This window comes from Petromyzon marinus, chromosome 35 (assembly GCF_048934315.1).
Source record: "Petromyzon marinus isolate PM22_M1 ecotype Great Lakes invasive population chromosome 35, UKy_Petmar_22M1.pri1.0, whole genome shotgun sequence".
NCBI classification, from domain to species: Eukaryota; Metazoa; Chordata; class Hyperoartia; order Petromyzontiformes; family Petromyzontidae; genus Petromyzon; species Petromyzon marinus.
The window spans coordinates 4656779-4800957 of NC_133701.1; the positions used below are offsets into that span (position 1 = coordinate 4656779).

The 144179-nt window shown below is 46.3% G+C and overlaps 3 protein-coding genes across 18 annotated transcripts in view; 1 reads left to right on the forward strand and 2 right to left on the reverse strand.

Annotated features, from left to right (window-relative positions):
• LOC116948983 (receptor-type tyrosine-protein phosphatase delta-like) overlaps positions 1-23553 on the forward strand; it is a 614820-nt gene extending 591267 nt beyond the window's left edge. For all 13 annotated transcript variants that reach the window (XM_076071860.1, XM_076071866.1, XM_076071855.1 and 10 more), the window contains 8 exons: positions 4611-4701; positions 6152-6346; positions 11566-11744; positions 15091-15217; positions 16994-17119; positions 18083-18237; positions 19397-19532; positions 21179-23553. In XM_076071860.1, coding sequence (XP_075927975.1) covers positions 4611-4701; positions 6152-6346; positions 11566-11744; positions 15091-15217; positions 16994-17119; positions 18083-18237; positions 19397-19532; positions 21179-21247 — 1078 coding nt within the window. In that variant the 3' untranslated portion in view covers positions 21248-23553. The remainder of the gene's footprint in view (positions 1-4610; positions 4702-6151; positions 6347-11565; positions 11745-15090; positions 15218-16993; positions 17120-18082; positions 18238-19396; positions 19533-21178) is intronic.
• Positions 23554-33269: 9716 nt separating this feature from the next.
• Positions 33270-69129, reverse strand: LOC116948878 (lysine-specific demethylase 4C-like). Of its 4 annotated transcripts, none has more exons than XM_032966081.2 (23): positions 68955-69129; positions 65728-65907; positions 63622-63797; positions 62972-63086; positions 61989-62182; positions 61220-61269; positions 60072-60175; positions 59161-59298; positions 51741-51961; positions 50293-50426; positions 48846-49126; positions 48267-48422; positions 47541-47649; positions 45978-46153; positions 44662-44875; positions 44297-44373; positions 43664-43719; positions 42900-43008; positions 40419-40607; positions 39574-39744; positions 37675-37794; positions 35586-35678; positions 33270-35092 (listed from the first exon to the last, which is right to left on the reverse strand). In XM_032966081.2, exons 2-23 carry the CDS (start codon positions 65896-65898, stop codon positions 34919-34921), a joined length of 3228 nt encoding a protein of 1075 aa, XP_032821972.1. In that variant the 5' UTR covers positions 65899-65907; positions 68955-69129; the 3' UTR covers positions 33270-34918. The 4 variants fall into 4 exon arrangements, with proteins under 4 accessions (XP_032821972.1, XP_032821974.1, XP_032821971.1 ...); XM_032966083.2 differs by lacking the exon at positions 68955-69129 and adding an exon at positions 68803-68948 and having other exon boundaries at positions 47541-47646; XM_032966080.2 differs by lacking the exon at positions 68955-69129 and adding an exon at positions 68803-68948.
• Positions 69130-80015: 10886 nt separating this feature from the next.
• On the reverse strand, positions 80016-90380 carry MTG1 (mitochondrial ribosome associated GTPase 1). Its single transcript, XM_076071868.1, has 11 exons — positions 90193-90380; positions 88542-88608; positions 87495-87597; positions 86617-86703; positions 85994-86050; positions 84854-84944; positions 84643-84704; positions 83887-83983; positions 83238-83319; positions 81504-81616; positions 80016-80669 (listed from the first exon to the last, which is right to left on the reverse strand). Exons 1-11 carry the CDS (start codon positions 90284-90286, stop codon positions 80572-80574), a joined length of 951 nt encoding a protein of 316 aa, XP_075927983.1. The 5' UTR covers positions 90287-90380; the 3' UTR covers positions 80016-80571.
• Positions 90381-144179: the final 53799 nt, after the last annotated feature.

A 144179-nucleotide genomic window follows, 5' to 3' on the forward strand; every position in this document is an offset into this window, starting at 1 on the left:
GGGAAACAATTTGGGGTGTTACGCTGGCGAACGGCGTGCGGAGTCGGCAGATGAGCCCCCCCCCGCCTGACTCTCTTCCCCTTTGAAAAAAATAATCCTTTGTTGCAAAAATATGACCGCTCAGAGGCACGAGCCATTGTAGTTTTGTACGAAAGCATATTATTTAATCACTCTTTGCGATGAAAGGAACACGTGTTCTTGTGCCCCGGTTTTTTTCTGTATGAAATTTTCCATTAGCGTGCGACGCATTAATGAGCGTTCTATTCTGTGCACTGTTAAAAGCCCAGCCCTGAAACTAAAATATATCAATTTCTACAAACGTTTACTTGCTTTGGCCAGGCGGATGGGAAAGTGCTGCCCCCTCCCTCTCCTTACTAAGTCGCTTGAAGGGAATCTCAGAGGTAGTTCTACAGTATCCGCTTCCGTGGGATGTTCTCTAACAGGCAGGGTTGCACTGCTCTCTGCGAGAGTTCCGAATTCTTTCTTCATCCCGTGACACGACGCCGATAGCACGATCGAGATGAAAAAAATTGTGAAAAACTTTTTTTTTAAGGTTTGGTGGGGAGCGGGGGGGGGCAGGGAAGAGGCTCAGACCCTTATCTGGAACCGCACTCCCAACCACCTGCCTTTGCTCCTGGCTTCCCTTCATATTTCCTGAACCCCAGGCCTGACTCGTCCCACCCCGACCGCGTTTGGCGACCCCGACGCTCGAGTAGAGAGAGGCAGCTTTGAGGTGAACCGTACTCCCTGCCGAAACCCGCTGCTCAGGGCCACCTCGTTCCTGGGAAACGTGCAGGCTAGACCGCTCCATTAAGTGCCGAGGGCGGTGTGGGAGGGCACCTGCTAACGACGCGCCGTGCGAAATGGACGTGGGATCGCGCGCAATTACGGCCAAACGCTGAGCGAGCTGCCGTCACTCAAGCTGCGCGACCCCCGTGACCTCCGCGACCTCCGTAACCTCTGCTCCTCCTCATCCTTCTGTCCTTTCACCTCCCCCCCCCCACGCTGCCCCCAACTGCCACTGTTCCCCCCACCCTACCAACGTGCGCATCAGGCTGCGGCCCATTGCCTCGGTTTTTGACGTCAGCGTCACGAAAAATGTAATGAAAACGTCACTTTTTTATCTTACCAGGTAAGGCCCACTGAGCTATGTAGCTCGTTTTTTTCAGAAGCGACCCTGGCCATCACAAATAATAGCGCAACGGAGTGGCTTATCGCGTGGAAATTTATAGCAGCCAAATACTCTAAACGCGTGTTTCTAAATGTGGAGGGGAATACCATGGGGAGAGAGAGAGAGAGAGAGACGGGAAAACTCCAAATATACAGGCGGCAGGGTCGGGATCAAACTGACGACATCTGTATAGCGGGCGAGGTAGTCATCATCTTTCCATCTCCAATTTAGAAAGGCGACGGAGGCAGGCGCAGTGATGCCTGGCAACGTCGCCAAGACCAGGTTTGAGTGGATCCTGCAGAGGTTTGTTAAACTCCCAAACCAAGGAAAGCTGAAAATTGGATAATAGATGGCAGTACAGCAAGCGGATTGGACGCATCTGTACCGAGCTTTGAGCATTATCCCCTCGTATGTGTGGGATTTTCCTGAGTTCTCCGGGTTCCTCCCACGTGCCAAAACACTCCCATCGATTCACGGCATTTGCCAAAACAGCACAGCGCCCTTTTAAATAAACAGTTTTGACACTCGGGGAGGCTTTCCTGGGTTATTGAAGAACTTTCTCATAGCCATTCTATCAGTAACGCCACTATTGTGTTGCGCAGGTCCAGACACCAACGACTTGTTATTTCATTATCGTGTTAGTATTTGTCCATTTCTGCTCTGGAGCAGGTGCCGTGCCAGGCATTTTGTTTTCTGTAATTCACGAGATGCCAGCGGGCCCTGGCTCGTTGCCAGCCCTCAGCTGAGGCCGAGGTTGGATTGCCAAGCTCACGAGTCAGCGTGGTGATGCCCTTCAGGTATTGTGCTCGATCGGTGTGCTGTTATGACTGCGTGGGTTTTCGCGGTCGTGCTGTACGTGTCTCCGACGTGTTGTTATGTGTTTTGCCTCGCTGGTGAAAAAGGACCGTTGCCTGAAATTTTCTGTACTTATTAAGGCCACGGTATTATTGGATGAATGTGTTGAGTTTTCCGGGGGGGGGGGAGGTGGTTGTTGCTTTGCACCACTGCCAACACTAGGATCACCACGTCGTAATATGTTTTGGTTTAGGTCATAACGTGCGTTGTTCGGCACGATGTCTGACGTTTTACTCCAATCGCCGGTGGCTTCTCGGGGAACTATTCAGGAACTTCTTTGGTTCTTTCGGTAAAGTCACGTAGAATGAGAATAAAATAATAAAATAAAACAATAAAATTCTCACGACGTTTCGGCCACAACACAAGTGGCCTTCTTCAGGTGAAAGGAACAAACCTGTCAGGTCGACAGAGCTCTGTCGACCCGACAGGACAGAGCTCTGTCGACCCGACAGGACAGAGCTCTGTCGACCCGACAGGACAGAGCTCTGTCGACCCGACAGGTTTGTTCCTTTCACCTGAAGAAGGCCACTTGTGTTGTGGCCGAAACGTCATGAGAATTGTATTGTTTTATTTTATTCTCATTCTACATGACTTTACCGAAAGAACCAAAGAAGATTAATCCTTGCAGTCACGAAAGCTTTAAATCGATATTCAGGAACTGCTGAGTTTCCTGGACAAGCTCCCGGCATGGAGGGCAAAACGTTGGACACTGTGCTGACCAACACGCGCGGTACATTCCGAACAGCCGTCGGAGTGTGTTTCTCTCCCCATAATAAGCAGGCACGCCAGACTGCAGGTAATGTGATGTTGCGGCTGTTGGCTAGGTTGTGTCACTTTCTGTCACTTTGTGTTAGGCCCCACGGCAGATATTTTCATTGGTTGGGTCAATTTTAAATCAATGACATTTTCGTTAGTGTCTCTTCCCATGCCAAAATAGATTAATAAATGTGCACGGATCTTGGTTGATTGCTCTGAACGTGTGGTAAGGTCATCCCGCACCTCCGATTAGCACGGTTGCCTACGTACGGTGCGAAAGAAGATCATGCGTTTCTAGATTGAAAACTCATTTCATTAGAACTGATTTTTGTGTTTAGTTTGTTGTCCTTCCCCAGCACCTCCCATTAGCACGGTATGGTGTGAAAGAAGTTCACACTTATCGTCACAATGATGCCTCCAACCCAAGTGCATTACCTAATCCACGTGCCCCTCCTCCTGTCTCTCAGTGTCATCTCAAACATGCACCTCCTCCCCATGCTTCTCTGCACTCTCTTCAACTCTTGTTCCATCGTCCGTGTCGGTGCCCTGCATTTCTCATCCACGTGTCGAGTCGCTCGAGGCTGCGTTAAAGAAGACACCGCCAATCCAAATGTGAATTGTAATGTGGAAGCTCCTGTAATGGACTCGCCTACACCTTTCCACCACCAGCCCCATGAGAATGATCTGGTCGTCAGTACCAAGCCATGTGCGTAGGTCTCGTATTGGCTCTGCTCGCAATTTGAATGGGAGATGGTCAATACCTCTTAGCTCCATAACCTTTACACCTTTTAAATTAAATAGTGATTTTGTTAGCAATGAATGTCATTATTTTAATGTTTTGTCTCGTACGTGTGTCTGTGTGTGTGTATGTGTTTGGGGAGTGGTCGTGTAGCGGTTAGAACCCGGCGACCCGGGTTCGATTCCCGCTCACGGCCAACACCAGTGACGATTATCTGAACCGGTCATGGGCCTCCCCTAGGTTGACTCAGCCTCAAATTAGTAACCGGTGTGGTGTGTAAACATTGCCACTGGGGAGACAAAGGCGGTCGGGAGCGGTGCTGGCCACCCACCCCCTCGTGTACCCTTCCGGCCTTCATAGGTGCTCGCTAACAGCACTTTCCCCTGCAGTCCGTTAAGGCTATATGGGGGATCTTTGTTTGCTCATGTACCCACAATACAAACGCATTTCTACTTTTGTGTGTATGTGTGCGTGCATGTGTGTGCGTATGGTGAGCAGTGGTACAGTGGTTAGCACGCTTCACTACCAGCACAGCGACCTGTGTTCGATTCCCACTCACGGCCAACATCAGTGACGAAAATCTGAACTGCTCCTAGATTGGCTCAGCCTTCAATGAGTACCTGGTACGGTGTGTAAATATCTTTCACAATTGCGGTCAGGCATGGTGATGGTCACCGACCCTCCCGTGTGCCGTGCCGGCTCTCGTAGGTGCACACTAACAGCACTTGCCCCAACCGTCAGTGAAAGGCTATACAGGGGTGGAGGGGATCTTTGTCTTTGTGTGCATGCGTACTGCACTGCTGTGTGTGTTGATCGCACCCGCGAAATGTTAATATTCGCGTGTGGAATGCGGATGAGTGCGCGACGCAGCCGCAGACCGTGCCGTGTGCCTGGCGAGCGATATCAGAAACTGGTTCCCGGGGCTTCGCCTCATAATGAGTAGCCGGTGCGGTGCGTAAACATCAACACGGCCGGACCTGGTGCCGGCCACTCCCGACTCCTCCCCACCCCCCTTACTACGCGCCGCGACGGCCTTAACTGGTGCTCGCTTGACGTGGGGATCGTTGTCTGCGTTGCTGTCGAGTGCAGCGCTGGAGTGGGCCGGACCGGCTGCTTCATGGTCATGGACGCGATGCTGGAGCGAATGCGCACCGAGAACTCCGTCGACGTCTACGGCCAGGTGATGGAAACCGAACGCTGCCGGCTCGGCCCGGGGCTGCCGCTCCGGTGGTCTCAGGAGGGGCAGTCCCCGGTGTCGCCCTGACTTTGTCCGCTGTTTAACAGCTGTGCGACTTCGCGACCAAACTCCCGTATGGAATTTGCTTTTATTCTTCTTGTGATTTAGTCTATTGAAAATATTTGTTTTTATATATATATCTCTGTACAGGACTTTGAATGGCATTCTTTTTCACGAAATAGTGCTATAGAAATAAAGACTTGATTAATTGATTAATGTCAGAAAGAGCCAAGGGAGGCCACTACCCCTGTGTTGGTGGGGACTATATTTGAGTGGGCGTGGCTATGTCAAAGGGGGAGGGGTTTTAAAGAGGGGGGAGGGGGCTGTCAGCTCACAAGGTGTTCCCGGTGGAGCTTCCCCAGAGGTCTGGTAGCTTTTGCTGTCGTTCGAAATCTGAGGAGGGGTTTGTTCGACTCAAAGCGAAAGTGATTGTCGTGAAATGCGCATTGAGGCGGTGGTCATCTCCTGCTTACAGCCTTGAACGAGCGGTGGAAATTCCACTGTCCTGTGGAACGGGCTCGGTTTATCCATAGGACAAGCACGGTTAACTTCCCCACATGGTGAACCTCATTGCATTGACCCCAGCTGGTTCGATGGCCTCGGTCAAATCCGCACCGGCGTTTGAACTCTCATAACTCGGATTACGAGCCGCTCGCTCCGCCGCTGAGCCCCCGCCGGAGTGGGACGGCAAAAACGGCGTTTCTCAAACGCCAGTCCTTGGGAGCCTCCTGCAGAGCAGCTTTTCACGTTAACATATCGTTGCAATTCATGGGCAAATTAAGCCGCTCTGTAGTGGTAACAGCGGAAAGCTGCACTGTTGGGGATCGCAGTGACTCCACCGTGGGGGTCATTTTTTTGTTTACTTCCCGATCACACAGAAGTGTCCTTGATGGAGCTTAGAGGAAGGCCCCTTTAACTCAAGCCCTGCTTTGATAACCCACGGCACCGTCAGGCAGACGCGGGGACAAAAAAATCATGGAGAATTAGTAAACTAAATCTTTTTTTTTTTGTACGAGCTAAGACTCACAGGTGCACCGACACACACGGAGATGCACACAAAGACAGGCACACACTAAACTAAACTAAGCTTTTTATTTTACCAGGTAAGTCCCGCTGAACTGCAGAGCTCTTTTGCAGAAGCGACCTGGCCATCACAAATGATAGCCCAACGAAGCGGCTCATCGTGATGTGGAAATAAATAGCAGCCAAATACTCTAAACGCACATTCATTCTAAATGTGGAGGGAAAAACCGGAGTAACCGGAGACAAATCTACACAACCACGGGGAGAACATCCAATCTCCCAATGTACAGCGGGCTTCAGAGTCGATCGAACCCACGGCTGCATCGGTGGTTAACGCGCGGCGGCGGCGGCGGCGGCATTGTCGGTGCAGGTGACGTGCATGCGGGCGCAGCGGAACTACATGGTGCAGACGGAGGAGCAGTACGTGTTTGTGCACGAGGCGCTGCTCGAGGCCTCCACCGTAGGCTGCACCGAGGTGCCGGCGCGCTCACTCTACGCGCACCTGCAGCGGCTCGGCGTCGTGGAGCCGGGCGACACGGCCACCGGCATGGAGCTCGAGTTCAAGGTGCGGCTCGAGCCGACGGGGGGTGGGGGGTGGGCCGGGGGGTGGGCCGGGGGGAGATGCGGAGGGCAACACGAGTGTGCGTGCGCGTGGGCGCGTGTCTGTCCGCTCGCGTCGGTGCGGGGAGCGGGAGTGCCGGAGGTTGGCGCTCTGCGCTAGGAATCCCGGCGACGCGATTTCGGATTCCCGCTCACTGGCCAACAGCGGTGACAGTTGTTTGAACCGATCGTCCCCGAGGTCGGCTGAGCCTCACATGAGTACTTGGTGTGGTGTGTAAACATCGCCAAGGGGGAGGCAAAGGCGGTTAGGCGTGGTGCTGGTTACTGACCCCCTCATGTGCTGTGCCGGCCTTTATAGGCACTGCTGCTACTCGCTAGCAGCACGTGCCCCGACAGTCTGCTAGAGGCTACACGGGGATGTCTTTGTGCTTTTGTGAGCATATGAATATTATGTGTGCGGCACGGCCACACCCCCTGGAAATTTGATGAATGACCATGATTCAGCGTCGCGATCATGTGAACGCGTTACGTATGACCTACACAAATCCTCAAACCTCTATTTTTTTCCGATTTATTGAGCTCCAGAGTCAACATCCAGCGATGAGTTGATGCACCATTCTTCCATTGGTTGCTTGACATTGTAAGCATAGCTATTTCTGTGACCAGTTACAAGCTAATCACTCAGTTATTTCAATGCTAAATTCTATGCTAATTCCTTTGTCAAGGGGTGCCTCTGCGGATGTGTATGCTTTAACTTAGCTATTTCAATGCTAAATTCTATGCTAATTTCTTTGTCAAGGGGTGCCTCTGCGGATGTGTATGCTTTAACTTTTAACATAGCCATTTCTGTGACCAGTCACTAGCTAATCACTCAGCCATTTCAATGCTAAATTATATGCTAATTCCTTTGTCAAGGCGCTTTGTTTCCTCTCACACAGCTTAAAGGTCGTGATCTGAACGTGGCTTTTTCACTCCAGCGCTGTCCTACCAGACAGTCTCGTCCCTTCACCTGATGAAGGCCGCTTGTGTTGTGGCCGAAACGTCGTGAGAATATTATTGTGTTATTTTATTTTATCAATTTATTATTTTATTCTCATTCTACGTGACTTTCCCGAAAGAACCAAAGAAGATTGTAAGCATTGTCATTATTGTGATTCCATCCCGAGCTTTAACTCTTGACACCGGCGTGATAAAGGTGGGCAGACGTATTACCAGCCCCGTGTTCCATGCTGACTGCAATAAGTTGCCACGAAATGGCATGATTCGTCGCAGCAGTCAGACGAGGTGGACTCGGAAGGAATTAGTTTCAAGTTTATTTTATATAACCAGTTGAGAACTCAAGACACCAGGATGAGTCTCGTTTGCAAGGGTGCCTTGGGGCATATTCGTCTGCCAATAGGGATGCGATGTTTGCTGCCTAGGGATAAATTAAAATCACGGTGTAATTTTCCTGAAAATGGCACACAGTGGCCTGTTCTTGCACGTCGGCCACGGGTGAAGGGGACGGCGCGGGGTGGCACGAACGCGCCAACGGCGGGGCGGCGTCGCGAAGCCCTCCCCCGTGTTTACGCGAGCGAACGAGCGCGCCTGCGAACTTTTTTTTTTGTCACGCCGTGCGCCCCGAGAGCGGGGTGTGAGCGGCGCGGGCCGCCGAGTGAGGGCGGCAGGATAATCCGTCTCGTGCCTCCCGCAGTCACCCTGTTGGGTTCGTGCAATCGAGCCGCATGAGAAGAAGAAGAAGAAGAAACAAAAATATTCAAATTGCGTTATATTTGGATTAAAATCGCAATCCGCAGCTGCCGTGGATAATTTGCAAATCCCGTGGCGGATGAATCGGATCCACGCCTTGATATGCGACAAGCTCACGCGCAAGTGTGTGTGAGTGTGTGTGAGAACGCGTGAGTGTGTGTGAGAGTGCGTGAGTGTGTGTGTGTTTGTGCGTGTAAGATTATTTAACATCTATTTCGACCACGTAGTTCGTGAAGCTTCAATAGCTGTACCGGAGAAATTTCCATCTGGTACAGATACAATGGGAGGCTGATCGATGCCCGGGTGCGGTGAAGGGATGGCTCTCTATTGCTCAACCACGTTATGTATGCTGATGATCTGGTAATTGCTACTCACTCAGAGGAGGAGTTGAAGGCGCTGCTGCTGAACCTGGAGCTTGCCACTAAGAGGTGGGGACTTACTATCAGCCCCACCATAACTAAGCACCTGCCTGGGTATTTTATACCATCGGACACTCCACTGCCACAACTCCTAATTCGTGACAGGGCAATAGTGGAGAGAGTGGAGAGTTTCCCATACCTGGGCAGTGTGCTCATGACCGGCTCTGGTTTGACAGGAGAGGTCTCACTCCGAATCAGTCGAGCGGCATTATCTTTTCATCGATTGCGTAAACCCTGTGTGGAATCTACCTGGTCTGTCGCTCCGCACAAAGCTTCAGGTCTTCTCGGCCACAGTCATTCCCTCCCTTCTCTACACATGCGAAACGTGGACCCTCCTAATGGAACATCTTTGCTGGTTAGAAACATTTAGGCTGGCCTGCCAACGATCCATCTTGGGTTTACCCAGGCTGGATTGTGTGAAGAGCTCACATTTCCTTGAAAGATCTGAACAAAGTCCCATCGGTGAGCTCCTCCGGCAGGCAAGGCTGCGTTGGCTGGGCCATGTAGCCCGCATGCCAAGTCCACCGCATGCTTAAACAGCTTTTGTTTGGCCGTATCGAGGGGGCTAAACGAGCGCGGCACGGGCTAGAGAAGAGATGGAGTGACGTGGTACAGGAGGACGTGGAGCTGATTGGACTTGCCGATGACTGGCACCAGTCGTGTCAAGATCGGCCTCTGTGGAGGAGGCTCGTGAAGGACGCTACTGGGCAGTTGGAGGCAGTCGCCCTTCAACAACAATGGAGGGGGGAGGAGCGACGCTCACAACAACGAACGGAGCGCCGGGTGGCTAAAGCACAGCAATTTGGCACAGTAGGGGGCACAGGTGGTGCCTCAACCAGTCATCTCAGTCATTTGACCCGTGGCACCTGGGTCTGCCCCGTGACCTCCTGCCAGCGGGCGTTCGACACTTCACGTGGCCTCAACGTGCACAATTACTCACCGTCAGTTAGTGGCGAATGGCGGTTGTTGTTGTGCGATTGCGTGTTTGTGTATGAACGTGCATGTGTGTTTGTCTTAGAGCGTGAGAGAGTGCGTGCATTTGAGTTGGGAGCGGTAGTGTAGTGGTTAGCGCACTATGCTACGAACCCGTCGAGCCCAATTCAAACCCTGCTCACGACCAATAACATTGGCGGATATTCGAACCTGTCCTGGGTCTCTGCGAGTTCAACTTAGACTCAAAGGAGTACCTGGAGCAGTGTGTAAATACCAGCACTGGGGAGACAAAGGCGGCCGGGTGTGGTGCTAGCCTAGCACCATTCTATGCCGGCCTTAATCGGTGCTCACTAACCGCACTTGCTCCAGCAATCTGATAAAGGCTATAGGGAGATGTTTTTTATTTGGCTCCGTATAAAATAACAACTACTGGGGCATTCCCTTTGAGTAGTGCACCCAGAAACGTCCTGGCAACAATTGTTTAACATCATCTTGCTTGGCAAGCTGATGGGATGCTAGCAGAGCATCATTCAGGCAGGGGTAGCCCTACGCAAACATCATAATGTGCTCTTTATTTTTTTCGGTAAAGTCACGTATAAATAAGAAATAATAAAATAACATAATAGCGTATGACGTTTCGGTTGCAACACAAGCAGCCATCATCAGGTACAGAAGAGCTAAATTTACGAGAGAGAGGAAACACATAACTCCAGATGTATATACAGACACCCAAGTAGGCGGGAACTAACACAGATACAACAGGGGACACAGAGAGAGAAGCACACCAAACAAACAGGGTTTAGCAAAATTTGGAAACCATATAAAGCAACACAGACGGTCGGTCAAAACACAATTAACGCATAGTCTGGTTGATTACGCTATTTCAAAGATTGCTAAATTGCAAGTTAAGTATGACATTTAAAATACAGACCGCGCACACACACACACACACAGACATCCAAGTAGAGCGAGCCAGCACAGAGACACGCACACAGTGAAGTCGCCTTAAATAGGCAGAGAAGGTAAGGCTGAGAGACAATGGGACAAATTAGCAATGAGGTATACATCATAATGTGCGCCCGTGAGTTATAGACCGTGCTCATGTCTCGGTAACCTGAGTTTGATTGCAAGTCGTGACGAACGGTCAGTGACAAGTGATACGGGCGCCCCCTTTAATGGCGTCTCATGGGTCGACTCGGCCTTTAAATGAGTATCCGGTGCAGTGTGTAGGCATCGGCACTGGGGAGACAACAGCAGCCAGGCATGGTGGGTGGTCACACTATCCTCTCGTTGTTCCAATCCGACAGCATAGCGGCGCTCGCTCCGTTCCCCCGTGCGAGCGCGTGAGACGTGCAGCGCTCTCTCGCTCAGCTTCTCAACCCGAGCGATGGACCACAAGTTGACACTGCAGGTGTACAGGGTGCTTCAAAAAATGTTTAACACTTACATGGGGCTATCGTTTTTAATGGACAAATGACGGATACTACACTGTAACATGATTACAAATGTATGTTAATAGCTTCAGAAAGTCATAGAGTCTGCACTTGTTCGCCATCGTTGTCAACACATGCCTGAAATCTTCGACAGGTGGTCTCGAGAGCCCGGAGGTACGTCTCTCGAGGTATTGTTGCAAATTTTTTGAAGCACCCTCCATTAACGTCTGTATCACGGTAGATCGTTCAAGATCCAATTGGGATAAAGGGTAAGCCACGTGTGCCCGCCCTTCATAGTCCCAATGGGGCCAAATTTGATCAATTGCTCACAAACTGCTCTATTGGGAGAAGAAAAAAAAAACAGGTGGCCACATCGCCCACTTCTGAAAAACGAATTTCAACTTTGAGGGATGGTGCTGCTGCAGATAATTTCGTGCCGCACAGGGACAGCTGTCACCGGAGGTGTCACCTTGTATGTATGTTGAACTTCGTTCGCACCGTACGTAGCCAACCGTGCAAATCGGAGGCGCGGTGGAAGGACAACAAAATAAACGCACACACAAAATCAGCAGGGAATTTCATTGTTTGAGATGAGGTCGAGGGCGCTTTGAGTTTTCGAGGCATTTTGTCAGCGCGGGGCACGCGAATCCTCCTCACCCATTCCTCCTCCCCCCCCCGCCGCCGCGCAGCGTTTGTCCAACACCAAGATGCAGACGTTGCGGTTCATCACGGCCAACCTGCCGTGCAACAAGTTCAAGAACCGGCTGGTGAACGTGATGCCGTACGAGAGCACGCGCGTCGCACTGCAGCCCATCCGCGGGCTCGAGGGCTCCGACTACATCAACGCCAGCTACATCGACGGATACCGGTGGGTGCGCCCACCCTCGATCTCGCTCACCCTGGGGATTAGAACTTACCGTGCGTGCGTATGTATGCACGAACTTTCTCCTCTCACCGTAACGTAGCCAACTGTGCCAATCGGAGGCGATTCGAATCTCAAGTGGGAATGCCGCCGGCGTCGTTATGTCTAGAATGTGTTCGGACAAATGGATGAGCAAGGCGATTACGTCTCCTTCCCATCTGTCCCTCCGCCTAAAGAAGAAGAGATAACAGAAAAGGGAGAGACGTGATGTCCACTTATCTGTTTTTTTTTCTATTTTGTTCCGTATGTCAAGTAACGATCATTGCTGTATAGTTTTTGCGTGCAAACTAGGACCCATATTTTCAGGAGAGGATCCTTGCCTGTAGCATCTAGCGGTGCACCGGCACCGATTCAAGAAAGCTTGGCTCTGCTGATGAGATGCAGTGTGTCAAGACCGGCCCAGAGTTTGCTTGCACAGCTTCAATGCCGCTGCAATTATGCACTCCCTAAAAGACCATTAGGCCGATGGGTTGTGTACGAAATATTTTTATTAACTTTTTTCATGAAGGCGACATAGTCTGCTTATCTATCTTCTTGGTTCTTTCGGTAAAGTCACGTGGAATGGGAATAAAATAATAAAATAAAATAAGACAATAAAATTCTGTACATTGAGTACATTAAGTATTCTCACTGTTCCTATATGCAGCCAATGAAATGTCATATGCTCATGTACCTAAGGTCATATGTAATGAGCAAAGGCACCAGAGGACACAGAGCCCTTGACCTCCTGACCCTGATTGGTCTCTCATCAACCAGAGCCGTTAAGAAGCAAGCGCAGAGAAGAGTGCCCCCCCCCCCCCCACTAAGAACCAGAGCCCCCTTCCCCGACCAATTCTGCTCAAGCATCTTGTCTCTCCGGCATTTCGGCCAACTCCCTTCCGTGCACTCTCAGGAATCCAGCCCCCCCCCCTTCACCCCAATGTCTCCCAACCCTCCACAGCTTCCAGATCCAGTAGCAGATCAACTTCAAGATCACATTCACCAATCTTTAAGATCCTCCGTGGACTTTCCCCTGCCCACTTCTCGCACCCCGTTTCACTCTAATCCCCTCCGCACACTCTCCGCTCCAGCAATCAATCTTTTCTTGTTGTCTTTCCCCCGCACCTCCGAATTAGCACGGTTGGCTACGTACGGTTTGAAGTAAGTTCAACACGCGTACATTTCTATCAAGGCCCCCCGAGTTAGCCGTTGCTCTGTGGGGAGAGGTCGCTCATTCTCCTCTGCTGCACCCACAGTCTGGAACCTTCCTTTCCCCCAGCCATCTGTGCGGCAGACTTCCTGTCCCCTGTTCAAGTCCAGGCTCAAGAACTACAATTTCGTTTCTCCCCCCCCCCCCCCCTCTGCCTATGACTTACCTCCTTTGCCTCTCTATAAAAGAAATATGCTGCCTGTTTCTTCGGCAGGGCATTTCGAGATGCGGTCACATTTTTACAACGGTGTATACATTTAAATTGTACCGCAGCGCGCTGTGAGCGACGTAAATGCCCCTTTCCATTAATGCCCCACCTCCCCCCACCCCTATACGAACCTACATGAAAACAAGCCTGGGCTTGTTGGTGATATGTGGTGTACAACAACAACAACAACAAAACCGGTCCATTATAAGACACAATGGCTCTTTACAGGTCGAGGTGCTGTTTTTTTCCATTGCTCAAAGTGCAGTTGTTTATGGACTTTTTGAAAGCCAAGGGCAGTCTGGCTGCTAGTTTCTGCTCATCCAGCCTCAATAGAAGGGTTAAAGTGTGCAAGACACTTTTGTTCACGTAAAGTTTGTGTTTCTTTTTCCGGAATTATTCTTCAAACCAAGGGGCCTTTGTGTGAAAAGGCATCTGGCAGTACCGGCTATTTATAATAGCCAGTTTTTTTGCCGAGGAAAGATGTGTAATTGAAACTGGGCTGCTGCTGCTGCTGATGATGTTGTGCTTTGTAAAAGTGGCTTTTTGTGAAAGCTCCACCACAGGGGCACTTAGTGGGGAGCTGATGTTGTGGTCGGTCTTTAAGAAATTACATCGCACGGGTTGGCAACTAATGTTTGTGAAAATTATAGCGGATAATTTTTTTCATGGTGGGTGGTATGGTTGTTTTCTAGTTGTTGTGGTGGTGATGCACGAGTCATGAAAGATTCGACTGGTTATGCATGCTTTCAGCCTGACGAGATAAAACGTCGTGACTTACAAGCACCTTGGTAATCGCACGATCCTGAACACTTGTCTGCACACTTATCTTTGTGGAGATGTTCTGTAATTTCTATGGACCCTGTGCTCATGTGTGTGTGCTTGCACGTACGTACGTGTTTGCTTGTGGGGAGCGGTAGTGCCGCGGTTAGCGCCGCGGTTAGCTTGCCGCGCTTCGAACCTGGATTCCCGAGTTCGATTCCCGCTAACGGTCAACACCAGTGACGATTATTTGAACTACTCCTGGGCCTCCCCTAGGTCGACTCAGCCTCAAATGAGTACCTGATGCAGTGTGTAATCATCGCCACTGGGGAGCCAAAGGCGTCCGGGCGTGGTGCTGGCCACCTACCCCCTCGTGTGCCGTGCCGGGCTTGATAGGTGCTCACTAACAGCACTTACCCCAGCAGTCTGTTAAAGGCTATACTGGGGGATTTTGTCTTTAAATGAATAACTAGTGTGGTGTGTAAACATCGCCACGGAGTGACAGAGGTGGCCAGGTGTGGTTCTGGCCACACCACCCCTTCAGGCCCCTTGCTGGCCTTCATAGGTGCTTGTAGGTGCTCGCGCTTGTCCTCATAGTCTTGTAGAGGCTATACGGGTGATCTTTGCCTATGTGTTTGTGTGTGCGTGTGGGGAGCAGTTGCATAGCGTGTGATGCACCACACTGAAATCCCAGCAACTTTGCCTCTCCTAGGCAGGCCTCTACGGTTGCCACCTGTCCTGGCTATCCTGGTAATGTCCTCTTTTCTAGATGGCTGTCCTGGGAAATCTACACGTCTTCCCAGAACAATTCAAACACTATTTTTTTTGTCAGTTAATAATACAGCACATGAGGCAAGACAATATTTAACCTGTAGTTTTCCCATCTTCACATGTTGTGAGATATTTCCCTCGCCATGATAATGTCCAGGATTTTGGCACCTCAGATGTGGCAACTCTACAGCCCCCCCCCCCAGCCGCAAAGGCCTGAATCAATAAATAAACAATGTATGTATAACACAAAATAATTACATTTATTTGCCTATGGGCTTTCCAGACTGACTTTGATGAATGTTACAGAGTTATGAGACGGACATTCACCTGTCTATTTGTTTGTCTCCGGGTGTTGAATCCCACAGGCAACAGGGCGCATACATCGCTACACAAGGTCCTCTTCCTGAAACGACGGAGGACTTCTGGAGGATGCTTTGGGAGCAGAACTCCACCATCGTGGTCATGCTGACTAAGCTTAGAGAGATGGGACGGGTACGCACACGCGCACGCACAACAACAACAACAACCGCCATTCTCCACTAAGTGGCGGTGACGTCACCACGGCGCTTGTGCCAGGCTCTGTGCACTTTAAGGCCACGTGAAGTGTCGAACGCCTGCTGGCAGGCGGTCACGGGACAGACCCCAGGTGCCACGGGTTGACTGACTGAGATGACACGTCCAAAAGACAGCTGCACGCACACCCTCACACACAGACACACACAGACCTGTGCAATCTGGTTAAGCCCTAAAGTCGGAGCATGTACCCAGAGACCCACACAGCCATGTAAACACTGTCACACTCATGTAGATTTATTAGTTTATATTTCAAATTCAGTCGGACAATTTTTTGTCAACTACAGCAACTGTTGATGTGCGGCCGTGTTTTGCAACCATGATTAAACAACTGTGAATTCAAAACGTCTAATTTAACCTTTCCTTTTTGGTAATGTTGATTTCTATATTCTGTTGTTTCCTTCAAGATTCTGTACGGTTCAATTTGTTCACCCGTCATTTTTTGTAACCTCTGGCGACTCCAGCTAGGGGGGGGGGGCTGGAAACCTGCAAGGAAAGGGAGCTCCATGACTCACCGAATGTTTCCAGCTGCAAGTCAAACGCCTGCGTCTATGTCACTGGCCACTCGGTGGTTTGGCCTTTTTAGGTCCTTCGCTTAGCGAACTGTGATTAAAGGATGCAGCATCTCACCTCAGCCACCGCGGGCCACGTACCTGGAGACCCGCGCGGCTGCACAAGTTCAGTTTCGGTTTAGTTTCGGTTTAGTTTGAAGTACCCTGTGAGCTCAGAAGCTCTTTCGTCGGATTTCATCAGTAAAAAAACACACACCGTTTCCGTGAAATACATAACAGAGAAAGATAAATGAAGAATTCAAAGGAATAAATTAAAAATAGGTACAAATCTTGATTTGAAGTTTTCGTGACGACAGGAATCCCCATACTCTTTGGTTCTTTCGTAGGTATAAAATAAAATAAATCACGACGTTTCTGGTGCTTTCTCACCTGATGACGGACGCTTGTGTTGCGCCCGAAACGTCGTGATTTATTTTATTTTATACCTACGTGACTTTACCGAAAGAACCAAAGAGTAAAATAGGTAAGAAATTATATACTTTAAAAAATGTATCTTTTAAAAGTTTTGAGCGAAGTAATGAATAAAAAAAGTGCAAGATTAGGCATAAAGGGCCAGTGGTAAAACACACCATCCACAAGTATCCACCACACATACACACACGGACGCATTGACACGCATGCCACTCAACTGAACGACACAGTCTGTATGAATGTCTGCTGAACCTTGTGAGTACTGTACGTAGCCAACCGTGGTAGAATGACGCCACAGTGGCGAGATGTTATTTGCCTCGCCTGGTGTGCAAGAGGTTGTGGGTTCAATCCTGATCTCTGGGTCCTCCGGTTTTTCCCTCCGCATTTAGCAACATGCACTTCAAGTATTTGGCTGCTATAAATTTCCACGTGGTGAGCCCCTTCGTTAAGCAATCAGTTGTGGCCAGGTCGCTTCTGAAAACGAGCTATATAGCTCAGTGGGCCTTACCTGATGAAGTAAATCTAGTTTAGTTCATACTTTAGGATCGCAAAGATCCCTTTCCTGCTGTCTGTGCGCCATCAATTAGTTTATCCGGCGGGTTCGTATTACCTGGTAAAATAATAAATTTAATGTCTAAGTTTAAATCGGTGCAAATTAAGGTGTGAGTGCAGCGTGTCACCCTGCCGTGCACCCCCCACCTCCTGCCCGCAGGAGAAGTGCCACCAGTACTGGCCGGCGGAGCGCTCGGCGCGCTACCAGTACTTCGTGGTGGACCCCATGGCAGAGTACAACATGCCGCAGTACGTGCTGCGCGAGTTCAAGGTCACCGACGCCAGGGTGAGCTCGTCCGTCCTTCTAGGCCGCTTCGCCGTTTTTCGGCCATTGGAGCACGACCGTCGCCTTCAGCGGGTGGTCTCTTCCGCTTCTCTCCGTCCGTCGTTGGGTCTTGCAACCGAGACGGCTTCCGTTCCCGTCCGGTCATTGATGTTTGATGTCCATTCGGATTCTGGCACCTTCCAATGCTCCCTCCAGCCACCTTCCTTTGCAATATTTCAGACATGCGACCAGGAAGAACGGTCACTGTCTGCAGTTTCCTCTACTTGACCTGACTCAGTAAGACTGGATTATTTGAACGTGTCTATTCCTTCCAGGACTACCTGAGTTATTGCATTGCTCCTTCTAAGACATTTTTTTGAATTCCCCAGAAGGCTTTCCTTTCAAATGCAGTGGTTCTCCTTTCGTAGTTTCCTTTGCCAAGGGAGGAGGTACCCACTTGCATGTTTTATTGAGCCATGAGGACACATCCCACTGTTGGTGACAGAGTCAACGGCGTATTCTTGCAAGGCGTGTAATTAGTTACTCATGCCTCACTCCTCCACAGCGATGTGATGATATTGTCACTACTTATGGTCGTAATTAGAATTCAAAAATGTATTATTATCTTTTTGGACGGTTTTAGAATATCGTGTCTATTTTTTTTTGTCTTGATTGAACGTTGAACTTTTGCACCACACATATCCAACTGTGCTAAGCAGAGGTGCGTGGGAAGGAAAATGAATTAAACACAGAATAAAAAATACTCTTAATGTAATCCTTAATGATTGGCCTTAATGGAATATACTCACTGGTTACAAGTTGGTCAACTCACACAAACACATTTTTGCGAGTGTTGGAAAAAAAAATTACCCATAATTTGTATTCACGTAAAAGCCACGGTCACACCCCTTGCTTCGTCGCAGAAACCTGGGGTCCATCTCCTCATTCTCCCATCCCAACCTTACCCCCCCGCCCTGCTACTAGGACGGACAGTCGCGCACCGTGCGTCAGTTCCAGTTCACGGACTGGCCCGAGCAGGGCGTACCCAAGTCGGGCGAGGGCTTCATCGACTTCATCGGCCAGGTGCACAAGACCAAGGAGCAGTTTGGCCAGGATGGGCCCATCACCGTGCACTGCAGGTGACCACTCGCGACCGGTCTCTCCCCCCCACCCCCCACCCCCCGGGCCCACTGTTCATCATCATCATCACTGTCATTTATTATTCATACCGCACCTGGTTGTAATGGGTTAGGCGCAGTGGACTTGCAATCCAGAGGGTCTCGCCGGTTCAAATCGATCTCTCAGCGCAGCGGTTGAAAGGATGGTGCAAGTTTTTGCTTTAACTCGCCCACCCCCACCCACCCCTCACAACCAACACCACCACCACCACCACTGTCCACCCAGCAGTGTAAATGGGTCCAAAGCAGTTAAGTCCATCGGCAGGTTGCGTGTGAAGCGGTAATGGGTGGGTTCTCTGACCTCTTACAAGATATCTGGCCAACGTGGAAAAGTGGGCCAAAATACCCTGGAAATAGAAGGGCCCTCAAATTGAGGCCCTGCCTTTTTAAATAAAGCGTGGTGCTGGCAACACCGCTGCTACTGCTGAGGCTGCTGCTGCTGCTACTACTGATGATCTTCATGATCACATTCAATTCCTCATCATAAATATGATCTATTATTTATACCCCACCTCCAAAGGGATGTTGCTGTAGGGTGTATTGGTTTTTAACACTGGACATGCACATCCATTGATCATATCGATCATGATGATGATGTCACTGCTGCTGCTTTTGCCGATAATGGTTTCGGTAACGCTGCTGCAGTTGCTGCTGATGATGGTGTACAGTAGACTACGACAATGCTGTATCTAGAACTTATTTCGCACCGTGCAAAGCAGCCATGTTAATTGGAGTTGTGGGGAAAGGACAACAAATTAAACACAACAACCGGTTGTAAAGGAATTGGTTCATCAGTCTTGATGCAAAAGTGCATAGCTCCAGTGCCTTCCTAATATCAGAAGGAAGAACGTTCCAGGAAGCATCTGAACACACACGATGCCGTGACCGTCTTTGTTCAATGGCTGGATAACGACGGCAATGATGGCGATGACGACGATGATGATGGCGATGATGACGATCATGATGATGGTGACGCACGATGATGATGATGATGACGATGACGATGATTGCGACGATGATGATTGATGACAATGATGATGATTGATGACGACAATGACGATGGCGACGATGATGGCGCGGTTGAGGGACGGGACTGCCGTGTGCACGTGCCCCCTGGCAGCGCTGGCGTGGGGCGGACGGGCGTGTTCGTGACGCTGAGCATCGTTCTCGAGCGCATGCGCTACGAGGGGACCGTCGATGTGTTCCAGACGGTGAAGATGCTGCGCACGCAGCGCGCCGCCATGATACAGACCGAGGTGAGGCCTTCCCCAGCGCCGCCGCTCACGCCCCGCGGCGTCGCAACGGTCACACCTCCTGGCAGGTTCTGTCGTCAAGGTTTTCAAATCTACGTTACGTAAGAAAAAGTAATTTGTCCCACCCCGGGTCGTTCCGGTCAGTCTGCCGTTCACAAGCGCTCGCTGGGAGAGTAGCTGTCTCGCGCACGGAGGTTGACGGATTATTCTGAATTGGAATTAACCCAGAGACCCGAGGTGTTGATGACGAGCAATGTGTAACTTTGTGGCCTTTAGGCCTTTTGTCAAATGAGTTGTCGCGCAAAATATATTTCACCATGCTCAATCTCATCAAGGCAAGAGCTGAGCAGGGTTGAAATTCGACGGTGTTTGGATGGGCTATCGCCATGCACAAGGTTTGTCCATACTGGTGGCGGAACTACATGGAGAACAGCAGAGGGTAATGCAGACAAAAATCAATTGCGGTAGAGTACTATACTTCTATGCGCCCACAACTATATTTTCTTGCCTTCTCTAACACCGCACCAATCAGTAAGTTGGTATGGTCAAGTAGCTCCACCCGCCCCCCCCCCACCACCACCATGAGCTGCACAGTATGGGGAGGCCCTCGTCCAGCAGTGAAGTGACACAAAGGGGTGATGTACAAAGGGCGTGATGTACAAAGGGGTGATGTACAGGTACACGTAGTGATGTGCCAGGCAAAGGGGCAGCAGTTGCTGGATCAGTGGTCCTGGGTGGAGGATGCCAGGTAGAGGGTGTGCAACACCGGTACAATAGGGGGCAGGGTTAGGGGTGCAAAGTTTACTCTGCCCCATTACGTGATGAAGTATTCTGGGTCGAGCGAGGTCAGGCGCAGGCTGCTATTGGGATGCCGTACACGTGGAGCAAGGTGTTGAGTGAGTCGGTGCTGGGTTAAAGCCGCGAGGCACATGACGCTGGGGTGACAAAAGATGCATAGTTGTCAAAATCTAACGAGTGAAGGAGGCTGCTCTGGGCAGTGGCAGACCCAAGGTGGGGGTGGGTGGGGGCGATGGGAGGTGACTACCCCCCGCTTCCCCCCCCCCCACCACCGATCCTTCTGTTGAGACCCCACAACTTGGTATTTTATTGATATTTATCAGACAGATAATATTGAATGTATTTTTTTGCAGATTATTCATGGAGACCCAATTACATGTTGGGCAGTGTTTGAATAATGAAGCTGGTACAATAGGCTTGACGGCGGTGGGGGAGGGGGTGGTGTATGTTGAACTTCTTTCGCACCGCACATAGCTCCAACCATGCTAATCGGGGATGCGGAGGCAGGACAACAAAATAAGCACAAAAAGCGGTTCTAGACGAATGAGCTTACACTCTCGATGTAAAAGTGCAAAGGTCCGTTGGCTTCCTAAAGTCGGAAGGAAGAGCGTTCCAGACGGCTGCAGAAGAGCATCTGGAAGTGCGCGATGCGGCGACCGCCGCCTTTGTCCGGTGACTGCCGAAAATCCGCTGCGGGAATGACCAGAGTTCGCGCGATGGGTTTCATGCTCCTCACTGATGGCACTCGGCACTTTGCACTGTGAGTAATTGCCTGCCTGCCTGCCTGTTGTTGTTGGCCATCTCTGCCGCCCCCGCTCTCTCTCTCTGTCTCTCTGTGCGACATCGAACAGGACCAGTATCAGTTCTGCTACCAGGCTGCCCTGGAGTACCTGGGCAGCTTCGACCACTACGCCATGTGAGAGTGCCAGCGGCGCGATGGACTCGGCGGTGCCTCGCGCGCCCGTCCCGGATTCGCCGTCTCAAACGAGCCGACGCTCGCGACGATGGAGTCGGAGTTGCACTGTCGGTCGAGGGTGGGGGGGGTGACTGGGCCGGGCCGGCGGCTTTGGGCGTGCAGGAGGAGGTGGCGGTGGCGGGGGCAGCTGTGGAAATTCACCGCGGGAGCTCCCCTGCAATTTACTCCGAGCGCCTCTCGCAGCACCATCCCTGGCCCCTCACCACCCTTCAACAGCAGACAGGAGTGATGCAGCAGCAGCAGCAGCAGCAACAGCAGCAGTAGCAAGAGGTTTTGTTTTCATATTCGTCCCGTCTGTACGTTTCGTCCGTTCGTCTGTTTCGTTTTTTTAAAGAATAATGTTTTTTTTTTGTTTGGGGGGGGGGGGGAGAGGCAGGGGATGGTGAGAGGAGGTGGGGGGCGTTGTCGTGGAGATTTCGTAACAAACAAAAACCTCTTGAACCAAAAAAACTGCGGAGAACTTTAGCGGCCGATATTTTGTGGTGATTACCTCAAAACGGTCACACAAGCGGCCGCGATGGGGGGGGGGGTGGTGGTGGTGGTGGTGACCGAAGCGGCGGCAGGAGACGGGGACGGAGGTGGCGCTGGGGGTGTGGCGGTGGCGGCGAGGGTCGAGCGGGAAGTGAGCGCCTCCCCAACTCCCGCCGCTCCGAGGTTCTAGCGGGGCTCCGGCGAGGAGGAGCCGGCCTCTTGAGCTGCCCCACCGCTGTCAAGACGCCCGTCAAGCCGAGGAGGGGGCGAGGGAGGACACGTGGTGGGGCACGCAGACGTTGCGGTGGCGCCGGTGGTGGTGGTGGTGGAGGTGGTGGAGGGGTAAAAGGGGTGAGGATAAACACCTCGCGATTCATTAAAACCACGACACATGGGGACACACACACACACCGGTTCGCACACACACACACACATAAACTAATGTATAGAGAGACTTAATTTTTCAGCCATTAATGTATGTAACTGTAATGTATAAATAATACAGTAATGTATGTCCCCCCTGATTTAAAAAAAAACAATGCTCTCCGATAGACCGCTGGTGGTGGTGGTGACAGGCGGATGGGCTCTTGGTGTGTGTGCGTGCGTGTGTACGTTTATTCCGCGTCGAGCTTTGTATTTTATTTTATTTTTAAACGTGTGCTATGGTTCAAGGTCGCTCCACGGGAAAAAAAATATATGCGGACGTCGACGGCGAACCTGACAATCCTCTGGAGCGGGAGTACGGTACAGCGTCCCTGTCTCTCGCTCGCCAGCCCTGCCCTACGCTCTCCGCACAGCTACCCACCACCGTAGTGGCTCTGCAGGGAGATCGATGAGGGTGAGGGCAGTGGGTACCCCCCCCCCCCCTCTCTTGCCATGTCCGTGTGAGCACACCTCATCTGATCCTGTGGTGATGCCCAAGTCCAGAAGGGCGAACCTTCCAAACAAACCCTGCAGTTAATTCGTTGGCCGCGTAAGAATCGTGGCTCTGCACTTGTTTTATTTGCGATAGATTCGTTGTTGGCATACAACAGTTTTGTAGACAATCCCCAATAATTGCTGTTTGGCTGGTCCCCTCAAAAGCACCAAAAAAAAATCTCCCCTCCTATTCTCATCTTTCGTCGTACGTGACAATGTCGCTGCACGGTTAACTTAACAACAATTTTGTTTGTTGGACTTTTGACCACTTAACGATATCTCCGTTCCTTCTGTTGGACCCAGAAGTCGTCATTGAGCTGTGATCAGGCTGTGTCTATCCACTCGGTCCCAAAAGCATTCGCATCTCCATACAAAAGCGTGCGTGTGTGCCACATAGGCTATGTATGGCCGCAAATACAAAAAGAAAAGTCCGGCTGGGATGACCCCTCAACTTTTGGTGCGAAAGCCAAACACACAATTCTCTTCTAGTTGAACGTTTTCGGAGCAGCTCACTGAACGTTATTTTTTTTTTCCTGACGAAGCAGAGTGTGGCGCTCTGCGCTAGGCTCTACACCGCACCGCGCGTGTGGGCAAGGGCGATGCTCCTGTCCTGCATGCCGCCAATGTGACCACAATTCCAGTGTCCACTCTTACCACTCAATGCATTTGGTGCGCGCGCGTGTGAGTTATCGCGTGGATCTGTTTAAACAAGAGCTAATTTTTTTTATGACAAAGGTTATATATGTATGCTGTTCGGTTATACAAGTCAGCCTTACACCGCAGTGTTGTAGCCCACACACCCTGTAATGTGTATGAGCCAAGCTGGGTTTTTTTTGTATTGTAATAAAGTTCTGGATTCAAGAGCGTTTGCTGTCATGTCATTAAAGCGTCGTACGGCAACGCGCATGACCTTGGCAGGATAAATGCATTTCTGTATCCCAGAAATGCATTTTTTGTTGTATATTTACCATCAGCTGGATTCTTGAATAGAAAATCAAGCCAAGAATTAAACACTACCCACAGAGTGTTTCCTGGATTAGCCGTAAAGACTGCCGGGGGCGACTGCTGTTAGCGAGAGGCCCATAGTTTCTCCAGGGCAACGGTGTGGTCAGTGCAGCACTTGCACAGCCGCCTTTGTCTCCCCAAGCCGCCATTCACATGCCGCGACCTGGTGTTCATTATTTAAGGCCGAATTGACCTGCGAGAGGTCCAGCCCAGGTACCACTTTGTCACGGTTGTTGTGAATGAGCAGGAGTTGAACCTAGCTTGCTAGGACATAGAACGCTGTGTAAACCGCAGTTGTGACTCTCCTAGTGTGTCTGTGTACGGTTTGTTTTTATGTGTGTATGCATGTGTCTGTATGTGCTCGATTGCGGGGAACGGTGGTGTAGTGGGTTAGCGCGCTGCACCACGAACCCAGCGACCCGAGTTCGATTTCCGCTCACGGCCAGCATCAGTAACGATTATCTGAAACGGTCCTGGGCCTCCCGCTAGGTCGACTCAGCCTCAACATCGGCGTGGGAGACAAAGGCGGTCGAGGATGGTGCTGGCCACCCCACCCCCTCTGGTTCCGTGCCTGCCTTCGTCGGTGCTCGCTAACAGTACTTGCTGGTTGCAACTACCAGCGAAACGGCCGTACCCAATTATTGCATGTGCGTGGATTGGCTCTCGGACACACCGGTGTGCTGAATAAACTGGCCACGTGTATTCACGTGGCAACTTTAATTAGATGGCTGTGTCGGGGGGTGGAGGGAAGGTTTACGACACATTTTAGTCGCGCGTTCTGACGCAAAAAAAATCAATCGACTATGAGCGTCTGTGAAAGGCTCTGTGGGAGATATTTGACTTCTGTCTTTGTGTTGTGTCTATGTATTAAAATGTTAGCCCCCCCCATTTGCCCCCCGACTCCCCCACACACACCCACTTGAACGCAGAAAGTAATTTATCCATTCGTGTGATGAATGGCATGTGGGGTTTTTTGAGATCAGAAAAAAAGGCAAATTGGCAAGGAACGTGCGCGCGCGATTTTGTGTCTAAATGTAAATGCCGATGTGGGGGTCTCTCGCAAAGGAAGGGGGAGGGGCGCCTGGTAGGGTGGTGGGGATGTGAGTCCATGTGGTACCAAAGGATATGGAGCTGAGTAGACTTGCCGATGACTGGTACCAGCGGTGTCAAGATTGGCCTCTGTGCAGGAGGCTCGTGAAGGACGCTGCTGGGCAGTTGGAGGCAGTCGCCCTCCAGCAACAACGGAGGGCAGATGAGCGTCGCTCACAACAACGAGCGGAGCGCCGGGTGGCTAAAACACAGCAAGTTGGCACAGTAGGGGGCACAGGTGGTGCATCGGTCAGTCGTCTCAGTCAGTCGACGCGTGGCACCTGGGTCTGCCCCGTGAACTCCTGCCAGCGGGCGTTCGACACTTCACGTGGCATTAACGTGCACATAGCCTGGCACAAGCGCCGTGGTGATGTCACCGCCACTTAGTGGCGAATGGCGCTTGTTGTTGTGAATCCGTGGACTCGTGCCTGGGCACGCTACCAGAGCAATTCCCCCACTAGCTGTCAACCCCATATTCTTGTACAGGGAAAATGAGTTTTCAGGCGCATACGGCGGACAGCCGTTTCAATGCGGGCAAAAAAAAGTGTTTGTGTTTCTCCCTTGTGATGGGACTTTGTAGGACGAACTTTGTGACTCATACGGGCACGTCGTGACCAATAAGGTGTGAATTGGTCTGTGATAAGCTAGGGCACTGTATAAGGGGTTGACGGCTATGTGTGCCCCCCCCCGCCTCGTGCCGTCCTCGAATGCAGCGGTCCCCAACCTTTTTGGCACCAGGGACCGGTTTCGTGGAAGACAATCTTTTCACGGACCGGGGGGGGGGGGTTCATCATTAGATCTTTCCCCCTTTTCAAAGAAGCTCTCCAGCGATGTTTGTTTTTTTTTGTTACTCATTTTGGCTCGGGGTTAGCTTGTGGGCTTACCAACACCACGTGACTGAGACAAGTCGGCGGTGCGGGAAAGAGGCGCGGACAGAAGTGATAAATAATAAAATAATGGGGGCGGCCCACGCGTGGACTCACCGCTCTCACCTCCTGCTGTGCGGCCCGGTTCCTAACAGGCCACGGACCGGTACCGGTCCCTGGCCCGGGGGTTGCGAACCCCTGCAGTCTAATGGACACGCGCCAAAGGAGCGCACCTGCCGCACGTTCTCGTGTTAACGGGGAGCGGGGGGGGGGTGGCTACCTTTCCCCCAGGTGCCAGAGCCCATTTGCGTTAGCACACATTACGAATAAAAAGCCCACGACGTTTTCTTTACACTCTTACTTTTCACGTTTTTTTTGTGCCAGCATGTTGGAGGGCCTGTGCTTTGAGGTGAGCGTTGTGTTTTGTGGGAGTGAGCGTCACAGCGCGGGCTGCCCTGCAGTGAAAATGACGACCGGTTTGCTGCTTCCTCGTTCTTTAGGCAGTCGTCCACAACAACAACCACAAAAAAAAAATGTCATCACATCACGGCGGCGTGTGAAGTTTCACACAAACAACCCTTGTCACGATGGCGATGTTTTGTGTTGTTGTTAAGTGCTATAAATAAACGCACGCGCGCGTGCTACTCGGCAAATAAATATTACATCACGCAAAATGTAACCGGTGCTAGAGGGGGGTGGGGTGGGGGGCGACGGAGGGGTGGGGGGTAAAGGTCACTTGAAAAATGACAAAACGTGCCCCTGATGAAATCACCCGGCGTGCGCCCCCACACTCCTTTGTCACGTCTCAGAAGCCAAGCAGGCTTGAGCCTGAATGCAGTAACCGAAAAAGCGTCTCGTGCACGCGGAGCGACGCACGCCAGACAACTTGGCCGAACGACACGCGGCACAATCCCAACGTACAACAAAAAAAACACACAACCGGAGAGAGAATTAACTCTAGATTTGAAGCTTTCGTGACTGCAATGATTCATACTCTTTGTTTTTTTTCGGTAAAGTCACGTAGGTAAAATAAAAATAAAAGAAAACAATTAAATCACGACGTTTCGGAGGCAACACAAGCTTCTGTCTTCAGGTGGAACAGTCACAGCAAGATCGCTGCATCAAGTGAAACGTCGTGATTTAATTGTTTTATTTTATTGTTATTTTACCTACGTGGCTTTACCGAAAAAAACAAAGAGTATGAGAGAATTGAACTGTTCTCTGTTACTTCCTCCTTGGTGAAGACACAGCCAGTGAACCACTTGGTCCAAAACAACGACCCCCCCCCCGCCTTCCACACCCCCCACCGCCACCTTGGCATGACACATCCAGAAGCTCATTTTGCATGCAGACTGTCAGCTCAAGGGGCTGCAGTGGGCAACCTGGGTTAATTGCAAAACCCATTCCCTTGCCTCGTGGACACAGCATGGCCATTTTAAGCTTTAATGGGCCTCCTATTCCTTGCAGACATCACCATCCTTAATCAGTCAGCAATGCGAGAGAGAGAGAGCTGTATTTATTTGACAGGTTTCAAGTAAATGTGGGATGCTGGGAAAATCTCCGAGGGAAAGGGGAGGGTAAATTAATAAATTAGAACCTTGGTAGGTGTTAATGCTAATATCCCTGAGAAGGGAGCCCTACACTTTAGTGTTTTTCTTCTGCATGTGTTGACAGGAGACACAAGATGAAATTATAAGGGCTGTGGATATGCCACTGGTGCAGGCCAGAAGCAATCAAGGGAGCATCGAGGATTTTTATTTATTATTATTCATAAAAAAATGTTTTATGGGTTAGATTGCATAAATGTGGGCGTGTCGTAAACCTGCCCTCACCCGACACAGCCAATCGGTAAGGTTCATCACGTGAACAAAACTTGATAATTACAGTAGTTATTACTTCAGCACACCGGTGTTTTGGAATGTAAATCCACATTTACTATTTGAGTCAACGACGTTTCGCTGGTGATTAAAACCAGCGTCATCAGGCGATTGCCAATTCTCGCAATTTGCCAAGTCTATGACGAACATACAAGCGTACAGGTTTATATGCAAGCCTATGTAAGTTTGGCTAAGTAAGTCTAGGCATCAATGTGTGTGTTAGTCCTTGGGTCTCTTAAAAAATAACTGTTTAAAACAATATTTATTTCACCAGGTATGGCCCACTGAGCTGTATACAGTGAGGGAAAAAAGTATTTAATCCCCTGCTGATTTTGTACGTTTGCCCACTGACAAAGAAATGATCAGTCTATAATTTTAATGGTAGGTTTATTTGAACAGTGAGAGACCAGAATAACAACAACAAAATACAGAAAAACGCATGTCAAAAATGTTATGAATTGATTTGCATTTTAATGAGGGAAATAAGTATTTGACCCTTCTGCAAAACATGACTTAGTACTTGGTGGCAAAACCCTTGTTGGCAATCACAGAGGTCAGACGTTTCTTGTAGTTGGCCGCCAGGTTTGCACACATCTCAGGAGGGATTTTGTCCCACTCCTCTTTGCAGATCTTCTCCAAGTCATTAAGGTTTCGAGGCTGACGTTTGGCAACTCGAACCTTCAGCTCCCTCCACAGATGTTCTATGGGATCAAGGTCTGGAGACTGGCTAGGCCACTCCAGGACCTTAATGTGCTTCTTCTTGAGCCACTCCTATGTTGCCTTGGTCGTGTGTTTTGGGTCATTGTCATGCTGGAATACCCATCCACGGCCCATTTTCAATGCCCTAGCTGAGGGAAGGAGGTTCTCTCAAGATTTGACGGTACATGGCCCCGTCCATCGTCCCATTGTTGCGGTGAAGTTGTCCTGTCCCCTTAGCAGAAAAACACCCCCAAAGCATAATGTTTCCACCTCCATGTTTGACGGTGGAGATGGTGTTCTTGGGGTCATAGGCAGCATTCCTCCTCCAAACACGGCGAGTTGAGTTCATGCCAAAGAGGTCCATTTTGGTCTCAACTGACCAAAACACTTTCACCCAGTTGTCTTCTGAATAATTCAGATGTTCATTGGCAAACTTCAGACGGGCATGTATATGTGCTTTCTTGAGCAGGGGGACCTTGCGGGCGCTGCAGGATTTCAGTCCTTCACGGCGTAGTGTGTTACCAATTGTTTTCTTGGTGACTATAGTCCCAGCTGCCTTGAGATCATTGACAAGATCCTCCCGTGTAGTTCTGGGCTGATTCATCACCGTTCTCATGATCATTGCAACTCCACGAGGTGAGATCTTGCATGGAGCCCCAGGCCGAGGGAGATTGACAGTTCTTTTGTGTTTCTTCCATTTGAGAATAATCGCACCAACTGTTGTCACCTTCTCACCAAGCTGCTCGTCAATGGTCTTGTAGCCCATTCCAGCCTTGTGTAGGTCTACAATCTTGTCCCTGAAATCCTTGGAGAGCTATTTGGTCTTGGCCATGGTGGAGAGCTTGGAATCTGATTTATTGATTGCTTCTGTGGACAGGTGTCTTTTATACAGGTAACAAGCTGAGATTAGGAGCACTCCCTTTAAGAGTGTGCTACTAATCTCAGCTCGTTACCTGTATAAAAGACACCTGGGAGCCAGAAATCTTTCTGATTGAGAGGGGGTCAAATGCTTATTTCCCTCGTTAAAATGCAAATCAATTTATAACATTTTTGACATGCGTTTTTCTGGATTTTTTTGTTGTTATTCTGTCTCTCACTGTTCAAATAAACCTACCATTAAAATTAAAGACTGATAATTTATTTGTCAATGGGCAAACGTACAAAATCAGCAGGGGATCAAATACTTTTTTCCCTCACTGTAGCTCTTTATCAGAAGCCACCTGGTCACAAATAATAGCCGAATGAAGTGGCTTATGTGGAAATTTATATCAGCCAAATCCTCTGAACGCATGCTCTTAAATGTGAACGGTGAGAGACAACACGCAAACTTAAAATACGCAAACTTAAAATATACAGCAGGCGTCAGGGTCGGGATCGAACACCAAGACCACCTGCATACCCAGGCGATGTATTTTAACATCTAGCCACCGTGGCGCCCCTGGGCTACGGATGTTGAAGTAAGGGCAGCTGGATGTGACTCGAGGAGAGGCACACAACAGAAGTACCACAAGGGGAATGCTGACCACGCGAAATAATGGGACTTGGAAGAAGATGATGTAAGCCAAACGGTGCGCTGGTGCCGTCACGGCGAACTCAGCAGCAGGGTGCCGGGCACACATGCAAGGCTGGATGATCGCGGTTAAGCGGCGATGACCGGCGGCTGCGATTGGGAGGCCCCACAGCCCAGCGTGTGACGGGGGATGGTGGCGGGGATGTCATTGCAAGGGAAGCGTGCGAGCACAATTACAGGCGAGCTGGCGCTGGCTTTGGTAATTAGCCTACCGCTGGCTGGGAGCTCCCGGAGGTATCACGCCTTGCCCTGCAAATAACTCGAATCGCGCAGCTCTAGAATGCACTCCACGTGTATGTATGCACGTGTCTGTGTGTGTGCGCGCATTACGGATGGGGAGTGATGGCGCAGTGGTTAGCGCGCTGTGCTGAGAACGCGGCTGACCCGAGTTTAATTCCCGCTCACGACCAACATCGACGATGGATAACTGAATCTGGGTGTGGTGTTTAAGCGTCAGAACTGGGGAGGCAAAGGTGGCCGGGAGTGCCGCTGCTTCATAGCACTGCCCCAACAGTCGATTAAAGGCTGTATGGGGGGATCTTCGTCTAGTCTTAGTGTTTAGGATGAGTTTCAGATTTAAGTTTTAAAAGAAAAAATAGATTTTTATTTCCAATTTTGCAATTTCGTATTTTTTAGATTAGAATGTGTTGATTGAATAATTGTCATTTGTTTATGCACGAATTTCCAATTGTTAAAGAATTCGACACATCAAGTGTGCATTTTGTGTTTCATAATACTTTAAACTTGAAATGCTCTGAAGAACGACAGGCAAGCAAGAAGGTAGCCCACGCGGTGAGCTGGTGCCAACAAATGCCCCAGCCGTGCAGTGCTCTATATCAGCGGTCCCCAACCTTTTTGGCACCAGGGACCGGTTTCGTGGAAGACAATTTTTTTCACGGACGGGAGGGAGGTCATCATTGGGTCTTTCCCCCTTTTCAAAGAAGCTCTCCAGCGACGATTGTTTTTTTTTCTACTCATTTTGGCTACTAGGGGTTCGCTTGTGGGCTTACCAACACTGTGACTGAGACAAGTGCGCAGTGCGGGAAAGAGGCGCGGACGGAAGTGGTAAATAATAAAATAATGGGGGGCGGGCCACGCGCGGACTCACCGCTCTCACCTCCTGCTGTGTGGCCCGGTTCCTAACAGGCCGCGGACCGGGGTTTGGGGACCCTTGGTTTAAATGACGAATCTTTTTAGCCACTCAATGACGAGTGTTTATCCATGTGCGAGGGATGCGGAGCACCCGGAGAAAGCCCCCGCGTGGAAGGTGACATCACCACATCCCGTACATGTGGAACAGATGCATACCTATCAACCCATACGGTTTACCCCTATTATTGTACAGGTGAATTGAGTTCAGGTCCGTACGGCGGACAGACGTTTCAATACGGGCAAAGAAAGTACCTTTTTCTCCCTTGTGATCGGACTTTGTAGGATGAACGTTGAGATTTATGAGGGCACGGGGTGACCAATACGGTCTGAATTGGTCTATAATAAGGTAGGCACTGATAAGGGATTCACAGGTATGCAGATGGATGTTCATATTGACCGTACCACCTCCTGGCAAGCCAGAGTTATGGCACTTCGATGCCCTCGGGGAGGGAGTTTCACAACATTCGTGCGACCAACCCAACAACCCTCGCAGCCCCTCCTCCAGTGCTTGGATTACAGGCCACGTGCAGAGAACACCACCACCGTTCGGTTGAAAAGGTTTCATCAGCACAAAAGTTCATGCAAACATTTTACATGTTTACATAATTTAATCAAAGTGAGGTAAATGTAACGACACGAGAAAGCAGATTAATACCAAACGTTGTAAATCATCGAAAATGTCATGTATTGCCCCTAATTTTTCGGGACTTTTTGGATTCGTCAGAATGCATATAAGGTGTGTATAGGTTGCGACGCTGTGTATGTGCAAATAATGTGCTGTGATATACCCTATACTTTAAATAAAAGGCTAGCATTTTTGCAAATTCGAAGATATCACTAATGTAATTTTGTTGAAAATGCTACACGAATTATGAATGTAGCAAATACGCTTGATGAGCACTAAAACGCATTATATTACATTTTGGTCAATAGCTATTTTTTTCATTTATTTTACGAAAAAAAATTTCCAACGTATTTATGCTAAATAAACGTATTTAATAACCAACATTTGGATGTTTTGAGCCAAGACATAGCGACCTGTTATTTTCCAAGATATTTTTTTTAAATCGAATGTCCTAGTCTATTTCAGAACCCCATTCCCCCCAATTCCTTTACATAAAAGTGTATTATTTTTTTCCAGAAGAGGCTAACATTTTAAGAATAACTGTATATACATAGACTGAATGTGAGGACCGGTGATGCAGTCGCTAACTTATGCTGACCAGTGGTGAAGTATGGTCTAGCAATCCCCAAGGACAACAAAAGCACGAGAGAGGTCTTCATCCAGCAGTGATTTGACAGTCTGCAAATTATTTTAAAATTATACCATATCAGGGTTCATTAATCCGCTCTTTTGGTGATCCTATTTTGTGAAAGGCTCCAATCTCATCGTCTACAAGATTCTTACAAGGCAGACGGCAATCCAAACAGCCTCTGATGACAAATAAAACCCTGCAATTTTCTTGGCATAGTGGACTCTTAAGCGCTCAAAGCAATGACGGCCAGCAGAATGCGCTCGGCACAATGGGTCTCGCACACAATGACATGGGGCTTTTTTCTCTTTCTCCACTCGGAATGGCAGGCGAAGCACGGGAGTCCTCGGTGACCTGGAGTCCCGCGGGTTGAGCCCTCACGAGCTCGACAGAACTCGGCACACTACAATTTGGACAGATACGTCACTGTAACGTTTAAGGGACATCTTAACAAGCACCTACTTTTTTCGAGGTGGAGGGGAAAAAAAGAGACTGTGGAAGTGTAGCAGCGTGGACATTTGTGACAGCACTGCCAGTTTGATTACATTGAGAACTTGTTTTCACACAAGTGTTTCGTATCAAGTTCACTGTAGAGCAAGGTTCACTTTTTTTTTAATCCGTTGCCAAGCACAGGCACAAAGATCCAAAATCCCAAAACGGCGGCCAGCAATACAATGGGGTAAGAGAGTTTCTTTCATTGAGCAAGGTTATTATAAAGAACTTGGGGGACAAGGACAATGGGTATGGAACATTCCAAAGTCGAGCAGTACGAGGAAATAAGCAATTGTGACCTGGCAGTTTGTATAACTTATTTTGCATCATACGTAGCCAACTGTGCCAATCGGAGGTGTGGGGCTAAGGACACATTTAACACAAAAATAAGTTCTAAAAAAATTAGTTTTCAATTCAGGCAGTGGCAATTGAACAACGAATGGATGGCATGAGAGTCAGACCTACTCAACGTAGGTATGGGCGTTAATGAGTGTGGTGCCACTTTTTTTGAAACTTGCATCGTCAAAGCTACGATGGCAAGTAGCTTCTACTTACAAAGACCAATACAAAACTGTTAAATGTGAAGCCAACATATCATCTTTATTAACACACAGACATGTATTAAATAGGAAAGCAATTGTCATGTGGAATTTAAACAATATTACCAATCACATAGTAGTTATTTTTACACGTGGATGGGAAGAATGTCGAAATTTTTACAAGCCGAATAAGACAATGGTAATCGTACGTCTAAGGTTGCACATACCTTTTAGCGTCTTTCCCACCAGTATTCACACTAGACCCTTGGATAAAATGCTCAACGTTAAAAAAGACACTACACGATTTCAATATGCACGTTTATCAATAATCCTTGGATTTCAGAATAGCCTTCAAAGATTTAATTAACAAGAAAAAAATGTACAAAAAGCATGCTCTACTGGGTCAACGTAAAAAAGACTAACTGAGCCAATTCATAAGTGCTTTTTCACGTGGGTTAAAACACTTTGGAACCAGACTTTGTTTTAATCTTTTTTTAACATTCCTTATGGGCAACGCTCTTTCCTGTTTGGAAAAGTTACGTTGAAAAAGCTTCCATTTCTACAATTAATCTTTGCCAAATCAAACTCTTAAAATTGAAAGGATGGAAAATGACACATGCAATTACTATAATTAACAAATCTACATAAGTCGTTCTAAATAAAATACAAATATTCTGGTTTAACGGCGAAGTTTAAACGAAAAAATATGCGAAATGTTTTAAATAAGCTTGGCCATGTACACAAAGTTCCCAAAAATGTGTAGTCAATTTTGACACTGGAGTTGTCTTCCTATATTACAATCCACGCGTTCCAAATGTACCAATAAACTCATTCACACATGGACAGTTCAGTATTAAAGCTCAAACTGTGCGTAGGTACAATGCCAAGAGTGTTCAAATATTGAGAAATATGCCAGTGTAAAAACCCAGTCGTGAGTTTCTGACCATCTCCAAATCAGGGATTTCATTTAAGGATAAAACCAAAACAATGCACATTTAAATACATTGTATTTTCAGCCTACATTCTGTAATGTTACATTCTGCAAATACTATATGTTACGTGAAAAAACCTTAATACACAAGAAAAATAAAACACGTGAGAGTTAGCTTTCTTTTGAAAAAAATAAGATGTATTGTAAATAAGGTTTAACACATTATACAGGGTGGAACTATACACACAATCTTACATTGTGTCTATTGCAGAGCATACTGAAGTAAAGATGACAATTTCATTTCTAAACATGTTCCAAAAAAAAATGTGCACTGTAATAAACAGAAGTTAATGTATCAATACATTAACACAAAAATCACCTATGTGCAATAACATTTGTACAATATAAATCAACATCCCAAAAGCATGTATTAAGTATAAAGGGGCTACAGAGAGGAGACATCTTTTACAGCTTTCCGTCTGACATTGTGTTGGCAACTAAGAGGGAACAAGAGGATGGCAGACGTCTAGGGGTCAGGGGCTTTTATACAAGGCTCTTTAGATGCCTGAGAATTGGGGCAAACAAGACGTAACGGCAATGTGCATGTCCCCCAAATAAAAAAAATGGTCTCAGACCTCTGCAGTTTAAAAAATAATTTGGATGTTGCATGATGACATACTCCAGAAAGATGTGGAAATATTTTTTTTTAATATATTTTCATTCCTGGCCTGCGGTACAATTTCATTGCCTAGGCTAGGGTCCCGGGCGTGGCTGGCCAGGGAAGGCCTGCTCGAGGAATGAGCGGTAGGCCGTGTGCTCCACGTAGTCCTCGGAGTACTTGGGGTTGAGCACACGTTGTCGCTTCGAGTCCTGCGCCACCATCTTGCCGTAAAACACGTCGTCATATCGCATGTCCGAAGCCTGCGACTGCATGCACGCCAACAGACAGATATAATACCCCGTGTTTAGCATCATACACTGTCGGTACAAGTGTTGTTAATGAGCACTTAACGGATTACAAACGACACGGAGGTGGTGTGGCCAAAACCATACCCGGCTGCTATTTCTCTTCCGTGCCGATTTGCAAATTGCGACCTAGATGTGCCCCATGACTAATTGGCGCTAAAGTTGTCAATGGTAAAGAATCAAACGGAATTTGCTGGGTTTGAAAGGCGGTGTGCAAACCCACCGCACAATCAATCACCCAGGCATGTGAGTTTTCTAAAAAAAAACATGTTTTTCTGCACAAACACCTTTAAAAGATAATCCAGAAAAGACATTGCTGGAAAAACTGCAAATGATACAACTTATCACAGGCTTTCAAAGAAAACGTCATTATATAAAACACTTAAATTGTGACTGCCAAGTGTCTGGAAATGCATGGTTGTTTGTTAAGGTTGTTGCAAAATTCACATATTACCAGCCTTGTCTTGACCCTCTTTGGGAGGTCCTCATTCAATGTATAAATGTCTTCTCGCTTGGCAGTGTTCTGGGAGCCATCTTCAAACTCAACCTGTGACACATGACATTTCTAAGTCAAGAGGACAGAATCCCAAGCCTTTTAATTATATGCCTATCAATCATTGTTAACAAATGGCAAAAACAAAGCCGAAAAAAACCCAAATGCCTGATTGTAAACATTTACTCTCGGTGCTTTCCAAGGAGCCACAATGTAAGAACATCCTTCACACAAACTACAGTTTTTATTATCCAGTGGTCAGCATGAGACATGTGGAACAATTGGCAATTCTTGACAGCTAATAACTTGGGCACAATTCAATATTAGGGCCTTGAAAATTTTCCACAATTTGTCACCTGTGTACAATGTGAAAACGTGCCACAGTTCTAAAACTCAATCAAGTGCCATTTGTAACCTTCTGGCCTCTTGTTGGCAGAATGTCTTTGAAATGAAATTTTGTGTTGGGATTTCAACAGACAGCTTTCATATAGAGAATACCTTCACTTAAAACGAAAATAAGATCAAGGGAGGTACAAATATTATTTCTGATGTTTATAAAAGAAAAGTTATTAAAGTACAATGAAACAGCTGTATTGCAGAGCATATAAATATACCATAACAAATATATATAAAAAAACTTATTTTGAGTATATTATTAACTGGACAGGTGGCTCAGCAGGACAGGAAGGGGCTCGTGGCCAGAAGATTGCAGGTTCAAATCCTGGGGGAGGTGGGGGGGGGTTAATTCGGCCCATCAGACCTTCAGGGTTGTCATATGTATGCACTCGCCCCTTCCATCCAAATGCAGAACTTAAACCACTGGCTCAGCGCTGTAAACAAAGGAGCACTGCCTCCATGCTCAATATGAGCAGCTAAACACTTAATTTGTTGACTATATTAATACATTTTCCTTCCCTTTAACAATGTACCACCATTTTGATTTAACCTTACAAGATGCGTTCCGACTGATTGTAACAAATGATCATATTTCTTAGTTCATATATTAACATATGCTTTAACACTCACGTCGTACACAGAATAATACAACTTATTTAGCACGAGAATACGGGGGGGGGGGGGGGGGAGGGCAGTATCGTTCATTACCAGCCTTTGTACATCTAATATTAGATGAAAGCCGTCAAATGACTCTTGTAAAAAGAACTGATGACATAGGTCTATCTTCACAATTTACATTTTCTCAGTTGTGTTCTCTCCTTCGGCTGCTATTCCATCACCATGGTTGTCCACCAATAACAATCTGGTCTGTGTCACACCCAAGTCCATTTACTTTTCTCTAGAGTCAGCATGTCTGAGTTTTACTTGCTCCCAGATCCCTGTGCTCCACTTCCTGTCTATCAGAGCAAGTCCAGACATACATTCTGATACATTCGTCAATACAGGAAACAGACAGGCCACTATGTTTATTCTTCGGGAATATTGATAAGCTGCCTTGATCGATTTCAACTTTTCAAAATTGTGTCAGTGAGCACCCATTAAAAGGCAGCATAACATGCAATGGAGTGACGGGCAGCACAACAGCTAGTTGCCAAAGCTCCTCCCCGTACTGATGTCCATATGCTACACCAGATACTAATGTCTCTACCCACAATTTATTCCAACTGTGCCATCAGTGTTAAGCCATGAGATGAAGAATGCAGTGTGCTCCATGGGTCAGAACAGGATACACTATGCCCCAAACACTCATGCCATGAGATTGTCCAAATATAAAAAAAAAAATTCATCATCCTTTTGTTCAGTTATTGGTAACCTGGCTACACGTGGGAACCTGGCTTCATTACAGGCAGCTGCCAAGATTAAAACCCAGAATATCTCAGCAGTGCCGGCTCAGACACCAAGTTCTCATTTAAGCCGATTTGAGACCTAGGAGGGAGGGGGGGACAGGGGAAGTTCAGATACTTACCTGCCACAGAGGTCCATGGCCAGGAATTAAAAGGTCAGGTAAACAAGCATCGTGGCATAGTGGACTACCCAGGCTCGTCACTACTCCCCACACACAAAAAAACACCCGAAGAGAGACGTTTCTTCTCACCTGGAACATTTGCATGGAGTGAGCCGCGACGAATTTGGCTCCGTACAGCTGACCGTCGGTCCAACGCACAGTAACTGCTTCACCAGGCGCAGGCGGGCCGAGCACCAGGCAATTGTGACTCTGTACAAAAAAAAACAGCAACAAAAACTTTACTACAGAAACCACGCTCAACACCCCCCCCACCCCAGCAACTAGCTTCACCTAACGGCAACAAAGATACGCAACTCATTAATTATATTTGTTGTTACACGGCAAGATAACACTTGTTTAGAGCAGCAACACAATCACGTTGTCACCTCTTTTTCCTGAAGCATAACCCCCCCCCCTTTTTAATTTACATTTTATGTTTGCTGAGTGGCAATAAAATGCTAATAAATCTGAGTAATCTGTTTCTTAGATTAAATCGTAAAACAAGCGCAATCTGCTCTGGGCATTCATCACCATGTATTTAGTATGATTGAAAATGTATAGCACTCGTCAAAACGCAAAAGGAATCAAGTAGTAGATTTAAACAAGCTGGTCAAAAAGTTGACAACAGACTAGTACAATTCATAAATGTTTATTTGCAACAAAGTCCTATTTAGCCAGTTAGCAAAAGAGACCTGTGGTGCATCACTACAGCACAAGAACTACTGGACATCTGTGAAAGAGATGTATAGCTCGTCGGATTCTTCCAGTATGAACAAATATTCTGATTCTGAATGTTGTGCAGACAGAGGAATGGGAAAGCATCACAGGTGCAGGCAAAAACTGCTCAAAGAACGATTTACAATATTGACGAAATAAACTACTATACTGCACCAAAACAGAAACATTGCAACAAAAACAAGGATGTAGTAAATGGTTGTAGACAATATGCGCTCGAGACTACTAAGCAAACACAATCGAGCGAATAAAACAACGTAACCATCACGGGAATGCAGAAAGTAACAGCTAATGGGTTGGGTACCGGTGCAGCAACCGAACTGTGCATTCGAAGTTCGGAGTTAATTTGAATTTGTGGAGGAGCCGAACCTGAGCTGAGACACAAGGGCATTCCAATAACGTGGGGAAGTGTGGAAGGATGCATCAAACCTAGTATAATAAAATTCGGTATTTTTTTTTTACTAAGAAGAGGGAGGAAACTTCTGAGGCTGCCCCACTGGGAATTTACCAAATTAGGAGGTGCTTTAGATATTTGCCACATTTATTTAAGGACTTTTAGAATAAAGACAGCCCCAGTGGTGGTCTCTTCAGTTGTCAAGGGGAGATAAATTGAAAGGGATCTAGAGGTTGCAATGATGCATTCTAGCGGGGGCGTCAAGGGCAAAGCAGAAGACCCAGTGGTATAATGGAACAAGACGTTTTAAAGTAATTTAGAAGAATAGAGAGTAGATGATGTCACAATAGTCAAAGATGGGGAGAGGATGGTGGCTGACAAAATGACACAATTTATTTTCGTAGAGGAATCAAATTTTAGTTTTTTTTATCATATTGGGCACATGATCAATGTGAGCCCTGAAGGACAGCTTTGAATCCAAGGTAACTCCTAAATAATTAACGTTATTGACCTGTTCAATGGGATGCGAGTCCGGGGACACAATGTGCAGGAGAGAAAAATAGGGTGAGTAGCTAGAGAATATGACGTTAGTCTTTTAAGCACTAAGGAATAATGTTAAGGAATAATGTTAAGGAATTAAGCTGGAGTTGTGGATTATCAAATGGCTATTCTGTCATTGTAAACCGCACATTGACTTCCCAGAGTCGATCAGGGCTGTGTCATAAAAGTACAGAAACACACCAACTTGGCAACGTTATTAAATGGTATGAACGTTCTCTAGCTAAAAAGACAGCAGGCCGACCAAAAACAGCATTCTCCCGTGAGTGAATTGTATGTGCCAAGAGACGCAGCGTTCTCACCGTTATATCCTCGGGGAAGAGGTTGTCGCTGTACGATCCATCATCAAAATTGACCTCGTAGAAGGTCTGCGTGGTCAAGCCAATCACGTTACTATGATAATAGCGGCTGTTTTTGTGCTTGGAAATGACGGTCTGTCCGACGGTTACGTCCTGCAGGGCATTTCTGCTTTTCTGTTGGTAAAACACGTGGCTGTTCAATAACAGATATGTTGCAGCAAACATTCCACAGGAAAGCATATCAAGACTATATTTTAGGAAGGTCATTGCATTAGGGTGTTTGGTCGATTGCATTGGAGTATTTTCCATATGGAGGAAAAGAGCAGGTCCCAGAGAAAATACAATTACACGATTCAAATAACACTTAAAAGTCTGCATAGATGGACTTACTAAACCCACCTTCAGTACTGCCAATAATTGACCTCACAACCGAAAAGATTTCAGAGTTTCACAAATCAAGAAACACTTGCCTCCTAAATGCTTGATCACTGGAATGATCGCTCAGTAAAATCGTCACTCACGCTCACAATGCCCACCATGAATCAAGCGTGCGAGAATTGCTGACCAATTATCCAAATGCTATGGTACTGTCTACATTCATATTACTTGGGCAAACAAAACTCCATGAAAAAAAAACGAAAAAAATAGAAAGAGTACAAAGTAATTTGTAAAAAGCTAGACAAAAAAAACTCAATTACAACAATTAACCAAATTTTGCCAGGGCGAAGGGTAAACCGCTTTTAACGCGCGCGCTATAATTCTACGGTCCAGAAACACGGGTGCTCGCACGTGGTGGAGGTAAAAGCAGGACCTTCGCCTGCCCCCCCCCCCGCCCAGCCACTCCATACCGTGCCCTGCGCGCCGGTCTTGTGCCGGCTGCACGTGATGTAGACGGCGTACGGCCAGTCGTCAGGCTCCATGAGGACGCCAGCAGCGTGGGCGCACGTCACGTGGAACGGCGTTGGGCAGCGGCCGTACGAGCACTGCACGCATGCCCCCTGCACCTTCCGATGCTGCTTCCGGCAGAAGATGCATTTCTGCAAACGACAACGGGTTTTTTTTATTTCTTTAGAACACTCATTTATCTGGTAGTTTCGCAAATCAAGAAATACTTGCGTCCTATAAATGCTTGATCACAGGCATAAGCTAACACGACCCAAGTCACTTGGTGAAATCAATACTTGTGCTCACAATGCCAGTCATCAATCAGGCATGTATGAATCGATTATAAGTTATGCAAATCATCAGCACGTGTTAATATTTGTTTGTTGCCTTTCCCCCCCACACTTCCAATTAGCCCGGTTGGCTACGTATATGTCAACGTACATTTTATTTCAGTCAACGATGACCAAGAATATTGTCAAGCGTGACGATGACTCTACAACTACCGAAAGACCCAAGCATTGTAGTAACGGGACAAAGTTAACTTGTCTGAATGAGGACGCAGACTAAGAATAGAGTAAAATGTATAAGTGGACCGAGTCAACTAATTAACGACCTGGTAATATTCGGCGGGGAACCTGCGTGCCCCTCACACCAACATTTTATAAGTGGACCGTTTTTTAATGCTTTAGTCAACTAAGATCAAGATAATAATGTAATTAAGTCCACAGACTATCACTAAAACAAAAATGGTGCCTACATGACCACTGGAAATAATGCAAAAGAGCACCCGCTCAAACACACCCAGAGCGGAGTTATTGACAGCTAAATGTCAAACGAGCATTAGCCACAGCAGAAAGCGGCGGTATTAACTACATTTTTAAGTCACTCAAGGAGTTGGTGGCAAAGTACATACAGTTCAAAAAGCCACCATTTAATAACGAATTAATCTACGAATAATTTATGTTAAGTCCTCAAAATTGTGAAAGCCAAATTAACGTGTAGCGAAAAGGATTAGATTTCATGCAAAACAAGCCTGACAGGCAGCCAACAACACTCAATTGGGAAAAGTCTCCGTAGACAGCTATTAAAAATGCTAAAATAGATTATTTACTACAATCATATATTAATTACCAAACAGTTAGTACATTGAAGTCGACAGTGCACGAATAGCCTTCTTACTAACAATCCTATAAATTTACTTTCTAAAAACAAACCATTTGTATAAAAAAAACATTCTTAGTTTACAACCCACAAATACCCACACACACGGGGAAGCAGAGAGGACTAGCAATCAGAAAGTTTTCCTTTAGGATGGCTAAAAAGGCATATTTATTGGCCTCAATTGTATAGCCCTGACATATAAAATATACACCAAGGCAATGATTTAGGTGGTGTCTATTTTGATTAACCCGACCAAATTTACGCAAAACAAAGATGAACAACTCTGGCCATTTTTTTTTCCTCATCACCTGCAGCTAGATCAGCGTGCACCACAAACAGTTTAATTCCATTTGGCTAACGGCAGACCAATCAAACACCAAGTCTTTCGGTTAAAAGGTGACGCATAAAAAAGCGATGCAATTTTTTACAGTGACAGTGAGCTAAACGATCGTTAGCTTTGCAAGCAAAGCATCCCGAGTGCTAGGCAAGCGCGCAGAGCAGCAGCTGCTCAACAGAAAGTATCCAAGCAGGGCTGCAAAACAGCTCGTAGTGTGGCGGGACAGACGGCGCCGGATGCTAATGACTTTGCTCTGATTAAAGAGGATCTGTAACTGGGTGCGTTCCAGGTTAAAAGCACATTTAATGTCCGGCGAGCTCTCCCTGCCTGCGTGAACTGGATTGCCAACGTCTGTGCACTAATCAGGCCCTGTCTCTTAATGGTTGGCAGAATTCCTCTGCAGCATTAACATTTGCCAGCTGCTTACAAACGCACATGTACAGACAAATATGTTGTAGATGCAATTTTTTTTTACATTTTCAGCCTCATAAACGCTTAGATTGTCTTCCACAATGCAAATAATTCTGCTCTACATGCAAACCAAGATGTCATTGTAAACCTTAGCTATGAAATGATCAAGCACCATGAGCTAAACATTTACCAAGGTTCAGCATATGTTGGGTTGTGTTTGAGTTGAAACAAAATGCTTTTCGACTCGAGTATGATGATCAGTCCTTTGTCAATCTACTGCTGGATGAAGACTTGCCCATGTGAAATATGATAGGGGGTGTTCGACTACTTCACCACAATGGTCAGTGCAGGTTGATGAAGCTGGGGGTTGTCCTGGAACCAGTTCAGATATCACTCACCACTGACGATAGGAGACTGGAATCGAACTCTGGTCATCGAGCTCATAGTAAGGGTGCGCTTAACAACTATCTCGCACTGCTCTGCCCCACCTTACGATAGCACATCAATAAGAAACCAAATAAAACCAATCAAGTACCAGTTTCCACCGGGGAGGAGGGATGCGGCTGATGTCCACTGGTCTCCTCTCCATTACATTCACAAAGCGCGCCTCAGTCACTGCCACCGCGCACATCACGTGCACCCATCTGTAAACGGTCGCACGACATACGACACCCGCTTGTCAAGAACGCCCGCCCACACCACAACGGAGCATATCAAATGTGGTAGCTGGGTACAAAAAACTGCACGTGCAAAAAAAACAACATCTGCCAGGCAGCATCACATCCGAGTGTTGCGGCCATACAAGCGCAACTCAAATCAACGTGCGTCTTGTGGTGCGCGCAAATTCCACATGGACTGCACTTCGAACCAATCGCAAGCGTCCAAGTGCAAAATAATTAACATCTAAAGATCAGGAATAAATTACTGCCCTACGAGAATACCTGCCAATCAAAATGTAAAACCTGCAAAATTATTATTTACCCAGAGGAAGGCATATATGAAAATGAATAAAACCGTTTTATTTAAAATCCGTAAAACCCATTAAGCATGTTTGTTTTGAATAACAAAAGGTAATTGAAGAAGCGGCACTAAAACACTTCAGAGACAAAGTATTTGCACCGAAATGGATTTGGACCGTGTACATTACTAAATACGCTGTGTTTATAGCCTGCGGAACTGTGCGACTCGGTGCACTATGCATCAAACTAAAGACTTCTGCTACCATAACATGTTAAGGTATACGAGCTGCTTGGTACTACGTGATGTGGCCCTATGGAGACCACGGCTGCTGCTCCATACCTGTTGTCTGTGGTCTGTTGGAGGGCACCTCCTCTCAAATTGCATAGGCAGCAATCCTAAGATAAAGCAAACAAGCACAAATACACAATAATTGCAACAACCAGTTGCATATTAAAACGGACATCCATAATAGGCATAGCGACACCAAAAAAAACTTTGCAAAGCAATAAGAATTGATTTAAGAAATATATACAATTTAGATGTTGAAACATTTTCACATAAAAATTGTACACGAATAAAGCATACATCTGTTGCATTTTGCACCCATAAGCACTGCTGTAGCTAGTTGAACATTAAGTGACAGCACGATTGAACACTAAATAATTATTGCCGGAGATAAATTGTATAAAAGCAGAATGTAATCAAATGCAAATTTGGCTTGAAAACATATCCCTCTCCTTTGCAGGTCCTAACACTAACATATACTAATCAAATATTAAAATATCTACTACCTACAATACTGACATCAAGTCTGGTTGACTGTGACATTATGAAAACATTAAGGAATAATACATTTATATTACAGTAAATTTTCTTGAGGTTTGTGCTTAAGTGGAGGTACTATTTCAGTGATGGAATATTGCAATGTAGCTTCAGACTAAAAGATTTTAGTGAAAAGTCAAATGGACTCACCACAGTCCAGGCCTCCGCAGCACATCGAGAGCATTTCCAGCCATCTGACAAGGATTGTGCCCCGACCCCATAACAACCTGTCACGGCAAACCACACAGCCATCACGGCACACCATTACAGCACGCAAAACCAATTACCAGGGGAGGCCAGCCACCGCCATTATGGCAGCACAACAAAGCTCTCCGCTAATCGAGCCGAGCACTCTCTCACACGCGCGTGCACGCGCACACAAACAAGAAACGTGCCGCGCCGAACAGAAACTAAAGCACAAGTGCCACTCGCAAAAAGCTGGGTTTTTTTAGGTTGAGAGACGTACACAGTCCACAAGACAGAGGTGAGCAAAGGGTGGGGGTGAGAACTCTTACTTGCGTGCACCTGCAGGCAACACTTTGCACAGGAGATGAGGGTGCTGGTGCCGTCCTCGTTAAGCAGGGAGCCGCCGGGCAGTGGGTCTGTGTTCTCCCCGCACGACGCGTAGCACATTTCGGGGATGAGCGGCTTTGTCTGCGTGCCCACGGTGGGCACGTTCATCCCAGAAGTGGTGCTTGAACTCTCGGGGGGCTCTTCTTCGGCTTCCGACTGAAGCCATACGAATATGTGGATTTTGTTGGGGCGAAAATGTAATAGGTACGTATGAAAAACACATGTAGACACGTAAAATGCTTGTGTGCTTCTGGGTGCTACAGAAGTAGAACGATTCTAGCCTCAGGCTTGCTCATATCAACTAGATGTTTCACCAACAGGAAGGTAACACTTTGCTAACTTTGATGACCAAAACTATTCCTAGTATAAGGAATCTGACAAACATTCGTGCTGGTCAATTAAAATACCATCCCCGTATGAAAATTAAGGAACAAATTTAAAAAAGATTCTCCAAGAGAAACAGTACATTTTAAATAATTGCATGTGTGATTTAGGCATATTGTAAATGCAACTGCACCTCAAAGCAACCTTTAAAATAACATCCATGTGTAATGTGGCTATACGATTATCGATTGGAAAAGCCAATCTAACCAATTATTCACCAATGTACATGCTGCGAACAAGCCTTGCTATCTCTAGCATGGCTTCATGTTCCAATTTGTGTTGTTAAATGCTATTGTTACTGCAGCAGGCAATGTGGTCAGAATGTCAATAGGGGTTAAATGGAATGCCTGGGTTACTAAGCACTTTTGGACTCCCGAGACCAGCACTCTGGAAGACTCTTAAAAAGGCAAATGTTCATATCCTATGTATCTTTAGAATCGAATATGTTACTCTGTATTGGGCCATAAAGTGTATTGAGTTTACAATACACCTGCATAGTCAAGGTCTTCAATTGTTTTTTTAAATCAAAATTCAGAGGAAAACTGAGCAAAAACTAATTTTTTTTATTTAAAGTCCAAAGATAAATTTAGAAGGACATCTGGGGATAACTTTCAGTAAGACTACAGGGGATGAAAAGCATTTTTTCCAATTATTTAATTCAATCTGATAAGGAAATCAAAGTTTGTTTTTCAAAACAATACACTCATCCCACAGGAAAGACTGCTGTCTCTTAACATTTAATAGAGAAAACTGGCAAAAGCAGTGCATGTTCAACAAGAATCTTAACGCAAAGCCTCACACAGCAGCTATGAAAAGAGGCGTAGAGTACCAAGTGAATAATGTGGTGTGTGGGTAGGCAAAACAGGCGCCTTACCCTGTAGTAGGGGTGGAAGAGAGTGCAGATGGCACAGTAGGGCTCATTGCGAGCTGCTGCCGCGTTGTATTCGCGCTCGGCCAGGAAGCTGTGCGGCCGGGTCTGCCACAGGTGCGCCAGTGGCCGTGCCCACGACTCGGCCTCCGACTCCTCCTCGGACACCACTTCCGGCAATTCTGCGAGGAGTGTTGTGTTTGTAGACACGTTAGCACAAGTAGGCAATGGATGGGCACTTGCTACTGGGGAGAAGAATTCACAGCTTATACAAATTAGGCTTGATGTCAGAGATGTGTTTATGTAACTTTACTACAACTTAAACAGGCAGCACAGAGGAATGACAAAACATAAGGTCTTAATTTGCCCAAATAACTAATTTTACAAAGACACTCATTATTCCTGTAGACAAGTCCATAAGAGAGCCCCAAAATCTGGTCATATGGGTCAACCTTAATTTCAAGGATTGGGTCACATTAAGCAAGTGCAGACAAAAAGACAGGAGAACCTTTCCAAGTGTGCACCCTGAGAGACACGCGCACACGAACGATAATTCAAACACACCAGGGAAAGCACATCTAATTTGCACCAAGCACATGTAAACTTCAGATATAAGACGATAATAAAATGTGCAGCCCACATCTCAGAATAAAATAAACACCATATTTTACAAATTATGCTGCCAAGAATTTTACATACAATTACCTGCAGTTCAAAATTAAAATGACATATGATAGCTTAAAAAAATCAGCTTTCTCTGCATAAGTTATTTCTTCGTTATATTTATCTCTACAGACCTGTTTCAAATGCATTTCATTACAAGCAAGAAAGACTGAAAACAGAATTTTTTTTGCTAAATTAACTACCAATTGGTTGCAAATTCACATAAAAGGATATTCAAGTCACTGCCAATGCTCAGTAAACCGACTGAGTTTCATCAACCACCACTGCCTCCAGCCACCAGGCAGAAAAGTCAGAATTCTGCTAGAGTCAAATGTCAATGGTTGTGCAATATCAGGCAGACATCCCCACCATTTGCAATCAATGATACCCACTGTGGAAAGAGCAGTCTTCCCCTCCACTATGCCAAGGCACCCCCCTCCCCCGGCTCACATGAAACAAACAGCACGTGGAATTTTTACACGACAGTTTCCTCACATAGGCCCAAAGGCATATAATGCCAGGCAGCCAGTAACAAACAGCACCATTGAAGGTATAAGAGATTACATGTTTCTTGAAATAACCAAGATTATGAAAACTTGAGTAAAGGAGACGATGGGGAGGAATTCCAAAGTAGAGCAGTGTGGGAGAAGAAAAAGTCGAAAGAAAAATGTTTGGACCTGCAGTAAATAGAAGTTGAACACAGTATTGATGAGTCAAAACGGTCAGTCTAGTAGACAGTCCTAACATGGGTGGAAGAACAGTAATCCATGGCAGCAGCAAATAGAAAATATATAAAATAAATTAAGACGACCGACCGCCAGCGAGCGAGTGACTGAGTGTTGAATTAATTATCAATCAATCTCACAGCTTTAGAAATGAATTACTACTGCGGAGTGAGTGCCTCACCTTCATCGCTGGGTGACTCTTGCTTCACCACGGAGATGGGAAATCGAATGGGCAGCTTGCTCAGGGGCTGCCGCCGGCTCTTGCTCCGCTTCTTAGCTGCCATCACCTTCTAGATGAAACGTCACCCGACAACCGGCAACGTCAGCACGCAACCAGCAACCGCAGCCCGACACGGGTACTGCTTACCTTGTAGGACATTGTTTTTGCCTGTTCGTTCCCAACAACAGGCGTGTTTCACTGTTAGAAATTGCACAATCATTCATCAAGTTTATTTTCAGAGATATGTAAATCTTTGCCCCCTTGTAAAATCGATGAAACAGGGATTTAGTAGTTATGTTAGGTTCTACTTGCATAGCCAATATGACGTCTCTAAAATTCGGGATCTATTTCACTGCAATAATTTTTTTTTATGGAAAGGTAAATGTAGCAACCTCCAGTAACTGCAGGAGTCATGTAATCAAATATTTATTCTTACAGGCAACATTCAATGCACACACCATGGGCAAAAATATTTAAATCTGACTAAATAATGCATTTTTGCATGCCTATTGAGAAAACATCAATTACAATAGGCTCGCAGATATGAAACAGAGATGAGTAAAAGGTGCATTCTGGCATGATGTACGTGCACAAGTGCATTAGCACAGCCACAAGAGAAAGTAAAATATAGTTTCCAGACATGTGCAGGAGTGTGCAAGTGCAGAGTATATGGAGGCATCAGGTGACCTTGAGTACATCCTCTGGGTTGATGCAGGCTTCGATGACCATGGCCTCCCCCTCGCTCAGCTCGCCAGGGGACAGCAGCTCAAGCGCATCTGTGGCCGACTCGCCCTCCCTGCGCGGCTCCTTTACCTTTCCGCTCGTGAACTGCATGAATTCCTCCTGAAAATACGAAAGTCAGCAAGTGATGAAAAGGCAATTCAATCCTGTAACCAACAGTGTTGACGAGCGAGTGTGCGTACTGTACGCGAGAATGGAAACTACAACAATGTTAAGAATGCAAAAACATGTAAAAAGTGAAACTTTAATGAAAAAAAACACATTTTACATGAAAAGCACCTTTTATATACCAGGAATATTTAAATGTTAAGCACCATAGAGGTTACAATGTAAAGCTTTCGGGCAAGAAAGATATTTCCACATTATGTCCATAGTAACAAAACGCATTCCAACACGAATGACAAAATCTTACAAACGAAGTTCTACACTCGTTCACAATCCCACACCAAAAGTAACCGCACAAACCGGGGGAAGGGGCAACATTCTTGCCCCAGCACCGCACATGGGGGCTTCCACTCCACGTACCTGGTACGCAAAAGCATCCTTGTTGAACACCACCCGTTTGGTGACCTTGGGTTGCAGTGTGAGAAGCAGCTTGCGCTTGGCCCTCGGTTTTTCCACCGTTGCCGTGCTCTGAGGGCCATCACTAGTTTGTGGAACTTCCTCAACTTGCACGGGCTCTGGAAGCGTATCCACAGGGTACTCCTTTTGCTTCTTCTTGGATTTGCCTCCTGGGGGGGCAGCATCTTTTCCACGGAGCTTCTCCCGCGGTTTCTTTTTTGTTTTCTCAATATGCTTTGCCAAATCTGCCAAGACGGTAACACAACAGCAAGGAAAACATTGCATTACATTCATTTTATTTTGGTTAGATTTATTGTGGGCAAGGCCTACTGAGCTAACAATCTTAAAGAGCACGTCAAAGAACTGTTATGTGTATGTGTATATGCTGCAGCTGGAAAGTAAAAAGTTAAGTTTCTTGTGTACTGTGGCAACATAGGGTCTCTGTTGTTGACAGGTATGCTTGCCAACTTAATGTACGTTAGATTTATTTGTAGGACTCATTTGCAAAGAAAAAGCCTGACATTCATCATCATCACCAGACACCTGTTTACCATCAACTACAGCACGTACACCAGCAGATGCATCCTGGCTCAATCCCTGAGCATAAGGAACTCCATCTGTGTTGATACAAGGCTGGACCATCAATCGGCTAGGGTCCAACATGCTCAATGCATGTCCGAGACATGGCTATGTATTCATGGTGATGAGAGCCAGGAAGCGATCAAATTGTTTAATTAGCTAACAAATGGAGGGGCGTTGTTTTGCGAGATCCCTTGAGAGAACTCCAAAGCAACTAATTTTACCAGCCATGCCAATGTGCTGCTTCTGTTTGGGCCATAAGGCAATTGGATTCTACGCTCACTATATATTACATAAACGAGTTATGAATGCATCGGGAATATAAAGAGCTAGGAGTTTAATTTACAATACAAGACCAAATACTTCAGTGATTACCTGCAAGTGATCCATTAAACACAACGGCTGAGGGATTACACTAATTTACTTACAATCACATTTACATGTCCAGAACCGGTCGGTAGCCAATACATTTACACGTGATGAGAGCAATTAAACATCATATCAGTGCTCTGCAAACAGAATCTTTATTAGAATATTTAATTAGACTGGAAGAATCTGATGAGCTATGAAGCTCTTTTTCACATGTCCACATTACAAGGACAACATGTTCCAGTAGGCTAATACAACTTTTCACCATTTTTCCCCTGAAACCATTTTACAAACTAAGGACAACAGCTATTAACCGATGTTACAAGCTTTGCATGCAGGACAAAACACTTTTTCGCAAATGTTAACCTCCAATTGACATGACACAATTTGCCACTCAAAATGCGCTATGCATCTGAGACAAGAACGACTTGCGTTAAGCGCACGAATGAGCGGCAGCCCTCACCCCAGGTTGGGTCCCACTTGTCTTCGTCCTCAGATTTCACATCGACAGGCTCCAGTTTCACCTCTGTGTCATCAATATCTTCGTCCTCATCCTCCTCCTCTTCCTTCGCACGCACGGTCTTGAAGCGCAGCGGGCTGCGATTGCACGGAACGGCAAAAAAAACACGAGGGATGAAGTGAAGCAGTCACGTGATTTTAAAGACGGTGCTTGGCAACTAAATGAAATTACCATTCTGAGTCATTAGATTTATGCTCAAATAATGGGCAGCTTCTTATTTAAAAACAGCACGTTTTCATATGAAGATTGTTTTTGCTCCTCTTCTTTTCTCATGACAGTAAACAAAGCCTGCCTCCAGAGTTTAACCAATATATATTGACTTACAGGTTGCGTTTAATACATTTGCTTGAATATTGTTTAGGCTATAAAGAAAATAGCTCCCATCAAACACAATTAGTGCTGCAAACAATTTGATGCACATAATTAGGCACCACCACCCCCGATGTAAGAAACTACTTGAACATGATATGAAATACAATTAAACACGGCCAAGTTTTGACAAATCAATTTCTAAAATCATTACTTTGACTGCACATCAATTATCTGTGCCTTACCCAGGGACCACACACACTTTCTGTATTCATTGCCTAGAGCTATGCATGCAGATTTTAACCTAGGTTTCTTTCTGGGGACAAAAAAATATTGACTTTTGATTAAACAACAATGCGGTTAACATAATTAAGCCATTCCACCATAATGTTTTGATTAGATTGTAATGACTTGTATAACACTACAAACATGTAACACCATCAAACACATCCTTCACTACACCTAGGTACTTTTTATATCCTCATGAGAATTATAAATCACATTCTACTGAGGTGTTGACACAGTGAAGGATAAAATAAGAAATAATGGAGGTGGGGGGGATAAGGGGGGGGGGGAAATTACAGAAACTATTAACAATACTTTAAACAAAAAAATTGCACAAAGCAATGAAAAAAATGCCGAATTGATTTTCTCTGCAACTCTAAACTATGCAAGTTGTGCTGCCTGCAGGCTGAGTAATTGTGGAAGCTTGAGGCTGGGAAAAATATTGGTGTTCGAGTTTCCTTCATCAAATACTGAAGAATATGCCAATACGTTACCCACTTAGTCAGAAATTACTCAAGATTTAATTTGGTTTGGTGAATAGAACCTGGACAGAAGGCACCAGTGCAGACTTCTGTACTGAAAGGATAAATAATTCAAAGGGACTGGCTCTATGGCCCAAAATATTGACTCAATGCTGAACATTTTTCATGTTGGAAATGCATATTTCTTTAAATTTACCATGATCTCATTATCCGATTACATTATTTTTCCATTTCATTCGCTACGATTGAAAATGCAACCACTCCTACTGCCAGGTAGCACTTCTTGCTACGTGTGTAAAATGCAAGCAAACTCACTTTTCCCTCTTCTTCTTCCTCTTGACTGGCGTGAAGGTGGCGAGATATTCCTCCAGCTTGAATACCTTCCCAGTGAGGAATTCACTGGCTTCGGGGGTAGGCAGCGAGTGGTCCAGTATGTACTGATCCTTGCCCTGCTTCCACATTTCGTACCTCTCCGGCTGGAACTTGCGCACAAAGATGTCCATGGATATCTTGACCATGTCCTTCATGCAGGTGCACTGCAGGCACAGACAGGAGTGTGGTGACGACCACGTGAAGCACATTAACTAATTGAGCAGAGGACAAGAACACAACCCTCTCTATTCTGATGTGAGAACAATGATGTGATGAAGTCCATTAGGAGCTGCACACAATAAATAAAATCACATTAAACATTAAGTTGGATTATAAAGGCCAGCAAAGGTGGCAAGAAATTGTAGATTTATGAATGCACATGTATTAGATGTATTTTCATAAATGTCCTTGAAAAAATAAATTATCTACTCGACATTTATTTAATATTTGCTATTACAATTATGTAAGCAAGCTCTATTTATTAAACGAGTCCCTTTGGATGCAGACATTAATCTTCAGCCGTATTATTTTATTCCAATTTTTATTTAGCATGAAATAATTTGGTATGTACACGATGGTATGCTGCACACTGGCATACATGTATAAATTAACAATAAAAAATCCAGTCATATACAGTGAGGGAAAAAAGTATTTGATCCCCTGCTGATTTTGTACGTTTGCCCACTGACAAAGAAATGATCAGTCTATAATTTTAATGGTAGGTTTATTTGAACAGTGAGAGACAGAATAACAACAACAAAATCCAGAAAAACGATGTCAAAAATGTTATAAATTGATTGCATTTTAATGAAGAAAATAACTATTTGACCTCCTCTCAATCAGAAAAATTGCTGGCTCCCAGGTGTCTTTTATACAGGTAACGAGCTGAGATTAGGAGCACACTCTTAAAGGGAGTGCTCCTAATCTCAGCTTGTTACCTGTATAAAAGACACCTGTCCACAGAAGCAATCAATCAGATTCCAAACTCTCCACCATGGCCAAGACCAAAGAGCTCTCCAAGGATGTCAGGGACAAGATTGTCGACCTACACAAGGCTGGAATGGGCTACAAGACCATTGCCAAGCAGCTTGGTGAGAAGGTGACAACAGCTGGTGCAATTATTTGCAAATGGAAGAAATACAAAAGAACTGTCAATCTCCTTTGGACTGGGGCTCCATGCAAGATCTCACCTCGTGGAGTTGCAATGATCATGAGAACGGTGAGGAATCAGCCCAGAACTGGACGGGAGGATCTTGTCAGTGATCTCAAGGCAGCTGGGACCATAGTCACCAAGAAAACAATTGGTAACACACTACGCTGTGAAGGACTGAAATCCTGCAGCGTCCGCAAGGTCCCCCTGCTCAAGAAAGCACGTATATATGCCCATCTGAAGTTTGCCAATGAACATCTGAATGATTCAGAAGACAACTGGGTGAAAGTGTTGTGGTCAGATGAGACACAACGGAGCTCTTTGGCATGAACTCAACTCGCCGTGTTTGGAGGAGGAATGCTGCCTATGACCCCAAGAACACCATCCCCACCGTCAAACATGGAGGTGGAAACATTATGCTTTGGGGGTGTTTTTCTGCTAAGGGGACAGGACAACTTCACCGCATCAAAGGGACGATGGACGGGGCCATCTACCATCAAATCTTGGGTGAGAACCTTCTTCCCTCAGCCAGGGCATTGAAAATGGGGCGTGGATGGGTATTCCAGCATGACAATGACCCAAAACACACGGCCAAGGCAACAAAGGAGTGGCTCAAGAAGAAGCACATAAAGGTCCTGGAGTGGCCTAGCCAATCTCCAGACCTTAAACGCATAGAAAATCTGTGGAGGGAGCTGAAGGGTCGAGTTGCCAAACGTCAGCCTCGAAACCTTAATGACTTGGAGAAGATCTGCAAAGAGGAGTGGGACAAAATCCCTCCTGAGGTGTGTGCAAGCCTGGTGGCCAACTACAAGAAACGTCTCACCTCTGTGATTGCCAACAAGGATTTTGCCACCAAGTACTAGGTCATGTTATGCAGAGGGGTCAAATACTTATTTCCCTCATTAAAATGCAAATCAATGTATAACATTATGACATGCGTTTTTCTGGATTTTGTTGTTGCTATTCTGTCTCTCACTGCTCAAATAAACCTACCATTAAAATTATAGACTGGTACTTTCTTTGTCAGTGGGCAAACGTACAAAATCAGCAGAGGATCAAATACTTTTTTCCCCTTACTGTAGTGCAGGCCACAATACAGTTGTTTTTATGGAGAAACTTGCCTGCAGAGCTGCCAGCCCTTGAAGGAGGGCACAAAGGACATTTATTTTCCCACTGACTGAGTAATAGGGTCAGTTGTGAGCAAGCTCCCTCCATTAAAAGTAAATTCTGTTAAATTGTTATCGTATCCTCAAATACATAGTTCACAAAATCAAACATTAGACAATGTGCCGTGAAATCAAAGTGTGCCATGCAACACTGCGCTATCTGTAGAAAAGCAACATAAATAAGACAAGGCATATTCTTAGCTCTTTCGGTAGTCACGTTGAAGGGAACAAATAAAATAATAAAATATATATTGTTTCAACGTGACTTTACCGAAAGAGCTAAGAATATGAATTACTGCAGTCACGAAAGCTTTAAATCTAAATTTAAGACAAGGCAGTTGAGTTCCCTATCCTGTAAAAGGTATTAGAAAACTAATGACAAAACATTTCCCTTCCCATCCTCAGACCCACATCACATTCCAGGGCTGACCAATTAACTTTTTTGCTTTGTTATGGACTTTTCATTTATTTCAAGGGCAGCCCACTGTATGGCAGTGTCATAAAAAACATTCACAACCTTGAAAGAAAATTAATTGGAACCGAGCTGTGGAATGACTGAAGTTAATCAAATTTTTGTTTCGTATTATAACTCAAGACATAATACTTGTACAAAACCTATGCAGATAACCAAGCTTTGGGACATTGCATAGATTTGATATTCCAATATAAGCTTTGTACGTCATCCAAGCATAATCTCAAAAAATGACCAAATGTATGTGTGCCTCCATGTATAAATTCCAGTTGCACACTCGACAAAAACCTGGAAAAAAGTTACTTTTTAGATTTAGAATCGGTCAAACTTTCAAGGAATTATATTGAAATAAGAAAAATAAAGGTCAACAAATACTTATCCACACTCCTAACCCTGGACAGCTACAAAACCTAAACTGATGTTTTAGAATGGTAATGGTCCTATTGTACAAAGTGGCCAGGTCATAAAACCCCGTACTGCCACTTGCCCACCATTTGCTAACAATAACTACACAAATGGCGTGCCTTTCACTCTCCGAATACCATTCTCAGACATCTCCTGGGAGGCTTGAAGAGTGGATATTCCCATCGCCATGCAAACCTGACAGTTCGTGAAAGTGCACAGCATCGGAGAAATTGCCGAGATATATTATCCTTCATTACTTGTCAGCACAAGGCAGAAAGTATGCTGCATGCGTGGGCACAGTCGACCTCGCCCCAACACAGGGCCACCCTCCATACAAAACCCATCATGCCGGGGACAAAAAGCACAACGTTGCAGAATATAGGCCAGCATGTCCAAACCCTTAAGGTAAAGTAGCAGGCCACAGTAACACAAAATAACAGCTTCAATGAAGCAAGTATAGTTATAAGGTATTATTCAAGTTGAGTGAAAGACTGGATTATGATGATTTTTCAAAACCTAGAAATTAGTGATATCCACCAGGGTGGCGGTGGTTTAGGGAAACATTATTTTAAAGAAAACTTTGTTATAGAAAAGTTAAGGTAATGTGATATCCATGTGGGAATAGGTTCGCTGCATCGATTTTTGCCTTCGACCAATTGCTTTGGTTTCTTGTCGATACCTGGCACGCCGGGGTTCACATTATCATGCCATACTCGAGTTGCAGGGAACGTTAATAACACTGTTACTTGACAGTAAAAGATAAGAATTCCCTAAGGGCATTAGGAATAACTGAGTCATCTTGCCTTGCATTATCAATGGATAATTCAGGCTGTCACTCTTGGCTGTGTTTGTTTCTGTAGGGATTGAGATAATCGATGTTTAGGGTTTGTTTTTCCAATAATTCCCAGCCTCATTTACCTTTCCCGTTCACCTTCCAGTCTAATTGTGGGCGACCTTGTGGTTTGGGTTTGCGTTACACATGATATCCCACAGAAGGCACCGCACAAAAAAGGTCATGATGAGATGACGAAGCCACGGGGACCCTTGGTGGTTGCGCATTGCACTTGGGAGCTTAAGAGTGGCCTTTCCAAGGAGTGTTCATTACAGCAAACACGCATTTGTACCAACAATGCTTTAGCTGGGATGCAAATTGTAAAAAAATAATTGCATCCTCCGAGCAATTACATTGCCATGAAAAATATGTCGCAAAATATAGTAACAATACTGCAGTTTTAATTCTAACATATGAAAACGACATTGTTGGAGTCGCATCCTCTCCTTTAAATTGAATTGCTTAAATGTTTACAGCATGATGTGCAAATTACCTAAAGTTTTATGAGCAACTAAAACAAGCAATATTCCACATCAATCAAATTCCCAGACCTTGTGGTATTTAATTACCATAGTACTAATTTTTAGAGACTTTACTTAAACAAAGTGATCCACATTAAGTGCTTTACAACTATGTCACCTGCTCCAAGCTCTGAGCATTATTGATTGTGCAACACTTTGCTTGACAGGCTGGCTGGAGCCTTCATTAATTTAAGAAGACTTACCCAAAATGAGATTTCAAATTTTCATTTAGTTCATAATACCATTTGTGATGTTTTTTTTATTTCCCACCCCCTTCCAAAAAAATCATCAAAAGCAAATCACGAATGACTCATCAAACCACTGGATTAAAATGTGAAAACATTTTTGGTCATTCTCATTTGCATTTAACATAGTTGCATGAATCAAAGTTTGTATCACATTTGAATGAGCAAATTTTCAATTCCATTTCATTGCTTGTGCTTTTAAGTACAACGATCTATCATTTTAAGGAGCCTTAGGAACTAATGAGCTTTGAAAATCAAGTTCAAAATTCAACGGATTTGCAAGTAATGAAGCTTATGAGCATATGAAATCGTTCAACTTTGCCAAGTTATTGTTATTCTGATGATTGATATGACTATTTATTGTATTCATGTTGTGCAATGGTGGTTGATACATTCTGAGTGAATTTTAATTTATTTAAATCGGTACAATTTTCATATTTGTGTTGAATGGCGCACGTGCTGCACATGCTACGAATTAATATAATCGTTAAAGTGTGCTGGCAGGACTGCACATTTTTACGCATCATCTCAAAAGGACAAACATGGTCACTGGAAGTATTATAATGTAATAAATAATGCAGGAGGCACTTGTTCTCTTTGAGGAAATAAAGGGCAAAAGATATGCGAGTAAATGAAGTAATGGAGGTCTCTAAAAGCACAAACCAGGGTTCAGGTTGCAGCAGTGGTCTGCAACCAGGCAAGACGAAACCTCCCCAGGGAAGATCCCTTTAAACTACTAACGGCAATGCACAGATCAGCATTGCGTACATAAACACTCAATGGAAAGGGCAACATACGGCCACAAACAACACTAGCAATACACAATGCAACAAAGCATCAACCAATTAAAATTGACTTGGAAAAGTGGCACATCAACCAAATATATATATATACACAAGTTTGAAAAGAACCCACATAAAACAGCTCAATGTGTTTATGTACAATAGTAGCATTAGTTAATATTTTTTACAGCAACCAAGTAGTAATGAGCAACAAGCAATAATTTAAGAGAATAAATAAATAGCAACAAGAACTTGGGACTGATAGCAATATTCACAAGATGCCCAGGACTTCAAACAATGCGAAAAAGAGAAACCTGATTGATTTGAGCTCACAAACCCCAAATATGATATTCGGCATTATAGCCAACAAGCAGCAAAACAAATGCATGCCAATATTGCCTCAAGACAGAATGGTGCACATTTGCTATTATCGTAAAGTGCACGTGTCTATTCCGTGGTGTTTGCTGCCACACAGTGGGAAAATGCCCTCACTGCATCTCAAATACAAATCAAAATGTAAAATATTAGCATCAATGTTTCCCAAAGCTCCCCCAGCAAGGAGCAAAACAGCGTAACCGTGAAAACCCATCCACAGGAGTATATTACAATCATAGTTTTCACTTTAACCCCCGTACAATGCTGCACACGTATAGCCAAAGGTATCCATAATATATTTTTTGGGTTAGATTGCGTAAATGTTGTAAAAAAACCTGCACAGTAAAACCTTGGTTTGCGAGCATAATTCGTTACGGAAACGTGTTTGTAATCCAAAGCACTCGTATATCAAAGCACTCGTATATCAAAGCGAATTTCCCCATAAGAAATCATGGAAACTCCGATGATTCGTTCCACAACCCAAAAATATATTCATATAAAAATTAATACAAAATACCTTTTTTTATATTTGTATTATTTAAATTGAATATAAAGTAATCAAATTTATTAATTTAATTTAATAGTGGCTGGTGTGAGGGAGACAAGAGAGAGGAGGGTTATTGTGTAGGACGACTTTCGCTGTCACTAACGGAATCACTGCTATCTGTTGGATCACTGTAATATGTTTCTTTTTGTGCGACTTCAACAAGGAATCTATCCAATGACACTTGCTTTTAACTCCTTTTGAGGATTTCGCGAAAATGTGACATAGCATTGTCGGGCCACTGTTGCAGTAGTTACTAAAGAACAGTCACTACACTTGGACACAAAATAAAAAATGCTTTACGCACACACACGTGGTCACAACACTATAGTAAACAGTATATGCTCACACGGATGTTGACTATACGAGTGAGGCACGCCGACTGAGACTGAGCATGGGAGACGATTACCCACAATCCCGCAGCAAGAGAGAGAAGAACCATCGGCTCAGTTGTGATCACGTGACGCTCGGTAGACAAAGCGTATACGTACTACTCGTATTGCAAGACCGCTCGTTTATCAAGTTACTCGCAATCCAAGGTTTTACTATATTTTGGATATTGGTCGTGAAAGCCTGTGTGTTAAACTAACCTAAGGTATATTTCCCTGATAGTCAATAGTAGTTACTTCCGTGAAAAAAAATGATTGCATCAGGGAACAAGTGCTGCAATGGCAACCACCGTAACATGAACAGCACCATGAACTGCCGTGATATTGACCGTATCATTTCACGTTTGCTCACAGCAATTACCACATCTGCATGCTTGGTCAGATTTTGTGCACCAGGAGCTCTGCACAATTGTTTGGCAAAGGAAATGTGAAACCACCCAAAAAAAATAGCTAACAGTGCCAACACCTACGGCCACACTCACCAACGTCGACTGCTTTCCGTAGTCAATCCAGCGCAATGTGGCAAAGTTTGTGGACTCGGCACAGTTGAATCCATGGTTGAAGCCAGCGTGGTACCCGTATGGAAATGTTATCATGAACTCGCCCGCCTCCTGGGTCACCTGTCACACAAAAATATATCACATTGGTTCCAGGAATAAATCGCAAGCACTCCTATATGCAGGGATATGTTCTGCAATTAAATTTACAAGAACTGGCTGTCCAATGCTAAACGAATTACTTATATTATGAAATTAAGAGGCAATGCATTTGAAAATGGTCTCCCTCATGGAGGATTGTCCTAATAATAACTGCTCAAATTACATAACTGCTGATGAATTACCGTGGTGTGACAATTCCAATTGCCAATGTAAAGGGGGGAAAAATGAATGATGAATGTGGTATAATATCCTCAGAAGAGCATGATGACATTTATAATTCATGTATATATAAATCTAGACTACATTAAAAAGTTAAATAAGCAAACAATAAAAATAATATATATGTTCAGTCTAAAAGTTCACTTGTGAAAAATAAGACTGAAATAATTGTGCTCCATACATTATTTGAATGGTCAAGTTACGAAAACATAATGGAATCACTTAAACTGACCATTTAAAACTCAACTAATCTTAACTGCAAGATGTTATGCAAAGAAAATTACTATGAAAGTTTATTTCACACCGAGTACCTTTTACAGTAAACCAAAGCCTGCATATTTTAACATTTTCAACCACAAGCAATGAGTTTAGCACACAGCTGTGAAGCAAATTAACTAATGCATACAGTCTTCAAGTACTCTGCCTTAAGACAGCACTCCACCACTTTGTAACAAAGCAGCTGTGCACGCTGTATAAAAATAGGCTGAATGAGTTAAGTGGAAGGAAACGCTCACCCTGTCGAAGGGGATCCCATATTGTCGCAGGATGGAAGGGGAAATGAGCGTCATCTTGTGGCGGAGAAAGGCATCGCAGCCTTGCGAGCTGCCAGGGAAAAACCCTGCATGCACGGCAAACAGTAATTGACGCGGACGATTAGTAATCAATGGATATGAACTAATGGTTACTCGAAACGATAATGCTGAAATTTGTTAATGTGCTACAAAATATGTTAAAGCGCACATTACATTCCCTCTGATGAAGAGCATACGTTTTAAAGTTGTTTACCATTATTAATATAATCCCATTGGAAAGGAGACGGCACATATTTGTACACCTGCAATAAGGTAGCCGTTGAATTAGAATAGCAAACCGCTGCAACAAGTGATTTTCCTCCACCTTGTCAGGTGCTCATTCTTATAGATCAGGTGGTTGTGATTTGTATGTACAGTGCCTAGAATTTCTTTCGCACACCATGCTAATTGGAGGTGCGGAGAAGGAAGGACACCAAACTAAACATAAAAGCACGCCCAGTCTTATACTATTAAACCAAGTTTCCCTTGGCCATCGTCTTTTTCTAGATGGGTTTCTGTAACGTCTGATGAACCCAATGCAATGAAGTCTTATTCAGTGCTGGCTGGCTTAAGTCCTTATTTCTGCCCGGATTTGTGGCGATTGTGCACTATACATATTCATTGGTTAGATGTGCTGCCCATGGGATACACAGTAACTAAGAACACCACTGAATTACAAAAACGTATATTATCTTCAACCAACTACTAGGTCATTCATCATCACTCTTGCAATTGAGTTCACAAAAGTATGAAGGGCACAAGACTAAAGATGAGGATTTAGTCGATCCAAGAAAACATTTTGAGCGACTAATTTTTTTGTGATAAATTACTCGAGCCCCCTAAAAAAATGGCAGCTGCCCCAATATCCTTTCTCCTGAATGCAGGAAACCCCCTGTAAGTCACACCCTGCGATGCGTACGACGTTACCAATGACAGATCCATGTCCTGCTCCATCACCTCCGATCCAGCAGACCACTAATGTTGTAATAAACTACTGAAATAATTGGATATCCCAGGTCTACATTACACCAATATAAGTCAATGAGTATACCACCACTTCAGGGGAGGAATGTCGATAACTTTTCATTTACCTTTAGCAAGACGCTCCAGTCGTTTCCCGTGCTCTGGGGGAATGGCGTACCTGCAAGGGGGGGGGGGGGTTAAGTGAGACTTGGGTTGCAGAAATTCAAAGCAGCTTCCCACAACACGTAACTTTACACACTTGCTGATGTCGGCATCAGAACAGCATAATAAAAAGGTATGGCTCTTATTTTATAGATGCACAACTAAGCTTTGTGTTCCAGGTGGTCCAATTGCGATATCAACGTCATGTTGAGAAACAATTTCCACTAATTTTCAAAGAAAGCTGTGCATCACATCATATTATAAATAGGTGCAATAAGAGTTGTATGCCACAGGATTTTAATCCCCAAGATGTAGAGTATTATGAAACAAAGACAAAATGTAGTACATGCAATTATGTCACCGGGACAGGCCATTAACTGACTACAATTAAAACAGATTGGTTGCAGATTCTAACCCAGGACCTAAGCAGTACTAGATCAGTGTTCAGATACAGTATAAACCCTCCAAACAAACCGGATATCTTATCAATAGATGACGTTTTGTTGATGAGATAAACACTCTGCAGCAGAGTGTACGTGAATAGACAATCCAAATAAAGATGAGACTTGAATGGATTTTAGCAGTTCTACAGTATATTTCCATGGGCCATTCTCTAAGTGACACACTGCTCTGAGTTTTGAATAGATACTCTCAATCTCAAGAAATGCCTTTGATCACACAACTGGAATAAATGTAGGAAAGGCAACCAAAAATTAGCAATTCGTTTTAGTGTACCAGGACTTGGGTTCCCCAAAATGCAGGTAGTTGATGCTGTACAGATCCATGTCTTCTGTGTGCCAGGCAAATGTGGTCTTCCACATGCCGAAGTAAAGGTAGGGTGTGTTGACCCCATCAATGGTGATTCCACTGTCCTGCTCCACAACATCCAAGACTGTGTTCAGGTGACCAATGTTCCAATCCTCCACATCCTGTGATGACAAAACATTGATTCAATTATAAAATTATTCTTACCCACGATGCAGGAAATTGGGCGTTAGCAAGTTGTTTACTGATGAAGCATGCGTTTTGTAAATATGATGGATATGCAAATGAAGTGAACTGTACAAATGATATGGAACAAACTTAAATAAATAAGACGGTAAATATTAGATAATATAGAATTGATTATTTAACATAATGGTGTCCATGTATCATGATACTTGTATTACTGGAGGGATGAATCATTGCATTCAATATGGTACCATTTCTGTTTTTAAGGGAGATGCAACCCAAAAAAAATATTGCTCCTTCTGGTAAATATATGACGAAGTTTTGCATTTTCAGGCTCTGACATGCGTGGATTAGCTAATTAAATGAAAGATTAGTTTTAGGACGTTAAAATCTACAGTCAAGTACAACTGCCACAGCTCGCCACAGCGATGTCACTGTAGTTACCATATGAAAATCTCACAGCAAGACAGCTCATGCCGAAAAAATATGCATGGCTTTAATTTTTTAGTCGTCTTCTCATTAACAAAGCTTTAAAGTTGTGATGAAGAGCCCAGGATGAATTGCACTTTACTTTAATGGTGTTGTTAACCATTACCCTGTAAAGTTGCAATTGTATTTGTTCTAGAGAATCAGAAGTTAGTGGGTACATTGATGATCAATTACCCGTATCCTTGATGAAAGACAACATCCTAGAGGATATAAGATGAACTTCTTAATTTGAAAATGTACATGTTTAGGAAAATTTTGCGATGCACTGGCACAGGTACCTCATCATAAAGCGACCCACAGATATCAGCACCATAAATTGGTGCCACGAAGGTAAGATTTTTCCAATACTTCCGCTCCAGGTCATCGTAGTCTTGGTGCCTTGGTGTGCAGTGCCTGAAACAGCAAGGAGAGCACTTTTAAGCAATGACATTTTAAATTATTACATGCCACACATCTACATCCATACTTTACTTTCCAGAGTATCTTAGCATGATACAAAACGTTATTATTAAAAACCTTCATCCTACTGCTTTGATGCACACATTCTGAACAGACTAGAGTTACTTTTTAACGTGAAAATTTTCTACTGTGCCTTTTTACAATCCTCCAAAATTAAATTCTGAGATTGACTAATATATACACACAAATCATTGTGACTTATCACACCACGTTCTGCCTGCTCGTGTAATATGTCCCCTGATTCAATCTCACTTTCGGATTAAAAACCTTCTGTACATGTAAAAAAAGTACTAGGAAATAAATTCCAACTATTGTTATATGCAGCACAATTCATCAACTGCACTGCGAACACAACATTGAATTATGACAGACTTTCAGCAGCAAAAAACAAATTACGTGTCTCATTCCCAAGACACACAGCTATCATAAAAAGAACAATGAGTTATGTACAACATTGAAGATTTCTCACTTGTCGCTGTTGGCGAGACGGCGGTAATCTGCAACGGTCATGGGCTTCTTTTGAATGTTGTACTGTGTGAACAGGCCAGACTGGCCCGTTACAACCTGCTGGATGGGTGCTGGGATGACCAGGTCGTCAATGTTGTCATAATTATTTCGAGGTTTCCACTCTTTGGGAGGAATCACCTGTGAAACGGGATCAGATAAATACAATTATTATCCATATAGCTATGAAACAAACGGGCAAGCAGCTTTACTAAACAATACTCACAACAAGTAACTGAACACTGCACACCCTCTATTTGTCACTGACAAAATTCACCACTATAATACTACCAAATCTTTAAAACACAATTCTTTGGTACTCGATGACAATTCCTTTTAATTTCATTAGCACACCCAATTATCTGAATTATCATTACTGTTTTTAAAATCCTTGACAAAAAGTGCACGTGACAAAATTAACGGACAGAAACATCCAAATATATATTGCATACATGCATGAGGTCTGCACTGTGGTACAATGTGGTGTACAGTTTAAAAGCCAGTGCTTGAGTGATTGTCACAACCACTATACCACAGTGATATGCTATCAGTTTTTACCAATATTGGTGGTTTATATGTGTTGGTGCAGTGAAATATATCGTTCTTTATAAGTTACCACTTCATCTGTGTTTTATATTGGCAGTCTGCACTTCAGACATTCTACCAATAAAACGCAGCATAATTTGAATTGTGGGCTCCTGGTCTACAGTATAATTTCTAAAGTATCGAGTAAAAAACACAATTTCTAGCAAAGTAAAACCAAGATAAATTCAATGTCATTTCGAAAATTGTGGATAAAAATCACAGAAATTTGATGTTTAGTGGAATTGAGGGTGACCAGAAATACAAGAAACTCTTTTTGATTAAATTGGCAGATATCCTATGTATGTGAAGGGATGCATTTCCATGCAATTAACTAAAATCTACTGGGCACAACAGGCTGGGCAGAATGGAAAAAGCACACAAGCTCATTTTATTATCCCAAGTGATGCTCATTTAATCCCAGGACATTAGAGCTATATTAAGTGTGTCCAACTGTACAGTCACGCCATAGAGCACAACATAACATCTTCATTCATTGCCTTGTATTATGCCTTAATTTTATAGGTAAATGGAAGAAAATGTTAGAAATCACCACTCTGAAAAGTAACATTACCTTGCCTTTGACAAAAATAAACATGTGCCTAATCTCATCAGATCTTGCAAGATAAGCAGGTCTGGTTAGTACTTAACATGGAAGACTGCCTGGGAATACCACATGATTAAGGCTTGCGCCGGATGGTGTCCAGATGGCATTTTAGTAATGGATACAGGAATCAACACACAGCTTTGAGTGTTATTTCCTAACATGTGTGGGTTTTATGGATTTAGTAAGTACTACCATTTGCCACTAATTAATGAAATTGGGAACAATGTAAAGTCTTAATACTTAGAGAGGCTTTCCTGTGTATATTGTTATTATAAGACAGAGCGGACAGTTAATACATATGACATGTGCAGTATTTGCACTGTCACCATCATCAAAGGTAAATCTGAACATATTGGCTGACAAGCACTCTTAAGAAAATATTCAAGCGTTGGTAGTTGAAGTTGGGTAGTCAGTGATGTCAGGTAATGGATTTAATGGAGCACAAGGAGAGTTTGCATTTTTATGCATAGGAGATAATATGCACATCGACTTAAGGGTAATGAGGTTCTTATTGTGTCCAAACTCAATTCATGGATCCAACCTCTAGCTAAATGTAAACTCTGATTTAGCTTATGTAATTAACAGAATAATGCATTTTTAAAAGACCAGCATAGTGATTCCTGATTGCTTCTGCAGCCATCTGGAACACTTCCTTTCAATATTAGGAAGCTACTGGAGCTATGCACTTTTAAATCTAAACTGAAAACTAATTTCTTTACAACTGCTCAGTGTGTTTACGTTTGTTGTCCTTCCCCGCACCTCCTATTAGCACAGGTGGCTACATAGGGTGCGAAAAAAGTTAAATGTACGTATGGAGGACATAGCAATCCATGCTCAACTCAGGCTGGGGGGAGGGGGGGGGGCAACTTCCTGGGTGGGTACCTTGGCGAGCCCGGCGCGGTGCGCGCCCTGCGACTCGATGTAGGCAACGTAGCGCGGGAAGTTGTGGAACTCCTCAAGCGTCGGCCGAAACGTCATTATCTTGCAGTTGGGATTGGGTGGTCCGGTGCTCTCCGGCACCATCGTGCTCGGTGGTGCACTTGTCGACGCCATAGCTCCCTCCTGTAAAACACGGCGAGGATGAGAAGCATTAAAACAAATGCACGGCACGTGTAAAGAGACATACCAGTCATCACCCTAAATTACTTATCTAGTCAGCATCATCGGGCGAATTGCCCGATGATGCTGGAAGTATTTACCAGCGAAACGTCGTACTCAAACTGTAAATGTGGATTAACTCTTCAACACACCGGTGGGCTGAAGTAGTGAATTATTTGTATTTTGTCAACGTGACACTTTTTTTTGCTGATTGGCCGTGTCGGGTGGTGGAGGGTTACGACACATTTATAAATAAACGCGATCTAACCCAAAAACCTTTGTTATGAATAATATTGGTCGCGAAAGCCTACGTGTTAAACTAGTCAGCAATGTTTGGTTAAACTATTTTGTCATGTTATTTTACTTATCCTGCCCTATTCTCTTGGGTATATGGTGAGTATATAAACACTATCATCAACTATGACCAGTACACTGCTGGATGAAGGGCCCCCCCAAAGTAATAATTAGCAATCAATTATGTTTGTGTTTTAGTTTTTCGTCCGTCTCCCGCACCTCTAATTAGCACAATTGGCTACATACGGTGCACGCAAGACGTTCTACATACATAAGTAAATATGCTAACACCGCTCACCCCCAAGTGGCGCCACTGGTCCTTTGTCAAACAACGTTCCCAGAGTTACTCTTTTTGCCAACCTGCCTCGCACAACTTTGCATCACAATTCCGCCCCTCAATGCGATTTGAATAGACTGGATAAGGACATTGGGTACGTAACTTAGAGCGGGGCTGAAAACGTGTTCCGTCCAATAGGCCCGTTGTATCAAACACAATGCGTCCAAAATGGGACCTGGGACCTTGTTGGCAGTATCAAAATGGGACCTGTACGGAGATCCGTTACACGTGCACCTTGTTTTGTACTCAACTGCCTCCTAAAAATTATTTATTCTACAAAATATGTACATTTGTATCCTCTTTTTGTAGGACGAAACGTTTTTGGAAATACGTATACATTTTATGTCCTTTCCATTGACCGAAAGGCTGTTCAATCAATACATTGACAATTTTTCTGGCGTTTAAAACCCAACGGGGGAGGGGGGGTTACTGGATAATGCAAGTTGAGAGCACAACTTTTAAATAAATGTTTTAAGCTACTCTGTTCAAATTCGCACACATTGGTGTGCAAAAGTGACAACAGCATGAATAACAATTGAGGGTTTAGTATTCCCCTACGTTCGTAACACAACTGAAATATTTACACGGCGTGTTGCAAGAGCCGAGTTGGGGGGGCATTGCATCACAAGCACTGCGCATTGCGTTAAACAAAATCATTCGCAAATCAAGCGTAAAGCGTATTATCCGAATAAATTAACTATTAAAACAACTCGAATATAGGTGCTAGGTGGCGTGGCCTAAATCCAGCTGTGAATTGACAACGGCCGATGGCGATGTTAGCTTTAGCTTAACAAGGCTAAAGCCGCCGAATTATACACTGTACTCTATATTATAGTATTCAAACCACGCTACGAAAAATTTACCATTCAGCCTAAGGAAATGTATGTAGACTATAAATACTGTACTTGATACACGTGGCCCTCACTTGCCAAGAGGCCGTTGTATTCAGGATACATATTTGAATCTAATTTCCTCTGGGAAACAAATTAATCGTATAGTTGGGAATGAAATTTGTACATGTCGAAATTAACAACTACAACTGTTGGCGCCGTATTAATAAATGATGGAAATCTTGCTTGCAACCCTTCATCAGCTAGCCGACACCAGGTTTGAATGCGGTCCTAGGTGAACGCCCACCACCGCAGTGGAATGTCAGACGCATCTTAGTAATGATAAGCCGGTGGTCATTGGGCAGGTCAGCTCCACAGTAGATCCTGGTGTCAAGGACATGGGCCCACATTTACTGTTCCGTTACGATATAATATAGTCCATGGGCTGCATTGAAATCTAGCAGCCTCATTGGTCAACAAATCGCAGTCTTTAAAAGTTACATCCATTGTTAAATAAGCAACTCAAATACACTAAACTCTAACACTTAACGAGGCACAAAAACTACACATGCTGTAAACTCATAAAGGGATATGCATACCTAATCAAAATAACGCACACGCTAAAATGGACATACACTGCAAGGGCATCTTAAAGGAGAATCCTTTAATAAGCATGGACGTTAACACGTACTTATAAGGTCACATACCCCTCTACAAACTCGTGTAAACAAGTCACTTTCCTTCGTCAAAGGCAAGAGACCAATGTGTACTTCACAACCCGCAAAGAACGACGTGAGTGTGGCACGGCCAACAAAATAACCCACACGATGCGCAAAAGCCCGAGGCATCCAGCAGTGGATAGGCAAGAGGACAGTGCGTGCACTGTACTTGCCGTGTTTACGTTCGGCTCGCAATGGCGGCCGCGCCGCGAACCCCAATCGGTTTAAAGGGACTCGAGACTCTCTAGATTTATATAAAAAAACACACACAAATCGCCTTTTCTTCAACGACGCGAAACGTTACCGCGTACAAAGTCGCCGAACACAATTGCGCTAAGAGTGCGCCCGTTCGCGCTGCCGCTGTGCTCGTTTTCGAACACCTCCACGTAACGGCCCGTGGCTGGCACGCACAAGCCTCTGTTTGGAGGCCTCCGTCCAATTCCTTGTTCCAAAAAAATGCTAAAACAAAAAGGCTCTTAAGTGACAAAGTAACGGCGGTGAGACGACAGCGACGCAAATAAGCCGCGCTGCCACTCGATTGTTGCAAAACGTTTAAACTTGGGTTAATTTATCAAACGCGAGGAGTTAACGCGGAGGAGGCCGGAGAGGCCTGGTCCGCTCACCCCTCAGGCTCGACTTGGGAAGACTGCAACCGCTTGGGCGTCTCTAGATTTATTACCTGGCCGCAAGTGGTGTTTGTATCCGCCTGCGACTCGCGTCCTCAAGCTCCGATTCAAACGACGGGGTTAAAACTAAAACGTGTCAAACGATGAACGTTAAAGAAGACGAAAGGAAGCTCACGCCGCCTACGTGATAGATGCGCCCACTCACCGCCACTCGGCGCTACCGAGTCCGTCCGCGCGAGAGAATTAATCCCCCCTCCGAGGGGCACCGCAGCTTCTTCGGGGAATTATTGGCCTCGACGGCGGCGACTCCTGGGTAGGGGGCCGTCTATATGCGAGGTACACAATACTTTAGCATTAATTCGGGGGGGGGGGGGGGGGATGCTGGTGGTCTAGGGCCCTTCAGGACCCACCCGAACCTAGCCGCGGTGTCGGATAATGGAGGATAAATAGGAGCGGAGGCGCTTCGCGCAGAACTATATCCCTCCGCCGACCGACTCGGAGCCGCACTGCGCATGCGCGCGCTGAGGCCTTTGCCCGTTTCGGTTATTTTGAGGGGTCACGTGGCTTGCGGAGGGGGTGGGGGTCACGTGACTAAACATGCGTTGCGTGTGAACATTCCTCTACACACGCGCTTGGATTCAATTGTTACAATTTTTTTCCTCCGGATTCCAGTATTCAAAACGCTCTGAGGTAAGACCCTCAAACCTGAACGTGTGCCCGGTGTAATTAAATTCACGCAATTTTGGGTATTGGCGAAAGCCGAGGCAGATGGTTATTTTTTCAAAGGTTTTACTTAAATTTTGATGTAAAGCTTTCGTGACTGCAGGGATTCATATTCTTGGTTCTTTCGGTAAAGTCACGTAGAAGGGAAACAATAATAATGATTGTTTGTGTTGCAGTCGAAACCTCGTGGATAATTTTCTTGTTTTATATTTTTATTATTTTATTGTTTCCCTTCCACGTGACTTTACCGAAAGAACCAAGAATATGGTTTTACTTGACTTGAAAGCTGTCGTAGTCAAACCTTATAATGAAAAGTTAGTCTACTTATATATCTATATACTGGTACAGTATATTTTTCGAGTAGTGGTACCCCAAACTTTTGCAGCTCTTATAAATTCCCATTTTCACACCATCAATGGGTAAAATCCCCCCCCCTCGCCAAACTGCAAGTCCACCGGCACGTACACCACCTCTTTGCTCGCACACAGGTCCGATGTCTGAGCGTGGTTGTGTTTCGCTAAATTCTCCTGTTTGATGAGTACTAGGTGCCTCGGTGAATGTATATACTCTGACTTTAACATAGCTATTTCTGTGACCAGTTACTAGCTAATCACTAAACTATTTAAATGCTAAATTCTATGCTAATTTCCTTTGTCAAGGGGCACCTCTGCGGATGTGTATACTTTAACTTAGCTATTTCAATGAGCCATTTCAATGCTAATTTATATGCTAATTCCTTTGTCAAAGCCCGTGGTCTTCTTCTTCTTCTCACACAGCTTAAATGTCGTGATCTAAGCGTGGCTTCTTCCACTCCAGCGCTGTCCTCCAGACAGTCTCGTCCCTTCACCTGATGAAGGCCGCTTGTGTTGTGGCCGAAACGTCGTGATTATTGTTGTTTTACTATTTACCTACGTGACTTTACCGAATAGAACCAAAGAGTATGGATCCTTGCAGTCACGAAAGCTTTAAATCTAGAATAGTCTACTTCCTGTTGTCCAATCCATTCCAAATTTTGCACACGTACTCAAAGATTCGGTGACAATGCATGCCTGTATTAAAGTCGGCATCAATTAATTGCCTTGTTTAACACGTAGGCTTTCGCGACCAATATTCATAATAAAGGTTTTTGGGTTAGATCGATCAAACCCAAAAACCTTTATTATGAATTAATTGCCTCCTTTCAAGCAATTTAAATACATTCATGGACGGCATATTAATAATATATTTTTTGTGTAGGTGAAAAACGCCGCGGTCCCTATTCTGTGGAATCGCCTCGCCCAAGATGCAGGCGCCACGTGTCTCTTTACTCAAGATGTTGTCCACTTCACGTTGTCCATTCGAGTTTTTTACTTTTTTAAAGGAGTTTTTTTTTATGTAGACTAACTTATTTCTGCTTGCAGTACACTGCACATATGCTGTACTGTTGTAACCTTGATGCTCTATGACAACGCATGAGTTCGGTGTTTATAAAATGTGTCGCCCACCAACCGGAATTAAGACACTTCCAAATAAATAAAAACACCAGGAAAGGTATATATTCTTGGTTCTTTCGGTAAAGTCACGTAGAAGGGAAACAATAATAAAAAAAGATAAAACAATACAATTATCTTTTTTATATTTTCATTATTTGATTGTTTCCCTTCTACGTGACTTTCGAAAGAACCAAGAATATGGTTTTACTTGACTTGAAAGCTGTCGTAGTCAAACCTTATAATCAAAAGTTAGTCTACTTCCTGTTGTCCAATCCATTCCAAATTTTGCACACGTACTCAGATTCGCTGACAATGCATGCCTGTATTAAAATCGGCATCAATTAATTGCCTCCTTTCAAGCAATTTAAATAAATTCATGGACGGCATATTAATAATGTATTATAATTGTATTGTTTTATATTTTTATTGTTTACCCTTCTACGTGGTGACTTTACCGAAAGAACCAAGAATATGAATGCCTGTAGTTGTGGTGGCACGACAGCGGAGCCGCTCCGCCGAGGCCGCCGCTGTGCTGACGGTGCTGCTGCTGCAGCGGGGAAGTCACCCGGCTCACGTCACAGCGCTCTTCCCCCCCACATTAACACACACTGGCGGGGCAGGTGGGGAGCGAGGCGGCGCAGGTCAACGGCCCTACCCATAATGCACCGCGAGTTTAACGGCCCCACCCATAATGCACCTTCAGTTTAACGGCCCTACCCATAATGCACCGCGAGTTTAACGGCCCCACCCATAATGCACTGCCAGTTTAACGGCCCTACCCATAATGCACCGCGAGTTTAACGGGCCCACCCATAATGCACCGCAAGTTTAACGGCCCTACCCATAATGCACCGCGAGTTTAACGGGCCCCACCCATAATGCACCGCGAGTTTAACGGCCCTACCCATAATGCACCGCGAGTTAAACGGTCCTACCCATAATGCACCTCGAGTTTAACGGCCCCACCCATAATGCACCGCGAGTTTAACGGCCCTACCCATAATGCACCGCGAGTTTAACGGCCCTACCCATAATGCACCGCGAGTTTAACTGCCCTACCCATAATGCACCGCGAGTTTAACGGCCCTACCCATAATGCACCGCAGTAGTAATGGTTGGACAGACGCGCAGGCGTTAGAGCAACTCACAATACACTTAGATGGACGGGCGGCTGACTTCGCAGAAGCTCTACCCGCGAGCACACAAACCCAGCTAGCAGAATTGATACACCAACTTGACCTGCGTTTCGGCACGAGTAATGACGAGGCAAAGGCGGCCTTAGAGGCACGCCGGCGCCAACCCGGCGAGGACTTGCGTGACTACGCCGAGGATGTGCGCGAGCTGACAAAGATCGCACGCCCGGGGTACACCACTGAGGTGATTGAGGAGCTTGCCGCCGAGAAGATCCAGCGGTACTTGGCTCGCACCTCGTGGTGGCATCCCGATATGAGCTGTACACGTCTCCCCTTTAACGCCCTGGTCGAGCGTGTGCGTAAATGTGAAAGAATTGCTACTGAGCGCGCGCAGCTCCGAGGGCTGGGACGAGAGCGCGCCATCGCGAGCTTGCTTCCAGAGGAGAAGGGGGAGGATGAAGAGGAGCGCGCCAACACAGCAAGGGGTCGGGCAAGGGAACCTCCAGGGCCCCGGGAGACAACCCCGGGCTGGGTAGCGGGGATACATCGGGGGGATCGACAACAAGGTAACCCAAGTAGGTGAAAGAATAACCCAAGTGGACAACAAGGTAACCCAAGTAGGGCACACATGACTGCGCTGCAGACTATGGTAGAGACGGTCCAGGCCGAGGTAGGAGGGCTAACTGGGAGAGTGGCCTGACTAGAGGCAGAGTCTGGGCAGCGGCATGCTAGGGGGGGAATAGGGAACGGGCGGGGGGGCTCCTACGGGGCCGCCCCGCGGGCGTGTTACCTGTGCAACCGCCGAGGGCACCTCGTGAGAGACTATCCGCAGATCGCCCGCGCTATACAGGCGCCAGGATTAAACGCCAAGGCTTCCCCAGAGAGGGGACCACCGAGGGGGACAGTCGACATGGTCCCAACACAAATAAACTGTAGTAATAACGGGGAGCGAGTGACCTCCATACAGATTCCGACCAAAACACCCAAGAACACGGTGAGGACGGGCGACTGGCTACGGGAGCTGGTGGCGGGAATCACGGGGGCCACGTCGCTGGTAGAAGGACAGGTGAATGGGCAGCGCACCCGGATTCTACTGGACACGGGGGCGGTGGCCTCACTCGTGAGCACCACGCACTGCAGCGTGTTTGGGGTGGACGTGGGCCGCCTACAGGCCCCGGATCGCGCGCTGCACACAGCGAGTGGAGCCGGGATGGGGTTGCTGGGAAGAGTCTCCCTCGAGGTCCGTCTCGGGCACCAGGCGTGCACCCAGGAATTCTACGTCTCGAGTGTGTTGTGCCATGAGTGTATTGCAGGTACGGACCTCCTGGAGAAACTGGGGCTCAACGTGCAGCCCCGCCAGCGATGCGCCACGGTGGAAAGCAGCGGAGAGCGGATTCCGTTCCTAGGACAAGAGCCGAATCGCCCTCGCTTCACACCCATGGCCGCTACTCTGGTGTCGGCCGTCACCATCAGCCCGCTCGCCGAGATGCTGGTGCCCGTGGCAACACCCTCCACCGACCCCGCACACAGACCATCGGGCGAGGTAATGCTAACTCCTCACCCGGAGTTGGCGACGCGGTACGGGGTGGTGGGATCCGCCACACTGGTAAACGCAGATGAGGGCCGACTGTTTATGCGGGTGTTTAACCCACACAGTACCCCGGCAATGCTACGACGACGCACCACGGTAGCTACCATACACCCCCTGCACGCGCGCCACTCTAACGACTCGGTGTTTGCACTCTGGGCGGAGGACCCTGGTCGCCCCGAGGACAACCAGGACCTGGCCTGGTGAGTCGGCCCGACTCCCCGAGCCGAGGTCGTCCCCTTGCGTGATGTGTTCCATGTGCCTTGGGCAGATTTACCTTAGGGGGAGGCCGATCAGCTGCGCGGGTTATTTCAGGAGTACGCCGACGTGTTCAGTGAATGGAAACATTCCTATGTCCGTCCACTTCACAAAGGGGGCCCTAAAGATGATCCCAATAACTACCGACCTATCTCAATTTTGTCCCCATTGATGAAAATTTTTGAAAAATTATTGAACTACCAAATTAGCAGTTTCCTGTCCACCAACAATCTACTACATCTAAAACAATCTGGGTTCCGGAAAAAAATACAGCACCACATCTGCTGCATTAGACTCTTTGAATCAAATTTACAATAGCCTTGATAATAAGCAGTACTGTGCCTGTTTTTTTCTTGACCTGTCCAAAGCTTTTGATACAGTTGACCACAACACCCTGCTTAGTAAACTAAGTTGCCTCGGTTTTTCCGAGAACACAGTACAATGGTTAAAAAATTACCTCTTTTCTCGCACCCAAACTGTATTCACAGATGGTTGGAGGTCAAACAGTGTTAAGATAACAAAAGGGGTTCCACAGGGTTCCATCCTCGGCCCCCTCTTGTTCTCTCTTTATGTCAATGACTTGGGCACTGAACTGGATCATTCCAGGGTAAATCTTTTTGCAGATGACACGATACTGATTACTGCTGGCCGCTCTCCAGATGACGTGATTGCTAAGCTCCAGGGTGATTTCAACAAACTACAACATCAGCTAGTTTCTCTTAAACTAGTCCTGAATACCTCCAAAACCAAGGTGCTATGCTTCTCTCCGGGACTAAAGCAGGAAGTTATTTTTCCCCAATTACATTCCTTGAATAATTATCAAATAGAGCAAGTCAAGATCTATAAGTATCTTGGGGTCATCCTGGATTCAAAACCTAGTTTTGAAGATCACATTGATTATATTGGTAAAAAGACAAAAATAAAATTTGGTTCCCCCCAATGTTCCGTTTGGAATTGATAAAAGCTACCATACTGCCTCTACTTGACTACTGTGACATCGTGTATAAATCAGCCCCAAGTACTGTACTGAAGAAGCTTGATTCCATATATCACTCGGCCTTAAGATTTACATTGAACTGTCCATATACGACTCACCACTGTGATCTCTACATTGGGTCAAACTTAACATCTCTTAATGTTCGACGGCTTGTGCACCAGATCTTATTTATTCATGATGTACTTACAAAAAATTCCGCAGACTACCTACTGGATCTCCTCTCTGTTTCATGTTTTTTGTTTGTTGCGGTTGCACCCGATTCAAGAGCCGAATGGCTCACAGGGCTATACTAAATAAATGAACTATGAACTAACTATGAGTGAGCACGATTCAGATGTGGGCCGGACAGACCTTGTTAAGCACCAAATTGACACAGGTGCAGCCCGACCCATCAAACTCCCCGCATACCGAGTGGGCGCGCCTGAACGGGCCCAGATCAAAGAGGCAGTCACGGATATGCTACGTGATAACATAATCCAGCCCTCAGCGAGCCCCTGGTCTGCCCCGGTGGTACTAGTGACGAAAAAGGATGGGTCGACCCGATTCTGTGTTGATTACCGAAAGTTGAATGCAGTCACCCTCGGCGATACCTTCCCCATACCACGCATCGATGACACCATTGACAGCCTCGCAGGAGCACGGTATTTTTCCACCCTCGATCTGGCGTCCGGGTACTGGCAGGTGGAGATGGCAGAGGAAGATCGGCCAAAAACCGCATTTACCACCCCAATGGGTCTGTTTGAGTTTCGGGTGCTTCCGTTCGGACTCACTAACGCGCCCGCGACGTTCCAGCGGTTGATGGAGTTGGTGATGCGGGGCTTGCAGTGGGAACAGTGCCTGATTTACCTGGACGACGTGATAGTGTTCAGTAGGTCTCTGTCTGAGCACTGGTCCAGGCTGCGAGAGGTGTTCCAACGATTGCGAGCAGCCCATCTCAAGCTCAAGCCGCGTAAGTGTTACATTGCACAGCGCGAGGTGGGGTACCTCGGACACCGTGTCAGCGAGGCAGGGGTGCGCACCGATCCAGAGAAGGTACGCGCCGTAGTGGAATGACCACGGCCAAGGAACCTGACGGAGATCAGATCATTCTTGGGGCTCGCCACCTATTACCGTCGATTCGTGAAGGGCTTCAGCGAGATTGCACGCCCCCTCACCCAACTCACATCCCCTAAGAACCCCTATCAGTGGACGGAGGCCTGCCAAGACGGCCTTCACCACCCTCAAAGACCACCTCACCCACACCCTGGCTTTCCCCGATTTCACCACTGATTTTATTGTGGACACCGACGCCTGCAGCAGTGGGCTGGGCGCGGTGCTGTCACAAGTGCAGGGTGGGACGGAGCGGGTCATCGCATACGCCAGTCGGACCCCGAGCGGGGCCGAGCTGAACTATTGCGTGACCCGTCAAGCACTGTATGCCGTGATCTTCGCGTGTAAACAGTTCCGACCGTATTTGTACGGCAGGAAATGTCGGGTACGCACTGACCATTACGCCCTGCAGTTCCTCCTTACGTTCCAGGAACCGCGGGGGCAGATGGCCCGATGGTTGGCGCAGTTGCAGGAGTACAACCTGCAAATCGAGTACCGAGCGGGGCGGACGCACGCAAACGCGGACGCCTTGTCGAGGCGGCCCGCAGTGTGCGCCGAGACGAGGACGGAGGAAGCTTGCCCGTGCTTCACGGGGGGACGTTGCCGCCAGGTGGCGGGCCGCCAGGAGCACGCCGAGACTAACCCCCATCCGATGAGAGAGAGTGCGGTATGTGCCACAGCGACCCCGGCAGGAGGAGCCAGGGGCCCGGTTGACCACCCGGCGGTCATGGAGCCCACACCCCAGGGCCCGACGGGCCGCTCAACCCTGCCCGATCGGATCCAAGAGGACGTCGGCTGTGCGTTCCCAGGCCTCGACGCGACGAGCAGCTGAGACAGACCCAGCAGCGGGATCCGGACCTGGCGACGGTGGAGGCGGCCCTGCGGGAGAAAAGGGTCGCTCTACCAGGACCCTGGAGCGGTTTGTATGCCCGGTTGTGTGTAGAGAACGAAGTGGTGAGGGAACAAACCGAAACTGGGCAGGTGTGGCCCCAGCTGCTACGGCTGGTGCACGACCACCCGCTCGGGGGCCATGATGGGAAAACGACGCACTCGAGAGACTCTGCGTCGCCAGTATCTCTGGCCTAAATTGGCGCAAGATGTGGCCGCCTGGGTACAGGGCTGCCGGGCCTGTCAGCAGTGTGGGCAGAAACCGGCGCGGTACCAGGTACCCCTGAGGCCGTTCCGTGTCAGTCGGACGAACCAGCTGGTGGGAATCGACCTACAGGGACCATTCCCACGATCCCACCGAGGCAACCGGTACATCCTTGTGGCAGTGGAGTATTTCACGCGCTACCCCGTGGCGGTGGCCATCCCAGATAAAATGGCCCTTGTGGTCGCCCGGGCGTTTGTGGAACACTACGTGCTTAAACAGGGGATCCCCGAACGAGTCATTACTGACCAGGGTAGTGAGTTCGAGGCGGAGCTATTCCAGGCGCTGTGCCACGAGTTCGGAATCCAGAAGGACCGAACCACGGCATACCACCCCCAGGCGAACGGTATGGTGGAGCAGATGAACCAGACTCTAGCCGGGAAGCTCAAACGCATGGCGGCCGCCAATCAACAGGACTGGGACAAATACCTCTCCTATGCCCTGTTCGCCTATGCCACCACGGTAAACACAGCTACGGGACAGACCCCGTTCCTAATGATGTTTGGTCGTGAGTCTCGCCTTCCCGCAGATCTATTGTTCGACGTTCCCCCACCGCAACGGGAGGAGGGGAGCCGCCCCGTGGAACACCTGATGGAGACTCTGCGAGGGGCCCGGGGCCGTGCCTACCCGCAAGGAGAGGCCGCGCACCAGCGGCAAGAGCAGAGCGCCCGACCCCGTATGGAACCCCCCTTCTACTCGGCGGGCTCAAAAGTATGGCTGTACACTCCTCGCGTCGGGGCCGGACAGGTGGGGAAACTGACCACCTACTGGCGAGGGCCCTGGACCGTGGGACGGCAGATCTCCCCCTGCACGGTGCTGATTCGGGGAGGAGAGAAGGGCCGGGAGATGGTGGTCAACATCCGCAGACTAAAACCATGGCGAGCAGCTCCAGCGGGGGGGAACCCCGCCGTTCGAGTGCCCCGAAACCCCGGGGTCCCCACACCCTCCATACCCGGGGGCCTCACACTGTATATGGGCCCCACGGAGCCCCGGGCCTCGAGGGCTCCCGACCCGGGTCGGGCGGAACAAGGACGACGACCCTTAAACCCAACCGCCTCTGACTTTGTTCCCTAGCCCGCAGGTACCGAGGGCCGAGGAGGACCGTTGGAGTGGAGGAGGAGACCGCCGCCGGAACCCCGGGAGACGGAGCCACCACCCTCGAGGCCAGCCACAAGGGCTGGACGAGTCCCGCGGACCCCACGGCGCTACCTCGTGGGGGCAACCCAAGCGTGGTGCTCCAGCCAACCCGGGACGGGGACTGGCACCTCGGGGGGCTATGTGGTGCCATGACAGCGAAGCCGCTCCGCCGAGGCCGGGGCCGCCACTGTGCTGACGGTGCCGCTGCAGCGGGGAAGTCACCCGGCTCCCGTCACAGCGTTCTCCCCACCACCACCCCCCCCACATTAACACACACGGACTGGCGGGCAGGTGGGGAGCGGGACGGCGCAGGTTAACGGCCCTACCCATAATGCACCACGAGTTTAACGGCCCTACCCATAATGCACCGCGAGTTTAACGGCCCTACCCATAATGCACCGCGAGTTTAACGGCTCTACCCATAATGCACCGCAGTAGTAATCCGATTGGCCAGAGGTGAGCGGGGGGCGGCGGGTAAGCGTTCAAACCTGGGGATAAAAAGGGACGGGATGGAGAAGTAGGGGGCCTTTTTGCTCGGGACTTGGAGGAGAGAGGACGGAGGGCGATCATCCTGTTTCTCGACCGTCCATGTGACGGGTTGTAGAACAGCCGGACTCCAGCCCCAGCCAAAGCTTGGTACAGCCGCGTCTCTCTCCAACCTTTCACACATCTGGGCCGAACTGTGAGTAAGTGAGAGAGGTAAGGCAAAGGGGGAAGTTCTAAGAGAGAGATTAGATCTGCCTGCTGGTCCGCACTGACACGGGCAGTTTAGTTTGTTTATTCGTAGGTAATAAATCGTCAGTACAGTATAAACCGTGTCGTGTTGTCTCTGTGAGTGCGGAGGGTGAGATGTTGTGAGTCGGATCGCCGGGGTGCGTTGTATCTACCTCCAACTGTTCGGTGGAGTGCTCTTTTGTTTGCGCACGGGCGGGTAATTTTACCCACGTGTTTGCGCTCGCACGGGCGGGTTCACTCGGGGTTCGACGCGCACGCCTGGTCGGCAGTAACGTGCTATCACCCTGGGAATTAAGGTATGGTTCCTCGATCATTAAATTCACTAGTGCGTGGTGTGGTGCTGGTTGTGGTTCGCCCGCGCCAGTACGGGGGCGTGCAGGAGCAGCAGCGCTCACGGCACGCGCCGCGCGTGTAGCGCGTAGAGATAAATTGGTGAGCGGGTATTCCGCAGCCTAATTAGTTGATTCTGAACGGCTGCGACGGTAAATAAAACAAGATTACGCAATTCAGCCGTCGCGCTATTTTTTAGTGTGGGCACGTGGTGGCCAATAGGCGCGGGTAACCGTGCGTGGCCGAGTGTGGCCAGCGGCGTACCTGGGTACGCGTAGGGGGAATGCACGCGGGGAGTGTGTGTGAATAACCCGAGGTGGCCGAGAGCCAGCCAAGAGACATGTCTCATAGGAGGTGCGCGGAGGCAGCGAGCTCGGAGCTGCGAACGGCAGCAAGAAGAGGAAGGGGAGAGGAGATGAGGGGCAGCAGCCCCGACAAAGTCACGAAAGCTTTAAACCAGGAAAGGTGTTATGCGAATGCGGTATTACGTTCGCTTACTGCACTGAACGTTAGTGGGCTGTTCTTTTTACAGTGATTAAAAGTTTGATTTGAACTTAAATGTGACAACTTATTTGGATTCTATATCTTTCAAAAAAATATGCACCCATTCGTTCACATGCATTCACCGTGCCAAAACATGTACGCATTCAACTGTGAATGTAAAAAATCGCTTTAATATATTGTAATAAATATAGCGTTACAAGTCTTATCTTACCAAAACCAGCTATGATCTTACCAATCAATGCTAGACATCAGTTGTCACAGAGCCTTGTTGCAATTCTTTCTGCATGTGTTGCTTCTTGACTTTATATTTTAGCAATGGGTTTCTTTTACCGGAGAAACATTTAAAATTCAGATTTTAACCAAAAGCAGCCACGTCAGCAGAAAGGTACAAAACCATTATCACCATCAGCTTGGATCAAACCAAAGCTGAATGATGGTCTCCCTTTGTTACCAACCACCATCATTTGTCCTGCGAACAATTCACGCGGAAACTCACACAGCCTATTTCATCACTCCATCTCAGCGGTGTATATCCTCTGGAATGCTTTCCATCCTTTGGCTGCCACTCCGTAGTGTATATCTTCATCCCTTCCAGGGACATGTAGCAAACATTTCAAATGGCTCCATTGTTAATCATACAAAAGTCCATGCAGCTCATCCAGGAGGCGGTCATTTGCATTTAGTATGCACCACATACATTCAAATGTCAGTCCAATGTGATACGTCCCAGCAGCCCATTACGAAATGCCCGGATGAAATTGAATGCAGCCAAGCTGTAGTTGGGAACTGTGATGGTGATGTTTCCTGTAAGGGAAAAGGGAAAGTGCTCAATGTTGTTATTACGTCACTTTAACATGAAAAAGCAAACAGCGACAGTGTACACAGTTACCTGATATCAGGTTCACTCTTTTATATGAATACTTGCCGTTTATTTGATTCATGGTTTGGAAAAAGTCCTTTGAAAAAATGTGTTCTTGGGATAAAACATTTTTACAGGATTTTAAATTTGCTCATGTAAATGCATTTGTGGTGCATTTGTGACTGAGAAAGATTAATCTTTATTTGATGAATTCCATACAATCGTAAAAAGCTTGTATTAATAGATTATGGTGGAAACAAGGAATATATCACAAAGTACACAAACACCAATGAGCTCTTAAGGAATACAATTCAATAATTGAAATTACATTACTCAACTTCTATGGATATGCTCTGATATATAATTTAACTTTCCCTAGTGTTTGGAAGATCATTTAGTTTTACAGAAAATCGTGAACCATGTCAGGAGGCACACTAAACATTGTTAATAACACAAGCCTGCTTGTGGTTATAGAAGTTTTTTTTGTGATTTGCTTACCCTTCCTACATTTAGCAGTCCTATCGTTGTCTTGTATTCTTTGTTGTTGTAACTCTGACCTGTCCCGACTGGATATCTGTGAAAAAGAGCTTCATAGCTCATCGGATTTCTCCAGGAAAAGATTCTGAATAATCCTATCGTCTTTAAATAGGTTAGCTTCATTAAGCCTATATTGTAACACCTAAAAGTAACAATTCACACTGCAGGTGGCTGTGTCTCGGAGGGACGGGAAGGCATGCAGCGCCGGGTGATGTGGCAGTTTGGTGCGTGCCACCACTCACCCACGCCTGTTAGGGCCTTCATTCTGCGTGTTTTGTGCAGCTTTACAGCGATGTGCTTCAGCACGGTTTGTAAGTCATCCTGCGGCTCCCCAAGCCCGTAATGTTCCACGTACCTATCCACACACATGGCCAAGACACAATTCAACATAATGCTACAACAACCATGTAGGAACATTACAGTACAATTACAAATGTCGGTGTTTTGTTTGCCATTAACGCCAGTTTGAGCTACCACCAAATGGTTTGTAAAGATACAGGTTGGCTGGTACAACATTTCCAGAACATATCAAAAGCCTAGTTTAAAAAAAAAAACATTTTTTTCTGATGATTTATTTTATGTATACGTTTGGATATTCTTCGGTTCTTTCGGTAAAGTCAGGTAGATAGAAAAAATAAAAATATCACTTTTCCATCTCAACACAAGCGGTCGTCATCAGGCAAAGGAGTTAGCCTCTAAAGGCAAACTGTTTATAAAGGCTTGGATATGGGCGTAGCCCAAGTGTATCAGCAGCACCAGAAGCATGGGCGGTACAGCAATGCCAATGATACGTTTGGAATCAAACTTAACCAGACACCTTTATGAATAAGACTATCTTTTATATTGTATTTTTTTCCCCATATCCTGGAATATGGAGCTGATGACATGAACTAGGCTTGAAATTTATTGAATCGTGCATGTAAGAATCAATTATGAACTATGCATTACGACTATAATGAACCAAGAATGTCTGTGTGTAACGCGTGTGATGTCACTCCACATGCTGCATCCCCGCCCCCCATCATTAATATTCATGAGCGGGTGGATTTTTACACGAGCAGGTCGAGCGGAAATATTTTTTTTCGCAAATAAATATGCTTTAAGTTTGACATTTCTTTATTGAAAGTGAATCTAATAAATAATTATACGCAGCAACAAAGTGGATTTGCCGTCTTTATTTCTTCAGCACTTCAGACAAAAGGTAAGTCTAATTTATGCTTCTACATTATGGTAAATAGACATTTCTCAGTGATTTTCCAGATATTTTATCGAATTCCAATTTATTTCAACCCCAGCGACCGAAAGCAGAAGAGAATAAAGTATCAGAGCAGTGAATTTGAACAAATTGAAGGTCAGTTATATACAGTGCTACAGTGACATGAAGTGAGGTGTTTTATGGCATAGCTTTGTGAAAGAAACACTGCCATTAATACAGTGCTACAGTGACATCAAGTGAGGTGTTTTATGACTTCGTTTTGTGGCAGATTCACTGCCATTGATACAGTGCTACAGTGAAATGCAGTTAAGTGTTTGATGACATACTTTTGTGCAAGATTCACTGCCATTAAATTTACGCAAGATACAACTCTGCTAAAAAAATTCGTATATATTACAGCTTCCGTCCTAGAACGGGCAAACAAGCTAGTTATATATGTTAATCCAACATTTTGACGAATGGAGAAAACAAAGTACATGTGGGATCTAACAGAAACAATATAAAAGAAGCAGTAAAGTGACAAAAAAATCGATTCTTGAAGTGAATCGTCACCCCAATGACATATGCTGTTACATTTATGCTAATATGCCGAAATGTGTAGACACGTGTAAAAAAATGAATGCTGGGAAAAAAACAAGGTGAAGATTAATTGATTATTATTTTTATAAAATAGTAATTTCATTCAATCATCACATGCCTTGTGTTGACGATTAATCAAGACCATGGTGCCAACCCAAAGAACAATGCTGAATGACCTCACCCAAACAGCTGATGCTTGTTGAGCGAGAAGAGCAGGTAGTCTGCAATGGCATCTTCCCCCACCAGGTGGTCCAGAATGGTGCCTACTCCCATCAGCAAAAGAGGGGTACAAAATGCATGCGGATTCACTTCACACATCGACCAAGTCACCATTTTGCAAATAATAATACCCATCTTTCCCTTCCCTTGCCTATGGCCAAATCACTACCTGAGCTCATGAGGAATTCAAAGCTAGTCAGGGTTGAGAGCGTGCTTCGTGCTTGTTTGGGTGCACATCAGGTTGTTGTCGGCTGCTCTGGGGATGAGGTATCCAGCAGTGGACAGTGCAGCAAAACCATTGTGCTGTTCGAAGTTCCCAAGTCTATGCTCCCCCACTTTTACCAATCCTCACTGACCAGCGTGAAGTGTAGTAAAAAATACCCCATGAACCGCAAAGTGTGGGGAGCCCTCATCCAGCACTCGACTCAAAAAAGGGCAGTCCATGCACAAAAACGTCCTTAATATACAGACCTACTTCAGAGATGGTGGCCCAAGAAGTTTAATTTATTTGGGTTGGTATTTAACAGGACCTAAAGCCACACCACACATGCTAGATACACCATATTTAAAAACAATAAAAAAGTGTACTTTGGCTCTGAAAGCTTTATTACCGCAAAGTGCGAGCTTCATGCCGACCTCAACATTTTTGATACGTGGTGACATCACTCCTGGTGTGTCCAAAAGGTAAATCTGTGGTTGTTGGCACACCTGCACAAACACACACAAAGCCGTCCCACATTTACACGTGTGCATGGATGCACTCTATTTATGTAACTTATTTTGCACCACACGTAGCCAACCATGCTAATTGGAGGTGTGGGGAAAGGACAACAACCTAAACACAAAAAGCAATGCTAAAGAAATTAGTTGTCAATCGATATGTAGGGGTGGAACAATGGGGTGATGCATTCATATATTCCATCTTGATTTGAAGCCTATTAATCTCAACTCATGAAGTGTGCTAGAATATACAAGGTGTTTCAAAAAGATGGACCCAATTTCAAAGCAGTAAAAGATGGACCCAAACTCAAAGCGGTACTGCTTTGAAATCGGGTCCATCTTTTTTAAACACCCTGTATTTCTTACAATTTTCACATTGTATTGAATTGACATATTTTTGGTGTTTAGTTTGGTTTCCTCCCGCACCTCTGATTAGCATGGTTGGCTATGTACAGTGAGAAAGAAGTTCAATATACATACGTACACATCAACTTCTGCAGCCAACTAGAGGCGAGACCATTCACATGTAAAGAAAAACAATGGATTCTTCAATCATGATTGTTGAGCGGGCAAGTCATTACACTGGCTGTGCATATGTATTTGCAAGTCTGGTTCTAACTGGAGAAGATATGAATAACAAAAACAACCTGAATGCGGGTGAGAACAGCTTTTGTAATTCCTGGTTCCCCACCAACTTTAGATGCTTTTCCTAAAAGACAGAATTAAACAGAGCATAAAATTACAACAAAGCTCGTTTTTCTAAAATTTGTCACTTTTTATTGACTCATTAAGCAGACTAAAAATCATGTAATAGTATGTAAGTTAACACAACAAAAGCATTTCAAGTATGAATGTTACCTCTTTTTAAATGAAGCCTTCGCAGTGCATTAATGAATGAAGACTTCCCAACGTTGGGTATTCCCATCACCATCAGACTATAGTCTTTCTCCTGACAGATACAAAAGACAACATCACTTTTAGCCAGGACAACATTCTTGATTTGAAGCTTTCGTGACTGCAGGAATCCATTCTCTTTCGTTCTTTCGGTAAAGTCACGTAGGTATCAAATAAAATAAATCACGACGTTTCGGGCACTTGTGTTGCGCCAGAAACGTCGTGATTTTATTTTATACCTACGTGACATTACCGAAAGAACCAAAGAGCCAGGACAACATATTGGGCAATTGCTTCTTTGGTTCTTTCGGTAAAGTCACGTAGAATGAGAATAAAATAATAAATTGATAAAATAACATAACACAATAATATTCTCACGACGTTTCGGCCACAACACTCCAGCGCTGTCCTCCAGACAGTCTCGTCCCTTCACCTGATGAAGGCCGCTTGTGTTGTGGCCGAAACGTCGTGAGAATATTATTGTGTTATTTTATTTTATCAATTTATTTTATTCTCATTCTACGTGACTTTACCGAAAGAACCAAAGAAGATGAATCCTTGCAGTCACGAAAGCTTTAAATCGAAATTTGGGCAATTGCTGTTTAGTAGGCACTTCATCAGCCTTCACATGACACAAGGAGATAATGAGTGATAATGGTGCTCGGCCACATAAAACACTTATTTTGGCTGGTTCAACCTAGAAAAGATCCAGACTCGGTTCAAATACTATTACCACTGAATGGCTACGCATCTCGGGTAGCTGGCACTATAACACGTTGTGTGAACAACGTATTTTCACATGCAAATAGAACACAAAAGCATTATAAACATCCTAACCAGCGAAATTTTCACTTGCATAAACACACAAACATGAAAATGGTTCTCATTAATTTCTTACCAATTAATCATGCATACATTTGAGATCATTTGAATTCACTTTTATGCTCATTTATTTTAAACAATTACACAGGAGAAACGCATTTTCCATGTTTTTATCTCCATTGCAACAACTTGGCCACAGGGGAGCATGCGCATTAAAATTAGATATATTTTGTTCCACCCGCTCGAGTCCCTTGTGAGAATGTGGCACGACAGGTTCCCCACCTCCACTCGGTTGAAGCGTGGACTCAGCTCTATCAGGTTGCTCACCCTCGGCACCACCTGGGACACAACGAAAATTTGCAACTGGCAACGGGGCTTTCTGAAGCGCAGTACAGTAATAGTAACTGAGTGGCAATCGTTGATGCATGACAAAATGAACGCAAAATTGACGAATTAACAAATAATGCTCATCTTAAATTGCATGTTAAGTACCTGTTAAAACAATTAAGAAAATGCATGCAGATGCATGGATTATAAAATGCTTAATAACATTCATTGGTCCTTGAAATTAATAAAGTATGGAAACCATAAAGGCAAAATACATTCACATATTTGCAAACAGTACTTTTGGCTCTGGTGTTTCCAAAGTATGGGAAACCTTTTGATGTAATTTGTATGGTTTAAAAATGGTATGTTCCTGAGAGCAGAAGGATTGTTCACATTGGAGCGTCACGAATTATCTCGACCCCATGTTCCAGAGCGAATGCATTAATGCTTTCAACTTTTGTTAAAAATAACCCTGACAACAAATCCAGCTTATACTGCTCTTACACAGTATTAAAGCATAACAAAATATAAGAGTATATGTGTCCTGCCCTTGTGAAGGCCTCTGTACATCATCATACCTTACGCAGGCTGACACTTGTCTCATCAGCACAATTTGTAAATAAGACGTTGGATACACCTCGCTTCTCCAGTTCCTGCAAGACCCTCTGCAAGCACAAGGCATGCAATAACGCTCTTACAAGAGTTAATGTTACACATTGTAACCATAGCACATTCTTATACAGAAATGGAAATCATATCTTCGAGCACACTCTATAAAAAATATAAAAAAATACTTTTTTTTTTTTAAACACGCTTTAATGAAATGTACCGTACGAGTAATGGCCAAACTCCACGACTCCAGGAAGTGGCCCCGAAGCTTGCCAGAAACGTCAGGAACCGTGGTGATTTACAGCCAACGTCAGTTGAGCGTGGACAATTAGACCCAAGCCGAAAAATATAAAAAATGTTTAAAAATATTTTATTTTTAATGATAGAAATGTTTAAAAATATTTTATTTTTAATGATAGAACATAGTATTGTCATCAGACTGACATAGGTATACCAAGTTTGCAGTCGATACATTGGAAAGTGGGTTAAAATTGAGTTACAAGATTTGAGTATACGACAACAGACGGCGAATTAATAAAAAGCGCGTAAAAAAACAATTGGATACGAGTGAAAATACATATGCAATCATAAAAGCAAAAGATGAATGAAATAACATGTACCCACTTCTATTTATATTCTTGCCTATGGCAATATGTTCTGGAGCTAATGCCAATGTCAAGGTTTTCCAGCCACGAGAGGACTTGAGGAGAGGGTTCCTGTAGTTTTGCTGTTCCAACAATGAAGCAGCACAGACTACAATTGGTTTACGATATGGTCCATAGTTTGATTCGCACAGCCACTTGCACTGTTGCTTAGAAAAGAATAAGTTTGTCGAATGATGACTCACCTGTTTTTGAGTCATGTCTGCTAGGTCCATTTTGTTCAGAACAAGGAGGTGTGGACGCACAGAAAGGTCCTCCTGAAGAGGCAGGTTCCGGCCAGAAAGTGGAATGTGAATTCCTGTCAAGGAAGAATTTTTGAACTAAAAGGTTCCACATTTACTCACGAAACTGTAATTTTCATCTGGCAGGAACTCACCAGTTCAACTTCGGATATATATGCATCCATCTGCTTTGCCAGGCCAAGTAGTACACATCTATAATCCAGCACTTTGGGGGCAAGCATTGGTATACCACAGATTTGTAGAATTCCCATATCCATTGCGCTGAAAAAGTGGCGAAGATACAGCAGTAAATAAACTTATTTAATTTACCTGGAGTGGTTATTTCTGCATATGCATCAGTGTCCTTTGGTATGTCTACATCCAACATGTAAAATACTTAACACGTGAATTGTCTGAATATCCAAATATTTTTTTTATTCATTTATCAGGTAAGGCCCACTGAGCTATAGTTTTTTCACAAGCAACTTGGTCAAAATGATAGCCCAATGAAGTGTCTTATCATGTGAAAATGTATAGCAGCCAAATACTCTAAACATGTTTTTAAACGTGGAGATAAAAATCCATGCTACCACGGGGAGAACATGCCAACTTTAAATATATAGGCGTCGGACATAATAAAGGGCCGTCTTAGGTGTCTTGAGATACGTTGTCATGGATAAGACTTGCATTTTGATGCTTATGTACCAGGTTGTGTTGAATGAAGCTAAACAGTGTAATACTACGTCACACACAACGTTTTCCCGATTAGAATTAGTAGAATGCACGTGCCTGTTCATTAAAATATAAACATTTCTTATTCCCATTCACCGTGTTAAAAGTGCTCTTTAACAGTCCATTATAATTACGTTCAAAATCCTTTGGTTGAAATCACTGGAAACCCAGTGATGTTGAACTAATGCTCCACGCTACTTCTGCGATGCTACATTTTACGTTTCTGAGCTATGTTGTGCGGTTAATGATGACAAGTGTCGTTCTTTAATAAGAAAGGATATCCTCGCATCGTGCACCTCCACCACACAATCCACCTTGTGTAAAATGGACTTCATCTGGCGCACACCTGTATCGCACAAAAATAACACAACACACTTTTCATACACAAATGGGTAGGAGAAACGCATGACAATACTTTTACCAATTTCACACGTAATTCGCCCGATCTGGAAAGCGAAGCTGAGATTAACGTGGACAATGCTTGTACAGCATAGGGAAAGGCCGGTGTGTGGGGCCGTCCATAAATGACGTCACACGATTTTGGACGATTTTCGACCCCCCCCCTCCCTCGTCACACGGCATCAAAAAAAATCAGACCCCCTCTCAAATATGACGTCACAAAGCTCTGCCCCCACCAAACCCCCCAGAATAAAACATGTTTCAAATCTTGATTTAATGCTTTCGTGAATGCAGTAATTCATATTCTTAGCTCTTTCGGTAAAGTCACGTTGAAGGGAAACAATAAAATAATAAAATATATTATAATATAATATATAAATATTAATAAAATATATTATAATATATTAATATGTATTATATATTATAATATATTTTATATTTTATTGTTTCCCTTCAACGTGACTTTACCGAAACAGCTAAGAATGTTTCAAATCGCTTTAAACTATTGTCATTGTAGTGCGTATTTCATGTGGCGCTGCACTCCGATGTTGTAGGAGAAAACATTTAATAAAAAGTCTATTTAATTAAGTAGAACTTAAATTTTGATTTAAAGCTTTCGTGACTGCAGTAATTCATATTCTTAGTTTTTTCGGTAAAGTCACGTTGAAGAGAAACAACAAAATAACAAAACATATATAAAACAATAAAAAATTCTCACGACGTTTCGACCATAACTCAAACGGTCATCTGATGATGACCGTTTGAGTCATCTGATGATGACCGTTTGAGTTATGGTCGAAACGTCGTGAGAATTTTTTTATTGTTTTATATATGTTTTGTTATTTTGTTGTTTCTCTTCAACGTGACTTTACCGAAAAAACTAAGAATATAAGTAGAACTTATTTATATTAATTTAAAGTTGCGCATTTTGACGTGACGTCACATTTCTCAAACCCCCCCCCTCTCGTCACATATGTCTGACCCCCTCCCCCCAGGTGCGTGACGTCATTTATGAACGGCCCCGAAAGCATATCTGCGTATATGTTACCATCCTTCAACGCGCGTTTACCACTGTGAAGTATGGTTAAATTATACGTTCAGCCCGCAAAGCGGGAGGGCCCTTATCCAGCAGTGGACTGACAAAAGTCTTGTACTGCACATGTTCAAAGTAGGTGATGTAGGCTGGCAATGGTTTATCTTTGCAAGCATGCTTACTCCAGAGGGCAAATGAACAGCATCACACAAATTCATATTTAATACTTCAGTTCTTGAATTCTGAAAGTCTCACAGCGTCTCAGCTTTGCAGCGAAGCACACGTTACCTGCCACAAAGTTTAAAAGTATTCGACGTTTTATTCGTTTAAAATCACCAGGTGCAGGCCCAACTGGCGCCTACGGCCTTTCCTAGCTACGCATGCCGACGATAGGCGCGCCTCGCCCGGCTGTAGGCGGCGTCCCCCCCCCCCCCCCACAGACGCGCCCTCGCCGCTGTGGACAATCACGGCCCCGACACGGGAATGTGGAATTTGTACCCTTCGCCATGTGCCGCGGGAACCACGACGCCACGTCCCGTCCGCCGAAGTCGAAGGTCTCCCTGAAGGAGCGAAGAGTCGCGATCAGCCTCATCCTCTCGGTGCGGGCCTCGGAGCGGGAGGCAATTCGGCGGGGGGAGGAGGAGGATGGAGGAGGAGGGGGATGGAGGAGGCTGGGGGAGGAGGGGGATGGGGGAGGAGGATGGAGGAGGCGGATGGGGGAGGAGGATGGAGGAGGCGGATGGGGGAGGAGGATGGAGGAGGAGGGGGATGAGGATGGAGGAGGAGGATGGAGGAGGAGGGGGATGGAGGAGGAGGATGGAGGAGGAGGGGGATGGGGGAGGAGGAGGAGTCATCGTGAGCCATGGTCGATCCACTGCTGGACAGTTTGGTGATATTGGGTTGGCAGTGGGGCACAAGCAAAAACTGACACAAAAAAAACCTCAACTCGTTACGTCCAATTTCGATTTAAAGCTTTCGTGACTGCAGGGATTCATATTCTTGGTTCTTTCGGTAAAGTCACGTAGAAGGGAAATAATTAAATACTAATACAAATTACATACATTTTGATTTAAAGCTTTCGTGACTGCAGGGATTCATATTCTTGGTTCTTTCGGTAAAGTCACGTAGAAGAGAAAAATGTTTTATTATTTATTTATTATTTTATTCTTTCCCTTCTACGTGACTTTACCGAACGAACCAAGAATATAAAAAAGGTGTGGCTCCAATATCACAGCTGTCAACCCGTACGGGGTTGCCCCGTGTTCTTGTGTAGGGACAATTGAATTATCAGGCCCACACGGCGTACTGCCGTTTCAATTAAGGGCAAACACACTTTTTGTCTATTTGTTTGCGTTTCTCCCTTGTGATGGGACATTGTAGGATGAACGTTGAGATTTATAAGGGCACGGGGTGACCAATAAAGTGTGAATTGGTCTGCCATAGGGTCGGCACTTGATATAGTTCATTTATTTGGTATAGCCCTGTGAGCCATTCGGCTCTTGAATCGGGTGCAACTGCAACAAACAAAAAAACACGAACAAGAAAAACATCTTTAAGTGATAATGTGACTGTGCAAACAGAAAATCCTGGAAAAAAAAACATCAAAATATTCCTGAAATAGCACCGTACACCAACGCTGTGTGCAAAAATCCCAGTGGGATGCAAGTCAAATAATGGGGTTGGCAAAACTAACAACAACAAACCCAACACATTAACGTGCGAGTTGGGGGCCTCGGTACTGTGATTTGCCGTATATATCGCGGCTCCACTTGCCACAATGCACGTCGCCCGTCGCGCCCACGGTGGCGAACATTTAACGCTGTAGGGGGCGCTCCGTCTTCGCAATAATTCAGCCACTTCAACTCCGTAGTTACCTCTTTGCAAGATAACTGACCGGTATCAAATACAATAATATCCCAGAAAGGGAGTTCTGTGCAGACGCATTTTCATTATATATTTTAAAAAAAGTTGTTTAAACAGGGTTTAAAATTAGTTTTAGTTTATTTGTTTACACTGTTCTTGAAAACATATCTGATGGTGGTTACTCTTTGGTTCTTTCGGTAAAGTCACGTAGGTGCAAAATAAAAAAATAAAAGTTAATTAAATCGCGACGTTTCGGATGCAACACAAGCGTCCGTCATCAGGTGGGGACAATCGTAGCAAAAAAAAGTTGCTGAAATAGGCAAAAGAGCTGCGATTACCAGGGGGGTTATATAGGTGAGGGGGGGGGCAAGGATAGAGAGGGTGGAGGGGAAATGAGTCAAATGAGACATTGAGGGTCAATAGTCTGAAGAGCAGGGGGCGCGAAATGGAGCACCTAAGGCAAATTTCTCAATGATGGGACTGAGCAGGGCTGGGTGTAAGAGGCTGGAGATGCGGATATGAGAGCAAACAATAAAAAAAGCAATGCTTGTTCAATTTGTATCCATCTTCTCGGTTGAAGTTATGTCTATGTTTATATATCTGGATGGCTTCATGAACAAACCTTTGATAGTAGCCAGAAGGTTTGCAGAGCACCTTGGTCTCGGAGAAAACAATATCATGAGAGCCCACGGCATTATAGCAATGGTCGGCGACGGCGGAGGAGTTAGTTTTGCCGTGTTTCAAATCTGACTTGCGCTCGCGGACACGGTCAGGGACGTGACGTCTCGTTTCCCCAATGTAACAATCACCACAGATGTAACTTAGTTTGTAGACTCCCGGGTATTGCAAGTCAGGGATGACATCCTTCACAGATGGGATTAGTATTCTTGGTTCTTTCGGTAAAGTCACGTAGAAGGGAAACAATAAAATAATAAAAAATTATAAAACAATAAAATTATCACGACGTTTCGACTGCAACACAAGCAATCGTCATCAGGTGTGAAAACCACAGCAAGAAAATTTGGGATTAGATCACGGATTTTATGTACTGTACTGAATCGGACCTGGATCTTGTGTTTGTTTAAGTTTTTGGAAATCTTTTTGGTAACGCCAGCTATGTATGGTAACGTGATGGTTTTGATCGGTGTCTCAAGGGGTTGTTTCTCCATGGTTGGAGAGACAGCTTATCGGATGATATTGTCAGAATATCCATTCATCTTAAGGGTCTGGTGTACATGTTCCAGTTTACTGGCTAGGTGGTATTGGTCAGAAATACAGTGGGCCTATGGTGTAGTGTTTTGATGAGGGAATTCTTCTGAGCCGGGTGGTGGTCGGACTCAGGTTTCAGGTAGGAATCGTTGTGGGTGGCTTTCCTATAGACAGAGTGTTCCTGAGAGCCATCAGGTCTCTTCTCAAACAAAACATGAAGGAATGGTAGTTTGCAATCCTTCTCTACTTCCATGTAAAGAAGGATGGTGGTTGTCAAGGGGTCCCAACTCGTAGCTTTGGTCACCAGGGGGAGCTAACGCACCCCTGCCCCCCACAATACGCAACTACACGCGTCAATAACACTGCGCCTCCTATAAGCATGGTTGGCTACGTAGAGTGCGAAAGAAGTTCAATATACATTAAAAATGGAACACAGATATAATACGCAACGTTTCGGGTAATGACCCTTCTTCATAGCACATAGAGTTCAGGGAGATAGAGTGGATAAGAGATGGAGACTGCACTCATCAAGCCCCACAGTGTAAAGTGCAGTCTCCAACTACTGCATAGGGCTGAACGCTTTTGGGAAAATATCTCAATTCGATTTTTCTGACAGACATTGCGATTTGATTTGCGATTCAAATTTTGTAAGTCAAGCTTCAGTTCAATATTCACTGTGTAATATATTTAAAACATGTGATGGAGCATTACCACATGAGACCATCAAAATATGAACTACTCTATATATTCATATGCAAGCATGAGAACTTAAAAGATATGAATTGCTTCCAACATGTATTTATTAAAATGTTTTAATTGAAATAGAAAAATCAAACATAGAACCATTGTTAAGTTAAATAAATAAAGTTATAATAATAATAAAAAATCCAATCAGAAAGTAATAGGACTTTTCAAATCGCAAAAAATCGCAGCCTTTGCGATTTGCTAATCGCATTGTTTCAAATTGCGATTTCGATTTGAAATCGATTCATCGTTGAGCCCTACGACTGCATATGATGGTCCAGATGTCTTGTGACCCAAAATCAATTGACCCCTAAGATTTTTTTCCTTTACATATTCATTTCTGTGTTAAATAACTCTTACTTGAAACACATAACGTTTTAGAGAAATCAAAGGTGGTCACAATAGGTCTGGACCACCCTGTACTATATTTTCCATTTGAAGGCAGTATTATTCATGCATTTGTTCAGTTATTTGTTTTGTTATCACTGCTGGACACATTCATTGAGATTTCCCCACCAAGCCATCGCCATCTCTCTCACTGTCCTGCAATGTAATTGTAGTGTCGGGTCTATGAAGACGGAGCAGTTGATGAAGAGGAGGGAATGTAGTGGTTGTGAAGACAGAGGACGAGAAGTAGGAAGAAGATGAGTAGGAGGAGGTGCCATGGAGTAGGAGGATGCAGTTGAGGTAGATGAGAAGGAAGTAGAGGGGCAGCTGTAGACAATGGAGAAGGACTGACCAAGAGACGTAAGCTCGAGTCCCCTTGGCCCAGTTTCCCCAGAATCCCCTTGCCCCGGTCCCCCCGGGGTCCTCTTGCCCCGGTCTCCCCGGGGTCCCCTTGGCCCAGTCTCCAGAGGGTCCCCTTGGTATAGTCTCCCCGGGTCCCCTTGGTATAGTCTCCCCGGGTCCCCTTGACCCAGTCTCCCCGGGGTCCCCTTGCCCTGGTCTATCCGGGGTCCCCTTGCCCCGGTCTCCCCGGGGTCCCCTTGCCCCGGTCTCCCCAGTGTCCCCTTGACCCAGTCTCCCCGGGTCTCCTTGGCCTAGTCTCCCCGGGGTCCCCTTGACCCAGTCTCCCCGGGTCTCCTTGGCCTAGTCTCCCAGGGGTCCCCTTGGCCTCCCCGAGTCCCCTTGGCCTAGTCTACCGGTGGGCCCCATTGGCCCAGTCTCCCCGGGGTCCCCTTGGCCAAGTCTCCTCGGGTCCCCTGCCATTTGTATTGCCTGTAGGGGCCGCCAGAGCGCCACTCTGAGCTGCAGAAACATTTTCTCACGAGTCACCCATTCATACGGGCAAACAGCCCATTAACCATTAGCCATAGCAAACTATGGTACTCTCTACATTTGATCTATTAATGCATGTGTCAGAGCACTGAATTGTTCATGTATTGCTACACTTAATCAAGAGCGTGTTTAAAACACAGCGACTCTTAACGAGCTCTCACCTGGTTAGGGAGGACTTTACTTATTGTGTTTTGCATGGTGGCATGTTGGATATACTGGTTCTCGCCATAATAACATGGACCCTTAACGACCATACTGTTCATCACCATGAAGTACATGAGTTCAAGTACGAACGTATATCTTCACGTATTCATTCATCTATGTATGCATGTATTCATTCATTTATACTACTTGAAATCTTAGAGATAGGCCTGTGCGCAAACTGCTTCTTTCCATAGGAATGTGGAATTGACACCAACAAAACAGCAACGCAGTTCCAAATTTATTTTACATGTCCATGTTTCAGTTCAGTTACCAGTAGCCTAACTAATTCATCCACACATTGATTCGTTTGTCAATCCACTGCTGGATGAGCGCTGTGCGGGACGTGGATTTTATTTGACTATACTGTACTTCACACTGGCCAGTATGGGTTGGTAAAGGCGGGGATCATAGGTGCGGTGTTATAGAAGTGCAGTGCAACTGAATTGTATGATCCCTGCCACAAGAATGTGAAATTTACACCACCAGCTCAGAGTTGCTTTAAAAAATTTAACACTGTCCCATGCTCGCTTCCAAGTGGATACCCGTTTACTGGACTTTTTGACGACCTAATTTTAATAAACAATCCATTCACCCATACAAGCATTTCTGCGTGCACGGAGTCAGTTTAACTGTACTGAATTCACAAAAGTGTCATCTGCTGTGTGACATATTGCCATCATTGAATGTTTTGTGTTTATTTAAATCACTACCCGCACTACGGTGAACTCTGGCACACTAGGAATAACCAGGTATACCCATCCGATACCAGTTCAGGTGGTCATGTTGCTGTTATCGAAGCGCTTTCGGTACATATCTTCGGAATGTTTGCTTAAAGACGTACAAAAGGTACGATGAATGAAAAGCAGAAATTGCTTTGCAGTGCAATCTATCCATTGTAATGTCGGTAGGTACCCATTGCAAGCTTTGAAATGGATGGAAATTCAGCAGGGAGCATATACACACACACAGAGCGGTGTTTGTGTGCGTGCCTGCCTGGAGGTCTGCTCGTCCGCGCAGTTTTTGGCACGTTAACAGACAAGCGATGGCTGCCCGTACTTACACTGGACACAATAAGCGTGTCCTTTCTTACTTTCAGAAGTTTGTTTTAGCGTTTGCGTTTAAAACGCATTGTGCAATCGCGAAAAGAATATCCCTTCCTTTTGAAACGGCAGACCCAGAAGTAAATTGCTTAAACATCACAGGATGAAGCAACTTCATACACTTAATAATAAACGGGACAGAATAAATGCGGTATGAGGAACAGAGAGAAACATAGATGATAGTTTCCACGATAACAAAAAAACGAATTCTGAATGTTTGTTTTCACGTTGTCCAAAGCTGGCTGAACTCAAGGGCAATGGGGGACATGCAGTCCTTGTGTCTGCCTCACTGTTATTACGTATGCAAAATAAATGTCTTCATACCCAGCCATGTACTACTGTTCTATATTTACATTGGCGGTGTAATGATGCATGGATTCACTGATTAATATCAATCCTTAAAACTCACAATACGTGCCTTGATTCTAGTGTGTAAAAACAAAATCATCGGTGTCTTACGATCCGAATGTTGTAATTTAAGATTGTCATACGATCCCTGCAGCCGCAGCAGTTCGCCACATGTCACTACATTGTTAAAAAATAGAATAGATTTTTGAATCAATGGCGACCCTGAACCACGACAATTCATCATATTTCTGGGGCCAATGCTCTGAGTGTTTTTGTCTGGAAACAGCTTGGAAAAAAAGCCATACAGAACAGCTTCTTTACTGTTTTACACTACTGCAGTAATAATAATATTCGTTTACTGCTATTTTTTAGTCGCCTGCAGGATGCAGGTCTCCCCACACCATATCGGTCATGGGGGTTGTTTAACCATACTTAACCACGCAAGCCGGATTGGTTCAGATATCACTCACAGGCCAATGATATTAGCCATGGCCTTAAATCAAACTGAGGACGCCGGATCCATAGCTAAGTGCGCTAACTACTCCACTACTGCTGTGCCCACAGTACAGAATACATATTAAACAAAATCAAACACACAAACAAATTATGAGGCCTTTAAAAATTTTGAGGATGCAATCAAAGATCACACGTAACTACGCTTTTATTCAGAGCACATCACATTCAAGAATAAATTGTTAATCGTGAAAATAATAACCGCAAAAAAAATCTGCAACCAAATCACCCCGAATGCACCTGATCTAGTTACATTTCAGAATCTGATCAGGGTCTGGTTAGTACTGAGTCTGGTTCGTACTCGAACGGAGCTGGACAGGTGTTGTAGGTGTGGAGTCGCGCGAGGTGAGGCCAGGATATGGCAATGCTGAGTGTTGCCACCTCCTCCTATGCGTGGCGGGTTTTCTCCGGATATCCTCACATGCTAAAGACTCACTCGTGGTATTGGCCAAACATCCAAATGCAGGGCACTTCTGAAAATGTCTCGAGAGTCAGTGAGGCGACTTGTCTGGGTAAATAGTTGGCATTATTATTATTATAACATTAACCATCAAAATACTATTTCTAAAATGGAGTACCTCTAAACAGAGTTTCCATGACCAAGAATGTGCAAAGAAGCGGAGCTTTATCCAAAATCACTTTGACAGCCGCCTACCGGGTTTTTATGCTTAACAAAATGCACAAAGTATACAGCAGAAGCACTTTTATTTGACACTTGCTAAGCTGTTTGCGCTCTGCACCAACTTGCCACTAAGGATGCGTCACAAAAGGGGCATTCGCTAAAGGTTTAGTGTGAAGAGATTCCATCAGGTTTTTTTGTGTGTGTGAATTGATGTGACGGGTGAAGGTGGGTTCACAAACAAGCTGGCCTCACGTGAAAAGGTGTGCAGTGTTTACCGAACGTGTTCAGGCCACCTGTCACAAGGGTCGCTTTAGAGCGTACCATAACGCCCATCGAATGTGAGCGTTAAAGCTGGACAACTTTGCCTTAGCTGGGAAAAAAAATATCTATATACCCATGTGATAAGCAAAGAACCCGCTCTCTCTGGCTGAATAAGGGTCTCGGCCTAGATACACGAGTCGAGACGAGGTGTGTGCGTGTGTGTGTGTGTGCGCTCGTGTTTGGGTTTCCGTTTAAACAGGGCGGGGAATCTGTGGCCCATGGACCAAAGGGCGGCCTGCGGCCACATGGACCCTTCCACTTCGAAACGGCCCACAATTAATAATGTATCCATCAGTGCCAGGGCCGTACCCACACTAGTGGTGTACTTGAGGGGAATATGCTTATACCTCACGACGCTGTGTTTCAAATCAATTGCGCTCAGTTACTTCTGTCACTGCAAGGACCTCGTTATAATTTTGTTTAAATAGTATGAAACAAACAATTCTTTGACGCACGATTCAATGCATATATTGCAAGCATAAGTATCGATGTTATTCAATTAATCGATGAATTGTTACAGACCTAACCATTAAAATGCATCAAGTATAACCTTAACCATGTAAATTATTGTGTCATTTGGGTGGGTTTGTGAGTGATGAGACTGGCCACAATTGCAACAAGTCAGTTGCATTGTGTAGATGCTGTTTATACACGGACACACACACATACAAATTCACAAGCATACATGCTTTCCATTTTTATTCAAATATACCTGATGGCACAATGCCATATTTCGTTTCTGTTGTTGCAAATACATTCTCAAGAAAAGCCTATGCTTGTTTAGCAGTTCCTCCAAGCAAGACATTCCTTCCCCATTTCGTCTCAACTCGACCTGACCAAGACCCGCAGATACAAAGTGAGAGAGCTACGTTCGACTGTCTGTTAGATCAGACAACGAATAGAATCGTGTGGTAGATTGTCGTTGCAGTCACAACCAAAATCCTATGCTGACTGGTCGAGCTCCGTCAATTACCGTGTCAGGCTTTGTGCCAAGGTCATCATCATCATTGTTTATTATTCAGTTATTTATAACGTATCTCCCATTCAGGACATCTCGAGGCATCAGAGCAAAGTGGTAAAAAAATTTTAGACAATTACTCAGCAAAGGAAGTTACTGCAGACTAAATACAACGTTCAAAAAGAATAGTATTTACGATGTGCACCACAACCAAGAATAAATAAGGTCGAAAAGATAGATTGTGCTTAAGACTCAAGTTTTACATTGGTTAATTGTGGGTGCTCTAATTATATTCCTGGGTAAGCTGTTCCCCATTTTAGATGCCGAAAGACCAAATGCCCGTTCTGTAATTTTTAACGTAATCTGTTGCTCTTGTAAGAGAATAAAAAAACACATCTCTATCACTGGAATCCCGCTAAAGGGTATAAGTTACCTTCACACTTTAAACATACGAGACTGCAGATATGGAGTCGGTTAGATTGGCATGCAAGACAACCGTCTCTTTGTGCAAAGTTGATTCAATACAATGGTTGTAAGTAATTTATTTAGTAACCTATCATTTGCAGATCCCTATTCTTCCACGTGGCGATCTTTCCACCCGCTTGGTTATGATTATTCGTGACTAGTGATGGTATAACTTGCGCAATATCTTTGGTTTCTCAGTAAATGCCTCGTACTATTTTGCCCAACGCGGTCATAGTACTGGTGTAGCAGTGCTGATAGCATCTGCACCCGTGGGAGCGATGTTTTACAGGGACAATCGTGGCTCCAAATAAAAAAATCAACAATCCCATGACCCAAATGTTCATTCCCATCTACTGGCTTAACGTTCCAGGGCAGGCTCGTATCAAAACCTTCCAATGTGTTTTATCCCTATAACTGACTTATCTCGTCTATAAGACAGGGCGATCCAATTTATAGACACGCCCCTGATTGATAATGGCCCTCTTTGCTTTCTTCTCAACAGATGATTGAATATTGTGAAAGCGATAGCTTCATAGCGGAGAGTCTTATATATGATAGCTTATATTGAGATCAGTGGGAGCTGTGTAATTTTTTTTAAATAATTGTAATTGTTTTCTCCATAACTTCCCCCTTGTTATTTTAGTAGGGGTATCAATAAATTGTTAAAACGAAAAACTAAAATTTTAGAATTTTACTCGGTAAAGCCCATTGAGCTATAGAGCTCTTTATCAGAAACATCCTGGCCACAAATTATAACTTAACGAAGTGGCTTATCACGTGGAAATGTATAGCAGCCAAATACTTTAAACGCATGTTTATAAATGAGGAGGGTTAGACTGGAGGACCCCGATAAAAATCACGCGAGAACATGCAAACTCCAAATCTACAGGCGTCAGAGTCGAGATCAAACCCACGACCTTCTGTATGTCATGCGAGGTAGTTAACATCTCTCCACCGTGGTTCACTGATACCCCACTATATTTATGCACACGATACACGGGAGAGAGGTTGCGCAGTGGTTTGGCGCACTGCACCAAGAACTCGGAATACCTGAGTTTGATTCCTGGACACGGCTGACATCAGTGGCGAGTGATATGTGAGCTAGTCATGGCCGCCCCTTCAGCAACCCGCACTGACCAGCGTACGGTCAGCGTACGCTCAGTGCGGGTTGGTCAAACAATTCCCATGACTGACACGGCATCGGCAGGCCTTCATCCAGAAGTGGATTGACAAAGGGCAGTAAGTTAGTATTATCATTTTTTTTATTTAAAGCTTTCGTGACTGCAGTGATTCATATTCTTGGTTCTTTCGGTAAAGTCACGTTGAAGGGAAACAATAAAATAATAAAATATATAAAACAATACAATTCTCACGACGTTTCTACTGTAACACAAACAGTCAACATCAGGTGTGAAAACCAACGGCAAGAACATTTGAAAGAAGTGGTGGTTTGTATTATTATTATTATTGTTGTTTACAAAACATAGTTTAACTAGATTCCTCCTCGTTCACCATTGTTTTACACAATGTCTTCGGAGAAGTGGTTGCTCTATATATTAAAAAAATTAATTGCATTGTAAATTTTGATTTAAAGCTTTCGTGACTGCAGGGATTCATATTCTTGGTACTTTCGGTAAAGTCACGTAGAAGGGAAACAATAAATGTTTTATATTTTTATTATTTTATTGTTTTCCTTCTACGTGACTTTACAGAAAGAACCAAAAATATAATTGGATTGTGTTTATAAATATGGGAGGGGGGGTAATGTACATTCAATAAATATATATTTTATTATCAGCATTCTGTGGTCAAATTAATCAACACAATTTAATTATCTGAATGTATACATTTGCTGCTTCACTGAAACTAATACATTCCAAGGGAAAAAAATATTTGTTTTTATAGATAGGCAAACAATGTATCTTATTATTATCATTAATAATTGTTTTTTTTATATGATGCCAGGAGGAAGCTATTAATCAGATAACTTTATTATTAGTGCATTACAGATCTGCCTCGTTAAATATATTGTTCCTTTCACTTCGCAATTGCGGTGTTTAAAGTGCAGCCTTGTCTGACACCGCACCCAAAGCAATTTGTTAAAAGTGCACATCAGCGGTTCTGTAGCAACAAAGAAACCATACGAAAATAAAAACCTCGCAAAAAAAGAAACGAATTACCCTAACTCCCCAGTCACTTGCTCACCTGAATAACCGTACCATCTCTTATCGGTCACACCTCCAACGGTGTTGTTTGTTGCTGGACGCAATGCGTTCTGAGCCTTCGGCTAAAATAAAATAAAAAATACAGCAAATCAGAACGATGGCAACTCGCTATTTACCAAATAGGGCAGCATCTCCGCAAAACAAGATTGCGCTACGAACTCCGCGTTCGAATTTACTCTTCTTGCAATGCGAAAGAAAACAAAGTGTCCTCGGGGCGTGTTTGGGTTACACGGGTCCGTGTTTGTCCTGTCTGCCCCCCTTACCAGGCAACCTGACGACCCCAACCCACCCACCCACAACCGCCGCCGCCAGCCGCCAGCCGCGCCACTCCGAGTGTCGTTGGCCCCAGACACCTTCGCTCGCAGTCGCCACAGCAAGCGCGTGCGTGCGTGTGGCTCGCAATAGCGCAGCCGATTATTATCGGCGAGAGATAATTATCGCCTCCTTCCTGCGAGCGCGCGTGGGGCTTTATCGAGGGGCGGTGCACGACGAGGGGTAAGGGCCTGTCAAACAAGCCAGCTTCTCACCGAGGCGTCCAGTAAGAAAACAGGTATCTTTTGTAAACTTACGGTGAGAAAGCAAACAAACGCGTTATGCGCGCAGATACAGCAGACAGCATCTCCGCCGATATCGCAGTTTATTAAAAGTTGCCGTGAATGGCTTTTCTTTTCCCTTTGTCAATTTTATACTTTTATTTTGTTTTTGTCTCCCCACGTGTTTTATATGTGGTGCGTGTGTGTTGCAATTCGCACTGCCACTTCGGGTGTTTATTGGGTGTGATGGTTTTAGGTAGGGGTTTTTTAAAAACTAATTTACCACGGTCGTTTTCTTTATTATTTTTTGCTCACAATTATACTTCTGCTGCGTGAATCACATCCCCGGGATGATGACTTTTCCCACACAAAACTCCCAAAATGAGCAACGCGCGCTACCTTGTGTCAGAGCACGGTTCCAGAGGATGACACCACGTGAGCTACTTCTCAAGCCACATCAATGGGCCCCATTTACTCACGCGAGAGATACACACCTTCTGTACATACCCTAAAAGAAGTGTCTTTTCCCACAATATTATATCAAAGGGTATTGTCAGCGTCGCGTCACGAGACAAACAATACAATTGTATCTCTCGCACAGCAGTGTGACTGTGTTAGAAAATGGCCGCACAGAAGCAGATTTCACAGAACTCTTTCGCAGATGCCATCGAGTGACTTCTGGTCCACACAATAGGGGGCAGCCCTTCCCGCTTCAACTCACCCTGCTACACAGAGTAATGTTCATTGCATGGCAGACAACCTGAAATTTCTAATTCTCTGAGCTGGAATTGAGCCGTATTAGTGCAGAACCAAATTTAATGTAATGGCCTTTTAAAAGTAATTTGTGACCGGGCTGAGACCATAAATTCAATACACTTGAGAACCAGTTTTAATCAGATGCAATTTCCTGGTTTTTAACCCCCGGATCTCAGTGGTTCCAGCTCAGTGCTCTGACCTCTGAGCCACAAAAAGGACACCTCTTTATTCTCGGATCTCAAATAAATTGAACAAAGTGTCGAACGAAAATTTTGACTTATGACGTTTTTTTCGTGCGGTCACTACCCACTAGGCTGAGACCAGCTCAGGAGACCTGAGCACCGGGATTGACCAGAGGGAAGTTGCCCAGATTGAAAGCCAGGTTCCCAGCATTCCCGGCTCAGCGCTTTAGTACGGTATAAGGACCCTCGACCACCCGGACCACATCAGTCCAGCTCCCGTTTGTGTTACATCTGCCAGGCCTTGTGAAGTGATCATTCCCAACAGCCCTGCATACAAGTTGAATTTGTTTTTCTCTGCCAGAGTCAACAACAGCGAGGGTTGCATCCTTTGCGTTACAAAAAGCCAGGATAGATTATAGGCAGAAGAGTATCTCACAAGTCCTGGAACATGGGAGGATTACATAAAAATGTGTGGTTTTGAGCGGTTAATTTTTCTAGAATTGACGAAACATTATTTTATTACATCCCGGGAAGACTTGCGGATTTCCGAGAAACCGTACCTAAAAAAGAAGAGCCTGGGGAATCCAGGACAGGTGGCAACCCTATCAGAAGCTCGTATCCATTATGCGACTAACGAGACCCAACTGCAATGGCAGCGGAGCAAAACCTTAAGCCCTGGCAGGTGCTACAATAATGGAACAGTGACTCCTGCAGCTCCTGTCAATTCTAATGCTAAATACATTAAATAAAATAGTGACGACTGCAACTGTTCTACATCCGACAAGACCTGCTGACACTGAGTAGAATCCGATCCGCAAATCAGGACATCGCACAGTGTTGGTCAGCCGACTTCCCGACGATTCGCCGAACTCTTTTGGTGAATTTTGCTTCGAAGATCGGGTCGATCCAATTGTGAAGGCACACCGCTGACAACAACAACACGCGCATTCATTGGGGCCTTACTCGAGGGTAACGTCTGAACGGCGTCGCTGAAACACAAAAGAAGATCACCCGGACAAGTGATATAGTAGTCTAGTTGGCATGGGCTCTGGTGGAAGTAATTAAATGCCCCCCCCCCACCACTGCTCGCCCCGTGCAATGCTTCCTCTCGCTGTAGCCCGGCGTCAGGGCCACTCCGTTGCAACTTCACAATCTGCACTCTCGACAGTCACGCCGCCAACTCAGACGAGTAACTCGGCTACCCTCATTCTCAGGCAACCCCCCCCCCAAACACCTCCATCCCCAACCCCCCTCCAACCTCACCCACACCCCCTGCGGAGGAAAGCAAAGAAGGGGGCTTTCGTGGTCCCGGGGGTAGGGAACGCAAGGGCAAGTGCGGCGGGGGAGGCGTTCGTTCGGAGGCCCCGCCGCGGGCCACGGGGGCAGGAGAAAGGCACCGCACCTGTGTGTGTGTGGTGGAACCTCCTGAGAACAAAGCCTGGGAACCCCCCAAAGGAGGAGGGGATGAACAGGGTGGGGGGGGAGGGGGGGGCAGTGTGCGCCATCTCGCCGCGGGGGGCGCTCGGGAACCACGGGGGTCTGGGAGTTGCGGAGTAAAGCCGGTGAAGTCTCGGGAAATAAGCAAGGACAACAACAACAACAACAAAAAACTTTTGCCAACAAATGTCAACTATTTTTTCATTTTACCAGGTAAGACCCACTGTCCTAAAGAAGAAAAGATTATACAATAAGTGACGTTTCGGGCAATGGCCCTTCATCATAGCAGAGAGCTATAATGTCCTCGTCTTTGGCGCAGTGCTGTTGATGAACGTGTCGAGTTTCTGTGATGGGCGCTGTTGTACTACTGCCAATGCGGTCTTCACAATTTGTTTTTTGTAAAAACGCAATCCGGCTGCATGAGTTCATGTTTCCCCCCCACCCCTCACCGCAAGCCCTGTGTTAACATTTGTTTTGCTTAATTGATACTGGGGGTGGGTGGGGCGGGGGGGGGGGTTCAGATAAAATAACAGATGTCTGAAACAAGTAGCGAATTACGTCGTAATTAATTACGAAGACAGTTTTGTCTGGCCGCTTTTATCCTCCATCAAGGCCGTATAGTAGCATGGTAGGCATGGGCCCTGGTGCAAGAAATTAAATGAAACCCACCCCACCGCCACCTCCTGTCCTGTGTTTTCCCTCGATGCAGCCCGGCGCGAGGGTCCCCTCTGGTCTAAGCTCACCAACTGCTTGCTCGACAGCTCCGCACGCACGTACGTTGAACTTGTTTCGCACCCTACGTGGCCAATCGTGCTGCGCCACGGACACGGGGCACGCCGATTCTTTTCGTAAGCAGAGTCGAGCTTGAGGTGACCCTGAGGCAAGCGTGTACGAGAGCTCCGAGGTGGTTTTAAATGTGGCCATCGGAGACAATAAATAAACTACAGCAACAAAACGCCCCGAGCCCATCGCTTCTGGAGTTGCAGAAGCGCTCGTCACCTTGTGGCAGTCGAAGCTAGAACTCGGGTTGAGGAAAGAAAAAAAATATTCACGAGTGCTATGCTTCAGATCTCTGCTAGTTTTGTTTGGAAAGTTGTTTGAGTAACGATTGCGTCGCTTAAGACACCAGTTACGTTAAATGTTATGATTACGCTTACAACACGTATTTAGAATACTAGCTTTAAAAAAAAATTGTGAATGTATACTTTTTTGGTTTACAGAGATATAGTATTAATTTCTTACATCTAGAGTAATGCTACATCATAAAAAAAAATCCAGAGAAATTAATGCATCTGGGAAGAAAAACCCCAGTTCGACGAATATGACAAAAGAATAATCATGTTCGTAACTCGCAGACAGCAGCTCAAGGCACAATGAGCGAGTATCAACGCAAGTTCCGTCATGCCAACATTTTCAAACGGAGCCAAAAAATCCCGAGAACATTCACCCGCGGGCTCGCACAGCCCGACCATGTGAATCTCTAAAGAAACATTATTTTGAAAACCTTCCAGTGTCCGCCCCCCCCACCCCCCGCGCGAAAACGTTTAGCCAAAGATTGACGAAAATCCTTCCGATTTAAGACATCTTTTCCCACGCGTTTTCACTGGACCGACCTGGTGTTTTGGCATTCCCGCTCCTATCCGCTGAATCAATCCCGCCCGGCGCGTGTGATTTACAATTATCCGTTCAGCCTGCTCGGCGCTCAGTCACCTTTGCGGTTGTTCTTTACGTGTTATGACAATTAAAAGAAACTGTTACTCAACCAACATTTGTTTTCTTCTCGTCACCCAAAGGACCGCTCAGCCGGGCTGCCTTTGCCCGGCGCGGCTCATTGCAGGTGGGGAAGGTGAGACGGTGCCTTCCCCATGGGGGCATGAGCCATCCCCTATCACATGCCTTCCGAGGCGACAACCAAGCCAACGATAGGGAGATAAGAAACCGCCAAATTCCTGGGAGCCTATATCTGCGGCGAATTTAGTTAAAAATCGTGCCGGTGTCGGGCTGGGCCTTGCGAGCGAAGGACCTCACACACCGTGCAGAGAAAGTCGCGGTGGAGAGAAGTTAACTACTTTGTCTGGTATACAGGTGGTCGTGGGTTCGATCCTAAACCTGACGCCTTTATATTTGGAGTTAGCATGTTCTCACCGTGGTCGCGAGGCTTTTTTATCCACGCCCTCTGGTTTTTGCCCTCCACATTTAGAAACATGCGTTCAGAGTATTTTTTGGGCTGCTATAAATTTACCACGTGATACGCCACTTCATTGGGCTATCATTTGTGGCCAGGTCACTTCTGAAAAAGAGCTGTATAGCTCACATGGGTCTTACCTGGTTAACAAAAAAAAATTCGTTCGTAGTTTAGGATCGCAAAGATGCCTTCCCTGCTGTCTGTGCACCATCGATGAGTTTATCCGGCGGGCTCGCATTGCATGGCCGCTGTGTCAAGTGTGTTCCACGCTGGGAGGGAACCCCCCCCCGCCCCCCATAAATAATCAGCGAAATAAATACGATACCAAGTGCAAGGCGGTGGCTGTCTGTCAGGCTCAAGAAAAAAAAAAGCACGCATGACCGTGAGAATTCATTACAGAGCACCGTGTTTCTGCCGCAACAACATAAATGTCAAATAGATAATTACGGTATGTTATTAAAGAATCGTATGAATCAAGTACATTCAGATAAAACGGGACGACTCAGTGCGCGTGTGTATGTACACGCACGCGTGTTTATGATGACAATGCAAGAACATGCGTCGCTAAATAACACCACTGGTCAACGCGACAATGGTGACGTGAGTCACGCGGTCTTGGCAATGTTTTCTCTTCCCGATTCGAGGTGATGCACGCACGAGTGTGTTCATTTTGCTCGCAATCCCGACCCCTGTTTGTGTCGCGATAGAACCGCAATGACAATGTACTTGTTTTCAACTCTCGTGCTTTGTAGCTCGGAGCAACGGTCCTTTTCGGCGTCGAGTGGTAATTGGAAGTCAATTGCTTGTTTTACAATTCGGACATAAATACAATTCTCCTATTAGCATAGCCGAGGCACCAGTGGGCACGCTTTCATACGAGATTTGTTTTTTTTATTATTATTCCTCTCCCACCACCCCCCACCCCCCTGCTTAAAGTAGGCATGGCAGCCACAAAAAACCCCGAATAATCACCCTCTGCCAAAGAATTAAGCCGTTAGCGCGCCCGTGAAAGGAGGTGCATTATAAATGGGGGTGGGTGGAGAGAAAAAAAAATAGACACCCGTCGGCAACACACGCTGAAGCGAGCACCAAAGTTGCGCTGGAATTTGAGGCTTTAGGAGAGACGTAAGGAAGGGTCACCCCCCCCCCCCCACCCACTAGCCCCCCCCCCCCCGCCGGCCGCATGCGATCACGCACCGCCTGTGTGTTTTGTGAAGCTGACTGCTGCACCCAGCTGTGATATTAAGTGTTTTGGCCTCATGTGCGAACCCTTATGCGGTCGGCCCCCACTAACCCCCCCACACCCCACCCCCGCCCCGCCCCCCGACTCCTCTACCACTCTACCCCCTCCCCCCCAACCCTCGAACCCCCCTGCTGCAAGGTCAAAAGAGGGTCAAGTAAGTGGCGGTGTTGGCGCACAATAGACCGGGCAGATGGGCGCGCAAATTTGCGTCCCGTGGCCCGGGCGTTAAGAAGACAATGGAAAAGGCGCCGAGCGTTAAATTGGTCGGTTGGATTAATAATGTTGATAGTTTTTTTTTTCTTTTTAAAGCGAGTTGTGCCTCACCGCGCAAGGAAATGCCGTGAGTGCGCAGTGTAACAATTTGAGACAACGTACATTAGGTCAACGTTATCGTCGAGCATCAATTAGCCGTGACCTATCCACTGTTGGATGAAGGTCTTCACAGGTTGCTGACGTATCTCGTGGTCTTGCGAAAATCTCGCTTGCTCCTGCACGCAACCTCTCTGGCGTGTTACTTTCCTTTGGCTGCCAATCTATTGTTAGTCTCGACCACCGGGCATTGTTTCTTCGAGCGACGTGTCCTACCCGTGACCACGTGCTGTTTTGTCCACAACCAAATCACCGTTAATGCGCCCGATCTTGTGAGATTGTAAGCTAAGAAGAATTTACCCCGCTCGGTAATTAGATGGGAGACTGATTGGAATGACCAGGCGTTGGAGGCTTGAGCTGCGAGGTGTCAATGAGATGGCAGAACAGCCATGGATTTTTTTTTAAATAATGCGTAGAGCATCGAGCGTTGCCCCCTTGCACGTGCGACGGGTTAACTCCAGGTATTCCCGTTCCCTCTCACATAAAAACGAACACTCACCAGTGGTATCGGCCAGTCATCCCAATGCAGCGGCCTCCTCAAAATAGCGAGTCTTCAGACTCGGTGGCAGTATTATCGATATTTTAGAATTGTCTGTATAAATTCCATCTTCACAATTGTAATCGTACCCTTGTGTCGTCGTCCAAGAGTAGTTCGCCTTCCAATACTGCGGCAGAACAAAGTGTCGCGTAACCCACACCCAATGTCTGCATTGAGCCTGAGTCGTGCGCGATTTATCCGGAAACCATTCATTCATCAGACGGCCTGTATTGAACGACCGGGTAAGATGAACCTCTGCCGCTAGAGACGTGCGCGTGCGCTCGGCTGGGAGTGCCGTGACCGGAGCCACAATCCGCGTCACGTGCTCGGCGAGCACTGACAATGCCATGCGTGCAGATGGCCCCGCGATAATTTTGAGATAAGCCAGTTATCACATGGGGGTTGCAAATTTTTGTTCTTGTAAGGTGCACATTCCATTATCTGGTAGTGAATGAGACCATGTTAGATTAGTTTAACGTATATGCCGGTGCATTCAATGTAGATGTGTCACTTCAGCACCGTGGTTATGATGAAGTTCAGCATATGGGATTTTTGTCAAGCATCATTTCACAACCACAATGCCATTTATGTTCTCAATGAATAAAAAGTGCCCTAACAACTCCACCACCACTTCATCTGTATATGTATTTATTATTGACATTATTTTTTTATGTAGATGTTTAAACAATATATACACCAATGTAGGGTAAAAAATAATACATTTCAAAATATGAACTTGTGAATATTTAATGTGAGAATGGGGGTTGGTGGTGCAGTGGTTAAGTATGTCGCGCTATATATCTGCCAACCTGATCCGATTCGCAGCCACGGCTAAACATCAGCGTCGAGTGATATCTGAACCGGTCTTTGTTCCTTCCCACCTTCATCACCCCGCACTCTCCCGCGTGGTGAAGTATGGTCAAACAGCACCCACGACCGACGCGACTTCGGGAGCAGTTCTTCATCCAGCAGTGGATTGACCATTGCCTGTATACTTTCAATGCGAGAAGAGATGAGGTGTTCCCTCGTGTGTGTGTGTGTGTGTACAGTTTGCGTGGCTTCACACTCGGGCCGTGCACCTGATTGGTTACCGGTTCAGCCCAGGTAAAGTTTTCCACCTCGGTCTGACAACTTTCATTGGTATTTGTCGTCCAATTCCATTAACAAAGGCGGGGATTTAAAGGCACTTTCGAAGGTATTTTATGCCACCTTCTGCCTAAACTTCAGCTCAGAAGAGTCTATATTTCACATTCCACAAAACAACGGCAATGCGCACGAGCAGTAAATATATTCGGACTGTGAATTGCACAGTGTAAATATGCAACGCACGAAGGTTGGAGGCTGGTGGGGTAGTGGGGGGAGAGAGGGGAGCCGGGGGGGGAGGGCTGCTGGGGGCCGGGGGGGGGGGAGCTGCTGGGAAGGGGATGTGGGGGGAGGAGCGGTTCAGGAGGTGACCGCACGGTTCTAAAGAGGAGACACCTGCGTTTCTGACCCTTCCGTTGGGATGTGTGGAATCTGAATGGTTCGCTGACTTGTCTCCGGGGTTCCACTGTGAAGGAGGAAACATTTTCATCATCAGCAGTAGCAATGATCGATCCGCTGCTGTATCATGAGCTTAAGAATCGATGTATGTTGAACTTCTTTTGCGCCCCACGTAGCCAACCGTGCTAATTGGAGGTGCGATATTTAGCATTGAATCGATGCATCGTTATGCTTCTAGTTGCTGTTGATATTGTATTGACACGTTCAACGCGTTGCTATCTTTCTTTGTCTCACGTCTCTTTGGGGGGGGGGGGGGGAGAGGGGGGAATGATAGCATTTAGAGGTTCTCACGTGGATTTACATGGGGCTGATGAATGAATTAATGAATAAGTCTAAATATTTGATGCGGGAAGTTCCTAAAGCAATCACATCGCCATCACTCTTCGTGTGGCTGGGCAGCTTTCGTAGTGAATGCAACATTCCATTAAATGCTAGTATTACATCGCTTTATATTTCAACTGAAGAGTGGTATTTTCCCTCGAGTTTAGTGTAAACAGTGAGCAGATTTTGTAATTCGGGGTTGTCCGGACAGCTCATAATCCCTGTACAAATGAATCTTGACGTGCCAACATGCGTCCATGGGGCAGGGGGGTGGGAGGAGTGACAGTGCAACCTGAGTTCGATTCCCAGCCACGGATAACATCAGTGGCGTTCCTGGGTGCCCACACCCCCCACCCATTCACTAACTCGCACAAACCAGCGTGGTGAAGTATGGTCAAACAACCTCCATGACCGATACGGGGAGACCCTCATCCAGCGGTGGATTGACAAAAGGAGCGAAAATCATTATTATATCATGTGTCCATATATGTGTCCTGTGTCTCAACAGGGCATCTCCATCAGATACACGAGACTTTTCAGACAAAACACCGGGGACTTATCACGACAGATAGACGCTCACCCAGAAAAGGGGGGTATTATTATTATTATTACCCCCGCCACCCCCCACCACAATGAGCACACACGCGCACGCAAGGCCCTTCTGAAAACTCGAAGTTACGCAAGACTTGTGTGAAGACAGGCAACACGTCTTGAATGCTCAGCAACATGGAGTATCTTTGGTGAATGCAGGTCGGGCGTCTATGGACACAATTCAAAGAGGGGGGGGGGGAGGGGTAGAGGGGGCGCTCGGGCAGCCCTCAAACGCAAGCGAATAAAAGCGCTCCTCGTGTTGGTTTTCACGTCGTCAAAGCGCCGCTCGTCCCGTCTCCGCTTTTGTTTTCGGGGCCCCTTTTGTCTCAGCCCTCCCACTCCCCCGGCTCGCCCACCCCCTCCTTGCTGCAAGCCGCCACCCCCGCCCCCTCTCCAAACTACCGCAATCCGCTCGCTTAATCCCACTTAACAAAATCGGCCGGCGATGAGCGGAGCGCATAATGAGATGGTGCTTTGCTTTTTGTGTGTGTGTGGTGTGTGTGTGTGGTGTGGTGTGTGTGTGTGTGTTGTGTGTTCTCCGGGTGCCTCAAAAGCTCCTTAGCGCATTCCGCAGCCCAAACGCGCAGGGGCTGTGTAATCCTCAAAGTAGCAGCGCAAGTCACACACTTGCCCTTTGTCGCCGCCGACAGCGGAGAACAAACCGTCAGGAAGAGCGCGTTTCCTGTGGCTGTCCCTCCGCATGCGTCTCGCTCTCGCCGCGCGCCCTTTCCCTCACTTATCTCCTAGCATCCCGCGTGCACACCTCCTGAAGCTACCATCCCAACCTCCTACACCACCACCACCTCCTCCTTCCTCTCCTTCTGCTGCATCCCTCGCCGCAGTTGAACGGTCGCTGTTTGTTGCTGGTTGTTTTGCTGTGAGCTTGACCTGCGTGGACACGCGGACCAAAGGAGCCGCACACACAAGGGGCATTGGATGCATCCCCTTTCAATGGGGGGGTGGGGGGGCTTTTTGTTGTTGTTGTTGTTGTTGTTTTCTTTTATGTTATTTAGCGATCATTGAATCCGAGGTGTCCTCACAGTTCTGGGAAACTCTCCAAGTCTATCAATTCGAGTGGAAATGTCTGCAAGCTTCCATCCATCGACGTCATCGTCGGCCATGACCAATCCACCGCTGGATGAAGACACCCCCACGCTGCCGCTGTCATCTCTCACGACGCTGCGATGTTCGTCTTCTTACAAAATTTCATTTCACGCGGCTTGACGCAACGTCCACGGGGAGATGGAGCGGCGGTCTACAGCTCCCGCGGAGGAGATGGAGCGAGGAAATCAGCCCCGCGAGCAGGTGATTGGTGGATCATCGCGTCGCAGGGTCGTGAGAGGTGACGGACATCTTGCGGAGGCCTTCATCCAGCAGCGGATCGATCATGGCTGACGATGATACGCGTTGTACTCTTGGCGGTTGTGCTGTAGGAAGCTCGTGGAGCAATAACATGGCGCACACCGACACGTGGTCCGGACCGAAAAAGCCACCGCGTGCCACAATGCAGCGTAGCTGAAACAATCGCAGTTTTTGTTTGGTGGTTTTGCGAAATAATTTGTGCAACTCTCACATCTGGTCGTTTAGCCAGTGCCACTGTGCCTCCCGTCACTTACCTTTTTTTTCTCTTCACCAGCATGGATTTCGGTCAAGTTATCCAGTTTTCTCTCATCGTGAAAAAACTAAAACCATGCGATGTCATTGATGTTGGCCAAACATAGGCGGGCAATGGTGGCTACATAACATGGCCTGTAAAATCCAGCACTGTGGAGGCAGCAGCGAGGGTTGGTGCATCACCGCACACATTTTGGGGTAACTCGCTTTCCCACGGGCGACAGGGAGGTGCCAAGAGATTGCAGTACAGCAAGTGGACTAATCGCCATCTGTTTCAATCTGTAGGGGGATTGAGTGTTGCCCCTCGCACACGTGAGGTTTTTTTCGGGGTCCGCCCCCCCCCCCCCCACTTGTATAATAAACGCAACTCATCATTATTAATTGGCTAAAAACATCTGAAAGTAAAAAAAAATCAAATGCAGGTCCCTGCTGAAAAAAAGACTCCTACGAGCCAGCGTGACTCTCCTGCACAAATGAGGAAGCAGGTAAATAAATAAATAAGTGACTCACAATGCGGGACCCTGACTCAATGGGTAAATAAATAATGATTTTATATAATTATTATAACGCCGAGCCCGCCCTCCTATGGTGCGTTGTTCACCCAGGTGCTGCTCACTGTGTGACCCTACCACCCTCATGCTCCTCCCATTAAATTGCCCCCACAGACTGCTTGCAATGGGTACCTGGAGAAGCCCCCCCCCACCACCTAACTCCCCTCCACCCACCCCCCTCTCTCCTGCCTTCAGCCTCCAATCCCACCAACCCACCAAAGCAAAGCACCACCCGTCCTTCCTCAATAATAAGTACATGCCACATTGCAGCTGGCACCATTAATCGGGAACATAATACCTCGGGGGTCTAAATTTAAACAGCTTGCAAATCCAATTGTCAGTGCTCATTCGGATAAAGTGCGCGCTCGCCGGCCAGCGTAATTGAAACTTTTGTTTGACATTTTTTTTGTCCGTGCTTGGTGCTTAAAAAAAATGTACGTTATCGCACGTAACACTCGGGCGGTATGGAATGTCTACAAATGTCCACGGTCCTTACTTTGCCCCCCCCCCCCGCTTCACCCCCCCGCCTCCCAAGATAAAAACTCATAGCGGTGTGGCGCGGCGCGCACAGACACCCGGTGACCCGTGCAGAATCGAGTGATTTGATCGCGATTTTAACCACCTTCAGAGCCCCACCCACCCACCATTTTTTTTGACAGACCCGTGGAATTAGACTGAGCCGCGAGTTCATCCGCCCGTGAAAAAATTGGAAATAGACTCATTTAGAAAATTGTGGGGTTATGTTTATTGCATGCCAGCACATTTTGGTGTGTGTTGTTTGCTGGTTCTGGGAGGGGGGGGGGTTTGGGGGGGGGGCTTTGGTTTGTATTGTGTTGCAGGACATTTGCAGACTATGGAATGTATTTGCAGTGGGAATGATTATGTGACTTTATTTTTAATTTAGGGAAGTTTTACGGGTGAGAAATTCTCAGGTTCGAAGTGATTAACGCTCCGAATCTGGGTCGTGGTTCGACTCACGATTTTTTTTGTTTCATATCATTTTTACTTTTTCGTTTGGTATTGTTTCTCAACTGTCCATCTCATTCGTACAGCTGTATTCACTTCATTAGCTTAAATGTAGCATGATGATATGATTCCCCTATCATTTGTACAATTCACGAATAATACATTTTAACGAGATTAATCGAGTAATGAAATCGTGCTATCAAATCGTAAGTAATATAAACATCCCAACTCTTGACTTTGTTTCCCACCTCACAATTATGTTGATGTTATCCGGTGAACCGAGTACACCAAACTCTTCATCCCAGCGCTCCACTACTCTCATGCTCGGTGACTTCAAAGGCGACAAGACCCCTCTGACCAGGAGGTGACCCAACCGCCGTGTACTCAACCGCGGTGACTCCAACTTCATGGGGAATCTCTTGGCGCGATACGCTTAGCCACGAAAGCACTCGGCGCTCAATTGTTACAGCTCGCAGCTAAGACGACTCCCACAGTCAAAACCGGAGCCGTACAGTAAACACAGCAGCGCCCGGGCAGCAGTTCTGCCAGGTCGAAGGCCGGCAGTGCAGGAGGAAGGAGGAGGAATTTCAAACAGGTACTTTTTCAAGCAGAGGGCACGTCCCAGTCACTCAACCCTCATTGTGTGAAAGCTTCAAGCCACGGAAACCGCTGTGGAGTAATTACACTTGTTTCCAAATATGTTTTGAGTACAAATCAGACTCGCCGCGCCGGCTCGTGTTACCCAACCCGGCCAGCAGCGTTTCACTTCGCGTTATGATGGTGAGAATAATAACGGTGGTGATTATGGTGGTGGTGGTGGTGGTGCCGGCGGCGTCAATCGCCACGTGGTGTCTAGCGTGCTCCGTGGGCAATGACAGCGAACTGACAATCCGCACGCACAGCAATCGCTGGATTTTGAGTTATTGTGATCATCATCATCAGTCGCCGTGGTGGATCCACTTCTGGATGAAGGCCACCCCAAGCTGTCTTCATCTCGATCTCCATTTATTTTACCACGTAAGGCCCACTGAGCGAAATAGCTCTTTTTTCAGAAGCAACCTGGCCACAAATTATAGCTCAGCGAAGTGGCTTATCACGTGGAAATGTATAGCAGCCAAACACCCTCAACGCATGTTGATTATAAATGTGGAGGGGGGAAACCGGAGGGCCCAGAGAAAAATCCACGCGACCACGGAGAGAGAGAGAGACATGCAAACTCCAAATATACAGCAGGCGTTAGGGTCGGGATCGAACCCACGCCCTCCTGTATACCAGGCGAGGTAGTTAACGTCTCGCCACCGCGGCGTTCACGGTGGCGAGATGGTGGATCGAGAGAGATGGTGGATCGAGAGAGATGGTGGATCGAGAGAGATGGTGGATCCAGAGAGATGGTGGATCGTTACTTCATCCTCAAATGGTGGTGGTGGAGTTGGTGTCGCGCGCACCCAGCACTCATGTTCGCCGTGGCACGGGAATCAAACTCGGGTGGTCAGGTTCATTAGCTATCACTCACTCCAATTTGATGTTGTGTTTGTTGAAGTCTACGCTTACTCCATATTGCTTGTATATAATATATATATTAATAAATAAAGCTTCGTCACCATATCTTGCGCAGTTGAATAAACGTATTCACTCTCACTACTACTTAATTAAACCTTCGATCGTAGTGTCTGCTGCTGGCCACTTGACGTTCCGGCCGCTTTTGGGACCCAGCAACCGTCATTTACAACAAAACCAAAAATACACCGCATGAATTGATTATGGATCTGGCTAAACCAATTTGGCTACTCGACGCAGCAAACCCGTGTACCTTGAGCAATGGATTGGAGGCTTTAGACAACAATGGGCACTCACTTCCTAAGTTATGACAACGGAAAGCTCAGACAAACACTCACTGTAGCCAAACCGGCGACCAGAGAGACAGAGAGGGTTCCCTTTTCAAGGGTCCGACGGGGGCCCTAGGGGGAGCGTCCAACAAAGACAAAGATCTCCTGTGTAGCCTTAACAGACTGTTGGGGCAAGTGCTGTTCGCGAGTAGTACCTATGAAGACCGGCACGGTGGCACACGAGGGGGTGGGTGGCCAACACCACGCCCGGCCGTCTTTGTCTCCCAGTGGCGATGTTCACACATCACACCAGTTACTCATTTGAGACTGTGTCGACATAGGGGAGGCCCAGGACCGGTTCAGATAATCGCCACTGGTGTTGGCCGTGAGCTGGAATCGAACCCGATTTGCCAGGTTCGTAGCGCTAACCGCGACACTACCGCTCCTCCCCAACACAGACACACACAGACACACACACACAGACACACACACACAGACACACGCACAGACACACGCGCGTGCATTCTCCTCCGATGTCGGGAGGACTTCTCTGGCGTCTTGGGTGTTTCAGCACGGGGAGGGGGCAGCTCATCCTCAGTCCGTGGCTCCTTCTCGTGGCCGACAATCAACGGGGTTTTTTTTTGGTTTAAAGCCCATGTAACAAAGCGGAGAGGTGATGCTTTGAAAGCGGTTGATGCACTCAACCCTCCTCCGAACAGCTTTAGTTTATATAAAGGATAAAGCCATCGACAAAGGCGGGCACAGTCATTTTTTTTGGGGGGGGGGGGAGGGGGGTGGTAAAATCTTTGTGACAAAAAAATAAAACAACACGCACATATAGAGCTCTTTTAAGTTCCAGACACCGACAAAGTTTGGAAAGGTTTCGTCTGTTTCGTTTAGCGGCGAAGCTTTGTGCCCCTTGTAGTTGGGCGAGCGGGGCTTTTAAGTCTTTGTATCGGCGAGCAGTGACGGACGGGCAACATTGAACTTAAAAGGAAATGTGAACGTGTGAAATGTACGTCGGGGGTTACATATTTATATCGAAATGTTGTTCTCAAGTAGACGGAGATTTCGCGTATAGCCTCGAGAGACCGTTGGGGCAAGTGCTGTTAGCGAGCGCATCTGAAAGCCGGCAAGGCGCACGAGGGGGTGGGTGGTCGGCACCACGACGCCCGTCCGCCTTTGTCTCTCTCCTAGTGGCGATGTTTCGTCAAGGAGCATAAAAAAGATCACGTGGACTCCGGCCATCATCGCAGCGGCCTTACGTTAGCTTCTGCGGCCCTCTTGATGCGACCTTCCCTCCGAGCCATGGACTTTTACATCGAGATTGGCAACTCATTCATTTAAAACTTACATTTTTGTGTTTACTTTGTTATCCTTTCCCACACCTCAGATTAGAACGGTTGGCTATGCACGGTGCGAAAGAAGTTCAACACACAAACATCGCACCAGGTACGCATTTGAGGCTGAGTCGACCACACCAGAGGCTCAGGACCGGTTCATATAATCGTCACTGGCGTTGGCCGTGTACGGGAATCGAACACGGGTCGTCGGATTTGAAGTGCAGCACACTAGCCGTTGCACTACCGTTCCCCACAAAGTATGAACACACTTCATGCCACACGCATCAAATCATCGCCCCCATAAAGAGAACTCCTTTACAATTAACATGGTGGTGCGCGCCTCTCCTCTGGTGGATCACGGATTTGCGAAACCTCTAAACCTGCTTAAAAAGTGAATTGGACAGAATGTGACAGTTACGCTAAACAGATCTATTAATCTATCTGTATAGAGCTTTGAGTGGATCTATCTCTATAGAGCTTTGCGGTAGCGAAATGTTAACTACCTCGGCTGGTATAGAGGAGGTCGTGGGTTCGATTTCGACCCTGACTCCTGTATATTTGGAATTTACATGTTCTCCCCGTGGTCGCGTGGATTCTTTTCCGGGTCCTCCGGTTTTTTACTCTGTATTTAGAAACATGCGTTTACAGTATATTGGCTGCTATAAATTCCCATATGATAAGCCACTTCGTTGAGCTATCATTTGTGGCCAGGTTGCTTCTGAAAAATCAAGCTACATAGCTCGGTGGGCCTTAACTGGTAAAATTATGAGTTCCCCCAGTTAAGGATGTGCCCGCTTTAAACCACACCGATCCAGTGTGGTGAGGGATGGTCACGTAACCTCCTTGACCCGCGTAGCATGGGGTGCCCCGCCAACAGCAATAGATTGACAGATAAGGCTTCACGTGTGCCTGCTCTGCAAACACAATCACGGCTAAATTTCAGCAGTGCATTATCCGGGTCGGTATCACCGCTGCTAGTTTATGGTGCCACCTCCCCCGGGTGACCAGCAACCCGACAGATATTCAGTGAGAAATTTAAGCCGTCATCCTTAATCCTAACATACACACACACACTCACATATATCGGCGATGCCTATAGGTGAGGTGCCCGGTGGCGTTGCGGCTCAGCCCGGGCCGATATAATATATATGCGCGATGTCTGTGTCGGTAAATAACGATGACCTGGGCAGCGAAGCGGATCCGAGTGAGGTCAACACGGAGCACGCGGGCGGCACGATTTGTCAGCCGCGGCCACAGATGGAGCCGACCCCCTACCGCTCTCATTTAATGCCCCCCCCCCTCCACGCTTCCCTTCAGCCATCCCGGATAACCCTGGCAGCGGACCAGGGCTTAATTTTCAGGGGGTGTCCATGGTGGCGAGATGTTAACCACCTCGCCTGGTAAACAGGAGGTTAGTGGGTTCGATCACGACCCTGACGCCTGCTGTATATTTGGAGTTTGCGTGTCTCTCTTTTTCTCTTCCCGTGGTCGCGTGGATTTTTGTCCGGGTGCTCCGGGGGTTTCCCCCCACATCTAGAAGCATGCGTTTTGAGTATTTGGACTGCTAGAAATTTCCACTTGATAAGCCACTTCGTTGAGCCATCATTTGTGGCCAGGTCGCTTCTGACAGCGCTATATAGCACGGAGGGCCTTACGTGATACAAAATAAAATTTAGTTTAGTTTTGCGAACCTGGCGACCCGCGTCGAAATTCACTCACGGCCAGCTCGAGTTGAGATATTATCCTAACTGGCCCAGGCGCCCACCCACCCCCACTCGCCAAGGTCGACTCAGCCTTAAATAAGTAACTGACTCAGTGGTGTAAACATCAGCATTGGGGAAAACACAGAGGGCCTGACGTGCTGCTGGTATCACCAGCCTGCTGAGCGCCGTGGTGCTGGCCCACAAAGGTGCTCGCTAAACAGCACTTGTCCCGACAGCCTATGTTTGGGGGGGGATCTTTGTCATGAGGTGTGTATTTGGGACGGTTGGAGAGTTTCTCTTTGCTGGTGTGCGCTGACTGTTCAGCAAAGGAGTTCTCTCCACAGAGACACATTTTGGGAGTTGGGCGGCGGGGGGGTGGCATGCGCTAACCGCTGCGCCACCGCTCCCCCGCCACCCCCACCACAAAACACACGCACGTACACACACATTTCACACCGAAGGCGAATTTCACGCGCAAACGCAGGCCGCCAATCACGATGAGGGCATTAACCCCTGACGTGTCACAAATCCCACGCTCGCCGTGTTTTGTGAAGTCGCGCGTCGTTAGAAATTGTCGCTTTGTCAAATCTTCGAGGGGTAGGGCCGCGCCAGCTCGCAGGTGTTGGCGACTGGCACCCGGACAAGAGCCGTCGTGCAGCCCACGTGGAAGAGACACTGATGCCAACGAAACGCAATCGGAAAAGAATCCGCAGTGGCAGCAGCCGCGAAATTTTAGCCAGAGGCTCGAGGAGGAGGGGGGGGGGGCACTTGGAGGTGGGGGAGGATTCGGCGGGGAGAGGTTTTGGGGGTGGGTGGGGGGGGCAAAAGGGGCAATTGCTCCCTTCCTAAAAATGTTCAGATCTCTGTTGTATGCCATATATTTTTTTTACCTATACATAATTGCGAATGATTAATTAGTTATTGTACATTTTATTTTAGATCGATTTTATGTTGACATTTCTTTTTTAAACGTAATTCCTATGCAATGTGTTCCGGTTGCGGACATGATTTGCCCTCTCTTAAAAATGACTTAGCACGGTGCACAAACTGATTTCAGCGATGGAATTTGCAGCAAAATTTTATATTTGTCGTGCGTTTCATTGCGCCACCATTTGGCTGTAAAAATCAAAAATAAATCCCGATAAAACTTGCATCTTGTCTCGTCTAAGTGCGGTATTTATCTGCGATCATTGCCGCGCAGAGTTTTCCAGCGGCGTAATCTATGACGTTCGCGTTATTGCAATGCTAACACTGATTAAAGTGACTTCCTCTGCCCGGTGCTTTATGCCCCGATTGTTTTTACTCATTTGTTGTCATCGTTTTCCGTCCGGTATTTTTTTTCTTCTGCCGCTGCGTAATGTCCGACGTTAAATTAGATCAAACCATCGACCACTTAAATATCATGACAACAATCTGGACAAATATTAATGGAATTGTTTGCATCAATGCCCCCCCCCCCCCTGCGATAAATCACAAGGCTGTAATGTTTCTGTCGTGGTCTTCGAATTAAAACAATGCAGGGGGCAATGAAGCAAATAACACGGGGCAATTACTACAATGAGTTCAGCTGACACCATCCTATAGATGGCTCCGAACACAAGTGTACACACGCTGATCGTAAATACGGCACACGGCGCTATGTGAATACGATGCAGCGTTTATCATCACATCATTTAAATAAAAACGCATGCATCAACACCTATTCGTCCTCCTTTACAGAACCTACCTACGTACGTATCACGGGTCCCGCACCTCCAATTAGCACGGTTGGCTACGTACGGTGCGAAAGAAGTTCAACATGCATACATTCGTATCTACGTACCTACGAAAGTAAATTCACGCGACAACCAAAGCACCCTGAATGTGCCTGAACTCATCGGGTATCAAAAGATAAGCAGGTATGAGCCTGGTGAGTACTTTGTTGGGAGACTACCGGGGAATGTCGGCTATTTGTAACCTTGGGCGGAGAGAATGGCCAGGAGATGGTGCTGAGCTCTGATTTATTTCTTCTGATTTGCCGCGTGTTTTCTCCAGGTCCTACAGTTTCTTACCCGCATGTCAAAGACCCATGCGTTGCGTTGGCTAAAAAAATACCCACCTTGATATTAAGACTCTGAGGTTTTCCCGGGTGCAGTAAATCCCATGCATGCTTTTAATTCGGATGGAACGCGTGGAATTCGTGGACAACACGCGGGTGACGGAAGTCAATCGCTAGGTTAAGGGAAAGCGAGGCGGGCTTGGGCAGCCAAAGGATGTTCGCCAAACAGACGGAGCGGTGAAATCAGCCCGCGCGCCGCTGGCTCGGTGCACCGTCGCATCGCAGGGGATCGCGAGAGACGGGCGACGGCTTGTGGAGGCCTTCGTCCCAGCAGTGGATTGATCGTGGCTGACGTTGATGATGACGATGATGACGACCACGACTTTGAAAAACGACAACATGCAGATGTATTGTGGTTCTCACACCTAACGGTCATTTTCTGGGTTATCCTGAAGAATTGTAATCAAACATTACACAAACATTCATTGTAGGCTTTCTCTCTCTATATAAATAAACAAACCTCTAAAACATTATATTCTTTCATGGAAGCGGGAACTCGAGTGCACCTTTGCTCATCATAAAACACTTTTCCATCCTACGAACTGCCACTTTGGGATTGACACGGGTTATAAAAGCATTACTCACTCCTCGCATCACGTATGGTTATATCACAAAAGGTTATTACTTGGATGCTTAAGTTAAATCTTTCAAACCGCCGGGTAAAATAACGCCATAAACTCCCCGTGCGGTGATGGAAATGAGCGGAGGGGCATAAATAAACAAACAAAAAAAACTGTTCCATTGCTTTTCACAAGCACCGGCGCCGTAAATTCCTGAGCGGTGATGAATCGCCGCACGAATGCAATGTTGGTGGACGGTGGTGGTCTGGACGAGACGGCACTGGCTGGGGAGAGCAGGGGGAGAAGATGTGGGGACGGGGGCGGAGGGGAGGGGCTAGGTGGAGAGAAGGAGGGGGGCAGTTTTGTGAGTGGAAGAGGTAAAACAAAAAATAAATAAAAAAGCAATGAGGAAGTGTCGGGGGGTGGTGGGGGGAGAGGGGGAGGTCAGGGTTGAATTTACGCCGGCAAGCGCCGTAAAAAATATATAAAATCTTCAAATAAATATTGCATTGGGAGAGAGCCATAATAGAAACACACACGTGGCAGCACCGCACAAATCGATGCTCGTGAGCCTGAATCACGTGGAGACGGCCGAATCAAAGGGGGATATAAAGACTTTTAGTTTTGTTTTATGTCCATCCGTTGGCAGGTAGCATTGCATTTTTGGCGACATTGAGCTACGATCCGCTGAAATCTATTGGACACTAACAGCACCGCACCAAAACTAATGACCTCACTCAAGGGAGCAGCGACTTGACCCTTGCATCGGGGCAGCTGATGGGGGCCATCGGCTGATGAATTAATCAACTTTCGTGACGGGAAGATGGGGGAGGCGGGGGGTGTTAGGAGTGAACCCCCGGCTGCAGATTCGTCATACTTTTCAAAACGTTCCCTTGCTCTCCGTCGAAGCGCTGTTTGTAAATTTTTATTTACTTATGCAAAATCTCAAATCATGGAATTCGTAAAAAAAGAAGTAGCGTAGTCGGAATGATGTTGCATCGATTCGTCGATTGACATGGAAACTTGCGCTCACCCACCGCACATGCATGGCATCGCGCGCGCTGGAATCGACTGGTAAATGTTGTGTGCGATAGGCTCTTCACCCTTCCATTGGTACACCTAATTGGGCGACGGCTTAGGGATTAGTTGATTCACATGACCCATGCATGTATACGTTGAACTTCTGGGATTATAGGTGCGAGGATGTACCACAATTTTAGAGATACTGATTTGGTTTTGATGCAGTGCCCTACATCATATCTCATCTCAAACATTTGAAACTCTTAAACTAAACTTATTTTTTTTATTTTAGCAGGTAAGCTACACTGAGCTATACTGTGTAGCTCTTTCTTCAGAAGCGACCTGGCCACAAATAATAGCTCAACGAAGTGGCTTATCATATGGAAATTTATAGCAGCCAAATTATCCTAAACGCATGTTTCTAGATGTGGAGGGAAAAACCGGAGGACCTGGAGAAAAATCCATGCGGACCACGGGAAGAGAGACGTGCAATCTCCAGATATCCAGGCGTCAGGGTCGAGATTGAACACACGACCTCTTGCATACAAGGCGAGGTAGTTAACATCTCGCCACCGTGGAGCCCCTATTTGAAAGGGTACCCCCAGGTACAGTTCGCCCTGTGAGCTCAAGGTGACTTGGCACCTGACCTGCCAATTAGCCTGCCTGCAGGGGACGATAATCGCAATGCCTAATCCCAATCAAGTAGTTTGCGGGTAACCTTTGAGTTTGTCAGTACTATAGACATATTTAGTTCACAAATCGAATCCAAATAATTAATAAAATCGCTAACAGTGTGAATAATTCCGCGTCTATAATGATGAAAAAACTAAACTTCAAGAAAAATCGAGACTTTACACATAAATACGGGCACTTCAATTGGAATTGTTATCTTGCAATTTGCCCTAACGTTATGAGTTTGCATCTTCGGCTTTGAACCAGCACGACGATTTTCACGAGATATCACATATATTCGCTCTGCATCAGCTGGCAGGCTTTGTTAAAAACGTAATCTGTGTACCGCGATGCGTAACTGTCACTTTAAATCGACGATCACAATTCGTCCTTTCACACATCGCGCTTATACAGTGAGGGAAAAAAAGTATTTGATCCCTGCTGATTTTGTACGTTTGACCACTGACAAAGAAATGATCAGTCTATAATTTTACTGGTAGGTTTATTTGAACAGTGAGAGACAGAATAGCAACAACAAAATCCAGAAAAACGCATGTCAAAAATGTTATAAATTGATTTGCATTTTAATGAGGGAAATAAGTATTTGACCCCTCTGCAAAACATGACTTAGTACTTGGTGCCAAAACTCTTGTTGGCAATCACAGAGGTCAGACGTTTCTTGTAGTTGGCCACCAGGTTTGCACACATCTCAGGAGGGATTTTGTCCCACTCCTCTTTGCAGATCTTCTCCAAGTCATTAAGGTTTCGAGGCTGACGTTTGGCAACTCGAACCTTCAGCTCCCTCCACAGATTTTCTATGGGATTAAGGTCTGGAGACTGGCTAGGCCACTCCAGGACCGTAATGTGCTTCTTCTTGAGCCACTCCTTTGTTTCCTTGGCCGTGTGTTTTGGGTCATTGTCATGATGGAATACCCATCCACGACCCATTTTCAATGCCCTGGCTGAGGGAAGGAGGTTCTCACCCAAGATTTGACGGTACATGGCCCCGTCCATCGTCCCTTTGATGCAGTGAAGTTGTCCTGTCCCCTAAGCAGAAAAACACCCCCAACGCATAATGTTTCCACCTCCATGTTTGACGGTGGGGATGGTGTTCTTGGTGTCATAGGCAGCATTCCTCCTCCTCCACACACGGCGAGTTGAGTTGATGCCAAGGGGCTCCATTTTGGTCTCATCTGACCACAATACTTTCACCCAGTTGTCGTGTGAATCATTCAGATGTTCATTGGCAAACTTCAGACGGGCATGTATATGTGCTTTCTTGAGCAGGGGGACCTTGCGGGCGCTGCAGGATTTCAGTCCTTCACGGTGTAGTGTGTTACCAATTGTTTTCTTGGTGACTATGGTCCCAGCTGCCTTGAGATCATTGACAAGATCCTCCCATGTAGTTCTGGGCTGATTCCTCACCGTCCTCATGATCATTGCAACTCCACGAGGTGAGATCTTGCATGGAACCCCAGGCCGAGGGAGATTGACAGTTCTTTTGTGTTTCTTCCATTTGCGAATAATCGCACTAACTGTTGTCACCTTCTCACCAAGCTGCTTGGCAATGGTCTTGTAGCCCATTCCAGCCTTGTGTAGGTCTATAATCTTGTCCCTGACATCCTTGGAGAGCTCTTTGGTCTTAGTCATGGTGGAGAGTTTGGAATCTGATTCATTGATTGCTTCTGTGACTAGTGTCTTTTATAAAGGTAACAAGCTGAGATTAGGAGCACTCCCTTTAAGAGTGTGCTCCTAATCTCAGCTCGTTACCTGGATAAATGACACCTGGGAGCCATAAATCTTTCTGATTGAGAGGGGGTCATATACATATTTCCCTCATTAAAATGCAAATCAATTTATAACATTTTGACATGCGTTTTTATGGATTTTTGTTGTTATTCTGTCTCTCACTGTTCAAATAAACCTACCATTAAAATTATAGACTGATAATTTATTTGTCAGTGGGCAAACGTACAAAATCAGCAGGGGATCAAATGCTTTTTTCCCTCACTGTACCTCATTCCTAAGCAAGTTGGATATGCAACCTGCCCTGTACTTTATATACAGGGTGCTGCAAAAAAATGTTAACACTTCCGTTAATTTGCAACAACTATTAACATACATTTGTTATCATGTTACAATGTATTATCTGTTATTTTCAACGATAGTCCCATGTAAGTGTTAACATTTTTGACCCACCCTGTCTATTAGTACGGGATCGACAGTCGTGTGCTTTTTGGTTACGTCAGCCCACCTCATCAGCCACCATCGAATAACGCAAAAGGCCATCAATGTCTCGTTGCAATCATCATCACGATCCATGCGCAGGTAGGCCGTCATTTGTTTCCACACTTTCCTCGGGTCTTGCGCCAAATATTATCTCGTCGTGCCACATCTCTTTGGTACCAATGTTTTCTTACGTCGTCATCGTCATAGAGCCATTCCCTTATGAGGTCTTCCTCTCTTTCCGGTTCCTTCCATTTTTCCCCGAAAAAAACACACTTTTGATTTTCAACGCTGTTGTCCATCCTACACATGTGCCCAAATAGTGCCAGTTTCCTTTCTCGTTGCAGACATCACCCACTTGAAAGGCAAATGCTGGGTTTTCTCCGGGCGCTCTGGCTACATTCCACGTGCGTAGACACTCATCATTAAATGGTTGAAAACATTTAAAATAAAAAAAACCCAATGCAGCTAATCTAAACGAAACAATAGGGAAAAACCGGAGGACCTGGAGAAAAATCCACGCGACCATGGAGAGAACATGCAAACTCCAAATATGCAGGCGTTAGGGTCAGGATCGAACTGACGACCTCTTATATACCGGGCGAGCTAGCTAACATCTCGCCACCGCAGCAGCAATGATCCTCCTGAAAAGGAGGCCTGTGACTCAGTGTGGTTTTCCGAAACAATTTATTCAATTGTAACAAAAAAGATGATTACAAATGTAAGCTGGCAGTGGTGCCATATGACTGGGAAATCATGCAGTCCGGGCAATTTAAGCCACAAATTTTAATCAGGAGCATGAATTAAAACATTACCCTCTTGGCATTTTGCTCGCACGACGCTTTGTAGTGATGGATCTACCCGATCAGATTTGGCACAAACTCCCAGGTATTATAACAAATTCTCGCTGACATGACAAAAGCCTCAGTTGCAGCCTGACGTGACGCACGCGGGTCATTATCAATTATAAAGATATATTATTTGCAAAATAAAGAAACTGACTGTCGCTCAACTAAAGACCATTACTGCATTAAACTCAAAGCATTATGCCGGACACTGCCGATGCGTCGTTCTAAACGCAGTGTGTTAAATAGTCATGCCACAATTTATCATTTGTCATAACTGCATATAATTTCACTCTGAAGACAAGACCAAAACATGAAGATGGGGACTTTGAATGGTGATAACAGTATAATGAAGCTACATTTCTTTAGGAACATGTTTTGTATCTAGTGTGCTGTTCTTCCCCCGCACCTACGATTAGCACGGTTAGCTTGGTACGGTGGGAAAGAAGTTCAACGTGCGTACAAACGCGGTGAATTTAAATATCAGAATGAAATGTCTTGGGGCCACTTAACGAACGCATGTGAATCTCACAACGCTCGCAAGGTTGCCTGGACACCACGGGCAATTGTCAGGAGTGGCTACACTGAGATGTTTGGCCGATTCCCTACACGAGAGAATCTGGTTTCGCGTGGGAGGAAACCGGAGAAGCTAGAGAAAACCCACCACGCATACGAGGGGACAACACCCACAGCTCCGCACAGATTGATGCAATAATCTATTGCTGTGCTGCCATCGCTTGGCCACCTCACAGCCCGATTGTTTGTGTTCGGTTTGTTGTCCTTCCGCCGCACCTCCGATTAGCACGGTTGGCTACGTACGGTGCGAAAGAGGTTCAACGTACGGTACGTACATAACAGCTGGGTTTTCCCTGGCGGGCTCTCACCCAAGCACTAACCAGGCACGACTCTGCTCACATTCCGAGATCCGATGAGGTTCCGGCACATTCTCGGTGGTTTGGTGGTCGTGCAGGTCGGCGTCATGCGTCCGGCCACCACCACAAAAAAAAATTCCCCTGTGACCAATTAACCGCCCAATTGGTGCACCAATACGGACGTTCACATGCCAGAGATTTTCACATGACCGCATATTTTTCATTCGACAACGAGCAAAGCAGGATGTGCGACGTTGTACTGTAACCACTTCACCAACAAATCGCCATAGAAATGTGGAATTTCCAGTGCAAACGGAGATGAGCAGAGTTTGATTACGGGGGAAACACTCGGACCGTGTCCGTAATTTTGTTGACGAAGAAGGATGGACACATAACAGCAGTAAATATTGAGCTCAAACGATGACAAGCGGAGCTACGCATCGCCCCGGGGCGACTGATGGAGCGGGGGAGTTGGTGGGGTGGGGTGGGGTGGGTGGTAGGGTGAGACCGAGGCAGTTTAAAGGGCCATGAAAAGGCCCCTGGTAATTGTGAACATGTGTTGCCCTGAGGCTATGAGCCAAAAGAATCAATCAGCAATGCTTGCCCTTCCCTAAGCTGCCCCTTATCTCAAAAACTGAGCCTCTTCACAAAGCCAATTAGACAAATTGAAAAGCACTTTGCCTTTGTGCGGCTGTGTTTGCGTGCAAAATTTTCTTTTTGCGTGCGAGTCAGTTATGGAGCTGATTCTTTTCAATGGAACTACATAACCTCAAACATTTGTCCATGGACATTAACACAGGTAATATTCTTCTCGGAATGGAATTCAGTTTTTGTTGTTGTTTAAATCAATTCCATCCTTGTTCTTTAGTCCATAGTGTCGTGTCCTGGCCACCTTCAACAATTGTCACTGAGGTTCACAACTCACTCTAGGGGTTCACGGCACACTCCACCCCGGCCACCCGAGTTCGATTCCCGGCCACGGCTAACATCAGTGGCAAACGTTATCGGAGCCGGTCCTGCCCTCGCCTTTTTTTTTTCTTCAGAATATGTATTTTTATTGGAGGAATCCGATGAGCTATAAAGCTCTTTTTCAAAGATGTCACGTGGGGGCGAGTCACAAAAACTAAACTATTTTTATTTTACCAAGTAAAAGCCCACTCGGCTATTAGCTTATTTTACAGACTCGACCTGGCCACATATGAAAGCTCAACGAAGTGGATTATCACGCGGAAATTGATAGTAGCCAAATAATCTAAATAACCTGAATGCATGTTTTTAAATGTGGAGGGAAAAAACCGGAGACAAAAATCCATGCGACCACGGGGATGAAATGCAAACTCCAAATATACAGGCGCCCGGATCGGGATCGAACCCAATACCTCCTGCATACCATGCACAAAACAGATGCTATAGGCTGCTGCGAGGCCTACGTTGTGGACAGCAGAGGGCACTGCAGCAATATCTATTGTTGTCCTGTACTATGCTCCAAAGTCTATGCTCCCAGTGTTTACCAAAGTGGTCGAGAGAGCCCTCGGGATCTTCGAGGCACGGGGGAGCCTACATCTCTTTGCGGACTGAGAATGGCTGGAATAAATGTATTCACTGAATACATTATTCTGCTGTGGCTTTCCCTTCCCCACCCATCGAAAACGTTCCGTGCTCGCGTGCGCGGGGCCCAACGCGCGCCTCGCCACCTTCGCAAGGGTCGATCGGAATTGGTGACATTCGCTCGTTGCCGTAAACACCGCGGAGGCTTCGACTTCATTTGTTAAGTGGCCCCTAAAGAAATAAAATCCTGATGTTTAATTCATTACGCAGCACCCTTACAACGGGCATCTCACCTTTCACAAGAGCAAGCGCAAAAACATGACCCCTCCTACTCCTCCTCCTCCCTCGCATTGCCCACAACATGACTTTCTCCGGTGTGGCTGTTTGGGGGGGCATTATAATTAAGTGGGGGGGGAGGTCAGCTGCCCATGCTCATAAGCTGTTAAACGCCAACTTTGGGTACAAGGCCCTTTAAAAAAAAGAATTACCTTTCCGTAATTGACGCGGATGAACGTTAAAACGTTCACTTGACATTTGAGGTTGTTTACGAATGGAGAGGGTAATACATAACGCTCTGTTTGGGAGGGTGGTTCGGGTTACGGCAAAGAGTGTGTTCCTCCCGCGGGGCTGAGAGCGGTGGGAGAGTGGTTGGCGCTCTGCGATGTGAAGCTGAATTGGCAGGCAGTGCTAACAACAGTAAAATATCGGTGACGAGTCCTAGCGCTGACCTGTGCGGTGAAGTATGAGGCGACACAACGACCAACACGGGGTCGAGGGTCCCTCGTCCAGCAGTGGATCGACAAAGGGGCCGTCCATAAATGAATGACGTCACGCACCTAGGGGGAGGGGGTCAGACATTTGTGACGATGTGTGACGAGGGGGGTTGAGAAATGTGACGTCACATCAAAATGAGCAAATTTAAATAAATATAGAATTGTTATAACAACACGAATTGTTATAACAACACTCCTACAACATCAGCGTGCAGCGCCACGTTAAATACGCACTGCAATGACAATAGTTAAAAGCGATTTTAAGCATGTTTTTTTTTCAAAATGGAAATATGGTTTTGGGGGGGGGAGGGGGGCAGAGCTTCGTGACGTCATATTTGAGGGGGGGGTCTGACTTTTTGTGACGCCGTGTGACGAGGGGGGGTGGGGGGTCGAAAATCGTCAAAATCGCGCGACGTAATTTATGGACGGCCCCAAACGCCAGTCAATAATTATAACAATCATAATGCATTCATAAAAATGTGTGATGATTTGTAATATTTTTCATTGTATTCTTTCATCCTGGTGGGTCCCTCAAATAGACATCTCACGTTTGTGTAACGATCGTGTTCTACGTCACCATATGTACATTGAATTCAACTTTGCAGCCTTTTTTTGTATGAAGTTATTCATCCATTCCTTGCAGTTCGTTTTCACTCGTTATTTTTTGATACCCGTTATTACAACCGTAAATATAAATGGAAACGCACACCAGAGCATGCGTACCGGAAGGGTTACTTGCTGGACCGGAATCGCCGGTGCTTTTGTAAAACTGAATTTAACAAATGCCAATGTGCCAAGCGAGGAAAGTTTTCAACCATTGTCGATTACCCGCTGTGGCATATGGATAAAAAACACAAACACTGATAAATAGAATGGAACGAAAGCTGAATGATGATGATGATTAAGCGATTTGTACACAGAAATGGAATTGTACGTCATTCTTAGGTGCGGCTTTTCGTGAGCGACAGATAGCGAATAGGTTTTAAAAGCCCTCTGGGACGAACGGTGATGCGCTTCTGTCGTAGAAAAGCACAGTGGCACTGACGCTCGCTAAGATAGCAATACAGCAGCGTGGCCAGGGTCAGGTTCACGCAGGAGCCTTAGGGGCTACAGCCCAGGGCCTCGGATTCTGAGCAAAAGCCCACCCAACAAATGTTCAAACACCCCGCTTCATAATGGTTGAAATGTACGTTGAACTTCTTTCGCACCGTACGTCGTCAACCTTGCTAATCGGAGGTGCTGGGGCAGGACGGAAATGCAACACCGTAGCTCCTCGATGGATCCTCTGGGTCATTTGGTATTTAAAGCCGTGTCATTCACCGCATCGCGACCGACCTACGTGCTGAATACAATTCGTCAGCTTTGTTCGTTCTTAACTCTGATTTAGCGTTACAGTTCGTACATTCCTTATTGTTATATATTTTTTAAACTACAAATTATATAACCAAGGTGAATAACCGTGAAGTGTTTGGCATCATCGGGCAGGGGTGATGGAAAATTGTCAAGGGATGAAATCGAAAATGCAAAGAGGAGCCCCCCAAAGCTATATAAGATCCAGCCCCCCCCCACCTTATTTTATCCCCGAGTATGGCACAGTAACGACAATCGCATGTAATAAATGCGACATTAATGGAGACTTGCGTAACCGCAGGTTAGCAGCCTCCTTAGATGACAGCGATAATTCCCGTCTGTTCTCTGTGAGCACACGTACGCACACGTGCTTACATGTAAACTTGTAAACATGTACATACACGTAAACATTGACACGCCTTATCCGGAGCACGTTGAGTAAACATTTAAATTACTAGCCTTTTGCGCGTCTAAGGACGGGTGTATTGCGGTGAATCTGAAACCTGCAAGCGAAAAGCAGACCGCGATGTGATATTCATTGCATGAATGCGTGTGCAATTTGTAAGGGCGCGGTGACACAGACCTATTTCATTTTAAGGTTATAATCCATTGTTCATCATGACGTCATGACGTTCTTATAAAGGTCTACTGCTAGTGGTGATGGTAGTCGTGGGCAGTGATGGTCCTGGTGGTGGGCTTTCACCAATAAAGGGCTACTGCTAGTGGTGATGGTAGTAGTGGGCAGTGATGGTCCCAGTGGTAGGCTTCCACGAATTAAAATCATGCAAGGTCTAAAATGGAAACATTACAGACAGTTATGACTTAAACTGGTTCATAACGTCCTTCCAGTGATTGCTGAGTTTGTACCCATCTTCTCGGTTGAAATTGTGTCTATGTCTGTATATTTGGATGGCTTCATGAACGAATCTTTGTTGATAGCCAGTGGGTTTGCAAAGTGCCTTCGTCTTAGAGAAATACATTTCGTGTGAGCCCACCGCATTAAAACAGTGATCGGCCATGGCCGAGGATATTAATATACAGTCAAATTGTCTTTATCAATCTAGTTGTCTATAAATCAGGAGTGTTCAGCAAAAGACGACCTCATCCAGCAGTGGATAAAACAGTCATCCAGCATGTATGCAACATCCTCCTCCATATCACCGCCAGACTCACACAGAGATCCACAGACTCATGCAGAGACCCACAGTCTCACATAGAGACTCATAGGTTCACAGAGACCCGAAAAAAAATTGTATAAATTAAAAAAAAAACTAAAATTAGCACAATTATAACCGGTGTTTAAAGACATCAGTCACATTAACTGATCACAGAAATGCTCTTTCCTTATTTCGGTGCTGTGGCCTGGACATCAGAAGCAATTACGATTAAACGGCAAGCTAATAAGCCAGCCAATTAAGGGAGCCTCGCTTTGTTCGGGGATTAAACTGTACAAATGTGTACATGGAAACACACAGACGCGCACACACATACTAACGAACGCGCGTGTCAAGGTTAGGTGAACTCTAAACTCTAACAGGTGAGTGCTAATCACATTGGTACGCGTTAAATTATTTTTTTACATAAAAACACACTGTATTGAAATAATTTTCATCGCCTTTCTGACCCAAAAAAAACTATACAGATCTGTAGTTTTCGTGAAGACGCGAAGTGTCCACGGATATAGACATGGACATCGTATTTCGGGCCTCCTTAAGACACAGACGCAGTTAATAACCATACGGGGTGAGAATCATCAATTCCCTCGGATGCCAATGGGACAACTTTGCGAATAAAAATAATGCAATGACCAATTTTGGTTAATATTTGTAGGCTGTGTAAGCATATTGTAAAATGTGTTTTAGTGTAAGTTGGCATACAAACACGTCAAGACCTCAATGGATGTAAAGCTCAGCGTATTTATACTGATTACAAAATTAGCATCGTCCAATCTGCAAAAGGACATGGACACGTGATGGGAACGGTTTATTACAGCTGCCTGTAGGAGAAAATAATTCGGTTGTTCTATTGAATTAAAATCATTCCCCGACTTCATCATAATAATGCTAAAGAAATAAAACCTAAAATCGTAATTACGATTCTATTTTATAATGCCTATAACACCCAAATATGTTTTTTTAATGTATTTCTCAAGATACTTAACAAAGTGGTTCAATGTCATAATAGTCCCGCACCCGGCACACCACGCCCAGTATACCCATCCTCATGGGCGTGGCAACTTCTAGTCACGTGAAACCTACCCCGGCCGACCAATGACCCGGAAAATATTCCGTTAGATGTTTAGCTCTTTTTTGTTGTTGTTGTTGTTGAATGAGCACTTTGGCTTCACGTGACAGGAAACTCGAGGAGGAGTAGAAGATAAACCCACACTTAGTAAAGGGGGGGGGGGGGGGGTTAACACTGCAAGCTTCACCAAGATAGATTCGATACATCACTGAACTGCCACCTCCTGGCGTTATGACAGTCTGACTGCCTCATCATCCAGGGCAGCCTCCCATCCAAGTAATGACTAGGCTCGGAACTGCTTAGCTTGCGAGACGGTTGGCTACGTACGGTGCGAAAGAAGTTCAACCTACATACGCGCGCCTGACGCGACTGGGCTCATTCAGGGCAATTAGGTCTCACGCTGAACGAGTTGTACGCACGTATGTTGAACTTCTTTCGCACCGTACGTAGCCAAGTTCACCAGGTCCACGGCAAACAAACAAAAAACCGACGCAACCGCGAACTTTTGCCGGCGCACGCGCTCACAGGCACCAACACCGAGAGGGAAATAACCGCGACGATTGGCAAATTATGGCAACGGTGACCACGACGCAGTGCGTGTCGCCCGCCACTGGAGCCGCGGTCACTGTTGTTGTTGTTGTCCCCCCCATCCCGTCCCCCCGTCCCCCTTCTGAGTGAAAATGCTACGAGCGTGGCATAGGGGCAAGGGGCGGCGATGCGAGCGAGAGATAGAGGGGGCACGGGAGCGGCAGTCGGTGGCGTGCACCCTTGCTTACATTCCGAGCGCGAGCACGCGGCTCGGGCTAGCGGGCACATAAACAGCCGCTCCCCCTGCGGTCGCTCCGTCTCTCCGTCTCTCGCTCTCTCTTTCTCTACGGCGGAGGAGGCTGGCACCTGAGATAAGAGGACATTTTCGCGGCGTTCGTGGGGCAGAGGCATTAAAAAAGTACGAAAATATATTTGTGTCTTTGTGTGTATGGGATGCTGCCATGGTGCGATGGGTTTTTGCACACTCAATTATTGCAAAGTCGAAAAAGTCAAAGTTTTCTGCTGCTCAAATAAGCATTTTAAAAGATTATTTATCTCCCGTTTACGGCCCTGAGCCAGTGGTGGAAATTCCTCATTCCTATGGCAGGGGGTGGTACAATTTTGATCGACTCCGAAAGGACTGATGGGCTGAGTCAACCACCCACCACCCCCACCCCTTTAAAAACCATAACGTGAACTCGTGACCTTGCGATTGCCCGCTCGACCGCTGAGCCACGTGGTCGGCCGGCTGCCCTTACACACGTGCCCAACAGAGTCAACTGGGTTAGCCCGCACACGAAGGCCAGGGCGAATGTAAAATAAATCAAAGCGCGCGGGATATCTGGGTCATTCTGTCGGGTTCAAACGGTGGTCTTGATTTCGAGCACACTTTATGCGATGCTGCCACAGTGCTGTCGCGGTTGACACACCGGACTGGCTATCTCGAGGCCACTGATTCGATTCCACCTCCCGTGCTGTTGCGGTTGAAACAATGCGGAAAATGTATTAACCACCCCCCCCCCCCCCCACTTTCAACAACCTGAACTGAAGTATGATAATAATAAAACAAAGCCAGTGACTCATGGGGAGGTTTTCATCCAACTCTTTCTCAAGTCACTGCGGGTAGAAGGTCTCTCCCGCGCCATGTCGGTCTTTGGGGTTGTTTGACTATACTTCACCACGCACATATACATGCGGCTTTGTGAATAAAAAACAATGCCTCTAGTTATAATAGGCGAAAAGGGTAGCGCCCACCTCCTCTACCCACCGCCTCTATCCCCCCCCCCAGCAGTTTGACTGACGACAGGATGCGTGTGGTGGGGTAAAGTGTGGGTGCTGACGAGCCGAGCGTGGCACTTTAGACCAAACTTCCTCTGGAGGAGCAGCTCAAAACTCCCGCTCGTGGGGGCCCTTCCACCTGCAGTGACGTGCGCAAGACATTTCGGCGCTTGTAAAATTGCGGAACGTGGGGTGGCTCGGAGTGGACGGTTGACATGTTTCGAGTTTAATTTGGTCACTATATTTCCGTATCTCGATGGATGGGTACTTTGTGTACTCTGTGCAGTTGACAGCAATTATTGTGCATATTTATCCAGTTGTATTATACTTAACGATGGAATTAGAAATATTGTGATCAATGCAGATTGAGGTTTTAACCATCATTTGAAATATAATCCCTTTTAACGGACGTAGTCAGCAAATCCAAAACCGCTGGCTGGACATCGCGAGATGTTAACTACCTCGCCTGGCATGCAGGAGGTCGTGGTTTAAATCCCAACCCTGACGGCTGTATATTTTGAGTTTGCACGCCTCTCTCCCCGTGGTGACATGGGATTTTTCTCCGTGTCCTGCGGTTTTTCTCTTCCACATTTATAATCAAAAATTCGATTCGAGGATTTGGCTACTATTCATTTCCGCGTGATGATAAGCCACATCCTTGTGCTATAATTTGTGAGAAGGACGCTTCTGGGCCTGGTAAAACAAAAAAAAAGTTCTTAGTTAAGTTTGACAAATCATCCCGTACAAATCCCTGGTCAAGTTTCAAGTTTCTCCAAAGTGTTTCGTGGAAGCCGCCTGCTGGCCCGGGGTGTCGCGCCAGACGAGACGAGACGACACCAACACGACCACCGCCACCGCATCCTCTACCACCTGCACCACCACCTGCATCACCACCTCCACCACCGCCACCTCCAACGGCGCTTCCGCCGCTGCCGCCGCCTTTTCGCCGGGCGTGTTTCTTCAAAAAGCGACACCTTCGCCTGCCGGGGGAGAATTCGTGAGAGCCGTCCGAGACGGAATTAGCGTAACGCCTCTGGACGGGGCACGTCGTCTCACACCTGCGAGGGAAACCGCGAATGGCGCGATGGACGGGGAGGTGTGCAGCAACTAGCGACGCATTAATTAAAGAGCAACACCCCCACCCACCACAGCTCTTCCTCAAACGGCAGCGATGCTAATTAAGGTCTCAGAAGGTTTTGGGGTTTTTTTCCGCAACCCGAGCGGCGCAGCGCAAAGCTGAACCCCATCGTCCCTCCCTCTCCTGCGCCGTCCGCCCCCTGTAGTTATTGTAAAATGCTACGGAGGACACATTAAGGGGCCCAGCGGCCACAAAACGCGCAAAGCTGGTGTCAACTCTTGGCAGCCGCACGTGCACCAAATGGGCGTCGGCGCAAATGTAGCGTCCCGTGGTGGTGGTGGTGGCGCCGACTACGATGGCGCTGGAATAAATGCGGCGAGTCAAAGCCGCTCCTTGCTCGTTCGGGCATCGGCTTCCCTTAACCTTGTGGCTACATCGGCAGACGTCTGCTCTCGTTGCTGGATAATTGGTCTCGGGGGGGCGAGGGTAAGTGGGGTGGGCACATAGCTCGCTTGGGTCATAATCTGGCCCTTCATGTAGGTGAGCGGTTTGGAGGCCTCATCCAGGCGACTGTTGGTCTTGGGCAACTGGGTATCTTTTATAGAAGCATCGCAGCTTCTTTTTGTGATCACAGCGCGCGCTTCATGCTGTGATGGTGCGAGGCGACATCTTTTTCGATTCGATTGTGAGTTTTATCACTCGCGCAGTTTGCTATATTCTCAACATTAGTCGAGTTTCGACTTCTCCAGTGAAAATGTACAAGAAAGCGCATGGCAATTCTTGTTTAATCAAGAAAATAGTGGGGCTCTCAGACACCAACTATCACACGGAGTGATCTTAAGTGTTCTGCCAATAACGTCTAGCTTATAGTTCCACAATCAGAACGTGTCATCTCTGCCTTACAGTGGTAAGTTATGTTTGGGAAACATTCATCCCAACAGTATTTTTTAACAGGGGGCTCTCGTTCGCTGCAAATCAAATAAATGCCACCAATTAATTTTCTTGCGAAAATAAGATGTCAAACATTTTAAACATTCTCTTTATGTGCCATTGTGACCGCTAAATTATTTCATGTAGACCACGCATAGGGAGAAGTTTTGTGTTAAATTAAAATAATTGCATTTTCGTGGAGATTTAATAAAGGCATCCGAACCCAAAACGGTGACTAATTTGTCTCAAATCTTCCATTTATGCCACTCAGCCCTCTAGCATGACCTCCTTTAAAGCGGGGCGTACAAAAACTCAGGGTGGGCACACGCATGGCACACAATCAACATTTTAACAAACTTTAAACAAATGTTAAACGCCCAACAGAATGAGAAACGATACGATCTGATTTTGTCTATCGTGTATTCTACTCTCGCTCGCACCCCCTATGCAGATATTGCACCGACGTTTTTTGACCCAACTATAAGAATTTAGATTTAGATGGGAGGGCTGAGTCTTCAGCAGTGGGGGGCAGTCGGGGGGCGAGAGGTGGCGGTTTGGGGTGGGGGGGGCGAAGGTTGGCGGTTTGAGGGGGGGCTCATCCCATCCGGCCCCCCACAACTCGACGAGGCTATTGCCACTTCAAACTCCTCAGCGCGTCTACCAACATACATTGTCGTGGGGCGGCCACAATAAAAACAGAACCACTGAAAAATCGTAATTTGCATATATATTATGCTGCTCTGGGGAAACTATCTAATTCCAGGTGTTAGCGGGCGCAACATTAAAATTGTGGATGGGTTTCCTCGGGAGTCGTTCCTGGGGCGTTTGTTGCGGGAAGTGCCACGTAATTCTAAGGCCACCGAATGGGACGTCTGTCTCCCGCGTGAGAACCGGCACGCGTGAGTGATAGCTGTTTAATGTTTCCAGCATAAGGGAGCGCTCAAGCATTTGATCGCATTCATGCAAACTACGGCCGCTTATCATCTCATGCGCGTCTACCATTCGTGGCGCGGTCGCGTGCGCGCGCACACACACGCGCGCGTGCGTGAAGTTGCGTGTCTTTGTGTATGAGAGCGGCGTGGCGAAGTTGCTGAGCGCTCTGGGCTTCGACCCTCGCGACCCAAGTTGGATTCCGGCTCGTGGCTCACATCAGTGACAAATCATTATCTGAAATTGTCCTCCTGGGTCTCCCTTAAGTCGACTCAACTTCAATTCAGTGCCTGGTGTCGTGTGTACACATCGACACTCGGAAGACAAAGGTGGCTGGGCATGGTGCTGGCCATACCACCCCCTCGAATGCTGTACCGTCTAGCAGTGGATTGGCAAAAGGACCGTCTGCCTATGAAAACAAACACACAGACGCGCGCTGTGACGTGTAGAGTTGAACACAGGTTAACGTGTCCTGTATTTTAAATCAGGTGACATATCGTTTGTGTGTGCGTGTTCATGTGAGCGCCTGGTGCGATGTGTAAACATGGCAACTGGGGAGACAAAGGTGGCCGGGCGTGGTGCTGACCACCCACCCCCTCGTGTGCCGTGTGGGACTTCATACGTGCTCGCTGACAGCACGTGCCCCAAAAGTCTGTTAAACCTGGTGGCCCAAGTTCGATTCGCACTCATGGCCATCACGTGTGGCGAATAACCTGAACAGATTGCGGACTTCCTCTCGGTCGACTCAGTCGCAAAAGAGCACGCGGTGGGATTTGTAAAAATCGCACTGGGAAGATAAAGGTGGCTGGGCGTGGTCCCGGCCACACCACACCACCGTGTGACGTGGTGTTGGCTAGACCACACCACCGTGTGACGTGGTGTTGGCCACACCAAACCACCGTGTGACGTGGAGATGGCCACCCCACTCCACCGTGTGACGTGGTGTCGGCCACACCACACCACCGTGTGACGTGGTTTTGGCCACACCACACCACCGTGTGACGTGGTGTTGACCACACCACACCACCGTGTGACGTGGAGTTGGCCACACCACACCACCGTGTGACGTGGTTTTGGCCACACCACACCACCGTGTGACGTGGTGTTGGCCACACCAACCACCGTGTGACGTGGTTTTGGCCACACTACACCACCGTGTGACGTGGTTTGGCCACACCACACCACCGTGTGACGTGGTGTTGGCTACACCACACCACCGTGTGACGTGGTGTTGGCCACACCACACCACCGTGTAGCGTGGTGTTGGCCACACCACACTACCGTGTGACGTGGTGGTGGCCACACCACACCACCGTGTGACGTGGTTTTTGCCACACCATACCACCGTGTAGCGTGGTGTTGGCCACACCACACCACCGTGTGACGTGGAGGTGACCACACCACACCACCGTGTGACGTGGTGTTGGCCACACCACACCACCGTGTGACGTGGTGGTGGCCACACCACACCACCGTGTGACGTGGTGTTGGCCACACCACACCACCGTGTGACGTGGTGTTGGCCACACCACACCACCGTGTGACGTGGAGGTGGCCACATCACACCACCGTGTGACGTGGTGACGGCCACACCACCGTGTGCCATTATGGCCTTCATAGGTGCTCGCTAACAGCACTTGCCCTAACAGTTTGTTAAGACTATATGGGGGATCTTTGTCTTTGTTGTGTGCACAATGATGAACTCTCGGACGGAGGAACGCATTGTCAGCATAGGGAGGGTTCTATTTGTGTAAACTCCCCGGTAACATTTTCTATCCTCCTCCGCCCGGGCAACTGCGGAATGTCGCCACCTGAAATTCAGGAAGCAGTCTCGGAGTCACGGGGCGCTTGACGGGGCTTCACGAATGTGTCCGCCTAGATTGTTACAGAGGAAACCAGGGCCAGGGCAATGTGCTCATTGACAGCTCCTGAGCTAGGAGTGATTTGAAATTGTGGAAGGAGGGGGGGTGGGGGAGAGATCCGAACCCGAGCCGAGAGTCACGCGGGGAAGAAGCGTGGAAGGACGTATCACCAAATCTAGTAGTAATCGCTGGTATTTTTTTTCTAAGAACAGGGAGGGCAATTCTGAGGTTGTTGGCTGTGAATGTGCCAAGTTCGGAGCTCCCTTAGATATTTTGCGGATCTGTTTAAAAGGACTTTGAGGATGAAGACTGCCCAGTGGTGGTCACTCGGGACGTCATAACCAGATGCACGGCTGGATTCGAACCCAGAATGTCAGAGGTGCCGGCTCAGAACTCTTGACGTCTGCCGTCGTTTCACTTCGCACCGTTTTCCCGTGTGTCTGCTAAGGGGCCATCCATTTAGTAGGTACGCAAAAATCTGTCAAAACTTGACCCCTTCCCCCCTCCCTGTACGCACGCGGACTTTTTACACCCCCCCACCCCACCTGCGTACGTACGCTTGACGCACCCCCTCCCCCCCCCTGAATCCTATAGAACGGCCCATATTTAATCCACGCAGAAACTATCAAGGATTTATATATATATCAACGTGTTTAAGCAAACAGATAGTGTACGCACATTGTCAGTAGACCCCCCCCATACGCAAGCGTACGCATTTGGGTTACCCCCCGCCCCCACTCCCTCCCAACCCCCTCCATGCGTACGTACGAAATGGATGGCCCCTAAGCGATGGGCTCAAACAAAACGTCTCCCCTCCACCCACCGCAAGCGCCGCGGGTTTCTAACGGCACGCCGCCCGCTTCGTGTTTATGAACTTCTCATTTGTTGCTGCCGCGAGATTTTTCACACTTTAAATTCTTGCCGTAACGGCCGTTTCGAGGCCCGAGTGGCGGCGGCGGCTCGGCGGCTCGGCGAGTGCTCTAGAGAGGCAGAAAGAAATCTTCTTCTGTTTTTTTTTTTCCCCGGGTCAGCCGTCCCGGAGCCTTTGATTTGGGTTCTTTCCAGAAAGAAAAAAAACCAAACACGTTTTTATTTATTTATTTATGTTTAAATTGACGGAGATGTTTGACATTTCGCGTGAGAACAAGTGCGATCGTTAAGGCGGAGGGTGGGCGGGTGGGGGTGGACATCATTGGGGCCAAATCAAACGCGAACAGCAATCCAGCTCGAACAATAACATCGTGGCAGTGTTTGCTTTATATTTTGAATACTAAAAAAAAATCTCCCTTTTTTTCTGTATTTCACAAGCTTTGGAGAACACCATCCTTACTCATTTTGTTTACGAAAGTCTCACTTTGATATCATGAAACAGAATTGACCATGAACGTCAGACTAATACAGTGAGGGAAAAAAAAGTATTTGATCCCCTACTGATTTTGTACGTTTGCCCACTGACGAAGAAATGATCAGTCTATCATTTTAATGGTAGGTTTATTTGAACAGTGAGAGACAGAATAACAACAACAAAATCCAGAAAAACGCATGTCAAAAATGTTATAAATTGATTTGCATTTTAATGAGGGAAATAAGTATTTGACCCCCTCTCAATCAGAAAGATTTCTAGCTCCCAGGTGTCTTTAATACAGGTAACAAGCTGAGATTAGGAGCACACTCTTAAATGGAGTGCTCCTAATCTCAGCTTGTTACCTGTATAATAGACACCTGCCCACAGAAGCAATCAATCAATCAGATTCCAAACTCTCCACCATGGCCAAGACCAAAGAGCTCTCCAAGGATGTCAGGGACAAGATTGTAGACCTACACAAGGCTGGAATGGGCTACAAGACCATTGCCAAGCAGCTTGGTGAGAAGGTGACAACAGTTGGTGCGATTATTCGCAAATGGAAGAAACACAAAAGAACTGTCAATCTCCCTCGGCCTGGGGCTCCATGCAAGATCTCACCTCGTGGAGATGCAATGATCATGAGAACGGTGAGGAATCAGCTCAGAACTACACGGGAGGATCTTATCAATGATCTCAAGGCAGCTGGGACCATAGCCACCAAGAAAACAATTGGTAACACACTACGCTGTGAAGGACTGAAATCCTGCAGCGCCCGCAAGGTCCCCCTGCTCAAGAAAGCACATATACATGCCCGTTTGAAGTTTGCCAATGAATATCTGAATGATTCAGAGGACAACTGGGTGAAAGTGATGTGGTCAGATGAGACCAAAATGGAGCTCTTTGGTATCAACTCAACTCGCGGTGTTTGGAGGTGGAGGAATGCTGCCTATGACCCTAAGAACACCATCCCCACCGTCAAACATGGAGGTGGAAATATTATGCTTTGGGGTGTTTTTTCTGCTAAGGGGACAGGACAACTTCACTGCATCAAAGGGACGATGGACGGGGCCATGTACCGTCAAATCTTGGGTGAAAACCTCCTTCCCTCAGCCAGTGCATTGAAAATGGGTCGTGGATGGGTATTCCAGCATGACAATGACCCAAAACACACGGCCAAGGAAACAAAGGAGTGGCTCAAGAAGAAGCACATTATGGTCCTGGAGTGGCCTAGCCAGTCTCCAGACCTTAATCCCATAGAAAATCTGTGGAGGGAGCTGAAGGTTCGAGTTGCCAAACGTCAACCTCGAAACCTTAATGACTTGGAAAAGATCTGCAAAGAGGAGTGGGACAAAATCCCTCCTGAGATGTGTGCAAACCTGGTGGCCAACTACAAGCAACGTCTGACCTCTGTGATTGCCAACAAGGGTTTTGGCACCAAGTACTAAGTCATGTTTTGCAGAGGGGTCAAATACTTATTTCCCTCATTAAAATGCAAATCAATTTATAACATTTTTGACATGCGTTTTTCTGGAATTTTTTGTTGTTATTCTGTCTCTCACTGTTCAAATAGACCTACCATTAAAATTATAGACTGATCATTTCTTTGTCAGTGGGCAAACGCACAAAATCATCAGGGGATCAAATACTGTTTTCCCTCACTGTAAGTAAAGGTGCGGCCTTGCAATTACTCGCTCACGCCACTACTGTCAGAAAGTCCTCCGCTAGAGAGAACTCTAAAAAGCCCCTCCAGAGCTTTTTTTTTAAACCTACTTTTCCACGCTTGCCAGACGTAGAAAATGTTGTATTTTATTTTAACCTGGTGTAGTGAGGCCGACACACGATCTTGCTTGACCAAGAGCCTTTATTGTGGACACCAACACTCTACCTAAGTCCGGACTTGGGTTCTTGATGCTTGGACTTCCGTCTTTCCTCCAAGCGTCCCTTGCGTTATCTCCTTTTATATCACGCGAGCCCTCTTTCTCGAAACTTCGCTCACCCCAATACCCTCAGCCAACCCTCGTCCTCCTTCTCTAACGGATTGTAAACCGTTACCCCGACAGTCCACCTACCGTTTCCCCGCCTTTAACGTTTGAATCTCTCTAACAATCAATTATCTGGCCCGAATGAATCCTCTTTGAGGCCTCCCTGTACCAAGCGGAGGTCTTTAACAACGCTTATTGACTGTCCGTTTGCCCGCGTACCGTGTAAGGCCCATTGAGCTATGTAGCTCTTTATCAGAAGCGACCTGGCCACAAATGATAGCTCAACGAAGTGGCTTATCATCGCGTGGACATTTGTAGCAGCCAAATACTCTCAACGCATGATGTTGATTCGAAATGTGGAGGGGAAAACCGAAGGACCCGGAGAAAAATCCACGCGACCACGGGGTGAACATGCAAATTCCAAATATACAGCAGGTGTCAGGGTCGGCATTGGACCCACGACCTTCTGCATACCAGGCGAGGTAGTTAACATCTCCTAGCCACCGTGATGATGATGATGATGATGTGAGAGAGAAAAAGAGACACCGCAAACTCCAAATATGCAGCAGGCGTCAGGGTCGGGATCGAACCCACGACCTTCTGCATACTAGGCGAGGTAGTTAACATCTCGTCAGCGCGGCACCACCGTGTCTTGGAAGAGGTGGGTTTACCCACACTTTCACCCACCACGCGTGACCTCCCCATCAACTGAACTGTGGTAATCGCCACTCATACGGCTGGGTGTAAAAGAGGTGAGGGTCATGGGGGTGGGGGGGGGATTAAATAAACTTGCC

Excerpts from the sequence above, each read along its gene's own strand:
- MTG1 (XM_076071868.1), bottom strand. The coding sequence starts at position 90,286 with ATGAGGCTGATCGCGACTCTTCGCTCCTTCAGGGAGACCTTCGACTTC. Across the intron at positions 84,945-85,993 it reads CACGCTTCAACCGAGTGGAG|GAGAAAGACTATAGTCTGAT; the intron begins GTGGGGAACCTG and ends TGTATCTGTCAG. Across the intron at positions 80,670-81,503 it reads GAAGGCCCTAACAGGCGTGG|GAAACATCACCATCACAGTT; the intron begins GTGAGTGGTGGC and ends TTTCCCTTACAG.
- LOC116948878 (XM_032966081.2), bottom strand. The coding sequence starts at position 65,898 with ATGGCGTCGACAAGTGCACCACCGAGCACGATGGTGCCGGAGAGCACC. Across the intron at positions 60,176-61,219 it reads ACTGGAGCGTCTTGCTAAAG|GGTTTTTCCCTGGCAGCTCG; the intron begins GTAAATGAAAAG and ends CCGTGCATGCAG. Across the intron at positions 50,427-51,740 it reads AGGAAGAAGAAGAGGGAAAA|CCCGCTGCGCTTCAAGACCG; the intron begins GTGAGTTTGCTT and ends GTGCAATCGCAG.